Source organism: Sus scrofa, chromosome 3 (genome assembly GCF_000003025.6).
Source record: "Sus scrofa isolate TJ Tabasco breed Duroc chromosome 3, Sscrofa11.1, whole genome shotgun sequence".
Taxonomy (NCBI): domain Eukaryota; kingdom Metazoa; phylum Chordata; class Mammalia; order Artiodactyla; family Suidae; genus Sus; species Sus scrofa.
In genome coordinates this window covers 105,962,219-106,085,001 of record NC_010445.4, presented here as the reverse complement: position 1 = coordinate 106,085,001, position 122,783 = coordinate 105,962,219, and the positions used below count along the sequence as shown (strand labels likewise).

The window sequence follows — 122,783 nt, the reverse complement described above, 5'->3', positions numbered from 1 at the left end:
TGATTTGATAAAACTGGTTCCAACTATCTTATTTAAAGCATAAAGACCCCCTGAATCTGAAGTCATTTTATCCATGATAGACTGTTTTTTAGTAAAATAATCAAGTTGTGTATTTTAAAAAATCCATATCATTAACCAATACTCTTTTGGTTGCTCTGACCTCAAAGTGTCCCTAGATGGGTGATTTGACCTTTAACAGAGATAAGTAAGAAGGGACTTAAAGGACTAGAATGATTTGAATCATGTTAAAGGAGGCCTCGTTGACCCAGTATATTCAATCATGTCTGTGTTTGGTATCTAGAGGCTTGTACACTCTGGGGTAATTCATAAGAGAAAGATGTAGGATACGTATTTGGGGATTTTTTTTTTTTTTTTAACTTTTGCAAAGTGGGAAAACTTATTTTTTCAGCTAGTTTTGGGAAAGAATACTTGCGAAAGATGAAGATCAAAAATTTATCCCTGCGGATTCACTAGTGAAGCATATCCTTTGCAATGGCTGTGTATTCTTATTTCATTTTGGAAAAACATTATGCTGAACTACAGATGTCATCCTACCTTCTTATCTTAGCTTGATTTTGATGAAAGAAGAAGAAAAAAGGCTCATCTAGAGGGAACATTCCAAAGAGATATAAAAAGAATTCTGTAACATGAGTGGATGAGTTGAAGATCTCCTAATCTTCAACTCACTCCCTTGATTGTCCTTGATGCTGCTGCTCTGATTTACACACACTAAATACATTATAAAGATTTTCAAGTTAGACCACAAAAAAAAAAAAAGAAAGAAAAAAAGAAAAAGCAGAAGAATGCATAGCAGACTGTCTGTCATGTGCTGGCAATTGGGATATTTTTGGCTGTTCCAAAGTTGTAGAAAAAGAACTGAATGCCATGCACGTCTTTCTAACATTTGTTCCAAACTTGCGCCAGGAAGGGAAAATATTCTCCGTCAGGTTCTGTTTAAGATGTTCCTGAGTAGTAACTACCTCGGTATTGATAATAACTAAACTTTGAGTGTATATTATGTCCCATACACTGTGGGAGGCACTTTATACAGATTATCACTCTTAATCCACACAGCTTTTCAAAGCAAGTGGGAATTGCTATCCAGATCTTTCCAAACTGGAAGATTATGGTTTGGCTAGGTTAAATAACTTTCTCAAGGTCACAGAACTAGTGCACCAGAGTTCTGAATGCAGATCTCCTACCTCCAGGTGCTCTAAATAAATCTAAATAAATCGTTAGGTAAATATTTTTTGCAACAACTCATTGCTTTTGAATTTTAATACAGGTATACATTTCATTGCCCAAGTTTGTCAAAGAGCAAGTGCCTCTAAGGGAGACTTTCCATCACTTTTCTTCTTCTAGCAAGCACTTTAATAACCAGGTAAGAGGTTAATTGATAGCAGCCCTACAAGATTTTAAACTGTTACAAGTCATCGTCATTATAAATAAGATTACAAAATAGCCCTTGTTTATCCCTTTAGGGTAGGGTTTACTTTCTGCTTATTTCATTCAATTTTTTTTTCATTAATTTCTGAAAATTGGGGATTAGTTAGAATTAGTTTTTCTGCGTTTCACATTAGCGTAGTTGACTTGTGAATGGTCTTCCATACCACATAACTGGTCTCTGTTGAGAGAAAGGACTCTGAAGCACGTACTTCTTAGGAGACATTACAGAAGGTTTTAAGGCCTTGGTAAGTTCTGGAAGTTATGTATAAATAGGGGTTAACCTATCTGCTCTAAGGATTTATACCTTTCTAAAAGAAAACTGGATAAATCTTGTTAAACGCCTCATAAAAAATACCATTAAGACACAGTGAAGGTTTACTTTCAATTCCTAAAGAATTTTGTAGTTGACACTTTTGAGTTTCCAAAGATATTCAGTTCTTGAAAACTTCCTTTGCCTTTTGTAACCTTTCAAAATACATTTCACCCCACTAGGTTTTTATAGTATTTTACTCTGTCCTTCCCTTCTCAGTGAAGCTTCCAGAACTAGTCTAAAGTTAGTTTTGCCTCTCATTCTTCCTTCAAACTCTAGGAAACTGGCTTCAGTATTTATTCTAAAGTGCCCTTGAAAAGCTAAGATGTAATGGATATTTTTAAGCCTTGGCTCTGTAGCAGATGGAATCGTTGGTTACAGGGCTCTCCAGCAAGACTGCCTGGGTTTCATTCCAGCTCCCCTGCTTACCAGCTACATGGATATGGGCCAACTACTCATCCACCCTGGGCTTCACTCTCCTTATGTGGGAAACATGGGTATCAGTAGTTACCACATTGCTCTTGATGAAGAGGATGCCAACTGCTCCGGTTTCCTTTTACTTCTGTGACCTTGTTCCATCACCTCTTAAATGATTATTACCCAGGATGCCTTCCTTGGTCCAATGTTTTTCCCCCCTCTTTGGGTGATCTAATACAGAATCATTCGATTGAATGGTCCAATTCAAAAATCACTGGATGCTGATCTTTCTCAAATCTCTACCTCTAGGCATTTTCTTGAGTTTCAGATTGAAATCACTCCCACCTCCCCCTCCCCACCCCCCGCATATACCTTTACTCCTTCTTATATTCTGATTAGAATTAGTGGTATTGTCCTCTGGTCACAGACACACACACACACTTATTCTTACTCTAACCAATAATTCCTATAATTTAACCTCCTAAATACTTCCTGAATTTGTCCTTTCTCTATCCCTGTTATACTACGTGAGTTTAAGTTCTAAGCTTTTGATTCCAATCTTTGCCCCCTCCTTAAATCTATTCTCTACTTTTTAGCCAGTGATTCATACAGAATCCAAAGCTGACCATGCTACAAGCCTTAGCATACTAAAAAATATAAATTAGTTCCAAGTTACTTAGGAAAGTATGTGGAGCCCTCTATTACCTGGCTCCTGCAATCTTTCCAACATCCCCTGCCAATTTCTACCTCATGTGAGCAATGCTGAAGACCGTGCTAGGCTGGTAACCCTGTTATAGTGTTCAGTTTTTATTATCCTATTGCTACAATGATCTGTTTCTGGCTCTGCCACTGATCATTTTCCAAGGCAGGGACTTTCTAACCTATCTCTGTACTTCAAATGCTCAACATAGTGCCTGGCATAGAGTAGACACTCAGGTGTTTACTGAACTGCAGGCTTCTCTTCTTGAGGAAAGTATAACATAATTTAATAAATACAGGTCATCCTCATAGACTATTCCCCAAGGTTTTCCCTCACATTCCTAGGGGACATGTTAAATTTTATTTTTCTATTTCCACCCCAGGCTTTTTTCATTTATACTTAGCAGGAACTGAATGTTTTACAATGGAAGTTCTCATGTCAACAGTTATGTTTATGCGAACATCTTTACCAACATCATTTTGCAGGTGACTAAAGGCACTCAGGTGAATGAGTGAGTTTAAATACTAACATGTATACCTGCTTTAATCAGTGATCGGAACCCTAAGAATACACTAACATACAAACATGGAAATGCAGCACTGAACAATACACAGCATTTCTAGTGACTAGAATCATGTTAGTGAGGGAAAAAGTTTTGTGTAACATTAGATACCCTGTGAGGAATGTATTTTTAATGTTAGGTCAACCTAAATCGGTCCTAGAACCAACCCTCCATGGATACCAAGAGACAACGGCATTGAGGGTCAGCAACCCTAACCCGCACACTGTTCAAGGGTCAAGTCTATATAGAAATTATTTCAGATGCTCTTCCTCAGCACAAATTTAACTACATTCCAGCTGGATGTGCTGAAGAGAGAGAAATTTCTACCTCAACCCCTCTTGAATTCTTGTGGCTGGACTAATAATAAAACTGACATGAGACAGATTAACTGGAGAAAAATAAATTTTAATTTGTGCACACTTAAGTCTCACAGAAATGAAACCTAGCCAAAGCAGGCAGCTTTTATATTTTTTAGACAAAAGGAAAAAAAAATTTGTGAGGAAGAGGACAAAGTTTTGGCTTTGGGCACTTTATTTGCAAAATATCTATATCAGAGTTTGGGTTTGAGATAGTTGATCATTGTACAACTATAAATGTAATAAAATTCATTGAGTGATAATAATAATAAAAAAAAGTAACAAAGTTTGTTTATACCAGCTTCTCGACCCAAATTCCCTACCTCTGGCAGTAAGGGTGTATGTTCTTCTGTCTCCAGATGCCAGGAGTGCATCTTTCACATGAGACTTAATTCTTGCTTTCAGTGAGACAGGAAGGAGGGCCAGTGTCCCTCTAGCATTGGCTATGTCTTAAGTAACTTTAATTCAAGATAATCAATATGCCATTGTGACATATGTTTGTGTGGCCCACCTTGAGTCCCAACAGATACTAGCTCAGTTTAAATCTAGATAGAGAGCAAGAAATGAAAATGATAGTGGCAAGCATACCTTTGATAATTTTCATAGAGAATGTTGACATCCTGTTCTAGTTCTGACAGAGGAAGAAACAAAGCACTAACAAAAGGTGCTGTCTGAGTATCCTTTTAAGAGACAATATTTTGATTTCATGTTAAACATTCCCTAAAATTTTTATTTTTCCAAGAAATTCCCACATTCCCTACTCCAGTAAGTCATCTTTTCTACAAATAAAGATTAAGAATGTATACAGATTCAACACTCTATACAACGTACCTTTATTTTAAAATAACAAAACTAACTGGTGGTTTGCAATATCCTCTTTCTGGAAAACTTAATAAATGTCAAAGAACAGAAACTAAAAGACAATTCTCTTATGGGTTTATAATGTGAAAAAAATTTTTAGTTTGAAGCAGGAAAAAACATGTAAATTTTAGAGCCACGGTGGAGAGATGTTTCATGTTTTCTTATATGCTCATATACGAAAATTAACCTATTACCCACAAAAATAAGTCAAAATTGTTTGTCAAAAGAAAAACATATTAAGTATATTGTAGAGTCTGAGGCTAGAAAACAGATTAAAGCAAATACTAAGGTATGTGTTAATACATTCTAAGATATCATTTTTAGATAGGAATCCTTAACAATTTTACTTCTAATATGAAACTTATACATAGTAATAAGCAAAAAAAAAGAGAACACAAAACTTTCAAGGCAGAACTTAAAATCTTTCATAAAAAATAAAAGTATATTATCTTTTAAGTTTGAACATTTTAGGATGGTAAATGCTAGTTGAAAAATCTAATGAACAGCTAAAAATAACAAAATGATTGAGGCTTTTAAAAACGATTTCAACTATCAAAAGAATGTGCTTATCTCAACAGCAAATGGAGTATTTTTTTTAACGTAATGATTTTTATTTTTTTCCATTATAGCTGGTTTAGCAAATGGAATATTTTTAACGATAAGTCATAAGTTGATTCCTTACTCTAAAAAGCCCAATTCAGCAGGAAAAGGAAGTACGATTTTTTGCAAACATATATATTTTGTTGTGGTCGTCGTTGTTGATCTTTTTAGGGCTGCACCTGCAGCATATGGAGGTTCCCAGGCTAGGGGCCAAATTGGAACTGTAGCTGCTGGCCTATGCCACAGCAACATGGGATCCGAGTCACGTCTGCACTTACACCATAGCTCATGGCAACACTGGATCCTTAACCTACTGAGCAAATCCAGAGATTGAACCTGCGTCCTCATGGATGCTAGTCAGATTCACTTCACTGAGCCACGACAGGAACTCCACAAACAATATTTGTATTTTCAATGAACTTCCTTTAAAAAAAAAATGTCTCTCACTCTTAAGAGAAACAAACAAAAACACCTAAAAGTTCAGGCCTATTAATGGATCTTTGCCTAACACACTGTGTAGCAACAGCTACACCTAGTGGCCAGAGACGAGTTCCGAAATTGTCCAGCTATAACACTGTAGTAAAAAAGGTAAATCCAGATAAAGCTATTTTTCAATTTACTTAAGGTTTTAGGGTAAGGATTCTCACTCATCAAAAATTATGTTTCAAGGCAACACTTCAGAATCTTTGGGATACAAAGGCCTTAGTTCATAAGCTTGAAATAAGCATTCAGAATAATTCAGTTTAAAAAAGTGGCTAAAATAAAACTCCAACCAAAGAGAGAACATACACTTTTATTGCTCACCTTTCACACAAAGCACACCTCCAGCCATTTTCTTTCACAGCTTGACAATATTTACGTGTACAAAAACCCAGCAACAAGTGTCATGTAGATTTCAGTAAAGAAGAGTGTCAAACATCAACTCAGCCAGGCTTTTGTTCTGCAGCAATAATAAAGGGCCTCCTGCTCTAAGCAAAATCTGTCCTCTTAACTTGGTAGTGCATTTCTTCCATTACAAAAAGTCTCCTGCCCAAAGCAAATTAACTTGTATTTGCTGAGCCAGTGGTATTAACTCGTGCATAAAACAAATTTCGGATTGCTGTTTCTTCTAGCAGATTTCAAGTAAAAATAAGGTGAAGGAGGAACTTGTTTTGAATGGATGCAGGTCAGTTTGAATTGCTCTACTTAAACTAAATGCCTACATGTACTATAGGTTCACAACTTAGTTTGCTCTTATAATCTTGACGGATTTTAGCCGTGTTCAAGGTTTTCAGAGTTGAGCATATGGTACAGTATTCCACTGAAAGGATAAGGCTACTGACTGTGCTGTCTGCAGAAGAGCTCATTTAATAGGAACTGATCTAAAAGTTCTATTATGAAGCAAATGTTGCATAACCTCTTTGAATAAAAAGCCAATCAGGGCAGAACTGTGCTTGGAAAATAGGCATTAGAATACTTTAAGGAAAACACATATAAATGGATTGTTAATAATGAGGACGGTTTCCTAGTTGTTAATCTAAAAAAATCTAGGAGAATCCTCATTTTTTAAAATCGCATATTGAAAACCATGAAAACTACTTATTCAAGTAATTGCTTCACAAAAGTATGCATGTTCTGGCTGTGGAATTAGTCTACTGGTCAATTAAAGGCAATTATAATTACCTGTTAAGAAATTCTTCATACAAAGGAGAGTACTGTATGTATTTCTCAAATAAACAAGCATTATGTAAGTCCATTAAGGGGAAAAAAAAAAAAAAAAAAAAGAACAGTATTGAATGAAGACCTACAAATGCTTATGCCAAGCAGGAATCTGCCTGCCACCTCTGGTGTCACATTAATTCAAAATCCATGCTGGATTCAGGATTCTGAAACTAAGTTTCTATTACTTGAGCTCTAGCAAAATGTAAGGTGTGTAGCCTCAACTAGTATAATGTCTTCCCTGTCCAAATCCAGAATGATTATACTGGTAACCTCCATGCTGGAAGTGCTGTTCAAACTGTCCCCCTTGGTGATAATTCTGGCTCCCTCTTCCTCCCCAACCTCCTCCCTGGCCTGCACCACGTCCACCTCGGCCTCCACGACCACCTCTCCCTCCTCGACCACTGCCTCGATCACCACCATGGTGCCCACTGTCCTGGTATCTATTGTCCTGCTGATATCCACCACCCTGGTATCCACTTCCCGTATATGTCGATGTTTGGAAGCCACCATAACCACCGCCTTGATAGCCACCACTGTGGCCACCATGATAGCCACCTGGCTGGAAACCCGAATCTCGGTAACCACCATCTTGGTAGCCACCTCCTCCTCCACTCCCTCCATCTGTCCAGCCTCCTTGATGCTTATTTCCTCTTCCTCCCCCTCGGCCACCATGGTCGTAGCCACCGCCACCACGTCCACCTCTCCCTCCTCCTTGTTCATGACCTCCTCGTCCTCCATACGAGGAATGTTCGTAACCACCTCTCCCTCCTCCTCGGCCTCCTGCTTGCTGCTGGGGGCCATCTTGCCTTTTCTGCCATGGTGGCATCTCTGGGGGTGGAGGTTCAATTTCGTTGGGTCTACCTCCTCTGTCAGGAACCCTGCCCATCAATACCTATGGGACAAGAAAAGGTATGTTAAATTATTTTATAAACAGAAATAAATGTGTATGAAAGAAAATAAAAGGTATTCTCATCACCTTGTTGATGGCACAGGCAGTCTTTTCTCTTATAGAGCCACTGCTTGTCCTTAAAATCTTTGACAAGTCTTGTCTTGCGGCCAAAAGATGGGCAACAGCAATAGTACTTTTAGGAGATAAGACTGAGCGTTTTGGCTGGTAAACCTTTGCTAATTTTTCAGTCTGACTCTGTTGAAAGGAAGTGTTCAAAGACAAATGTCAATTTTCAAGATGAAACAGAAACATTGATATTAAATGAGTTAAAGATTTCCAAAATATCTAATAATATTTACTAGACTCCAGATAAGAGAGAAAGTTTACATACTCACCATTGCTCCTATCTAGTGAAGAACAATCTTAAGAGTACGGCTGTCAGACTTGCAGATACAGCAAGGAATGACGGGGCAGGGAGGGGGAATACAGGGATAGAGGGGTTTCCCTTTAAGGACTGTGGGGCTAAAAAGGTTCCCCTTGCCATGTGGTCTCAGAACAAACATCTTAATTTTATCTATTTATATGAATGGAAACCCATTTCAACAATTCTGCTTTTTAAAATTTTCCCATCTGCTTACTATGATTTAAAAATGTTACCTGTGACTAATATGAACTAATTATGGATACACATTTCTTGTAGAAGTGATCCCCCATATAATACTTTCCTTTATTATAAATAAAATATACAGAAAAGTCTAATTAAACATTTAGTAGAAGTACATTTAATGCACTTGTAACCTAAGACCACAAAAGATTAATGAACAAAGGATTTAAAGAGGAAGTTCACACAAGAGAAAATAAAGTTCTAACAAATACAAAACATGTTCTCCAGACAAGGATAAATAAAATGTAAATCAAAGTAACCTAAATTTGGGGAAGCAACAATAATTTCTTTTTAAATTCTGGAAGAAACAGCTACAACTAAGTACACAGGAAAATAGCACAAGGACAAAAAAAGTTGCTTAGTCTGTCAGTTATAGGCAGGTACTCAAATATTGATGGTAAATGTTTATATTACGTGAAAAGAGATGTAAAAAGGTATGTTTACTATAATTATACATGTGGACAAAGTATGGAACATAATACTAAAAAAGAAAATAGCCATTGTGGTTAAGACAATGAGATGGCCATTAACTTTTTTTTTTTTTTTTTGCCACACCTGTGGCATGCAGAAGTTCCTGGGCCAGCAATTAAACCCACGCTGTAGCAGTGACAACGCTAGACCCTTAACTGCTGGGTCACTAGAGAACCCCAGTGACATTTTTTTCTTTTTTTGGCCACAGCATGTGGAAGTTCCCCTGGCCAGAGACTGAACCCACACTGTAGTGACAATGCTGATACTTAACATTTTGCACAAGAGAACTGCAACTTTTTATTTTTAAAATTTTTCTTTAGTAATTAAAAGACTAAAGAGACTGATATTCCATAGCTTATCTAGGGAATATTTCTTCAAAGTCTTATATTTCTTTTTCTTGTAGTCACTACTGTACCTATAGTAAGTTTCAATCAATGTTTGGTGAATAGAAACAAACTCATTTGAGAAAATAGTTTTATATATGTTTCAAATAAAACTGATTTAAAATGCAACTTAAAAGTGTTATAAATACATAAATTTAATTACATGAAACAAAAGTTCACGTTGTACATATCAAAAAAATTTATAGGGTGTTCCTGTTGTGGCTCAGTGGTAATGAACCCAACTAGTACCTATGAGGATGTAGATTTAATCCCTGGCCTCGCTCAGTGGGTTAGGGATCCGGTGTTGCCATGAGCTCTGGTGTATATAGGTCACAGACGTGGCTCGGATCCCGAGTTGCTGTGGCTGTGGTGTAGGCCAGTACCTGCAGCTCTGATTCAACCCCTATTCTGGGAACTTCCTTATGTCCCAGGTAGGGCCCTAAAAAAAGTGATTTGAAACAAAGTTTTAAAGTAACATATCACTACATAAATTTCACTAAATGAAACAAAAAAATACATTTGTACAAGTTAACTTTTATAGCCCTTCCTTCTCATCTCTAATATATTTATGTATTTTGTAGATTCATTGTTTATTATAGTTCCAAAGGAACTTAAAAATTACCTAGATGAACATGGCAATTTTGAAGATGTCAAAAATGAGGAGAGTAAACCTAAGCTCAGACACAGTGCATTAGGACCCTAGAAGTAAAGTCCATTAACTGCAGTGTCAAAACCAGAACCACAGTGTTAATGTCTGGAGTCACTGCACATCCATCAATCACTACATGCTCTTCTAGCTGAGAGCTGCAGGTTTTTGTTTTGAAGTATATGTACTATATAAGAGTGAAATGATCGTTTTTATCAAAGATAATTTAAGAAAGGACTGGTATTTCCTCAACAGTAGTCCCAAAGGAGAACAATTTATTTCCTGTGTGACTATTGACTCACTGTGAGATCTTAGTCAAAACCTTCCATTTACTTAGGTCTCCATTTTTTCAGCTGCAAAATGAAGCAAGTTAAGATGATCTCTCAGACTTCTTTCAACACTAAAATAGTGTAACACAATAAATACCTACCCCATCAATTTAGCAGCTAAATAGGACTGTGCCATGGTTTAAAGATTTTACGTGAAACTAACATACCACGAAGATAATTGGAGAACTAAATAAAAACAGTTTCTCAACTCAGAGAAATCTACTTTCAAAAATGAATGCACTGGAGTTCCCTTCATGGCTCAGTGGTTAACGAACCCAACTAGGATCCATGAGGATGCCATTTAGATCCCTGGCCTGGCACTGCTGTGAGCTATGGTGTAGGCTGCAGACTCGGCTTGGATTTGCATTGCTGTGGCTGTGGTATAGGTTGGAAGCTGTAGCAACGATGATTCGACCCCTAGCCTGGGAACCTCCACATGCAACCCTAAAAAGCAAAAAAAACCCCAAACCAAAACAAAACAAAAAAAACACTAGTAAGGGAACATCCAATAATACTAACATATTTGGACCAATCTCCACAAAATTCAAGAATGGGTTCAATTTCAGGAATATAAGGTCAAATTAATCAACTGTGCCAATTAATTACCACCTACTGATAATATAGTAGATATTTAACAAGTATCTGTTGAATGACCAAGATCTTTACTTGGATTAGCTCGTGTAAGTTGAAATAAAGTTTTACCAGATTCTCCAATTCTCTATAAAAGGATCACAATGTCCGGTCCTCCTAAATCCAGTTTTCCTTATATTTAGTTAACGTATTTTATTAGCAAATTATATTGTTAGCTTAAAGTATAGTAAACAAATGGTTTCAAAATAATTTTTAGTAATTTTCATATACTATTTCCTTTTCTCTCACAAATGCGTACTGCCAGTAGGGTTTACAACATATAGATTTGTTGAAAAACATTAAGAAATTGAAAAATAAATGCTTTCATTTTTGCTGAATGGCTGAAGTAACTGCTACTCAGTAACTCACTAAAGAAAAATTAATTTGTGTATCTCCTATGTATTTCTCTTAGAGTCTCCAGTGTACCTAAACTGTGCTAGGAAAGTTTAAGGGTCATGTCTATAAACACTTCACTCTTTTAAATGATTTAATGTGTACCTTAGCTCTGTCAGACCAGCCAAAAGACTGGACAGTGACATCCAAACGTTTTATTAGCAGCTTTCTCCGAACTTCATATTCATTGGCTATGGCTTGGTTAATTGCTTCTATCTTTTCCTGAAACAAAATTAAAAAGACCAGTTACACTTTAAATCTGCTTGACCCTCTATTGCAAAAGGGCAGAAACAGAATGGTATCTGTTTCATTCATAAGTGAATCCCCAGCACTCAGCACAAAATCAATCAGGTTATTTAATAAACAGGGTAATAAAAGTTATAAATTAATGAAATGATAGGCATAATAATGTCATCTCAAAATATAATAAAGCAGAGAGTTCCCATTGTGGCTCAGTGGAAACAAACCTGACTAGTATCCATGAGGATGCAGATTTGATCCCTGGCCTTGCTCAGTGGGTTAAGGATCTGGCATTGCCATGAGCTGTGGGATAGGTCACAGATGAGGCTCAGATCTGGCATTATGTGGCTGTGGTGTAGGCCAGCAGCTGCAGCTCTGATTCGACTTCTAGCCTGGGAACTTCCATATGCCACAGGTGTGACCCTAAAAAAACCCCTGTAATAAAGCATATGTAAAATATGAAATTCTCATTTAGCTTTCCCAGAGTTCACTGTGTGACGCTCAGCCCAGTGAAATTTTTGGCTTGAAGGCAACCCATTTGGCAATTAGAAACATGCATCATACTGAACTTTAATCTATTTTAATCAGCTGTGTGAAATATTTACAATTCATGAAATAAGTGCTTCTAATCTTACAGAATAAAATTATGTTGGATAAGTCTTAAGATTCACAACAATGATTATAAGGATGTCCACCTAGGAAACCACATATTAGAAAACGTAACTTCAAAAGCACAAACATAAATATCCTGAGACAGGAAGGTGGTTCCTTACAAAGTTTACTCAGGATGATTACTACTCACCCAGTGGGCCGGTCCCATTGGCTTCTTCAATAAAGGCTTTCCCACATGATTAGGTGGAACTTTTGCTAATGTTTCCTTTAACTGACACAAAAACATAAATGAATGAATAAACAAATCTAAAAACACATCCTCCTCATCTTCCCAATTCCCATCATATCCTGCCATCAAAAGAAGATTCCTGACAAAGGCAAAGGTGGAGGATGTTTGAAATGTACAAGACCCACACGATAAAGACACTCACTTGACCCACTCCTCACGTGCCTATGGAAGCATGAGTCCTTCACTGCACCTAGAATAGTGCCTGACAACAGAGGGCACTCAATGCGTATTTGCTGAATGAATGAATGAACACACAGAAAAATATGGACTGTGGATACACTGCTGCTCCCCTGTAGAGTTCAGCCAAATTTGTGCACCATGGCGTCCATCCACCCCACAATGCAAATGTACCAATTCTTAAGAGTCCAGCAGATATGCATGTAGAGGATAACTTTGCTATAACAAATTTCATTCTCTCCTGTTCATTAATTTTTTATTAACATTTCTTTCCTAATCAACTATGTAAAAAATCTTTTAACTGTTGATTAACGTGGTATAAAAGTAATTCTGACTTATTTTCACATCATAGATAACATTAGCAGTCAACATATCTAGTTTGCCAACTGAAACATATAAGACTTGAAGTGACTGGATTAAAATCCCAAACATTAATATCCTTTTATGTCCAGTCAATGGGGAGAATAGAATGTTGGTAACATTTAATGATAAAGACCTTAAATTTAATTGCATCAAAGTAAGTTTTAATAGGACTTAAGTCCTAATTCTTTTTACATTATATCTAGTTTATTTCAGTTTATAAATCAAACTGTAAAGTCTCCTTTTTTGGAAAAGAAACATGCTAACATGCTAAAAAAAAAAAAAAAAAAAAAAAAAAAAAGGAAAATACCAATTTCTTTTGAAGGTATCTAGGATTTAAAACCCAAAACTCATTAGTAACAATCACTTAATAATATGCACATTAGGTTCCCATTAAGAGAAATTAACTTGCTTCATTTCAAACAACTGTAGGACTATGCCTTTAATACACTACAATCTGGTACTAAAGGTCTTACTTTTTTTTCAATCCCGCTGAAGAATTGGAACATAGTTATATTGGCTGGAGGTTTGGACATTCCTAGAGCAATACATATGCCTTTCAACTCTTGAAAGACCTCACTACCGCCTCCTTCTTGAGCTTTTTTTGGAGGAGTATTCACACAGAGCATTCTGGCAGCTTCTAGTTCTGAGATGAGGTATGCTGAAGTAAACAAAATAAGATTTCAAAATGAGATACAGCTATAATTAATAGTCATAAGTCTGGAGTCACAACTCTATAGACCTAATGATATGTAACTTTTAAAGCTGCAAGAATGGATTAGAAACAAGAAAGGAATACCATTTTTATCTGCAAATGACATAACATATAAACTGATTCTGTAATTCAGTATTTCACCAATATATGTTTAAAGCTTGATTTAAAAGCAAGCAATTCTTCTTTGAAACCAAAGGATCAAGGTAGATTACATCTAAAAATCTGGATTCTTGTATTTCACTATTAAGGAGCTTCCAGAACAGGGGTTGGCATCTGTTAATGAATTTACAAAAGGTGGCAGGTGGCTAATTTTTAGCAACAGTTAAAAAGGTTGTCATTTTTCTTTTTTTACGTCTCACAACTGATATGCACCAGTGATATAACTATCCTGCCTCTTACCTTCCAATACTGAGGTTATCTGTTTAAGATTGGAGTGAAATAACAACATTTTTAAGTAGTCAAAGCTTCAGGTACAAGAGAAGATGGAAGACACTAAATTCATATTCCTTTTTAATGGTATCCAGTAGCCTAAGGTCACCCTCTGCCTGTTCATGAAAACCCTCTTCCACCTATATTCTTTTCAGTATTCCCCTTTCTCCTACTTTCCTCATTCTCACACCCTCCCCCTTCCCTGGAAAAATTAAAAACCGCCAAACTTTGTAATCATTTCTTGGCAGAGTCCTTTGGTATCAATATCATTCCCTTGTGTGCTGATTTCAGCCAGGTATGATGAGGGCTGAAATCTGTTTCAGGTAATTCAGTTGAAGGTATAAACATTAAATCTTATTCGCTTGACCTTCCCAAGGACATTTAAATTTTTATAAAAGATGTTTAATAATCATTTGGATCTCAGGATTTCAGGGTATGTGACAAAGTGAGAACTTTCTGACAATATTAGGAAGATAGTTTTGGAAAAAGACATTTTCTGGGCTCTTAAGTCCTATTATAAGTATAAAAGAATAATCAGCTTGAATATCTCATTTCCTACACCCAAGGTGTAATGTGAGAAGTACAGGGGTCATAATTCTGGCAGATCATTTCTGAAAAGCTGCCAACTCCTGTTCTAGAATAAACACAGCTAAGTTTCTGGAAAGGTCATTCTAAATGGATTTGATAAAATCTTAATGTGTTCCATATTGCAAACCATATGAGTTAAAAGATCAAAAGAGCAAAACCCCACTGTCATGAAAATAATCAACTGTTTTTGCAAATATGGTTTTATTGGAACACTGCTACAGTCAGATTCATTTACATATGATGTAAATGGCTGTTTACATGCTACAGCAGCAGAGTTAAGTCAATATGACAAAGGCCTTATGGCCCACAAAGCTGAAAATATGTACTATCTGGCCCTTTAAGAAAAAGTTTGCCAACCCTTGTTCTAGAAAATCATATATGATTTAATAAATCAGTCTCTAAATTTGGGACAACATAGCTCAGGCATTCACAAAATTAGTTCACCAACACGATTACCATCAAAAAACATTCACTGTAGCTGATGTGTTCAAAGTACCAGCAAAGGCACTGGAGATATAATACACAACAAACAAAAACGATTATCTCTACTGACAATCTAGTTAGGAATAAAGAATACATGTATAAAACAATAACCGACTTCTTATACCTAAGGGAAATAACCTGACAACCAGAAAGGCCAATGCACAGCCAAAACAGTTCTTAACCTGACACTTAAAAGAGTTTTTCAGCCACTACAGACTATTAGAGAAGAGACTATTCTGTTTTATTAACAACTCTAAAGAGCTTGGTTTATTTCTTCCCACCTCAAGAACATCATGTTTTAAAAGATTCAAATCAGTAAGGTAAGGGTGCTGGAAGAAGTTAAGTAAAATTACAGCATCAAGATGTGACAACTAATACTTGGATAGATGAGAAATACTTATACAGAGTGAATAGAGAATGAGTACATGTACATAAATGGATACTAGCATGAGAGAGGATACAAACTGAGGGGAATATTTTAGAACGGGGAAACAGCAGAGCAAAGATAAAGAGGAGGAAGGGAGCAGTGGGTATGTATGCATGAAGAATTTCAAGAGCAGAGTAACCTTTAGTTCATTTAGTCATTTAGTTGAGAAGCAAATAGTTGTATATTCCTGAAGTGCTTAAAAATACAGTCTCTAATAACGACCCTGAAGCCAAAATAACAATATTCAGAGCAATCTGCTTAAGAAATATGAAAGAGGCAAAGGCATTTTATGAAAATGTAAATATATATATCCCAAGTGGTTTTTATGAGTATCAGCACTAAAAAGACCAAACTCTGAGCTCTTTGGAAGAATTTTCTATTCAGGGTCATTACTAAGCTTTCCACACAGCTTTTGTCTTCCTATGTAAGATAACATATTCTAAGTGCCAAATATCAGGTATTGGTAAGGATAAGCAGTGCTACAAAGAAAGATTCAGTGATAATACCATGGCTGAGCCAGTTACTAAAATTATACAATTTGAAGAATAATGAACACATGCGTAAGAACTGTAATGCAACAATATTAGCATCTAAAGCAATACCTAACATTGTGTACCTATCCCCTGCCCCTACACCCATCCAGTAACAATCATTTGACAAATGGGAAGTTAAGACGGTGATTTTGGAATACCTTAGTTCCCAAGTATAATGGCTGTGAACAAGATTTTTTTTTTTTTAACTGAACCTTCAAAATTGGAGTTGCATCATTTTTCAAAAGCCATAGTTCAATTGCAAAAAAGCAAACATTTAAAATATCCTCTGAACTGTGTTTGTCATAATAAGAAGTATAATATTCAACTACCCAAAGCTTAATCTAAATGTGTCTCAGAATGCTACAAAAATTCAGAGTTTAAGACTATTGGTCGTATTTATTGGAGAGTTTATATAAAGCAATTAAATCTGAGTCTACTTACTGTTTTTCAGGGTGAAGAGAGAAATATTTGTTAGTGTATTAAGAAGGAAAGAACTTCTCATAAAAATTTATTTCCTGGAATGATCACTAAGTATAGGAACAATCCAAATAATATTCCAGAAATGTCTACAATGTAATTTGACATATTTGCAAACAAAACCAAAATCCCCAATTACCTGGCCACAAAGCAATATCTCTAAGACAAAATAAATAATTACACGTACCATTTATTGCGCCTAATGAATGATTATTGTCCTCAAAGAAATTACTTAAAAAAAGAATCTTCATTGTTCCCCTGTATCTTCCCAGTTATTTTTAAAATGTGCTTCTAGTTTAGAACACTAAGGTGTGATAATCACACATTTGGACAACGCTCCAGTGCTACTGCTAGTCACCTTTGGTGAAGCACAGCAGGCTGAGCACCACACCCAATTTAAACAATAAAAGAGTAGCAATTAAAAAACAACACTGCTACCAGTGCACCAACCCATCATTAGCTTCTAAGTTAGGAATTTAACAGTTTTCTTTTAACCTGTTTATTAATCATGGAAAACATAAATAGAAAATAAGAGCTACATTCTAGTAGCCATGAACTTACTGAGCAAAAGGAGGCAGTTCTTCTGAACGAGAAGGCGCTTGGTCACATCCCCAGATGTCAGTGAAAGATATGGACAGTTCATCTCCCCTAGTAGGCCACTCACCTCAAGTTGGAATTCTTCAGCTTCACTTGGGCCTTTTAAGAATTAGAATAATCTTACTTAATAAAAATTACTGTTTTTTCCATTAGCATAATATTTATGCATAAATTGAAATTTTTAATAGGATTTTCCTAACACAAGTTCCTTTCTCTTCTAATTCACCCTTTCTCACACTACTGCCAATTTGCTTTCTTAAACAGTTTTCATTAAGTTATTGTCTTATTTGAAGATCTTTAATGGGTTCCTAATTTCTACCTCATCCAATCTAATTTGCTCTGGTTGGCTTTAAAGATTCTTCATTGGCTCTCTGCTTTGTCTTAGTATATTGTTAGGTAGTAGTTCCTACTACATGTATGCAGTAGTTACCTTCAACCTCCACAAACATTCCCTCTATTTGTGCAGGCTGGTCTCACTGTCCCAAGAACGGCCAGTCTTATTTCTATTTTTGTGCCTTCACTTCAGTTACTCCCTGTGATTGATAGGCCCTCTACTCTCTCCTCCTTTATCAAACACCACCTATCCATCAAAGCCAGTGGTCTTGCTCCTTGATGAAACCTTCCCTAAGGCCTGATTTTCTTTGTGAACCATAAAGTGAAGTATTTAAGTACTGTACTAATCTCCAGTTGCTACAGTTGTGCCTAAAATTCCCAGTTAGAGTACATGTAAAGATGGTGAACTGATCTGTATTTCTGTATTCCCAGAACATGTCAACGATAGCGTTCACGGAGTGAACCAAGGACGAGCAATGCCCTTTCTTCCTTCCTATTGGTGCTCTATCCAATATCACAGAGCTATAATACTTTACTAACAAACTTTCAGACAGTCACTTGATTTAAGTACATTTTCTCATCTGTAAAATGAGAATACATTATCAATGTTTTGCAAGCTGTGTTCTCTGAACTCCAGTTATGTTAGAGGCAGCTGGGGAGGAGAGAGTTGGGCTCAAAGTACTCCCTCTCAACTTTATCTAAAAAGCCACACTTTTACCTGTTTTATATTGACTCCTATAAGATAATTTTCACTTGAAAAAAGGGGATTCAAGTTATAAATAATTACCATCTACTACAGGTGGTGTTTTCAAATGCATCTACGATCTTAGAAATATTAGGTCAAGAGGTGGTGTTAAGAGCACTGGCTCCCAAACTTGACTGCTGGGCATTGAAGCCTGGCTGCATCACTTACTGGTTCTGTGACCTCAGGCAATGTACTCTGTGCTTCCTTGCTTAATGTATAAAAGAGTAATAAAAGCTGTCTGGTAGGGCTGCTCAGAGGTTTAAATGCGATAACACTTGTAAAGTACTTAGAACATGGTTAGTGCTCAATGTAAGTATAAGCTGCTGTTATTACTGTTACCTTATACTCTCCTTAACAATTAGATTATGGATGCAACTATGTATACACATTAAATATACCAAACATGCAAGAGTTAGCTTTTCTTTTTTAAATTAAAAAAAAGAAAAAAAGGAAAAAAAAAGGAGTTGCTGTCATGGCTCAGTAGTTAATAAATCCGACTAGGAACCATGAGGTTGCAGGTTTGATCCCTGGCCTCACTCAGTGGGTTAAGGATCCGTTGCTGCTGTGACCTGTGGTGTACGTTGCAGACATGGCTCAGATCCCTCGTTGCTGTGGCTCTGGTGTAGGCCGGTGGCTACAGCTCCAATTAGACCCCTAGCCTGGGAACCTCCATATGCCGTGGGTATGGCCCTAGAAAAGACAAAAAAAAAAAAAAAATGTTTTTAGGGCCACACATTTGGCATAATGAAGTTCCTGGGCTAGGGGTCAAACTGAAGCTGCAGCTGCCAGCCTACATCACAGTCACAGCAACACCAGATGAGCTGCATCTGTGACCTACCACAGCTCACAGCAATGACAGATCCTTAACCTACTGAGCAGGGCCAGGACACTAGCTGGGTTCATTATCGCTGAGCCACAACAGGAACTCTGAGTTAGCTTTTCAAAATGGGATTCTGTGGGGGGTAAAAAAAAAAAAATGGGACTATGTGTATAGTTCTCCATAAAGGGAGGTTAGCAGATGGGCATTTTTCGCTATTATGGGTTTACCTATGATAGGAGGGAACCAGGTGGTGGAGTATCAGGTTCCACGCTTTTGTCTCTTTCGTCGCATCAAAACTAGTGCTAAAGCAGTAACAAAATTGGCAAATATAAAACAGCTTTCAACAGCATAAACCTGACTGGATCTGGTTTGGTGCTGGATCTGGTTGTGGTGCATTTAGTGATACATTCCTAATGATACAGAAAGCTTCTTAATAAAGCATCCTTTCTTCCCATATATAACAGAATTATAAAGCATTTACTTTACATGCTATGTGTATTTCTGGGATTTGGTAGTCCTAAGAGAAAAATATCCCAATTTCTAGTTCTAGCCATCAATTTAAGATTTCACAAATTTCCAAGAATGTAAAGTTCATATATACTTATCTCTACTTTTTTATATCCCAGTAATAGGGTTTTTCCAACTTGCACAAATTTTTTTTTTTTTGGTCTTTTTTTGCCATTTCTTGGGCCGCTTCCACGGCATATGGAAGTTCCCAGGCTAGGGGTCTAATCAGAGCTGTAGCTGCCAGCCTACGCCAGAGCCACAGCAACGCAGGATCTGAGCCGAGTCTGCAACCTACACCACAGCTCACGGCAACATCGGATCGTTAACCCACTGAGCAAGGGCAGGGATCGAACCCGCAACCTCATGGTTCCTAGTCGGATTTGTTAACCACTGCCCCATGACGGGAACTCCTTGCACAAATTTTTAATAGCTGTATAACTACATTCTGATTTTTCAACTTTAGAATCGCCTTATCGCTAAAAACAATGGAGGAAAAAAACGAGTTGGTTTCTTTACATTTTTTTTTACATTTACAAAGAACTCGAAATTTCAGCTGCAGTACTGATAATGTTCACCTGACAGTACAAATTTTATTTTTATATTTAGCACCTAAAACTGAATGTTTACTTACTGTTGGTTGCTTGAACATTTTCCTCTAGTTTACAGAGCACTCTTAATTCAGACACCAACCAAGCACAGAGTTTGGTAAACTCAGGGGAACTGGCTCCAGCAGAGACTGCTTGAGACAGAGCGCCATCTTCTAACAATGGACCCTTGTAACTGGTGAGTAAGAAATTACACTTCAGAAGAATATAAAATCATATCTAATATATTACAGATACAATATGTTTACATTTTATTTTTATAATTAAGCAATGATTTAACACAGATAAGTTACAATGACCAATCTCTAAACTTGCAAATGTAAACTATTAGAAAAACAAGCTAATTCCTTCAAAATATGGGACTATTGAATAGAATCATATGTACTACTAAATTACGTCAACCTCTGTACATTTACTGAGAGCCCTTATTGTACAAAGGTTTACTTTCTTACTTTAACTGAATTAGCACTAAAATTAGATTTCTAAGTGATAACAAATTATACTATAGTTTACTATCTCAGAAATAAAACTTGGGTTATCTTTTCTAGAGGTTTTACCAGAAATTAATTTGATTAGGTTTTTAATGACTGTCTTTAAAAGCAAAAACTTCCCAATTATTCATTTGTTTTCCTTTTTCTATATTTAATGACATTAAGATGAGTAAGATATACTAGTAAATTAATATCAAGATTAATTTACTAACTGCTGGTGAGCTGATGTTTAGGTGAACTGGTGCAAATGAATCCTAATTCTTTGCAAGTGAATCAAAGGTCATTTTAAAAAATTATTAAACATTCAAACACTCAAAAGACAATAGTAACAATGAACCCCAATCTAGAATATGGCTAGAATTAAAGATTCTGCCATTCTCAAAGTAATTTTAAAACACATATTCATCTTTTATGAATGAAATCTTGATAAAAACGCTAATCATGATACATTCAATATACTTAAGATAACTTGATATTTAGAGGTATAGAGATGTTAGAGAAATGTAACATTCAACCCTCTTAAAATATAATTATATGTTTATATTTTTAATGGGACAGAAGAAATCTTACGCAAAAAGTGAGATTCTATATAGTCTGGCATCTAGATTCAAAACCACATATTGCTAGAAACTGGAATAAACAAACTAGGCCTACAAATGTCTCACTGTGTTACATACTTAAATTTTATTGATTTATCCCACAAGTAATTACTGAATTCTTACTGTGTACCAGGTGAGAAATAAATGGTCATTTATTTCTAATATTTCCCAGTAAATCCTTGAAAAGCACACATCAATCAATTAAGACTAATTTTTGATGGCTGAATGCCACCAAACTAACACGTTACGGGTTAAAATTTATAGTCAAGTTTTCAGAAAATCCCACGGTTTATCTTACAACCCATCCCAATTATTTATTTAATTAGTGTTATTACAGTTACAATGACTGTTCCAGTACCCAAGAGAAGAAAAACACAATTAACAAAGGGTAAGAGAACAATCATAGGAAGAAGTGGCATCCATCATCAGTTGTTGCAGATGGACTTCATTTAAGTAGGGTTTACCTTCATCCTCTCATGCTACTTCTCCTTCAACACTAAGTGTCACTTCTAGGAAGCTTAGGACTTGTTTCCTTTCCCAGTTTTCTTTCTTCCTGGCTCTCCTCAGTTCTCAAGGCATATTCTCACAGTGTGAACTTTTCTTCCACCTCACTTTGTACCCTTAAGTGTTCAGACCAACATTGCCAACAGACCCAAAGTGTTTACTGAATACTTCATGTGTGAAATTTAACAATTTAGTCTAAGAGGTTCACCAAAAAGACACCACTTTGCTGATTGTGACTTTTACTTAGGTTCTCATCAAAGAAATAAGCTGCCTAAAGTCTGACTTTATTCATGAAAATTCAGAGCAAGCTCCAAAGAAAAGAGCAATGGTAATTCATATTGACAGAAAAAGATAAGCACAACCACTGCCTTTCCTAAAAATGGGCAGACTTTGGGAACCCTTGTTCTTTTAATACTAAAGTAAGCTTTCCCCCAAAGGCTTCCATGGCATGGAAAAACCTAGAGGAAGGTTTTGATAAGAGACTTGTTACTTTTATAGTTTTCTAAATCCGTATTTTTTTTTTTTAAGCTGTACTGTGGGCAAATATTTAATTATACAATTTGTTTCTGGACAGCATTTAGCCCAAGAAATTCTAAGTTCTCAAGTTTTAAGAGAGTACACTGATCTGGGTGACCCAGTGAGATAAGCAGCCTTATTTCCAGCTTCCAGATACTGATGAATTATGGCTGGGTTAACTGTCAGGGGGAGACAAAAATGCACAACAAATACGCTGGGACTTGGTGGGTGAGGATGCCCCTAAGACTAAGAGCTAATGGCGGCTCAGTGAAGGTGTGTCAGAGTCAAGGGAAACAGCGAGTGGTTCCCATGAAGGTGGTGACAGGTTAGGTGTATAAGTGAGCTGGCTGGCAGAACGGATGCAGCGCAGACATGTGCCTTAGGGAAGCCTGGGTGCATGCAGACATGACTGGGCAAAGGAGATTTTCTGAGCGAAGTGGGGTGGGGTAGGAGCAGGGGCTCAAGACAGAAGCAGGAAGTTTGGAGGACAAGTAGGAAAACAGAGAATCAACTTTGGCAACCTCCAGAGTGAGGGGGTAGGGCAGAAGGATGGGGAGCACGGAGAGAAGCTGGGGAGGGGGGTGGCGTGAACCAGAGCCCAGACAATGACACGCATGACTGACAAACGCTGCGGGAAACTTGGCTGCACCGAGCACAGGGCAGGCCTAGGGGCGTCGCAGCCGGAGGGCCCCGACCCAGCAGAGCAGGCAGTGGACGTGGCATTGGGGTCCTGGAGGTATAGGGAGGCGACAGCCAGGAGCCACGGGGTGAGGCGTGGAGAGGCAGGTGTCGCTGACTGAGGTGGAGAAGGAGTTTTCGGGCCGGTGGGCGACAGTGTGGGGTTTGGGAGACCCGTGCCCTGGCAGTCTTACCCTAGATCTTCCAACGACTCCAAGATGTCAGACTCCAAGAGGTCACACTCCATGCTACTGTGGTATTCAAATTTCCGAGTCGTCAGGCTCCCCTCTTCGCCGGCAACGCGTACACTCGCGCATGCGCTGCTTCCCCGGAACTTCCAAATCGACAGCTGGCGCCTCAGTCCATGCACTGCGCATGTCCGGAGCGTGCGTAAGAAACTTGGTCCCGCCTGCCGGCCCGCCCCGGCCGCCTGAAAGATGGTCAGGCGACACTACACGCACATGCGTATTACTGAATAGTGAAGCCGACGGCCCCAAGAAGGGCAGGAGGACTGGCTGCGTGGCAGCTGGGCGTGGGGACCTGGCGAGGGCCGGGGGCGCTCTAATTTTTCCTAATTGGGTGTGCGCATGTGCGAAGCTTGGGGCGAGGCGGGCGGGGAAGGATCCTCGGGCGGGGGAGGGTGGGGGTCCATAGAGTTGGGTGGGCGTTTGCTGTGAAACTGACTGTCTGGATCCCAGTCGCCTGAGTGGGTGACCAGCCTTACCTGTGGGCCGTAGAGAGGGAGAAGTTCGTTCGCTCTAATTCCTTAGAACAGGGCTAGAGACGGGACAAGTGCCGAGAATGGCAGATAACATGCCGTCGGAGTTCCTGGTGGCTGCAGTAGCTGTATTTCGGAGTTAAGGAGTAAACTTTCCCTTGACACGGATGTATTCAGAAAGTTGATTCATTCCGTTCCTTTGCCGTTCTCTACCAGACTTCTTAAGCCCTTCCCAGACACTAAGAATCTTTATTTTAAAGGGGTGGGGGAGGGAGGTAAGAGGGGGGCCTTCGCTGTGTGTCAATATCAAATAGGATGGAATATATTTAAACCCACGCAGTTTAAAGGGTAAATAAACTTTTTGTTGTACCGTTATCGATTTGGCATTTTTTGGCATGGTGTGACACTCGCATCACGATGGGCTGTGGTTTCTTGGCAGTTACTGGTTGGGTATGTACTTAGAATTTATTGAAAAAAATGAGAAAAATTGTTTTCGAAGTGATGGCATATTTAGAAAATTACATTTAACTATAAATGGGCATAATTGTGCACTGTGTAGGCATTAAAGAGTTTTCACACTGCTATCAGTAAATTTTATTTTGTAGTTCTCAAATATTTTGGTATCTAATGGATAAATGCTCCTTATTCTTCATAGTACCTTTAAAATTCCTTATTTTGCACCATCTGGAATGAGGGAAGGAATTAACATTTATTATGTATCTACTGTGTGTTTGAATTGTATTATTTCCTTGATCGGTGTTATTTTATGCAATCATCATAAGGCTGTGTAAGTATTACTCCCATTTTGCAGGTGAGGACACTAAGGCTTAGTTGGCTTGTCTATCAAAAATGGTAAGACCTGGCTTTTGAAACTGAGATATCTCTAAATTCATATTTATTCTTATTTGACTAGTCAAATAAGGATTTATAAGCAGGATGTGAAAAAATAGGAAGATGTAGCTAGTTGGATAAACAAATCATGTATGCTTGTATATCCTGTATATAAATACCTTAAAATAAAAACAATAGTTATTCTTATAGGGTTATTGAAGGTGCTAAACAAAAAGTAATTGTGCAAAATCAAGTTGGGAAAAAAGTTTTCATTCTTGACTCACTTTTCAAGGTAAGTTCTAACACATACTATTAGTGAGTGAACAAGTAAAAACTCCCCTAAATTTATTATTATTCTCTATCTAATGCAAATAGTTACATTAAATGGAGGGCAGCCAATGCAAAGTATTTAAAAAAATATTTAAAATAATTCTATAATGGATTTTACTGAAATAAAAACAATGATTTTAAAAGTAATATTGTCATCATTTCTAAGGATTTACTAGAAATCTCTTGCATTTTTATTTTCAAATTATTTGTTTGTGAATATCTGAAGACCTCATTCAAACAATTACATGAAAATAACTCTAATCTGGGAGCCCTGGTTTTTGCCTCGGTACAATATAAGAAAGAATTTTCTAACACTTAGAGTTGTCTAATATCCATCAGGTATCTTTAATAGATGAGTTTTCTGTGTAGAAGGTATTCAACTAGCAATAATGAATAATCAAGACTTAGTCCAGCCTTTCCAAATATTCTTGTAAAGAGTAAAAACATATTTTATAGTTGTGAAAAAAATGAAAAGGTGAAAACTGAAATGGAAAAATTGATTTTTGTTTTAAGAGGAGCATCTTTTATGTCATAACCTTAAAGATTATCAGGTGAAGTTTTTAATTATATAGTAGTTAAAATGTCTTGCATTCGTGAGTCTTAGGAATGTTACTTCTAAAATTCATAAAGTGTAACTTTTATAATGGCAAATAAGTAGGTAAAACTTGAATGTGAGATTTGTCATTTGTCATAGAATATTTTCTAAAAGTTTTGATTAAATAGGCACCTAAAATAATTTTTCCTTAATTGAAAGATTCTGAAAAAAAAAATAGCACTTTCCAGTGTTAATGAATTTGCCTTTTAAAGACTCACTCCAACAAAGAGAAAATAAGAAAGACCAAAGATTTGCTCATGTTGGTCATGAAATTAAGTTTGTATATGATACTAAATAAAGTCCTTTTCATTTTGCATTGTGAAAACAGTACTTTCCCCCGTTAAATATTATCATGTAGAATTAATCTTATAGGTTCTCAAATACTCTTATGGGCATGCCTTAGAGAGGTTGCAAGTTTGGTTCCAGACCATGGCAATAAAGTGGATATTCCAATAAAGAGAGTCATATGAATTTTATGGTTTCCCAGTACATATAAAAGTTATACTTACGTTATACTGTAGTCTGTTAAGCGTGCAATAGCATTATGTCTAAAAAAAAAGTACATACCTTAACTTCAAAATACTTTATTGCTAAAAAATGCTAACCATCATCTCAGCATTCAGAGAGTCATAGTTTTCTTGCTGGTGGAGTGTCCTGCCTTGATGTTCATGGTTGCTAACTGATCAGTGGTGGTTGCTGAAAGATGGGGTGCCAGTGGCAATTTCTTGAAAGCTGACAACAACAAAGTTTGCCACATCAATTGAATCTTCCTTTCACAAATGATTTCTCTGTAGCATGCAATGCTGTTTAATAGCACCTTACAACTTCTTTTAAAACTAGAGTCAATCCTTTCAAACCCTGTTCTATCAACTAAGTTTATGTAATATTCTGAATCCTCTGATGTCACTTTAACAGTCTTCATAGCGTCTTTACCAGGAGTAGATTCCATCTCAAGAAAACATTGCTTATCCATAAGAAGCAATTCCTCACCTGCTAAAGTTTTATCTTGAAATTGTAGCAATTCAGCATCTTTGAGCTTCACTTGTTATTAACTTATATTCTAGTTCTCTTACTATTTCTACCACATCCGCAATCTGAAGTCTTGAACCACTTGAAGTCATCCATGAGGGTTGTAATCAATTTTTTTCCTAACTCCTATTCATGTTGATATTTTGACCTCTTACCATGAATTCCAAATGTTCTTCATTGCATCTACAAGGGTGAGTTCTTTCCAGAAGGTTTTCACTGTTTAACCAAGGTCCATCAGACGAATCACTAGCTAAAGTAGCTAAAGCTTTATTAAATATATTTCTTCATTAACAAAACTTGAAAGTTGAAATTACTTCTTGATCTATGGGCTGCAGAATGAATGTTGTGTTTGCAAGCATGAAAACAAAACAACATTCATCTCATTGTACATCTCCATCAGAGCTCTCGGGTTACCAGGTTCATTGATGATCTTCAGTAATGTTTTGAAAGAAGAAATTTTTTTTTCTTTTTTTTTGTCTTTTTTGTCTTTTTTGCTAATTCTTGGGCCGCTCTCGCAGCATATGGAGGTTCCCAGGCTAGGGGTCGAATCGGAGCCGTAGCCGCCAGCCTACGCCAGAGCCACAGCAACGTGGGATCCGAGCCGCGTCTGCAGACTACACCACAGCTCATGGCAACACCTGATCGTTAACCCACTGAGCAAGGGCAGGGACCGAACCCGCAACCTCATGGTTCCTAGTCGGATTCGTTAACCACTGCGCCACGATGGGAACTCCTTTTTTTTTCTGAGTAGTAGGTCTCAACAGTGGGCTTAAAATATTCAGTAAACCACTTTGTAAACAAATGTATTTTGTAGTGTGGGCTTTGTGGTTCCATTGACAGAACACAGAGATTTAGCAAAATATTTAAGGGCCCTAGGATTTTTATAATGGTAAATAAGCTTGGCTTCATCTTGAAATAACCAGCTATCTTTGCCACCAAACAAGAGAGTCAGCCTGTGCTTTGAAGTTTTAAAGACAAGCGTTGACTTCTCTTTAGCTATAAAAGTTCTAGATGGCATCTTCTTCCAAAAGAAGTTTGTTTCCTCTCTATAGAAGAAGAGTTGTTTATGGCAGCGACCTTCATGTATTATCTTACATAGATCTTCTAGATAACTTGCTGCAGCTTTTACATCAGCATTTGCTGCCTGCTTCACCTTGCACTTTAAAGTTGTAGAGATGGCTTTTTTTCCTTAAACCTCTTTAAACAACCTGTGCTAGCTTCAAAATTTTCTTTGGTACCTTCTTCATAGAATTAAAGAGAGGTAGAGCCTTGCTTTGGATTAGGCTTTGGTTTAAGGAAATGTGCAGCTGGTCTGATCTACCCAGATCACTAAAACTTTCTCCAAATCAGAAATAAGTCTATCTTACTTTCTTATCATCCAGGTGTTCATTGGAGTAGCACTTTTAATTTCCTTCAAGAACTTTTCCTCTGCATTTACAACTTGGCTGTTTGACACAAGAAGCCTAAACTTCGGCCTTTCTCAGCTTTGCACATGCTTTCCCTGCTGAGTTTAATCAATTCTAGCTTCTGATTTAAAGTGAGAGATGTGTGACACTTCCTTTCACTTGGACACTTAAAGGCCATTGTAGGATTATTAACTAGCCTAATTTAAATACCGTTGTGTCTCAGGGAACAGGGAGGCCTGAGGAGGGAGAGAGAGACAGGGAACAACTGGTCAGTGGGGGCAGTTGGAACATACACATTTATCTGTTAAATTTGTTGTCTTATATGAGTGCAGCTTATTGTGCCCCACAGCAATTATAATGGTAATATCAAAGATATATATATCACAGTTCACCTTAACAAATATAATAATAACGGGGAGTTCCCATTGTGGCTCAGCGGGTTACAAACCCAACTAGTATCCATGAGGATATGGGTTTGATCCCTGGCCTTGCTATATGGATTAAGGATTCTGCATTGCTGTGAGCTGTGGTGGTGTAGGTCACAGATATGGCTCGGATCCTACGTTGCTATGGCTCTGGCTGTGGTGTAGGCTGGCTCTGATTCGATCTCTAGCCTGGGAAGTTCCTTATGCTACAGGTGTGGCCCTAAAAAAACAAAACAAAACAACCCAACCCCCCCACTATATATATAATAACAAAAAAGTTTGAAATATTGCAAGAATTACGAAAATGTGACACAGAGACACAAAGGGAGCAAATGCTGTTGGAAAAAATGGTGCCAACAGCACCAAAAATGGTGATAGACTTGCTTGAGGCAGGGTTGCCACAAACCTTCACTTTGTAAAAACAGGAAGTGCAATAAAGTGAAGCATAATAGAAAAAGGTATGCCTATTCATTAATAAAGAATCCTTTTTTTCGAATCATGTTTCTGGCTATGTTAGTATATTTTCTGAGCCCTGGCAATTTTTGAAGAATATTACAAGGTTTGAGAGTAATATCTTGTCTATGTTTAAATTGAGGAGTATATATATATATATCATATAGATATATACAGACATGAACAGGTCTTTCCAGAATAAAAGCTCCAAACTTGATTTTTTTTTTTTTTTTTTTTTTTTTTGTCTTTTTGCTATTTCTTGGGCTGTTCCTGCAGCATATGGAGGTTCCCAGGCTAGGGGTCGAATCGGAGCTGTAGCTGCCGGCCTACGCCAGAGCCACAGCAACATGAGATCTGAGCTGCCTCTGCAACCTTCACCACAGCTCACGGCAACGCCGGATCCTTAACCCACTGAGCAAGGGCAGGGACAGAACCCGCAACCTCATAGTTCCTAGTTGGATTCGTTAACCATTGCGCCACCACGGGAACTCTTTGATTTCCATTCTTTCCCAAATCTTCAGCCTAGCAGCCATGTTCTGCCAACCCACGACTTTGGCACATAACGAATAAGATAGACACTGGTCTAATTTGGATGCAGTAAGAGCTTGTTAGACTCTAGCCCAGATGTGACAAACTAGCATTCATATCAGGCCAAAAGTTGCATGGTTTTATTTGGCCTAAGTAATAGTATGAAGAATTTTGAATCATTACTTAAAAGTTTGGATACATTGTCTAAAAATCTGGACTTCTGGTTTTTCTGGAAAACATAAATCAGATGACTTGGCAGTACAAGGCCTTTCAGGCCCAACAAGGCAGAAATTGGTTTGGCTTGAGATGGCTGCCTCCTCTAGACCGGACATGAATCTATTAGTTCTTTGTGCTTTCTGTATCCCATCGTTCACACAATATTTCATATGCATGTACAACCAGAGATTTACTTTCCTTGAGGGCTTGAGAATTTCAATTTTATTCTTCTTAATCATGTTGACCGCTTCTTCTACTCTACCTTTCATAGGCCCTTGCTTTTTCCTCCTCTGCCCATTCTACTATGGAGGAAGAAAATTTTTTCTTCTATCCTTTTAGGTTTATGAATGGGGTCTGCAAATTAAACTGACAAAGGCAGTTTCACAGGAGAAAAGGCATATACATTTTTATTGATGTTGTTGCTATTATTAATTTTCATGGTGTTTCACAGAAATAAAGTGAAAACCCCAAAGAGAAGGCTGGACTTCAGAGTTTACATTGCCACTTTAATAAAGAGTGATACATTGTAAAGTGACTCAACAAAGGGAAGGGAGGTTGAGTTTCCAGGGCTGGTAAATTGTGGGAAGGTAAATATGTGGGGAAACTAATGGAAGATCAGGGTTATTTTAGTAAGGTTTGTTTGTGCAGACATTTCAGTGCCAACTTTCTTTCTTCTTCATGGCCATAAAACTCCCCCATAGTGGAGATTTATGACACTCCTAGCTTCTTAGAAGTTTCTGCTCTTAGTCATTTAATGGAAGCTCTGAGAAGACTTCTTTCTGCATCTGTTGATTTTTTTTTTTTTTTGTCTTTTTGCCTTTTCTTGGGCTGCTCCCGTGGCATATGGAGTTTCCCAGGCTAGGGGTCTAATTGGAGCTGTAGCTGCCAGCCTATGCCAGGGCCACAGCAACTTGGGATCCGAGCTGAGTCTGCAACCTACACCACAGCTCACGGCAACGCCGGATCGTTAACCCACTGAGCAAGGGCAGGGATCAAACCCGCAACCTCATGGTTCCTAGTCGGATTTGTTAACCACTGCGCCATGACGGGAACTCCTGCATCTGTTGATTCTTGATTGCCTTTATCTCAAAATAATCTATGCCTGTAGCCTGAAAAAAAATTTCACAGCCTAAAATTTGAGAGTTTTTTTTTTGTTTTTTTTTTTTTTAGTAGACTTGCTGAGGACTTAAGCCTGGGAGATATCCTCTCAAAAGCTCTGAGGGACTGCTGCTCGCAGCTCTAAGAGGTCAGGGAAGAGGCAGAATATGTAGGAGTTTTGGTAAAAAAAATCAAATGATTTCTATTAATTAAAGGTAACACAAACACCTCAAGTTAATGAAATTAGTGCTTTTCTATGTATGGAAGATTCGAGTCTGGGCTTAATGAAATTATTCCTTTGAAATGCAGGTAAACTATCTAGGACCAGAATCCTGTTCTTTTCCATCCTGAATTCCCTCAGGGTACACTGTTGTTAGTGGTGGTGGGGCCACTGCAGTGGCTGACATCCTTTGTTTGCTGATATGACAGGTGGCATTCTTTGTGCAAATGCCAAAGTAGCATCTTTTTTGGCCATGCCCATGTCATGTGGAAGTTCCTGGGCCAGAGATTGAACCTGCACCACAGCAGAGATCTGAGCCACTGCAGTGCCAGTGCTGGCTCCTTGACCCATGGGCACAAGAAGACTCCCAAAGTAGCATTTTTGGAGTGGCACAGTCTGACCCCCTTCACTAGTCACATGGAACTTTTGCTATTCACTTAACACATCTTGCCCTCAACATCTCTATACTTTGTATAAGTTGCTCTTCTGCTTGAAATCCTCTTTCTCTTATCCTCCCTTTAGACAGATTCCTCTGGCCCAATCTTTTAAGACTCAGGGTGGGGGAAGCCTTCTCTGACTGCCTAAGGCACTCATTCTATACCTCCCAAAGCTTCCTTCTTAGCATCTTGTCCCAGACAGCATTCCTGCTTTAGGCAAGTGCACAGATGTCCTCTGGTTTCTCTGTTGCTTTGTTTAATTCTGCCCTGTGCTCAAGGCTGTGTTCAGCTTTACTGTGCCACAGAGGTATCCCATGACTGCACTGATTAAAATTAATTTTCCTCTTCTGGATTTCTAATGTGTCAAGCCTGACGATCATAACCATCTGGAAAACTTATATGGGCCCCGGACCTCATCCCAGATCCTGCCTCTGATACTCTTGGATCAAAATTTCTGAGGTTGGGTTTAGGAATTAATTTTTCTTAAGACCACCTCAGGTGGTTTTATAATTAGTCCTTCATGATTTAAAATTTATTAATGTTATAGTTTATGTTGCTTATTTAATATGTTCTGATCTTATCCATCCAGTTGCCATCCATGTCCTACATATTTCTTAGTACATTGATGCATACATAATAGGCATAAAACTGTTGATTACTTTATTGACAGGAAATTTTCCTTTCTCATGACCAGATTTTGCTTTCTTCTAAAAGAATAAAGCTATTCTTTGCAGGGACTAAATAAGTATACAACAATGAATTACACTCTGAGCTCTTGGATCATCCTGGAACTCAGTCAATGGCTATTTAAAACTAGTCTATTCTTGTAGGATGATATGTTCTCCACTGACTTAGATTGTTATTAGCAACTTTGTCTTTTATCCTAGAGGAGTGAAACATTTTGGTGTAGGGGGTTAGAATCCTCAAGGAGACTTTTCAAGCTCTCCCTGTCTCTCCCTGAGAAAAGTCCCCATGAGAATAATAGCTTTTTTATTTTTTTTTATTTTTAGGGCTGCACCTGCAGCATATTGAGGTTCCCAGCCTAGGGGTCGAACTGGAGCTGCAGCTGCCGCCCTACACCACAGCCACAGCAATGCCGGATCCTTAACCCACTGAGAGAGGCCAGGGATTGAACCTACATCCTCATGGATACTAGTTGGGTTTGTTACTGCTGAGCCACAAGGGGAACTCCCTGGGAATCATAGCATTTTAATGAGAAATGCTACTGACTGGGAGTGTGTTGTGAAAAAAACAGGGCTAATGCAGGATAAAGGCTCTAAATTACTCTGCTAGGGAGAGCCTGTCAACATGACATTATGATTAGATAAGTGAACTTGAGGCTGATTTAGGATGTCCTCAGCAAATCTTAGTTTCTAGTTCTTGATAACAGTTATATACTTAATTTCTTTATTATCACAATAGGATCATTGTTTTTTAAACACAATAAGAAGATACTATATTTATGTTAATTTTATTATTTTATATACTTATGTTTGAGCTGAAACAGTCATATTCAAATCTTTGTGTTAGATTACTTCCTGTTTTGGAGAATTTAGGTAGACACATAAATTTGACTCTGAAGAGAAACTTGGGACATCATTCTGGACCAGCCATTCTCAAATGCTTCCAAGACAGAATTAAGTGCTAATGGCTTAAAGCATCCACTGTGTGTGATAATTAGCTTCTCTCTTATGTGCCTAGAATGCCAGCTATCTATGTAATCTTATACTAGGAGAAAAGAGTCACATTTTCTCTAGACCCCAGATCTCTCCTCTGCTTGATAAAGGCTAAATTATTTAGATTACAGTGGTTTTCAAGTGTGTGTGTGTATCAAAACTCTCTGGAGGTTTGGTTTTTTGTTTGTTTGTTTTTTCCTTTTTAGGGCTGCACCAGAGGCATATGGAAGTTCCCAGGCTAGGGGTTGAATCTGAGCTACAGCTGCTGGCTTACACCACAGCCACAACAATGCCAGATCTCAGCCGTGTCTGCGACCTACACCACAGCTCATGGCAACCCGGATCCTTAACCCACTTAGTGAGGCCAGGACTTGAATCCGCATCCTCATGGATCCTAGCTGGGTTCGTTAACCGCTGAGCCTCGAAGGGAACTCCCTTAGAGGCTTTTTAAAACACTGAATGTCAGGCCCCACCCCTAAAGGTTCTGATTCTGCAGGTCTGACGTGAGGCCCAAGAATCTGCATTTCTAATGAATTCCCAGATAACAGCTGACACCCATGGTGTAGAGACCATAATTTGAGACCCATAGATCTTACATTGTTTAAAAAGACCATGTCAGTCAGTTAGTAAGAAACTCACAGCTGAAACAGTTTCATGAAAAAAGTCATACACTTTGCTAGCACAGTTCCACCCCCGCACCCCCATTCCATTTATTAAAAAATGCTGGTTGGAAGCCACTAATTTGATCTTTCAGGTCACCAATAGGTTGTGGGCAGCATTCTGAAAAACAGTGGATGAGGAAGTCTGTGTTTTCCACCTTTTGGATTTCATTCTATGGCTTAACCATCTTCATTTTATAGCTATGTACAACATGCTCAAAAGCATGAAAGCCTAAGAGGTGGCTACTCAGTAAGGATTCAAACACATCTGGTAAGCCTCATGGGAAGAGTTTGGGACTCGATGAGGAAATATCTGAAGTCTTGCCTTCAGCATCCTTTAGCAGTGAAAAACCAACATTCAGGCATTAAGCCAGATTGGATAAAGAACTCATGCTAAGCAGAGGCCATGTCTCTGTACAAACTTAATTATAGACACTGAGGAGGGCTTGCCACACACACACTCACACACACACACACATATTTTTAATGGCCGCACCCATGGCATATGGAGGTTCCCAGGCTAGGGGTCTAATCAGAGCTACAGATGCCAGCCTATGCCACAACAACTCGAGATCCGAGGCTGTCTGCAGCCTACACTACAACTCACAGCAACGCCAGATGCTCAACCCATTGAGCAAGGCCAGGGATGGAACCTGCAACCTCATGGTTCCTAGTCAGATTCGTTTCTGCTGTGCCACGACAAGAACTTCTGTTCTGAGCATATTATAGGACAATAACACTTAAGTGGACTTTTGACCTGGCTCAAGGGAAAATTGGGCCTAATTCCTAGAGTAGGAAAAGAGAGATAAAGGAGAGCTGTAAGGATTTTTTTTAAACCATTTTGGGGTATGATCTATCACTTGGGTTACAAGGAAGCTTTGTTAAATGACCAAAAGATGGCATTCCTGTTGTGGTGCAGCAGAAACAAATCTGACTAGGAAGCATGATGTTGTGGGCTCAATCCCTGGCATCGCTCAGTGGGTTTAGGATCCCGTGTTGCAGTGATCTGTGGTGTAGGTCGCAGATGCAGTCTGATCTGGCATTGCTGTGGCTGTGGTGTAGGCCAGCAGCTACAGCTCCAATTAGACCCCTAGCCTGGGAACCTCCATATACCGCTGGTGCTGCCCTAAAAAGACAAAAGACAAAAAACAAAACAAAACAAAACAAAACAAACCCGAAAGACATGATGGGGTTGGGGAGGAAGGAAGGTATTTGCTTTTTTCTTTGTTCACTTTATTATTGTGAACTTGGATTTAGGGAAACTGTGGATGACACTGTCAATAATATGGGAACACTACCACCAGAAGTGATGTTAAGAGTAATGCTAAGAGATAGGACCAGATTGCTACCTGAATTTCAGTAATGAGGACTATCTTTGAGGATTTTTTAGAAGGGAGATTCACAATCTGTGATTGTTTCCTAGGTTAAGATGCCCTGGGAAGTATATTTATTTAGAAAAGAGAGTTTCTAGGTTGTGTGAACTACCCTGCTCTCCCCCTTGAGTAATGAGGATACCTGAACCCATATCCTCTGATTTCTTAACTCAGTGCATATACATTTTTGTTATTGTTATTCGTTTGTTTGCTTACTTTTTGAGCAGGATGGACCCTAGCAGCACACTGTGTCCTCTAGAAGTCCCCTTCTGTCACCGCGACTATTCCTCCAGGCCTTGGAACCCAGACCAACCCCAGGGAGCCGGGATACCTTGTGAGAGCAGCACGCGCCTGCGCAGCGCTTCTGCGCGCAGGTGCCCTGGGGCGTTTGGGGCGTCTGGGGCCTCTGGGACGGGGAGAAGGAAGGCTGGAAGGCTGCCTCAGCCTAGCAGGCGGTCTTTTTGGAGTTGCCGGGTTACCCGCGCTGAGCTCCTGTTGCAGAGACGTGAAGGCCCTGACCCCTTGTATCTTTGTGCAGGGAAGACAGACCTAACGGGCCTCACAGGGCTCTGTGGGAGTCAGGTTCCCGCGTGTCTCTCCTCAGCGGACTTACAGGCCCCACCAGGATGGCAAAGACGAAGAGTTCCCGAGAGGTGCGGCCTCAGGGAAATAGGTAACTCGGTTTTGGAGCGGGGTGGCTGGGGGTGGCTCTGCGTGTCGTTTCGCACGACGTCTCTGCTCCGAGCGCAGTCTGTTCCTACATGTCCTGCATCTGCATGGTGAGTCTCACAACCCCTAAAGCTCACTGCTCACTTCGCGTTGGAGCAGCAGCCCTTGGGCACCGGGCCCTCCTGGCCTGCTGGGCAGGGCTACCCTCCCCACCCTGACCGGCCTCCTGGGCCTACAGGCCCCCTCTGTAAGCACCGTAGATGAGTTTGAAGGAGGGTTACCATATGGGCCTGCTGTTGGTGTGGGACGAAAGACCTGTGGGACAGTCCTTTTGTTTTTAAGCCAGGGTGTTTTTCATAGGTAAAAAATAGTTTGTGAGGTAGAATTTATTGTAAGACCCTCTGTTAATATAATAGATTTTTGGGAAAGCAGCACATGACAGAATGCAGGTATCTCTGGTGATGGTACTATTCCAGGAACAGGCCCTCTAAATTCTTTTAGGCAGAGGGGAGGTCAGAGTTTGTTCCTGAGCCTTTTGGGCCTTAATTGTTTTCAGCTGGAAATAATCTGCATGCCAAGGAGACATTTTGAGGGTCCCGGCAAATTTTGTTCGCCTACAACTCTATTGTAGTAGATCCCCTGAATAAGGTCCATCTTACCATCACGACAAGTATTGTGAATAATTTTTCTTTAACAGTTCCTAGGGTGTGGATGAGCTTTGGAGGCTGGTCATCCATATTATGCTGTGGTGAACCAGCTGATAAAACTATCCCCTGTGATAACTTTGCAGACATGTGTCTAATAAAGTTTAGCTCTAGGGAGTGAGATTGGAAAACAATGTTAGAAGCTTATGTAGGTTTCTGTTGGCTGCATTTGCAAAGTATTATTCAAAAAAAGATGAAAGTAAAGAATTGTTAAATTTACAATCAAGAATGAAAAGGAGCAGAGAAAGTCTTCAAATTCAGAGACTTACTCTTGAAAGAGACAATTGCTTCTCAATCTCAACTAGAAAAGGCCAATACTAAAAAGGCTTCTGAGCATTCAAAGCTGATTAAAATTCAGTCTTGTGTCAAGGGATAAATTCTCCACGTTAAAACAGTGGAGTGAAGTAAGATGTTTTAGAGCAAGCATCTACCTACATTGTCTTGACCAGTAAATCCCTCTGTTGATTTAAGGAAAACAGACTAAACGTCAGGTGCTCCCTCTGAAGACTTATTAACAATGCACATGCAATTAATTTACATGAGAGAGTCTTGAGGGCAAGAAAGCAAAGGAATGTAGTGGTTCTGAGAACTCTTCCTGAAAAAGAAAAATAAAACGAGGGATATAGAACAGGAATCAGAAGATGGGAGACCCTAATAAAAGAAGTTAATTGAGCAAAGGAGCCACACACCTGATCAAAAAAGCTGTGACTGACTTAAGCTTAACTGCGATCCTGAGTCCTGAACGTTCCATGGGCAGGAAGCAACCTGAGAAACCTGCTCAGTACTGGGGTTTGACCCAGTCCTCCTTCAGGTGTGGCTAAGAATGATGACTAGGAGGAACCTCCCAGAGGGTGGAACGAAACACAGAGGCAGTTTTAGGAGCTTCTGCTGGACCTTTCCCACCATGGTGACTCTTACTCTGCAGGTCAGAGAGCCATGTAATTTTCAGCTGCTGAATATATCTATCACTTTTCTACACTCAGAGGCCAGCAAAATGAGTAGAGTGTGGGCCTCTTTGGCAAATTGGAGGTAGTTTAGAGCTATGCTTCTGTATTCGTCAACCCTAAAGAGCAGTGCACATGACAGCATTTTGGTTTTCTTCATACTGGTGTCAGTTGGGACTCTGTATCTTACAGAACTGGATATTCCTTTTACTCTGTAGTTTTTCTGGAAAGTGACCAAATGTGTAACTATATATTGGAATACTGTACAGAAGCAAAAATGTGCAAACCATAATATTGTGAGTCTCAAACACTAAATTGAGTAACAGAAGCAAGACACAGAAAGGGTACATAGTGAGTCTATTCATAGAAAAATCAAAAACAGGTAAAACTAATCTATCACCTTTGATGTCAGGATAGTAATAACTTTTGGGAGGTTAATGATTGAGAAGAAAAAAACATGGGTTTCTCAGATGTTTGTAAAGATTTATCAATCTGTACATCATGACTTAAGTAGCTTATATTTGCTATGCTATAAATATTATATAAGTCTTTGTGGGTGGATCTATAGCTATATATTAATGTCTTTAGGATATATATACTTAGGAGTAATATTACAGAGTCATAGAATAGTTGTTTGTAATTTTTTAACCTTTTTTTTTTTTTAGTTAGAGGCACACTCATGGCATATGGAAGTTCCCAGTCTAGGGGTCAAATTGGAGCTGCAGCTGCTGGCCTACACTACAGCCACAGCAACACCAGATCCAAGCCGTGTCTGTCACCCACACTGCAGCTCACAGCAACATCAGATCCTTAACCCACTGAGCGAAACCAGGGTTTGAACCCATGTCCTCATGGATACTAGTTGGGTTCGTTACCGCTGAGCTACAACGGGAACTTCAATAGTTTGTTATTAACTACCAAGTTTTCCAGAGAGGTTGTAGCATTTTACATTCATACCAGGAATAAGTTAGAATTCCAGTTGCTCCACATCCTTGTTATTGTCAACCTTTAAATTTCCCTTTTGGCGAATGGTATCGAGCACTTGGCTGTCACTGTGGATACTTAAAATAAGGTATAGCACAATGTAAGCATTAAATAAGTATTTGTTAAATGAATGAAGGAATTATATATCAGGAGGTTCAACATTATGCTTTTATTAAATGTTTCTATATCTAAGCCAAAATTAATAGCACAATGCAACATATGGCTTTTCTTAATTCTTATATGTGAAGTTCCTGAAAGCAGAGTAGTCTTAACTGTTCTCTTTGTATACATGTTAGAGTAGTTAACAGACTCCCTAGCCCTATCACTGATTACCTGTATGATTTTAGGAAAGTTACATGACTGTTTCCAGCCTCAGCCTCCTCATCTGTACGATAGGTATTATAATAGTATCTAACTCATGGTGCTGTTTTGAGGCTTAGATGACACATCTATGTCATGAGTTTAGAACAGTGCCTGACATATAGTAAGCTATCAGTAAATATTACTGTTTTTTAAAATTTTGCAGAAATGTAAAACAAAGCTTATAGGCTCTTTTTTATTACATGTGCTTATTTTATTTTATTATTATAAAGTATAGTTGATTTACAATGTTTGGGTAAGTTCTGTTGTACAACAAAGAGACTCAGTCACACACATTGCCCTGTGTTGTACAGTAGGACCCCATTGCCCATCCATTCCAAATATAAGTTTGCATCCCCCAAAACTCCAAATGCCCATCCATCCCACTCCCACCCCTTCCCCCCTGCCTGGAACCCCAAGTCTGCTCTTCTTGGCCACGATCTGTTTCTATTTTTTGTTTGCTTGTCTTTTTGTTATTTTTTGATAGGACCATCTGTTCCATATTTTAGATTCCATAAATAAGTGTTATCATATGGTATTTGTCTTTTTCTTTCTGGTTTACTTCTCTTAGTATGAGAGTCTCTAGTTCCATCCATGAGTCTGCAAATAGCATTAGTTTTTTTATGGATGAGTAATATTCCATTGTATATATGTACGTTTTCTTAATTCATTCATTTTTCTATGGACTTTTAGGTTGTTTCCATGTCTGGCTGTTGTGAATAGTGCTGCTATGAACATAGGGGTGCAAGTATCTTTTTCACTGAAAGCTTTGTCTGGATATATGCCCAGCAGAGGAATTGCTGGATCATATGATAGTTGTATATGTAGTTTTCTGAAGTACCTCCATACTGTTTTCCATAGTGGTTGTACCAATTTATATGCCCACCGAAAGTAGAGGAGAGCAGCTTTTTCTCCACACCCTCTCCAGCATTTGTTATTTTCTTGACTTGCTAATGATGGTCATTCTGACTGGTGTGAGGTGGAATCTCATAGTAGTTTTGATTTGTGTTTCTGTAATAATTAGTGATATTAAGCATTTTTTCACATGCCTGCTGGCCATCCATATGTCTTCTTTGGAGAAATATCTGTTTAGGTCTTCTGCCCATTTTTGTTTGTTTTTTTACTGTTGAGTTGCATGAGTTATTTATATATTTTGGAGATTAGACCGTTGTTGCAACATTGGCAAAGATTATCTCCGATTCTGTGGGTTGCTTTTTCATTTTTTTGATGGTTGCCTTTGTTGTGCAAAAAGAAACTTATAGAGTTTTTTTAGTTTTGAAAAGTGGTGAAGAAATCTGAGAAACATACATTCTTTTTTTTTTTTGTCTTTTTTTGTTGTTGTTGTTGTTGTTGTTGCTATTTCTTGGGCCGCTCCCGCGGCATATGGAGGTTCCCAGGCTAGGGGTCCAATCGGAGCTGTAGCCACTGGCCTACGCCAGAGCCACAGCAACGTGGGATTCAAGCCGCGTCTGCAACCTACACCACAGCTCACGGCAACGCCGGATCGTTAACCCACTGAGCAAGGGCAGGGACCGAACCCGCAACCTCATGGTTCCTAGTCGGATTCGTTAACCACTGCGCCACGACGGGAACTCCCAAGAAACATACATTCTAAATACAGTTCTAAGATATTTTAATCACAGCTTTAAAATATTTTGTTGTTATCCCAGAGGTATTAATTGTTGCTTGCTCTCCCCCTTTTCCCCTTCTGTTGAAATTTTCTCTGCTATTGTTCAACCAACAACAGGACCTTGTGTCCTTCCACATCAGGTGTGTGACTGGAATACATGACTTAATGCTCCCAAGATCTATAGCCTCACATGAAAAGATGAGCTGGGTCAAGAATTTTTCTCCTTTGTGAATTTGGAGAAGTAAGACTGAGCCATTTGGTCATAGGGACAGTGGTGAAAAGGATGTGTGGAGAGCTCCTGAGGTGTAGCTGCAGGATGCCTAAGGTTAGGAGAGAGAAATGAGGAAACCATCCATTCAGAAGACATAAAGACAATAGCTTTTTTTCCCCCATCTTTATCCATGAAGCTGCACCTCTGGAGCTTGAATTAAGTTATCCATACAGGCAGAGCTAATAAAGGTAAATTGTACTCACAACTTTCTCTTCTTATCCTCTTTTCTGAAAGTAAAACAAAACAAACAACCTCTCCCAGCAATCATGGATAGTAGCGATGAATTAAAATTCTAGGAGAGGAATCTCCATCTTTTCCTATGATCTCTCTCTGTCTCTCAGAATGCTTAGAGGCCATGAACACATGTTTTTCTGGGTTATCTAATTTGTATATCGTCCAAAGAAATCTTAAAATTCCCACCCTAGTAAAATGAAAGATGAATGTTTTTTTCCTCTTATTTCACATACTCTATTTTTATCTGTATCTAAGATTCTATTCATTTCTCACCCCATATCTACTGGTAAAATTAATATCTACAGTCTGCCTTTTGCTTACAAACCTATGAGTGCAAGGCTTTCTGTTTAATGAAGGAGGCTCAAAAAGAGGATAACGAGAGGTTCTTTCGACCCTGCAGCTTCTGGGGGAGACAGAGCTTGCTGTGACATTGAAAGTGGTCAAATAATCTAATTTGATAAAGCACTAGAAACATTCGTTGGACCCACAGTCTTGTTTTTCTGTACAGTCAAGAGATTTCTGTGAATATTCATAATAGTTGCTAACTTGTTTCCTGCTAATATAAATCTGCTTTTGGAAGCAAAATTGAAACACAGGGAGTTTGTGATTCCTAAGACCTTAGGAACCAAGGCCATGTCCTGTGAAAATAACCTTCAAAGAGAAACATGTAATTAAGATAGTTTTCTTACTCATGGTGTTTAATTTTTTTGCCCTGGTTATAATGTTGAAATTGACATCTCTGTATTTCCAAAAGGGAAAAATAATTAGAAATTCTCAAATTGGTGGCTTTTTTTCCTCCCTCATGTGGATGGGGGTTGGGTGGGTTTGACTACGAGTTTCTGTCGTTTAAAAGTGATAAGCAGTTTTATTTAAATTAGCAGTTACTAGATATTCATAGTTTCTTTTTTATTTATTTATTTATTTATTTATTTATTTTATTTTCCCACTGTACAGCAAAGGGATCAAGTTATCCTTACATGTATACATTACAATTACATTTTTTTCCCCACCCTTTGTTCTGTTGCAACATGAGTATCTAGACAAAGTTCTCAATGCTATTCAGCAGGATCTCCTTGTAATTCTATTCTAAGTTGTGTCTGATAAGCCCAAGCTCCCGATCCCTCCCACTCCCTCCCCCTCCCATCAGGCAGCCACAAGTCTCTTCTCCAAGTCCATGATTTTCTTTTCTGAGGAGATGTTCATTTGTGCTGGATATTAGATTCCAGTTATAAGTGATATCACATGGTATTTGTCTTTGTCTTTCTGGCTCATTTCACTCAGTATGAGATTCTCTAGTTCCATCCATGTTGCTGCAAATGGCATTATGTCATTCTTTTTTATGGCTGAGTAGTATTCCATTGTGTATATATACCCCATCTTCCGAATCCAGTCATCTGTCGATGGACATTTGGGTTGTTTCCATGTCCATTGTGAATAGTGCTGCAATGAACATGCGGGTGCATGTGTCTCTTTTAAGTAGAGTTTTGTCCGGATAGATGCCCAAGAGTGGGATTGCAGGGTCATATGGAAGTTCTATGTATAGATTTCTAAGGTATCTCCAAACTGTTCTCCATAGTGGCTGTACCAGTTTACATTCCCACCAACAGTGTAGGAGGGTTCCCTTTTCTCCCCAGCCCCTCCAGCACTTGTTATTTGTGGACTTATTAATGATGGCCATTCTGACTGGTGTGAGGTGGTATCTCATGGTAGTTTTGATTTTCATTTCTCTTATAATCAGCGATGTTGAGCATTTTTTCATGTGTTTGCTGGCCATCTGTAAGATATTCATAGTTTCTTAATTCAAATGATCTTTCTGAAATGAATCTGACCTGTTTCACCAACTTCAGGAAAAATATCACTTCATACTCTTTATCCTTGCATGCCTTACTTGTCAGGTAATAAGATTTCTCCCCCTGTGGTTTTTTCTGCTCTTACCAATTGTTCAAGAACGCTTGGACCAAAGCTTCAGTCTTGTCTTAACACCTGGAAGAGAGCAAGGTGGGAAGTCCAGTCAGCCTGTTAGATGCTTGTTTAGGTGCTGTCACTGAGTACTGTTGCTGAGTATCTTGGAAAGCCTGATAGACTCTTGTCTGTTGCTTCAGTGATGCCTTTTTTTTTTTTTCGCCATAGATCTTTGCAAAGGATGAAGTAGTGCCCTGGCTCTGCCTCCGAGCTTGTGTTGACATGCTGTTTTCTCCACAGCCTAACACTGTGCCTCAGTGGATCCAGAAGGGCTCCATATTGAGCCCTGCTCTGTGCTAGAGTCAGTTCCCACTGTTGGTTGAAAAACAACAATGTCAAAACCACACAGCCTAAACGTTGAGAGTCCTTTCTGAAAACGACAACCAGGGCTACAGCCTCTCAGACAGCTCTAAGGAGCTATTCCAAAGTGGTAAGGGAGGAACCAGGATGTATAGGAGTTTTTGCAACAAAAACAAGGTAGAACATCATAAGAGCAAACATCTTGAGTTAAAGAATTTAGTGCTTTCTAAAAGAACTAAAATTAGTATGGGAAGAGGCAAGAGCCTGGGCTCATTGAAGTCATTCCTTTGGTGTGCTCCTTAACTGTATAGGGCCAGTGTTTCTTCATCCTGAATCCCTTCAGGTTGCATCACTGGGAGTGACTGCTGCGGCTGATGGCCTCTTGGCCACAACATCTTTTGTTTACTGAATGACAGGCAGCATTGTTCGTCCACAATCACAATGGATCTTGGACAAAGGAGCTTGTGATCTTGGAATTCCCTGTACTGTGAAACCTTAACCAGTAATAGGAATAAATTCTTATGTCAGTAGACTTTGACTGGTATCTCTCACTGGTCAATTCCATGGTACCTCGTAGTATAGAAGAGGTGGCTGGTGGTCCATGTGGCACATTAGAAGTGAAAACGCAACTGCCTCATGTGGTAAAAGCTTGGTATCTTGCTTTTAATTTTTCTATTTTTTGGTTTCTATTTTGTAGTCATTAACCTGGAACAATATTCTTTCCTGCTTGACAATTTTTATCAACTTGGTAAAAGGGATCCTTTTTCTTGTCTTCCTTGGCTATGGTGATGATTTGGGGAAGATAGATTTTTCATGTAATCCTAATTGGAAGAGTCAGGAGTAATGACTGTAAGTTGACCAATAAATACTTCACACAGGGGAAAGATCTACACAGAGTTGTTGCTAATGATGTCAAGGCAGAGGCTGGGGCGATGATGGCCCTACCCCATCTGCCAGCCCCAAGGCAGAGCTCTACCATGGTCGTAGCTCTATGCAAACGACCCGGGTTCTAGGAATCTAGTAACTTTTCAGCTTGATAAGCTTGAAACCATCTTATCAAGCTGGTTTATTCTAGTCTCTATTGAGAACTGAATGTGTAATTTTTTTTTTTTTACCCTGAAAGTTAAAATTTAGAGCAAGTGTCATTTTCAAATTAATTGTATGTCTGTAGATCTGAAGAGGACAAAAGATCATTGACTAACCCTAATGAAGTGGAAAATATTTTATTTTGTTTTAATAACTTTGAGCCCCAGAGCCTGAACCGATGCTTGGTTTTTATTCTTTGCTGCAGCAGGTACTCAGCTTTAGAATAGTCTCTTTGTTCAAAGACCAAGGAAGTTCCCTTGCCAGTGGCAGATGGCTATTTATTTTTAAATTGACCTGGATAGGGATCCTTTTTCTTTTCTTCCTTGGCTATGGTGATGATTTTGGGAAGATAGACCTCAATGGAATGTTAATTCTGGCAGGTTAGATTTTTCATGTAATCCTAATTGGAAGAGTCTGGAGTAATGACTATAAGTTGACCAATAAATATTTCACACAGGGGAAAGGTCTACGCAGAGTTGTTGCTAATGATGTCAAGGTCTCCAGCATCTTCTGTAGCTGATGACTGTTATAAATTCAGACTTCTCTCTTGTGTATTATCCTCATAGATATGCTTTGAAGCCCCTTCTCCCTTTGCTTCCACATGGCCCCTAAACATTCTTGCATAACTGCTATTTCATATTTATGTTTTCTTGATGACTCTCCTGAGCCAATAACAGCATCTGCTTCCACAGTTTGCAGGGCATTAAAGCAAGAGCTCCTCTCAGCACTCTATGATCTATGACGGACACTTCCTATCGACTGCATTTTAATCAGGTTCTCTCTTTCTGCGTTTAAGTAGCAATGTTTTCTGCATTGTGGCATTGACATATAGGGGCGCGCCTCAGCTCTGTTCATAAATTCGTAAGACAATTAGTTTATAGCTATGAAGTCATATGTTACATTTTCCTTACTCAGAGTTGTTTTTATCAAGAGAGAAAGATTTGCTGTATGCCTAAGAAGGACTGAATTGGTTCTATTCTTTGTTAGAATGCTGAATGACACTTTGGCAGTGCCTTGTGTGTGTGTTCTATTCATTTTCAGATAAGAAGACATTTATCTGTTATGTAACTTATGCTACATAAAAAGTTTTATATGAAACAATTCTATAGATTCAAGCTGTGTGATCATTCATTTTATGGGAATTTTATTTCTGAAATGACATTCATAACCTCATATTAAATGACTTCTTCTAAAGCTATTTCACAGCACTGAAGGAAGAAATCAGAGAAAGAAATGTTTTAAGTTGTACATTTTCCCAAATCTATCCAAGAGCTATTGTGTGGGTATTGCCATGGAATCATATAATGAAAGAATCTTAGAGTGTTTATCTTAGAAATTGTCCTAGGGTAGTGTTATAGACTGTGTCCCCCTCAAATTCATATGTTGGAATCCCAGCCCCCAATATGATGGTATTATTAGTTGGAGCCTTTGGAATACAATTTCCTTTTTTTCTTCCATCTGAGGATTCAATAAAGGGATAAGCAGTTTGTGACCTGGAAGAGGGATCTCACCAGAACCTGGCCAAGCTGGCATCCAAGTCGCAGACTTAGAGACTCCAGACTGTGAGAAATAAATTTCTATTATCTGTAAGCCACCCAGTTTATGGTGTTTTTCCATAGTAACCTGAATTGACTAGGAGAGGTGATATATCCCTATATTTTTCACAAAACAAAAGTTTAGAGACCTGTAAATAGGTTCAAAGGAAGAATATGGTAAGGGAAACACATGGTCCAAGAGATTTATGAAGTGGGTTAAAAAAAACAAGGTTTTCTTTACGATTTCACACCCCCTTTAAAATGTTAATGTGGATTGGAGTCTTCAAGAGACTGTTCAGTTATATTGTGCTTCCCAAGGTTATTTGACCACCAATTATTTTTTTCCAACATGTCCTGTTGTGGGACTCATGATTAATCAAACGCACATGAGCCTAGTGTGACTCCTTAGAGCCTCAGTGAAAGCAAATGGACCCAAAAGAGGGAATTAATCTACCCATGATACACCCAGATGGTGAAGTGGCAGCTCAAGGCTGGATCCAAGCTCCCAATGTTTCTGTTCTTTTTGGGTTTTTTTTGTTTGTTCATTTTTGTTTTTTGCTTTTTAGGGCCGCACCCACAGCATATGGACATTCCCAGGCTAGGGGTCAAATTGGAGCTACAGCTGCAGGCCTACACCATAGCTCACAACAACACCGGATCCTTAACCCACTGAGCAAGGTCCAGGATCGAACCCGAAATCTCATGGTTACTAGTCGGATTTGTTTCCACTGCACCACAATGGGACCTCCCCCATGTCTCTGTTCTTGGCACGATTCTCCACTGGCTTCTCCTGGTTATGTTCTCCTATGTAAAGACCACAAATAGAGTACTTCCATGTAATTTTTTTTTCATGATGTACCTTTTGCAGCATATGTAAAAAACACTTTATTTTTAGAGCAGTTTTAAGTTTACAGCAAAATTGAACAGAAGGTACAGAGATTTCCTATACGCCACCTGCCCCTACACATGCATAACCTTCATTATCAACATACCCCACCACAGTGGTACATTTGTTACAGTAGATGAACCTACTTTAACATCATTATCACCCAAAGTCCGTTATTTACATTAGGGTTCATTCTTAGTGTTGTACATTCTGTGGGTTTGGACAAATGTATAGTGAGTGCTACGTATCTGCCGTTATAGTATCATACAGAGAAGTTTCAGTGTCCTAAAAGCCCCTCCCATTTATCCTTTTCTCTCCACTAACCCTTGGCAACCACTGATCTTTTTACTGTCTCCATAGTCTTGTCATTTCTAGAATGTCATTTGGTTCAATCATACAATATGTAACTGTGGGAGAGGAAAAAAAACTTTTTTCTTTCTGCCCATCTAGGTCCTCCATAGGCTCCATCTGGGGCCTATAAATTATACTGACAAAAGATAAATTAGGAAGAAAAAAATAAGTTTATTAACATATGCACTGTGTATATACATGGGAATCCTCAGAGATGAGAAACTCTAAGGGGTGCTAGAACTTGAGCTTATACAGCATCTTAACGAAAGAACAGTGAATTTTTAGAGATGTGACAAGACTAAGGAAAAGAGCTTTGTGCTTCTAAGGTGGCAAATTTTGGGAAGACAAATATATAGAGAGATTAATGGAAAATAAAGGTCAGTTTCAGCAAGGTTTGTTATGTAAATTCAACTGTGCCCCTACAGTTGTCTCTGGTGATTAACTTCTTGTGGTCTGTGCGTGGGGGTGGGGGGGTCAAGAATTATTTCTGGACTTGTATTTGGGGTGAAAAGAAGAGTTTATTGAGCATGGGGAGGTGGACAGGAAGAGTTTATTGACAATAAGAGACGGATATTGCAAGCACAGTGGGATGACTTCCTAATAGTCAGAGAGAGCCAACAACAAGCATGTGGTCATGTCTGTTTTAATAACCCAGGGAGAAGAGATGCACCTGCTGACCCACTGATTGGTTGGGGAAAGAGGGTTTTAAGATACACTTGTGGTTGGTTTGGGGCTTATAAGGCCCCTGTAGAGGTGGGGTGAGAAGTGGGCCACAATATCTTTCCTAGTAGGGGCAGGAAGGAGTAGGCCAGGTTGCTCAAGGTGAGGGAAGGAGTTTTACAATGAGACCCATGGGGCGATGATAGGGGTCTGGTAAATCATAATTCTTGTCTTGGCCAGAGGCTTCAAACGCATGTCCTCATGGATGCTAGTTGGGTTCTTTACCGCTGGGCCACGACAGGAACTCCAAGCCCAACACTTGTGTTGTTCCTGATAGAGAAAGAAGGAAATTTTGAATTTTGGCTCTTTTAATAGGTGTATGGTCCTCATATGATTTTAAAATTTTAATTTTTCTAATTTGGGTTTAACATTTAAACAAAACTAAAAGCCTTTTAAGATAAAAAAAAAAAAAATCAACCTATGGATTCACCACTTCCTAATCCCCAGTTCAATTTTCCTGAGGCAAACACTTTTTTTCCTTCAGCCCCACTGGCAGCACGTGGAAGTTCCCTGGGCCAGGGATCAAATCTAAGCTATAGCTGTGACCTAAGCTGAAGCTTGTGGCAAGGCCAGATCCTTAAGCCACTGAGCCGCAGTGGAAACTCCTGCAATGTCATAATATATTAATTCTACACATTATGTATTCATTTCCTATTAGGAGAAATGAGGATTTAACACTGAAGCAATGTTTTTCCCTCAGCCTAATTTCATTGCTCACTTTCTCTATTTGTGTTTATTTTCTGTATGGTTTTTTGTTTATCCCGAAGTTGATAATTGTGTTGCTTTTTCTTTCTTTCTTTTTTTTTTTTTTTTTTTTTTTTGTCTTTTTGCCTTTTCTAGGTCCGTTCCTGCTGCATATGGAGGTTCCCAGGCTAGGGGTCTAATCAGAGCTGTAGCCACCGGCCTACGCCAGAGCCACAGCAATGTAGTGTCTGCAACCTACACCACAGCTCACAGCAATGCCGGATCGTTAACCCACTGAGCAAGGCCAGGGATCGAACCCACAACCTCATGGTTCCTAGTTGGATTCATTAACCACTGCGCCATGACGGGAACTCTCATTTGTTTTGTTTTTATGTACGTGCAAATATAGAAAAATGTTTACAGTTGTATTTATTTATATACAAATACAAGATATATATACAAGCATACATAGGAAAAAGCAGAGAGCGAGGAAGAGAGAGTGAGAAAGGGAGGGAAGGGTTACCAAACTGAACTTGCCTGCTATGCAGCAGAGCCAATTTACTGACACCAAGTTGTACAGTGTTTTTTGCAGGCCCATCAAAGAGAACAGGCTGCTCATGTTAAAAAGATGCAAACTCCCCAGTGGCTTTCAGTGAAGGGTCTTTAAAAGCAACATTTGGGGTGAGGGCTGCAGGGTGCATGACTTTCTTCTGAATGGTTGGTGGTGAGGTTAATGGGGTAGTGTTTTAGGAATTTTAATCAGCAGGCTTCAACCAGTTCCAAACAACCTGGATTCTTTGTGCTTATGCTCATCATAGAGTCAACATCTTCCACCTGGGTGTGATGGGGGAAGGGGGCTGGGGGGGGGCCTTTGTTCCTGAAGAACAGCTCAAAGATATGTATCATATTGTTATATATATCCCTTGAAGAGGGATTAGGACTCTGAACTTTTTCTTTTTTTTTTTTTTTTGTCTTTTTAGGGCCACACCCATGGCATATAGAGGTTCCTAGGCTGGGGGTCGAATTGGAGCTACAGCTGCTGGCCTACATCACAGCTCACGGCAACACCAGGGATCAAACCCGCAATCTCATGGTTCCTAGTTGGATTCCTTTCCACTGCGCTACGACGGGAACTTGGAACTATGGTGTCTTGACTGCATTCTCTGACTTCACTAATTAGTCACTACTTGAGTCTGCTCTTTGGAACTCAGGGAAGGCCTAGGATATTAAAGCCTTTTTCTACAAATAAGAAATGAGGAGCACAGAGAAGCTTTTGTACCCCATGGGCTTTGCAAGGTTCCTACTTTGTTTCAGAGGGAGGAGTAAGAGAGATAATTTCAACCATTCAGGCAGATATATGTAACTTCTCTTAATACAATTTTGCATGTGGACAAATTCATCAGATAATTCTCTAGGTTCTCTTTGTCTCTGGAGACCTTCCATAAACCCACACATTTCCTGTCCTTATCTCTAGGCCTGTTGCACAGATATCCTCTGAGAATATTTTCTGTCACTCTCTTTTGTATCCTTGTTTCATGGATACTAAGTCTGTTTCCTGTTTTACTCATTTTGGCAAAGAACATAATTCAGCCTAAAAATAATCTTAAATTTACTCTCATACTTGACTAATACTTTGGCTAAGTATAAAAATCTAGGTTGAAGAGTTTTAAAAACGTTGCTTCCAGATTCCATCATTGTTTTTGAAAAGTCTAATTTAGTCATTCTAATTTCCAAACATTTATAAATGACTATATATATATATGTATATTATTTTTTTCCTGAAAGCTTTTTATAATTTTTAATCTTGATGTTCTGGAATTTCACAATGGCATACCTTGAATATGGCTCTTTGCTCATTCCCTACTCTGGCTCTTGGTATTTTCTTCCAGTCTCTGGATTGATGTTCTTTATGAGTGAGTGTCCTTTCATCTGTTTTTTTTTTTTTTTCTTTTTATATTGTGGCAAAATACACATAACATAAAATTTACCTTCTTAAACATTTTTGACTGTAGTGTTCAGTATCATTAGGTAAATTCACACTGTTGTACAATCATCACCACCTTCTATCCACAGAAGTCTTTTTCATCTTTTTTTTAATGGCCACCTGTGGCATATGGACCTTCCTGGGCTAGGGGTTGCATCAGAGCTGCAGCTGCAATCCTATACCACAGCCAGAGCAATGCCAGATCTGAGCCGCATCTGCAACCTATGCTATAGCTTGTGGCAATGCTGGATGCTTAACCCACTGAGCCAGGCCAGGGATTGAATCTGCATTCTCATGAAGACTATGTTGGGTCCTCAACCTGCTGAGCCACAGTGGGGACTCCTAAGAAGTCTTTTTTCCTTGCAAACTGGAAGTGTATGCCCATTAAGCAGTACTTCACCATTCCCCACTCCCCTAAGCTCCTGGCCACTGTCATTCTATTTTCTTTCTCCATGAATTTGACTATTCTAGGCACCTCATTATATTATTCAGGATTCTCTAGAGAAACAGAACCAGTAGAGTGTGTGTGTGTGTTGAAAGAATGAGATTGAGAGAGATTATTTTAAGGAATTGGCTCACATGGTTGTGGGGGCTGTTATGGCCAGCTGGTGGGAGGTGGCAAGGAAGAATTGATGTTCCAGTTTGAATCTGAAGACAATCTGGAGGCAGAATTCCTTCCTCAGAGGAAGTCAGTCCTTGTTCTCTTAAGTCCTTCCCCTGATTGGATGAGGCCCACTCACATGATGGTGGGTTTAATCTCATTTAAAAAATACTTTCCAGGTGTTCTGTCATGGCACGGTGGTTAAGGAATCCAACTAGGAACTATGAGGTTGCGGATTCGGTCCCTGGCCTTGCTCAGTGGATTAAGGATCTGGTGTTGTCATGAGCTGTGGTGTAGGTTGCAGATGCGGCTCGGATCCCAAGTTGCTGTGGCTCTGGTGTAGGCTGGCAGCTATAGCTCTGATTTGACCCCTAGCCCAGGAACCTCCATATGCCACAGGATCCGCCCTAGAAAAGACAAAAAGACAAAGGAAAAAAAAAAAAATTCCAGCAGAATCCAGGCCATTTGATGAAATATCTGGCTACTATGGCCTAGCCAAATTGACATATAAAATTAGCCATTAATATATAAGTAGAATCGTACAATTTTTATGTCTTTGTGTTTGGCTTATTTTACTTAGCATAGTATCATCAGGGTTCTTCTATGTTGTGCCTGTGTTGGAATTCCCTTCCTGTTTAAGGCTTAGTAATATTCCTTTGTATGTGTGTTACACATTTTGTTTATCCATTCTCCTGTTGATGGACTCTTGTGTTGCTTCTACCTTTTTGGCTGTTGTGAACAATGCTGCTATGAACCTGGACATGTTAATATCTCTTCAAGCCCCTGCTTTTAATTCCTTTGAGGTGTATACTCAGGAGTGGAATTGCTGAGTCATATGACTATCACTTGTTTGTAATTTTTTAACTCGTTTTTTCCTTATCCTCTGTCATTCTAATCACATTTTCTGATCTCCTTCCTCTCCAGGATAGAAATCCTATGAAGGGAGAGGAGAAGGAATTAGAGACCTATTAATGATGACAGTAGGGTCAAGTTGTGTGGTTTCTTGTAGGTAATACTTTCCTATATGGTTTTATGAGAAAACATAATAATTATTCATTATTTTTAAAATTGAGTAGTTTATATTTTCACAACTTTGTTAACAGATATAAAGTATTCGTATTTAATACAACGTAATACGTCATTTCAGTGATGTTGAAGCATCTTTTGAGACCCCTTCCACAGAATTGTCACAATTCCATTTGTCTCCTAACAGGATTGACCTTGCCGCATCCTTTACCACAGCTTGTGCCCTCTTCTTTGTCACTCATAGCAGACTGTATTGGGATCATCTGTTTACTTGTCTCTTTCCCTCCTAGATAATTAGCAACTTGAGAGGCCTTGTTATCTCTCCAGTGCCTGGATGATAGTGTTATTGAGGGAATTTCCATCAAATAGAAAGAATTCAGAGAGTCAAAGATTCAGCAAAAGAATTCCCCGAAGTGAGTGCCAATTCCAGGAGAGAGGCTGTTTGTCTTTTTGGGAAGCAACATCTCCTACCCTAGATTATGACCTCAAGTCCCCTCCTTTTCTCCTGCTTCAGTAGGGAAGGGGGCTGATGATTTTTTTCTACTGTAAGCTCAGGGATGCCTCTACTCAACAGCTATTAGACAATAGTGCCAAGAATATTTTCATCTTAATAAGGAAGCTCTGATTATAATCATACTCGAGTGCCTAAAGCATTGCTGGACTCTGACCTCCAGATACCCAGGGAATTACCATATTGTGAAAAAGATCAGTCTCAAAAGATGAGATAGGTTTGTTTGTAAATATTTGGTTCACCTTTCTGAGAGACAAATCTTTAAACTATAAAAATGTACAGTATGTTTTATGGGTTTTATCTTCCTTCATAGCTCTATAAAATCAGAGCTCTATTGGTGTGAGCCCTCTGTGTGAAATAAATGATAGATAAGCAGATGATCATTTTATTTCATGGTTGAGACAAGATGTGCTGGGCTTTATTGCACCTAATTCCCCACTGAAAGGAGAGTTTTAAAGTGCATAGTAGTTAATTCTCTTTGGCAGATATGAGCTATAAACCTGTTTTCATCTGCTTTCTTTCCTTATTAAATTAGAAATTTTCAGTGATTATAGGTTTTTATTTCTCTTGTGGGAAACTTGCGAAAGATTTTTATATCTTTCTTTCCTTATTTTTCCTATGCAGTGGCAGTGTTACCTGGAGTGACCTGAGATACAGTATTAATTATGCTCAGCCTATCACTACTTTTGGTATAAATGGCTTTTTTGGCTTGAATACAAAGATTAGACATTCTCACTATTGTCAAAACAGTGATTCCTGATCATTCAAACCAGAAAAGAGCTTTTCCACGTTGGTCCTATTCTCCTTGACTTTTTATCTGCACTTAGTAAATGAAGCTCCTTTACTTGGGCGTTCTATATAATGACAGCTGATTCCCACCCTCTTTGTCTCTTCTATCCCTGCAGATGGGGCTGCCTAACTGTGACGAGTACAGGACAGAAAATTGATCTTAGTTTTCATACCAAGTCTGACAAATAGTTTTTGGCTTTGTGGAACATTGAGCCTAGAGATGATGAGGCCACACCTAGACTGAGTATGAAACAGTGCTACAATTGGTTGGAGATGCCTTTTCAGATTCAGGAGTGAGATCCCAGTCACAGTCCACATTATTAAATTACAAAAGTATGGGGGGAGGGGAAAGGGAGTTGGAGACCACCTCTAAATTCATGAATTTTCAGACAGGTAACATTTCCTAAGAGCACCATGAGGCCAAGGGGGTACCCATTAAGAATGGGCTTCAGTTTTACTGACAGGTAGCCTCATTTCTCCCTTGTGAATTCCTCTAAACCATCTCCACTTTCCCAGTCAAAAGCACTCAGTCAAAGTAGAACATATTGCCATGCTAGCAAACCTTCCATCAGAAATGCTTTAGAGGAAAAGAGGCCCACACTCAATGGGACATCTGTTGACAAGAGCCTCTACTTCATCTCAAACTACACCACGAAGTGGGCAGTCCAGTGAACACAGGCACCAAAAGGTCTGACCCTGGCTTGAAGACCTTTGCTTCCTAAAAGAAAGAGGGGGGTGGTTGGTGTGGAGGGTAGAGAGAGGGAATGAGGGCGGTAAGGAGGGTGGGAGATATGCTTTGGAAAATAGGAGGTTTGTTTAAAGCCACTCTCTACATTTGTGAGTTTTTTCTTTTTTCATTTTTTAAATTTTGATTTCTTAGGGAAGCTTTGGTCATTTACTGCACAGACCTGCTTCTTCTAATTTCATAAACTTTTGCTCATAGACAGACAGGCATAGTTTGTTTGCCAGCTGGTGATCCCAACTTTCATTATTGTATTGTATTGTTTTTGTTTTTTTCTTTTTATGGCCGCAGCCGTGTTACTTCCTGGGCTAGGTGTTGAATCAGAGCTGCAGCTGCTGGCCTACGCCACAGCAACACCAGATCCAAGCCCTATTTGCAACCTACGCCATAGCTTGCAGCAACACCCGATTCTTAACCCACTGAGTGAGGCCAGGGATCCAACCTGCATCCTCACAGACAACATCAGGTTCTTAACCCACTGAGCCACAACAGGAACTCCTTATTTTGTTTTACTTAAAATTTTTTTATTAGAGTATAGTAGTTGATTTATGATGTGACAATTTCTGCTGTAAGGTGACCCTTTCATACACATCCCTTTCTTATATTTTCCTTCATCATGGTCTATCCCAAGAGACTGGATATGGTTATACAGTAGGACCTCATTACTTATCCATTCTAAATGTAATAGTTTGCATCTACTAATCCCAAACTCCCTGTTCATCCACTCCCTCCCCCTCAGCAATGGTAAGTCTGTTCTTCATGTATTTGAGTCTGTTTCTGTTCTGTGGATAGGTTCATCTGTGCCATATTTTAGATTCCAGATATAAGTGATATTATATGATATTTGTCTTTCTCTTTCTGACTTCACTTGGTATGAGAATCTCTAGTTGCAATTATGTTCTGCAAATGGCATTATTTTTGTTCTTTTTTATGGCTTAGTATTCTATTGTGTATGTGTGCCACATCTTAATCCATTCATCTGCTGATGAGCATTTAAGTTGTTTCCATGTCTTGGCTATTGTGAATAGGGCTGCAGTGATCATGAGAGTGCATGTATCTTTTTTAATTGTAGTTTTGCCTGGGTATATGCCCAGGAGTGGGATTGCTAGATCATATGGAGATTCTATATTTAGTTTTTATATTTAGAACCTGCATACTGTTTTCCATAGTGGTTGTTTGAATTTATATTCCTACCAACAGTGTAGGAGGGTTCACTTTCCTCCACATCTTCTCTAGCATTTGTTATTTGTAGACTTATTAATGAGGCAGCTCTTCCTTAATAAATAGATGTCAGTTCCTTTAGTAGGCTGGACCCTCTTTACCCAGCCCACCCATTGCCATGCTCTGTCAAATCTGGCTGCATAGAACTCACTACTGCCCCCTTTCTCCAGAACATTGCCTTGGCAGAGTATCACGCAGGGACTTAGCTCTACGTAGAACACTCACCCCTAAAAGCGTATAGCCAATTGACTCATTTCTCACACAAAAGTTCTTCGGTGTGATTTCTGTACCAGAGCTCTCTCCCCATGGATCAAGCCGAAGTGTCAGTCTTTGCCTGAGAACATATCCTTGCTTGCTCTTGTTTTCCAGCTTTACTTCCAGCCCTGTGTGCTTTGTCTGAGGGTGTTCTTTTGACAGATCACATGCACCCAAAACCCAGTTTCGGACCCTGCCCCTTGGAGCCTGCCCAAGATAGTGCCCTTGCCCATCATCCTAGTGCACTTCCTCTAGCACCCCTCCCTTCACCATCACCCCCCTTTCCCTTTCCAGCACCCCCATCATGCCCTCACCCACCTTCCACTGCCAAGAGAAGATGAGAAGCAAGTTATGAATGTGTGAAATCAGTTAGAAATAATAAAAGAAAAGAAAGCAGGAACAGTAGGAAAGAAAACAGGATTTGAAGAGTTGAGGATGTGCAATGTAGGAGAAATGTAGCCATACACAGAGGGAGGATGAATAAAATAAATTCAAGAATAATGACAAAATCTATGACCCAGGTATGACAGGAGAAAATTCTTATTTATTGCCCTCTGACAAACTTGTTTCTAAGAAAGATGTATCCTAAAAAATGGATTTTTGTTTTAAGAGGTTAGCTTATGCATGTGAAGATGAGAAACAGATAGGAAATAAATTACTCTGCATAAAATAGGAAGCCTGGGCTGGCTGGGAGGCTGGAGGGTGGTGGGGGGAGGGCTGAAGAGGAAAAATGTGGTTGGTGATCGATGGGATTAAGACAGATCATTAACGGTGATTTTTTAATTTTTTTTGATAAACCATAGGCGTTCACTGTAAAATAATCTTCTAGCCTTCTCCAAGAGAAACCAATAAACATCCATTTCTCAAAGTGCTGGGGTGTGGGGGGGTGGAAGTTGATCTATTTTTGGAACAGTGAATCCTGATGCAGAAGCAGATTTAGGAGCAGGAAGAGGGACCACCCCCAGGGGGCCAGTCTTGGGGGTCACAGTGGTATACTTTTCCTACTTATAAAGGAAAATTCTGAGAAAAAAGACAAACTGGGAGCTTGTGCATATGTATTACTTTATTTAACAGAAATTACTTACTGAAATAGAGCCAGGTGAGAGGAGGATGAAGACAGAGAGGCAAGGGGCAGTGCAGTGAAATCCCCCAAGCAAATGTTTGCATGTTTTATTGAGTTGCTCTGTGAAGCCTGAACATTTTCAAGTATTAAGATTCTGGTGTTGTTCTGTGACTTGCGTCTATTTCTAGAAACTTTACTGATTTCAGTGGCTTCTATATAATTTTTTATATTCAGCCTGATTTCTTAAGTTCTGTTGTACAGCAGCATGATGCATCTGCCGTCAGGGTTCTTTATGAGCTCTGCAGCTCCAGGAAGAAAGGAGGAGAGTGGCATGAGGATTAAGTCTGACTCTCTTAGAAAGCTCCCCTGAAGCCCCATTTAGTGTCTTTTGCTTCTGTCTTATAGATGAGAACACAGTCTCCTTAGCCAGCCCTAGCTTCAAGGGGGTATGAGTAAGTAAGTATTTTAGCTGTCCAGCCTCTTTGGTAGAAGATACAGTAAAAAAGCAAGATGTAAATGGCCTTTGGGTAGCCAGCCAGTGTATTCCATCTGCCTGAAGATGCTATGGAAAATCATCAGGAAAGTGAATAAATGGACTATGACTTAACCTAGTAAAGAACCAGCAGCCCAGGGCCCTCAAGGAGAATTACCCCTGTCAAGAATATGGAGAATTCCCACATACAGAAGGTTGAAGTCTCAGAATTTAGAAGAATTTAGGCACTATTAAGGTGGAGACATGGCGAAAAGTTGAAGAAGGGAGGCATTGTTAGAAATATACATAGTGAGCAAACTGCCAAGGTTCCTCTCGATACCCCCTACACATAGGAATGGTTTAGTCACTGATGACACTGTGTGAACCAGCATGGAGACCCTATGAATCCTATATTCTGAAACACGGGACCCTCATCTCCCTCCTCCCTCCTTGACCCCCCGATACCAGAACCAGGGGGCTATATCCCAGAAAAGAAATGGAAGGATTCTTCTCTGAGGAAATTAAGAGCCCTGGGGGAAAGACTTATAAATACTGACATTTGGCTTTTAACCTTTCCGTGGTCACTACCTATGGGCAACATCTCTGAGTCACTTCTCCAAAGCTAGGAGTAAGAGTAGCTGTTGGCTTCTGTCGGAGTTAAGCCCCCAGTTTATGAGCGGTGCATTGGGTGAGTCACTAGCCTGGTCTTTATGGTTTGCTTCTCCTGACATGGAACTGCAGCTCTATGAGTGGCTGAGGGCTGCTGGAACCTCAGGATTCCTGGCCTGCTGTGCTTGGGGTGGGCCTTTCACCCTGTTAGAGGCGGGGCGCCCTCAGTTCTCAGGTGCACTCACCTAGAATTGATTTTCTGCAATAGGGAGCAGGTAGTGCTGGCAGCATTCCCCTCCTGCAGAGATACCATGGCCTCTGACTAGGAACTGGGGCACAGGGATCCCTATGTGCCTGGCCACACTTACCCAGAGTGGAATTTTCCTCATGCTATTTAGAGATAAAGGAGGGAGCAGGTCATGGCTCAAGTGCCACAGAGTCTCACTGTTCTTACCAAGATTTATTTCTTACCAAGATTTTTGAATCAATGTTTCTTCATTTGCCGTATGTCCTTAGGGCAATTTCAAGAGATTTTAAATGGTTGTATTTTTATATTTTCACCAGTTAGATTTGTTTTGCTGCAGAGTAGGCATACCAAGCTCCTCATGTCCCCATTCTGGAAATTGTCCCCCATCTTGGAGGTTAGTGGAAATGTTGGAGGGACTTCCTTAGAGCATCCATAGTTCTACACAAGTGGAAGAGATAGGAGAGAGGAGGTTTATTTTTATGTAGGAGACGTAAAACTCTGAACCTGAGTTCCTTTGCCTCTCTCCAGATGATATAGATGTTGCAATAAATGAATGTGTGGGAATAAGATTTATTAATAAAGAATGAGTGTTCTCAGTGTTTGCCCACTCTTTTACTAGCTGAAGGTAATTTTGTCTTTGCTCACACAGATGCTCCCCTCCTGTTAGTCTTTAAGATTTCTGTCTTTGTTAGCCTGATTCTAGGCTTTTAGAATTATCTAGAATTGGGAAAACTGGTAAAGAAGGAAAATACCAGAAAGATTAGAGGAAGAAGAAACAGGAAGAGCTGGATAAGAATAGGAGAATGAAGGTATACGGGTGGGGGTGCATACTCAGCTAGCTGGGTGGAGAGAAAGTTTGTTGTGGTGGGAGGATGAAAGAATTGCAAGAAGAACAAAAGAAAGGGGATTGACAGAGTTTTGCTTTGAATTATAGATGGTTTTCCTATCATGGTCCTTGAGAGATGCAAGGAAGATTGGTGGTACAGTTCTGTTTGTTTGGATAGTGGTCAGCTGTCCTCTATATGTGGACAGTGGTCTATGTATATAGCCTTATTTTTATTATATTTTATTTATGTATTTATTTATTTATTTATTTATTTATTGTCTTTTTGCTATTTCTTGGGCTGCTCCCGTGGCATATGGAGGTTCCCAGGCTAGGGGTCGAATCGGAGCTATAGCCACCGGCCTACGCCAGAGCCACAGCAACGCGGGATCCGAGCCGCGTCTGCAACCTACACCACAGCTCACGGCAACGCTGGATCCTTAACCCACTGAGCGAGGCCAGGGATCGAACCCGCAACCTCATGGTTCCTAGTCGGATTCGTTAACCACTGCTCCACAACGGGAACTCCTATTATATTTTAATAAATACTCTATTTATTAAAATATAGTGGTACTGCTTCTTTATTAGATTTTGCCGGTGGTACTCATTACAAAGAATGCTGGTCTTTATATCAACCTCAGGAGAAATGGAGAGAATCATGTCCTATCTTAAGAAAAGCATCTGGGTACTCCCTGGTGGTATAGCAGATTAAGGATCCATCATTGCCACTGCTGTGGCTGGGGTTGCAGCTATGGTACAGGTTTGATCCCTGGCCTAGGAACTTCCACATGTCATGGGTGTGGCTGGAAAAACACGCAAAAAAACAAAACAAAACAAAACAAGAAAAGCATCTCATTGATCTGTGATTCTAAAAAAGAGTTATAAAACATGTGTTTTTATTTGATTAACATATTTCCATTATTATATAATGCATGTTTCCTTAATAGCTCTTAAAACAGAGATTCTAAAATGCCATTTTGGCTAACAGAATTTCAGCCAAAAGGGTATGAAATGAAATTCTGCCTCTGTTGCTCAAAAGAATAAATGTCACTTAAGGAGTAAATCTGGAGCTTTTCCTGGATTATTTCACTGGCTGATATGGAGTTGGTGGGGAAGGGGTAATAGGCACCATGGACTCCTCCCATTTTATAGCTTAGGTAACTGAGGACGGTGCTGTTTTAATGAGTTATGAATGTGGAAGAAGAGCAGTTAGGGAGGTAGGAGAGATATCTGTAGCTATTGGGCTTCTCATGCTTGTGGGACATCGAGGTGGACATTTAGTAGCAGATAAGTCTGTAGACTTGGGCTTTGGGGATGCTTGAATGGAGGATATTGATTAAAAGTCAGTAACACAATGACAGTGGTAAAATACGAGGGAGTAAATATGAGGCTCGAGGGTGGAAGTGAATTTGTGAAAGAGCAGTCATCTGGGCAGAAGACAGAAGGGGTAAAATGCTAGAATGTGGAGAGAAGAAGAGGATCAAGCAACAAGGACTGAAAAGCATTAAACAGAGCAAAGTATTTCAGGAACTCTGGGAGGCCAGAGAAAATGGGCGGTAGTGTCTTAACTCCAAATCAGGGTTAAACAAATGGCACTGAAACAAAAGTAATGTGGCTAGTCAAACCTTTATTGAGTGTTAAATGAGCAGATTTGGTGGCCAGGAGATTATTATCTGTCTTTCTGACTTACTAGGCAGTAGAGGGATGGAAAGTTGTGGTAGGCTGAGGAGTGAATTGGAGGCGAGGAAGCCAGCAGTTGTAATCTACTGCTTCAAAAACTTGAAGGAAGGATAGAAAAAAACTAGACCATCCACTCATTATTGGAATGCTAGCTCCAAAGAAACAGGGCTAATGTCCTCCCATCTTTTAATGAAAAATGATTTTCCTCAACTCAGTGTATCTGGCCTGGTTAGGAAAGACTCAGCAAATACTGTTAATGGAAAGAAAAGACAAGATGAGGAGTCAGGGAGATGAGGGTGCAAGCAAGAGAGTTGTTTGAATGATCTAGTCTGTTCTGCTCCCTCTTTTTTCATTTCTCTGGACTCAAATGCTTGATTAATTATACTACATGTTAACTAGACACCAACGGGTTGGCCGCATTTCTGATTGTGCCCAGCCTGTTGTCTTGCTCTCAAGTGATGGTTTAGAGATCTTGCCAAGGTGTATGTTCAGAGTACCATGAGTTTACTCTCCCAATAAGTAAAATGGGTCATTCTAAAGCCTGAGAGAAATGGTCAGTGAAATGCTTACTTTATGATAACTTCCACCTTTTTCTGATCCTCACCTCCAAATAATCTCTCTGTAGTTCCATTAAATCCCCCAGTCACTTCAACCATTCGTTCCACTGATTGTCTACACTTACAGTTTTCTCTTTATGTTCAGTTTTTCTTGAGTGAGAATTTCTCAACTCTGAATGCACCTGCGGAGATTTTAAAATATTGATAGTCAGGAATTCCAGCTGTGGCACATTGGGTTAAGAATCTGACTGTAGTGGCTCTGGTCATTGGGAGGTGTGGGTTTGATTCCTGGCTCAGTGGGTTAAAGGATTCAGCATTGCTGCAGCTGCGGTATAGGTCACAGCTCTGGGTTGGATTCAATCCTTGACCTTGGAACGTCCATATTCCATACCTGTGGCCATAAATATAAATAAAATACTGATATCTAAGATCAGTTTAGTTAGAATCTCTCAGAGTAGTACCTGGATAGAAGCATTATTTAAAGGCCTCTCAGAGATTCTGTGGTATATTTAAGACTGAGAACCAATTTCTTAAGCATTTGCGTGGACATAGTTCTAAGTTATATGTTGAAATAATGACCCTATCCTTGACCAGATAAAACTGGCTGTTGATCTCCACCTTGAACTTTAGAGATGAAAATGTAGCATCACATATTCTGAATTAGAAGAAGTACCCTTTCAGATACCCATAAAACTGGGAGGGGAGGAGAACAGAGAAAACACCTTCTGAATGCAATTGTTATGTTGATCTCAAGTTGATGCACTGCTTAGAAGAAGCTGAGACAAAGTCCTGAAACAAAACGTTCTTGCCTGTATTGATCTTTGGCCCCCTGAATTCCTGATATTGTGGACATCCTTATACTCTTCCACCTTTGCTTTAGGGTGAAGCTATTCAAACTTTAAAATCACCCCCCAACAATCTTTTCAAATGAAATCTTTTTCTTTTTTCCATTTCTTGGGCTCTCTCGTGGCATATGGAAGTTCCCAGGTTAGGGGTCTAATTGGAGCTGTAGCCGCCAGCCTAGGCCAGAGCCACAGCAACGCGGGATCCGAGCTGCATCTGTGACCTACACCACAGCTCACGGCAATGCCAGATCATTAACCCACTGAGCAAGGGCAGGGACTAAACCCGCAACTTCATGTTTCCTAGTCAGATTCGTTAACCACTGAGCCACGACGGGAACTCCCTCAAATGAAATTTGATGCAGAATCTGAATAAAGAGTTGGATAAAAGTGTAATTGCTTTAGTTGTGGCGGGAATGTGGGACGTTTTCCTCTTGGCTATTGGCTCCTCCTGAAGTGTCCTGAGGCACTTGTGCTACCCCTAGGGTTTCTAGGAACAGACTGAAAATCACTACTTTGGAGTGATGGCTGCAATATCAAGGGCCAAAGATAACATTAGACAGAGTAACACAACTTGTTTGGCCTTTAGCAAAATAAGGCCACTTTCATTGAGCAGTTCTGAAAGGATCCCAGTCTAAATCTGAGGATGTCAAATAGATGGTGTGATGAATACATCCTTAGCAGAACAGAATTTAGGACCTGAGAGATTAATTTCCCATAAATATCCTATTTCCAAAAGATATGAGACATCTCCTGACCAGTCACCATCTGCTAAGTATCTCTTCTCATCTGCAAACTAATGAACTTACTGCTTGGACTCTAGACTTTCCCCCTCTTTGTGCTCCTTGCCCCTAAATACTGCCCACCCCAAACCCTCAATGGACTTGCCTCTAGCTTGCTACAGCATGCATTTCCCAAACTGCATTTCCTCTGCTATTCCTGAATAAACTCATTATCTGGTCATTAGACTTTGCCTCAGTTTGTCTCTTTATTTCGGTTGACATAGTCAAGGCTGTAGAGCCCAACAGGCTCAGTGAGAATGCTAGGTGTAGGGGAGACACCAAAGAAAGGAAACAAAAGCAAGAAAAATAGAGGAGAATAGCCAAGATAGTGTGAATATGGAAGATTACATTGTGGGAGTTATAGTTGAAAGAACTGGCAGTGTTTAGTTTGAGGAGAAAAAAATGTGGTAACTAGATATTTTTAGGACTGTCCCATATAAGCAGGAGTGAAGCAGTTCTGTGTGGCTGCAGAAAGTAGAACATACACCATCGGGTGGGAAGAAGCTTCGAGGAAAAAGCTTGTGGTTCAGTTTTAAGAAGTAAGTTTCTCAGAAGCAGACTCACAGCCATAGAAAACAAATTTATGGTTACCAAAAAGGAGAGAGAAGGGGAGAGAGGGATAAATTAGGAGTATGGAAATAACAGATAGAAACTGCTATACATAAAATAGATAAAGCAAGAAGGATTTACAGTACATAACACAAGGAATTATTGTCAATATCTTATAATAACCTATAAAGGAATATAATCTTAAAAAAAACTGAATCATTTTATTGTATACCTGACACTAACAATATTGTAAATAAACACAATAACAAAAATAAGTTTCTAATATTACAATAGGCGTTGCCTCAGGAGTTAGCAAGTTCCCAGTCCCTGGAGATATTGAGCCATTGACTAGATGACGGAATCATATATTTACTCCTTCCATCCTTCTTTTCCTTCTCTCACACGCATGAAGATTCATGTTACATAAAACTATATCTTTCATCAAATAAAAATAAAGTTTGAGTATCTACTGTATGCCACACGAATGGGTCCTGCTGTTGTGTGAACAGAGAGAAGATGTATCACAATTGTGATGTGTCTCACAAGAAATTAGTTTCTATTAATAAATTACTAGGAGTTCTGCTGTGGTGTACCAGGATCAGCAGCGTCTTTGCAATGCCAGGACACAGGTTCAGTCCCCAGCCCTGCACATTGGGTTAAAGGACCCAGTGTTGCCACAGCTGCAGTGTAGGTCATAGGTGTGGCTGGGATCTTATCTCTGGCCTGGGAATTCCATATACCAGGCGGTGGCCAAAAAAATAAAAAAAATAAAACTCACAACTGATTTGCTTTAAAGTGAATGAAAAATTAGATAGGTTCAGTGAAGTACCTATATCATGTTTTTTAAATGTTTTGGCCATTTCCACGACACGTAGAAGTTCCTGGGCCAGGGATGGAACTCAAACCTCTGCAGTGACAACTTCTGAATCTGTAACTTGTTGTGCCACAGCCAGAACTCCTCCATGGCCATTTTTATCCTGCATTCTGTGGTGAGTATTCGAGTGGAAAAAAGAGATATGGGTTATTTGCTAAAGTATCTAAAATTAATTAAAGCCTGAGTCATATCATATAATTATAACCAGAGTAAGTGACCAATACTGACTAGCTATCCCAGGTCTAATAAAATAGAAATTTTATTAGAGATACCTGCTCAGATTCTTTTGTTGAGGATGTAAGACGTCTACTAAACTATACATGCAACAATACCTTTAAAAAAAAAGAAACTTAAGCTTTCCCTGAATCAGAGCTTGTAATTTGTTAGTTTCCTGTGTTATGGATGAGAATCCACTAGATGGTACTATTACCTAAGTGATCATACTTGAAACAATACACTTGAAATTTTCTTCTTCTTTAAACAATTGCTCAGTAAAATATTTTGCTTTTCAACTCCAATTATGACAACTTGATTAATAGTACCTTGGTCTAGAATGAGGAAGTAAATTGTCACTCTTCTGATTTATGGTAAGTTCCTTGAAAAATAAATAAGGCGGTCAATTGCTGGTTTTTTAGAAGTTTGTGTGTATGAAATTATGAACTACAGCATGCTATATTTTGTATTTGAAACTGAACTCCTTCCAAAAAACATTTTGATGCTTATGAGAAGGGAATTGCATTTGGTATGCATTTAAAATTTCCTGTTTTATAGATGGCAATTTATTGACTGTTTGGTGTTTACAGAGTTTTGCCAGGAAATCAACTGCTAATCTGGGGAAGTTTAAACATTGCACACTATATGCAATTAGAAGCAGATTTGATTTAGTGGAGCTGCTACACGGAAGCCTCTTTGTAATATTTCTTTGAAGTTCATGCTCTGGAATCTTCCTTGGAGTTGGGCTATTTGAAAGTAAGCCGTTTTGATATTTGAGTGTCCTTGGAAGTAATCCAAGATGAACCTGCTTCAAATAGTTCATTCTGTAGTATCGTTATAACAGAGTAAATCTCCAGATCACCAAAGTATGAATTACATATGGAGAATTCAGTGGTTTGAATGGAAAAGATAATTCTGGGAGTTCCCATTGTGGCTCAGTGGTAACAAACCTGACTAGTATCCATGAGGACGTGGGTTTGATCCCTGGCCTCGCTCAGTGGGTTCAGGATCTGGTGCTGCTGTGAGCTGAGGAGTAGGTAGTGGATGAGGCTTGGAGCTGCAGCTGTGGCTCCAATTTGATCCCTAGCCTTGCAACTTCCATATGCAGTGGGAGCGGCCCTAAAAAGAAAAAAAAAAAAAAAAAATTAAAAAGCGAAAAAAAGGTATTTGTATTAGAAGCAACAATTAAATATATCAGCAGTGAAGTCACTACAATCATTTAAATACTTGGAAATGTATTTTTAGTGACTTAGAGTTAGCTGTTATTACTACATTTTTTTCTTTAAGCTCTTAAGTCCTTCTAATTCGAAGTTCTTGGTCCATGGACCCCTTTGAGTATTCATAGATAGAAAATAGGGGTCTAGGAACTTAAAGTGGAAAAATTGTAGCTAACTGAAATTCATCGTTTCCTTTCATTACAAATGTAGAAACATAATGGAAATATTATCAGAATCTGCTTTTGACAACAACAGAAATCACAGTTATCTTCATTATCACGTTGCAGTATCTTGAAATATCTTCGTTTATCACTGTTTTGAAGTTAAAGTGGTTAATTAGACTATTGGATCTTAAGATGTTAAATAAATGAGTTGCTCTATAATAGTTTATAAATGTTTTTATTACCATATTTTAGTATGATTGTTTTCCTTTATAATCCTATAAATTTTACATTATGCATATAGAAATACTGTTCAGACAAGAGATTCATAAGTTTCACACCAGACCATCAAAGGGGTCTGTAATACAAAAATGTTTAGAAACCCTGTTATAAATTGTGCTTTGAGGTAGGACATTTTGGAAGAGCTGCACATTATTTCTCTTCCTTAAAAAGAAAACAAAACCAAACCAGCATCCTTTGGACTGTGCCATTTAAGGGTACTGAACAACCTAGAGGGTGGATGACTTTAAATGGAATCAGAATCAATGATTACTTTCCACTTAGCTATAGGAATTTAGAAGATGGTTATTCAAGTAAGAGAATACTCAGAATTTCAAAATTTATCAATAAATAAAACTTTTAAAATGCAGAGCAGTAAATTCTCAACTTTCTGTGGCAAATGGATTTGAGAATTGAACTAAATAGGCAGGAACCTGGTTTCTTAGTATTTTCCTCCCCTGAAGCACTTCAGAGGTTGAGGAACTAGAATCACTATTAACTTCTCCTCAGACAGGTACTAGTAACCTCAATAAATTAAGAAACATTTAAGAAACAGGTAGAAAATTTTTACCAAGCATAGAATTAGAAGTTTTTGTGGTAAAATATAATATCGTAAAAATATAAAAGGAAACAGAAGAAAATCAGGCTATAATCAGTGACAGTAGTACTTTCAAATTATTTGAATTTGGTAGACTCATCAGTAAATATTATATCTGTAGATGCAATTCTTACAGATATAGTAACTACCAGCTGTGACTAACACCTTCGATGTATGTTTTCTCACAAATTGCCCACATTTCATTTAGCTATGAACCTTGGCAAAGGTTTATGTGACTAAAATGTCCAGTACATTCTGATTCTCCACATTTCTTGCTAAAAACATCAGTTTAAGCGTTCCATTGTAGCACAGTGGGTTAAGGATATGGCATTGTCACTGCAGTGGGTCAGGTTGCTACTGTGCGGCAGGTTTGATCCCAGGCCTGGGAACTTGTACATTCTGAAGGCAGGGCCAAAAAAAAAAAAAAAAAAAATCAGTTTAGATTAAACAATACATTTAAAGAGAATTTTAAGAACTCAGAGGAATTGAGGGACGAAGTGAGAGGTTTATTATTTGCCTACTTGATAGAAGACACTACTGCACTTTTTTCAATCTTAAAAAGGCTTTTACATTTTATTTATTTTTTAGATGTGAGTGATGGTCTCTGTGTTTAAAGAACTAAGTGCTCCTCATTCTGCACAGTTCGACAGTGGGAAAGTTATAGCTTCTGGGTATGGGGTCAGTGTCCTTCATCTGGAAGGAGTTGCTGCTGAAAGAATCCAGGCATGAATGCGTGAGTACATGAATGTAAGCTCACGGTCTGTTGTTTTAATGTAGGGGCCTGCCATGAGCCGTGGTTCAGCTGCATGTGGAAAATCACCAGGTCTGCTGGTAGGGTCCTGAACTCTCTCCTGCTCAGCGAGTGGCTTACTCACTAACTCACTGGGAAGAACTATTTCTGTTCCCTCAAACTTTTCCTTCCTCTCTCTTATAAGCTTATCTCCTCAGTGCCTCAGTGGTGCCACTATTTCTTTGACAATGCTCCTCAGAGTCAGTGTTAACTTTTTATTTATGCTACTCTGTGCACTCAATCCTTATATCTTGATCAGCTAGGAGTTTTCCACCTCTTAATCTATATTGCCCTGTAAATTCTCCAGTCCCTGGTCATTTCTGACCTCACATGACATAAAATATACCTATAGACCAACGAAACTGATTTTCTTTTGTGGCTTCCTTGAAAAATTGTTTTAATGCATTAGCTTAGAGTCATGCTGTGCATGATTTTTACTTCATTAATATCTTTTCCCTTCATTCAGTACTAAATGCAATGCCAGCCATCCTGATTGTCCCTGAGATTTTCATTTTAATCCTTTAAATCTTTCAATGGTTCCCTATGTTCCTCTTCCTTATCAGTGCACTAGTTACAGTAAGCATTTTGTCAATATTACTTTTTTCACATCCCAAGATACACTTTCCTGTTCTTTCTGTACCCCTCAGAAGTCTTTCTTCCAAAAACCGTCATTCAAGCTTTTTCCAGTATTTACCTTCCATAATACTCTAGATATGTCCTCATATTCCAGACTTCAATCCATACCTTTTATAAAATATTTCTAAATTATTTGGAAGAAAATGCAGGCTAATAAGCCTCAACCAGTTAGGGTATCTCTTATAAGTCCTAATACTTCTGTTACATACAAATGAGGATTCATAACTGCAAACATTTCAAGAAAGGATTTTTTTTTTTTTGGTTGCCCCTTGGCATGTGGAGTTCCCAGGCCAGGGATCAGATCCAAGCTGTAGTTGTGACCTAAGCCACAGCAGTGGAAATGCTGGATCTTTAACCCACTGTGTCTGGTTGGGGATCAAACCTATGCCCCAGTGCTCCCTAGACGCTGCTGATCCCATTGTGCCACAGTGGGAAGTAACAATGCATTCACTATTTTAATCAAAAACTACACAGGTGGTTTCTAAAGCTGAAGTTTTATCTTGTGGAGTTGGGTTGCAGAACACATCCATTGGGTTGGCTAATAATGAATCATTCTTTTCACATGCTCTTAATCTTCAATAGTTTCTACACATTCAGTTAGACAAGTAATTCAACAAGAAAAAGCTATAGAATTTTGGGAAGATTTTGAAAACATTTCAGTCAAGGCATATTTTCAGGGCTAGTGTCTTAGCTGAGATTGCTCTAACCTAGATTATAGACTAGGTGTCTTAAACAAAAGACATTTATTTTTCACAGTCTTCGAAGTTGGGAAGTCCAAGATCAAGGTGCCAGCAACTTTGGTTCGTGGTGGGAGTCTTCTTGGCTTATACAAAATTTCTGCCTTGTAGGAATACATGGTCCTTCTTTCAGTCTTCATCTTCTTATGAGGACATTTATCTCATCATGGGGTGGGGAGGATACCTAATTTAAACCTAATAACCCCAAAGGCATTACTTCCAAATACCATCACAGTGGCGGTTAGGCCTTCAACATATGAATTTTGCATAGACATAGGCAGAATGAGTACATAATCTGCAAGACCCAGTGCAAGATGAAAATGTGAAGTCCTTGTTTAAAAGCAAGGAAAAAGTGCCATTGAAGGTACTAAAGTTTATTAAAACCTTACCTTTCTTCTACAGTCTTTTTTTTTTCATTAAAAAAATTTTATTGAAGCATAGTTGGTTTTGATTTCTACTGAACAACAAAGTGATTCGGTTATGCATATGCACATATGCATTATTTTTCAGATTGTTTCCCTTGTAGGTTATCATGGAATATTGAGTAGAGTTCCCTGTGCCATACAGCAGGTCCCCTTTGACTCTCCGTTCCATTTACTATAGTGTGCATATGCCAACTCCAAGCCCCTAGTCAGTCCATCCTTTCTTTCCACCTTTCCTCTTTGGTCCATAAGTTTTTTTTTTTTTTTTTTTTTGTCTTTTTGCCATTCCTTGGGCCACTCCTGTGGCATATGGAGGTTCCCAGGCTAGGGGTCCAATTGGAGCTGTAGCCGCCAGCCTACGCCAGAGCCACAGCAACGCGGGATCCGAGCTGCGTCTGCGACCTATACCACAGCTCACAGCAACGCCAGATCCCCAACCCACTGAGCAAGGCCAGGGATCGAACCCGCAACCTCACGGTTCCTAGTAAGATTCATTAACCACTGAGCCACGATGGGAACTCCCCATAAGTTTGTTTTTTAAGTCTGTGAGTCTGTTCCTGTTTTGTAAATAAGTTTATAAGTTTATTTGTATCTTTTTTTTTTAATTTTAGATTCCACATACAAGTGATATCATGGTGTTTGTCTGACTTACTTTATTTAGTATGATAATATTTAGGGTCATCCATGTTGCTGCAGATGGCATTATTTCCTTCTTTTTTATGGCTAATATTCCACTGTATGTTTGTACCACATCTTTATCCATCTCTCTGTTGATGGACATTTAAGTTTTTTGTATGCCTTAACTACTGTAAATAGTGCTGCAGTGAATATTGGAGTGTGTGTACCTTTTGGAATTATGGTTTTCTCTGGATGTATGCCTAGGAGTGGGATTGCAGGATCATATGGTAGCTCTACTTTTAGTTTTTTGAGAAACTTCCACACTGGTTTTCATAGTGGTTGTACCAGTTTACATTCCTACCAACAGTGTAGGAGCATTCCCTTTTCTCCACTTTCTTTCCAGCATTTATTTCTTTGTAGACTTGGTGATGATGGCCATTCTTACTGTTGTGAGGTGCTGATGCTTCATTGTAGTTTTGATTTTCATTTCTCTACTGTTTTGTGATATTGAGCATCTTTTCATGTGCTTTTTGGCCATCTGTATGTCTTCTTTGGATAAATGTCTATTTCAGTCTTCTCTTTGTAGTCTCTCTTGAAAAGACACTTGTCATAGTGTCTTTTCCTTGCTACTTAATGTCACACTCCCTCGAGCATGGGGATACTTGTTGAATGTGTGTAGATCCTCACAGATGCCTGCAACGCTATTACTGGCTGCCAGGCTCCCCTTTTTGTCAGCACTACATGTCCATGGGAAATCAGTCTCCTTTTCCAATAGCATTGCTACCTTAACCAACAGTGAACAGGTGATCCTCAAGTGATTAAAGATGCCACACTGGGCTGTGCTTAGGTACCTGGCTAAGGAGAAGCTTGCCTCCTTGTTTCCTGCTAGGTCGGCTGTGGTGCTGTCAGCCTAGAAAGTGTATGGCCACCGCCATGCCCCTCTCTGAGACGGGTGTGTCTGCTCTTGTATGTATCACCCTGAAACTCCCATACCCACATCCAGGCCCACTGGGAAGTTAAGTGGGCCCGAAACACCATAGAGTTAGGTAGCTTGGCAAGTAAATACCCATCTGAGGAAGGCAGTGGGAAGTACAACTGCAATTGAGCCAGGGCTCCAGCCCCTGGCACATGCTGCATTGTCCTACTGAATTTCATTTACAAAATACAAATTCAAAAATAAGATCACTAAGAATTTTCAGACAAGTAATGCAGTACCTTAAACACCAACTAAGGGCCCTTTAAGTGTTAGTTTCCATGTGGCTAACTGGTCACAAGCCCGTAGAGATAGCCTTTCCTGCAATCCCTGAGACTTACCTGTTATGTAGTATAGCATTTAAGATCAAGCTAATAAATCATTTAAAAATCTGAAGGATAGCATAACATTATATTACTCACTCCTCATGAAGGACTATGCTGCATATTCATTGTCTGTGAGCCCCACAGTATCCCTTATAGTAGTTTATGTGAAAAGGTTATTCCTTGAACATTACATCAAGACAGTGAAACAAAAACAGGATATAATCCAAAATTAAGTACAATATCAAGGAACATTCATTCATCAATATAATTTATACCTAAAACAGACCTTTCAATTTTACACACATGTGTTCCCATATCAGAGGCTCTTTACAAGATACCACTTTGATTGTTTTTCCTCTGCTAAACTGATCAATATTTAGGAAGGAGGCGCATTCACAGATAGAATCCACAAGGAGGAGCTCTGAACTCATTTAAGCATCAGCATTTAGTTTGTATCTCAGGGTGTATCCATGGAGAGTAGGATGGTCTTGAAGTATAATTAGTTCTAAGGCAGAATTTTATCAGCTGAGTCTTTGGGGAATGGTAATGTGTAAACACTTATTAAAATGTTGTAGTAGGAGGGGCACAATTCTGCATAAGTCAATTTAGGCAGATGCAAATAAAACCAAAGGCTTCCTGCCCTTGGGATTATTTGTTCTTTGGTTGAAGATATCACATGGTGAATTCTCATTCATGTTAAGAGCTAGCAAGGAAAGAGTATGGACATTTTTGTAGTTTACAGTTAGCGCTGACAAAATAGAAATATAAACACTGCGGCTCTCAGAATCTTGTATTTTTCCTAAGGGCATCTTAGCAGGGGGAGGGGCATCGGGAAGTCTCTTGAATTGTTTTCATATATTGAGTTCTCATATCAGGAGAGCATGAATTAAAGTGTATTGTGGGATGTCTTGTACAAATATGAAGAAATAGAAAATAGTATATTGTAAACAGATGAGACAAAGCAATAGAAATGAAGGCTTACAGTGTATTGAATTGTAGAGTTTGTTTTCCTGCCTCTATTTTCAGTCTAAATAAAGCCACTTAGTCTCTTGAGCCAGCTGGAGTATTTGAGTGAGTGTCATATCCCAACCCAAAGCTACTGAATCAGAATCTGCATTTTCACAAAATGCCCAGGTTGGTTGTATGTATATTAAAATTTGAATGGGTGACTCCAGAGAATTGGGACTTTTTAACCAAGCATCAGGAGCAGGTTGGGACAATGGTGAAACCTGAAGGTTGGAATCATTCCTTTAATCTTTCTTCTTGTTTCCCCAGCTTGACTTTAGGATAAGGGATGCAAACTTTGTAAAAATTGGCAAATTCCACCTGATGTGATTAAATACTCATGACTTGGTTGTTTCTACACAGCTGGAGAATTGGGGTGATTTTTCTACTCTCATTGTAAAGTTAGTAGAAGTGAATTGGAAAGGAATGGTTGGATTTGACTGGTACTTCCAAAAGGAAAGTTGGGTTAGACTCAGGGTGAAAAACCAGAGAGGTCTTTCTTGGCAAAATAAAACCACCTACCCTTCTTTTATCATTCCTTTGCCTTACTTTTATTTTTCACTCCAAAGTATTCTGACTTTAAACAAGCACGTGATCCCATCAGAAGGTCTGGCTTCTATTTCCTTCTTCTGAGCAAAGCAAAAGAAAAAAGAAAGCAGGAGTTCCCGTCGTGGCTCAGCAGTTAGCGAACCCGACAAGCATCCATGAGGACGGGGTTCAATCCCTGGCCTTTCTCAGTGGGTTAAGGATCCGGCGTTGCCGTGAGCTGTGGTGTAGGTCGCAGATGCGGTTCGGATGCCGCGTTGCTGTAGCTGTGGCATATGCTGGCGGCTACAGTTCCAGTCAGACCCCTAGCCTGGGAACCTCCGTATGCCACAGTGGGGCCCTAAAAGACAAAAAAAGAAAAAAAAAAAAAAAAAAAAAGGCTGCAAATGGGTTGAGATGGAATGTTTTGTGTTGTCCTTTATATCCTCCTAAATACCTCTTTATAAAGTCCTTTCAACTGTAAATCTTCATTAGTACTTTTCATTTCTTTTCCATCCTAATTTTTGTATAACTCAATTATGTTATTATAGTTTAGCCTCATATGTCAATAAGCAAATGGAGTGCTTGTATTTCACACGTGAATGTACCTTTTTAAATAATGGCCTGTCCTAAAGATCGTACCTCTTTGTGTATACATATTTCCTTCCTTCCTCAGCTTTCTTAGATGTTAAGAAAAAAAAGTCCATGTTTTAAGTGAGATTCTGTCCTCCAAGCAACATTTTACAAAGGATCCTTTTTCATCTTTGGATCATTGCTTATAGCAATGTTCTCCTTGGGCCTGGGATCTCTTCTTTAGTGGCTTTTCAAGTATTAACTGAGAGTCCTTGAGTGATAGTTACATTCAGAAACTAGGCACTCTGTATTTTAATAAAGATTACCTTAACTATAGCCTCAGGAATGGTTAACTTCTAATGAATATAATTGAGAGTCCAATAGAAGGTCACTCTTAGAGACTGGGGACAGGAAAAATGCTCAGAGTGGTTTGATTGTTTTTTGTTTTTGTTACAAATGTCCTGGATCAACATCCCAAGATTTTTGTGTGTTGTGTTAATACATAGAATAAATAACCTTTCTTCTCCCATTGCTACCATTTTATTTCTACATTGAAATTTAGTTTCCTTATGAAAATCTATCTTATATTTTCTTCTATGTAATATATAGCACAGTGTTGTACACTTCATAGTTATAATATAAATTCAGGATTTGAAATTTTTAAAAAAGTATCAGCTGCAAATAGAAAGAATTGTAAGCAAAAGACCTAATAAGACAAATAAGCCATGCATTTAATAGATGGAAGCACAAATTGAAAGGGTGGTTTATGATGTTTTCTATGGATATTTTAAAGCTGTATGAATCATTATAATAAGCAGTCATTAGAAATGTCTTACATTGTTTGGCCAAAATATCTTTATATTTAATATGTATTTAGATTTAACCATAAGACTGGCCTTCCCCCCCATCCCCGGAAGCTATATTCATGCATTCATCTAGGTAAAAATTCCTAACGCCATGATAGCATCATTTTACTTCATTCATATTCCCTAGTGATGATCATGCTGTCTTTCCTCAGCTGAATAACAAAAACCCAGTTTCTTTGTTCTGTCTTGAAAGGTGATATGAAATGAATTCAACTAGCCTTTGTTTGTCTATATCCTATGCTGAATTAGTCTTAGTGAATAATCTAAAGTTAGGACAGGCTCTCTTTTCTAGCTCTTGGTGGTGCAGAAACACACACAGAAACACAGTGTTTTACACTTTACAAGTTTACGAGAATATACTATGTAGAATATAGCCTCACAAAAATAAGGTACGCAGTAAATTAAATAATGTGATAAAATTAATAGATAACATCAACCTGTTAAGCTTACTACCATGTTTTGTTTTTGAACTGGTGCAAAATATAAAGTACCTAATTTTCATGTCATTGGAATTTCCCCCCTCAGTTTCATCGGGTCCTTAGGTATGTTCCAGTTTAACCTTGCATGTGCTTACTATTTATGTTATGTATGATATGTATAATTATAGATACAAAGTTTGACCCAATTATACCTTTGGGCTGATGAGAGAAAATCAGTGATGGAAATGAAACTGTCTTTTGGGCAAGTTTTCATAAAAAGCAAGTTCCATAGTTGTAGCAGAGGAAAGGCCATTTGAATTTAGCATTTCCTTCTCCTCTTCCTCTCTTTACTTTTCATTGCTGAGAAATAAGAAAGATCAAAAACAAGTGTGTTTGAATTTTTTTTCTCTGTCTACTGAAGTAAAATCAAAAAACCAAAATATCAAAGGGATGAAAGAGCTTGATACCTCCTAAACCAAAGAGAATAGGAGAGGGCTTGGGTGATGTAACTGAAGGTCAGGAAGGAGACGATGATCTTGTAATACAATTTGGTCTAGGATTAGTGGAGTAAGAACCCTTGAAAATCCACTCCTCTTTAAAAAGAATGAGAGCATTGACACGAATGATCAAAATCAACATTTCCAGAAGTCTGGAAATTAATCAAAGGCTTACCATAATTTTAGGACCATTTAATCAAGAAAATGTTTAAATCTTTGTAAGAACATTGAGTTTTGTGGTTTTTGATTTGCCTTATCCCATCCGCCTCTCATCAGACTTGATTGAAATCATGGTGGCCAAGAATACCAGCATTCTACTATCTACTGAGCCGGACAAAACAGGTATAAAGAATCTTAAAAAGCCCCATTCCCAGATAATTGTCATCATTTGGCCTGTGCCTCAGTTTCCTGGAAACCTCCTTGGCAGGGCTTGTCTTCTTTATTTGACCTGACTGGCTCAATGCTAACAGCCTTTTTTACCTGAAGCATTTGTTGAAAATAATTAATGGCAGTTATTTAGAATTGCAGCTGCCTGATGTGGTGGTAATATTTGAGCCACATAGGAAGCTAGCCAAGAACTTTAAGGGAAAGCTGAGTAATGAGATGTTCATGGGGTTTTTTTGAAAAGCTCTGACATATTCATGGGAATCTAGAAGGCCACACACATGCAGAGCTTTGTGCATGTCTAAAAATAGCCCGAGAAAAGTCTTCTCTCTCACTTCTGGCTCACCTGAAGTTTTGCTCAAGCAGGAAGTGAAACTGAGATATATAGTATGCTACTTGCTCTGCACTGAAGACATAACCCACACAGAGTCCCTTAGCAAATGCTAGGAGACTTATTGGATCTAGACATTTAAGAAAATATTCAATTATTAGCTAATCCAAAGCTAAATGAGAAGAGACATCAGTGTCCACACATGACACAGAATACAGATTTTATAAAATTAGTCCAGGAAACCTATTAAACAAATAGCAATAAAAAAAAAAAACCCTGGAGAAAATATCTGATTTTCAGAGTTGCCATATTATTTAAAATACTTAGGTTTTACCATAATAATTTCAAGGCATGCAAAGAAAAGTATAGCCCATACACAGGGAGAAGGCAATGGAGTCAATAATAACTGACCCTGAGGAACCCTGGGTATTGCTAGAACACTATAAATTACTAAACAGACTTAATTAGTTGTTATATGTGTGTTCAAAGCACTAAGGGAAATTGTGTCTACAGCATTAAAAGTATGGGAGTACTGTCTCATCAAATGGAGAATATCAATAAAGAGATAGAAATTACAAAAATGAAGAGAATATTTGGAGTTGAACAGTATAATAATTGAAAAATTCACTTGGGAAGGTCAGTAGCAGTGTGAACTGGCATTAGAAAGAATCAGAAAATTTGGAAAGAGGTCAACTGAGATTTTATAGTCTGACAAATAGAAAAAAAAAGAATAAGAAAAAATAAGAATAAGGGGGAAAAAAGCCTCAGAGATATGGGGAGACCATGAAGTATATCTACAAATATATAATGAGAGTACTAGAAGGAGAGGAGAAAGGAAAGGGGACTGAAGGAATGTTTGAGGAAATAATGTTCAAAATCTTCCCACATTGGATGAAAAATCATTTAAAGTCTTCACATCCAAGAAGTTCAACAAGGTTCAAGTGGAATAAATTCAAAGAGATCCACATAGAGGTACATCCTAATCAAACTGTTAAAAGCCGAACACAAAGAGGGACTACTGAAGTTCCCTTCGTGGCCCAGTGGTTAACGAATCTGGCTAGGAACCATGAGGTTGCGGGTTCGATCCCTGCCTTTGCTCAGTGGGTTAATGATCCGGCGTTGCCGTGAGCTGTGGTGTGTGTGGGTCGCAGGTCTCAGATCCCGCGTTGTTGTGGCTCTGGCGTAGGCTGGCAGCTACAACTCCGATTAGACCCCTAGCCTGGGAACCTCTATATGCTGTGGGAGCGGCCCAAGAAATGGCAAAAAGACAAAAAAAAAAAAAAAAAAAAAAAGAGGGATTACTGAAGGCAGTGAGAGAAGCAACTCTTCACATACAAGGATGTTCAATATGAATACCAGCTTATTTCTTAGAAGAAACCAGGGAGGCCAGGAGGTAGTGGTATGGCATATTCAAAATGGTGAAATAAACAGTGAGAGGATTTGTTGTTAGCAGGCCTATTGTACCAAAAAAAACTAAAAGGAATCCTGTAGGTGAAATGAAAGAACCTGGAAAGTAATTTGAATCTACCTGATGAAATAAAGAGCGATGGTAAGAGAAATAGTAAAGATGAGAGTAGAAATAAATGAGGTAGAGAATAGAAAAATAATAGAGAAAATAAGTCAAGCTGAAGTTTTCTCTTTTTAATAAGATCAAGAAAATTGACAACCTTTAGCTAGATTGACCAAGGAAAAAAAAAATCAGACTCAAATTACTAAAACCAGAAATGAAAGAGAAGTCACTACTGACCTTAAAGAAATTAAAGGATTGTAGAGGAATATATAAATTACTTTATCCAAGCACATTAGATAACTTAGATGAAATGGAAAAATTCCTAAAAAGACACACATTACTGGACTGACTCAAGAAATAGAAAGTTGGAAAGGACCGGTAACAAGTAAAGAGACTGATATTTAATTTTAAACTTTCTGCAGAAAAGAATTCAGGCCCACATGGCTTTACTGGAGAATTCTACCAAATGTTTAAAAAGAATGAATACCACTCGTAGGTGCTTCCAAAATGTAGAAGAAGAAGGAATACTTTTCTGTGGCAGGCTAAAAAAACCAATTTGACAGAATCCAGTACTCTATAACCATGAAAACACTCAGAAAAATAAGATTAAAGGAGAACTTCCTCTACCAGGTAAAGGGTAACATGAAGAACACACAGCTAACATCATATTTAATGATAAAATGCGAACACTTTCCCCTTAACATAAGCAAGACAAGAATGTCTACTCTTGCCACTTCAATTTGACAGTGGACAGGAAGTTTTGGACAGGGTAATTAGGCAAGAAAAAGAAGAGACATTCAGCCTTTTGGCCAGAACCACCATCTTCCAGTAATTTGCCAAAATGAGTTAACACAGAGGGAAGGAAGAGAGGCACCTGTTATACATTCTTTAGGTCTTTAAGAAAACATAGAGTTGTTCCTTTGGCCATATATGTGTGAATCTAAGATAAAGGTGATATTGTAAACATCAAGAAATGAGCACTGTTTAAAAAGGAGTGCCCCACAAATACTATCATGGTAAAACTGGAAGCATCTACAACATACCCAGCATGCTATTGGCATTATTGTGAACAAGGGCAAGATTCTTGCCAAGGGCATTTAATGTACATATTAAACACTCTAAGAGCCAAGGCAACTTCCTGAAACACATGAAGGGAATATGATCAGAAGAAGAAAGAAGCCAAAGATAAAGTTACTTGGGTTCAACTGAACACCAGCCTGTTCTACTCAGAGAGGCACACTTTGTGAGAATCAGTGGCAAGGAGCTTGAGTTGTTGAAACCTATTCCTTACAAATTCATGGCATGATAGGTCCAAAAAAAAAAAAAAAAAAAAAGACATCTGGACATAAAAATGTTTCTCTTGAAATTTCCACTGTGGCAAAATAGGATCAGTGGCGTCATGGGAGCTCTGGGACACAGGTTCGGTTCCCCATCCTGCACAGTGGGTTAAGGATCCCTACCCTGCTGTGGCTTAGGTCAGAACTGTGGCTTGGATCTGATCTCTGGCCTGAGAGCTCCGTATGCCACAGGGCAGTCAAAAAGAAAGAAATTTCTGTTAAATGAGTAGAGGTGTGGTGTCCCCTCCCCCAAAGAAATATTTAAAGCACACTTTGTATCCTAAGAATGAATGAATAAATAAATGAATAAATGATATCCAGATTGGAAAGGAAGAAAACCATTTCTATTTGCAGGCTATATGATTTATATATAGAAAATCCTACAGATTCTACCAAAAAACTGTGAGAGGTAGTAAATGTTGCAAGATAACAGTATTAATATACAAAAATCAATTGTATTTCTATATTTTAGCAATAAGTAATATCAAGTTGGAATTAAGGGAGTTCCTGCTGTGGTGCAGTGGGTTAAGGATCCAACTGCAGCAGCTTGGGTTGCTGCGGAGGTACAGGTTCTATCCTTGGCCCAGTGCATTGGGTTAAAGGATCTGTTGTTGCTGCAGCTTGGATTCAGTCCCTGGCCCTGGAAATTCCATATGCCATGGGTGCAACTATTAAAAGAAATGGAGGGGTTCCCATCATGGCACAGCAGAACCAAATCTGACTAGGAACCATGAGGTTGCGGGTTCCATCCCTGGTGGCCTCACTCGGTGGGTTAGGGATCTGGCGTTGCCGTGAGCTATGGTGTAGGTCGCAGACACGGCTTGGATCTGTTGTTGCTGGGGCTGTGGCATAGGCTGGCAGCTATAGCTCCTATTGGACCCCTAGCCTGGGAACCTCCATATGCTGTGAGAGTGCTCCCCACCCCCCCCAAAAAAAAGGAATTAAGGAAACAGTGGCATTTACAACATCAAAAAAAAAATACCTAGGAACAAATTTAACAAAGAAGTGTAAGACACTGAAAACTACAAAAAGATTGTTGAAAGAATTTAAGACCTAAATATTGGAAAGACATCTCATATCCACATATTGGAAGGCTTGATATTGTTAGCATGGCAGTACTTCCTAAACTGATCTACAGTGTAGTGCTTTCTCGAACAAAATACTGTGTGACTTTTTTATAGGGCTTGACAAGCTGATCCTAAAATTTATATGGAAATATGAGGGACCCTGAATAAAAAAAAAACAGCCTTGAAAAATAATGAAGTTGGATGATTCACATTTCTTGATTTCAAAACTTAAGGCCATTGCAATAGATTTGAGAATCTGAAAATAAACTCTTTTATGGTCAATCCATGTTTGACAAGAGCACCAATGCAAGTCAGTGGGAGAAAGGATATTCTTCAGCAAATAGTACTGGGACAACTGGATGTCCGTATGCAAAAGAATGATATTGGACTCCTAATCTACACTACTAACTAAATTTAACTCCAAATGCATCAAAGGCAAAACTATAAGAGCTAAAACTATAAAATCCTTAGAATAAATCATATGAGTAAATCTTTGTGTCCTTGGATTTAGTAATGGTTTCTTAAGTGCGACACCAAAATCACAAGTGACAAAAGAAAAAACAGACAAGTTGACTTCAACATTAAAAGCTTTTGTGCTTCAGAGGACACCATCAAGAAATTAAGAAAATAACCCACAACATGGGGGAAAATATTTGCAAATCCTATATTCAATACAGGGACTAGTATCCAGAATATAAAATTACCTCCTAGAACTTGAAATGACAGATGACCCAAATAAAAAATTAGTAAAGGGGAGTTCCCATTGTGGCGCAGTGGTTAATGAATCCGACTAGGAACCATGAGGTTGCGGGTTCGGTCCCTGCCCTTGCTCAGTGGGTTAATGATCTGGTGTTGCCATGAGCTGTGGTGAAGGTTGCAGAAGCGGCTTGGATCCCGCTTTGCTGTGGCTCTGGCATAGACTGGTGGCTGCGGCTCTGATTAGACCCCTAGCCTGGGAATCTCCATATGCCACGGAAGCGGCCCAAGAAATAGCAAAAAAAAAAAAAAATAGTAAAGGATTTGAATAGATATTTTCCCACAGAATATCTACAGATATCCAATAAAAACATCATTAATCATTAGGGAAATGCAAATAAAGCAATAATGAGATACAACTTCTCACTAGAATACCTATAATAACAATTTAAAAAGGAAAATAATAAATGTCAACAAAGATGAGAATTGAAACATCATATATTATTAGTGGGATTAACAGCTGTTTTGGAAAACAGTTTGCCAATTCCTCAAAATGTTAAATTTGTAGTTAACATATGATACAGCAGTCTACTCCTAGGTATGTACCTAAGAGAACTGAAAAATATTCTCCATAAAAACCTGTACACTGATGTTCATAGCAGCATTATTCATAATAGAAAATTGGAAAGAACTTAAATAGCCATAAATTAATGAGTGGGCTAAAAAAATGTAACATATCTGTATAATCAGATATTATTTGGAAATTATAAAGAATGAAGCATTGGTACGTGTACATCATGGATGAACCTTGAAAACATTAAGCTAAGTGAAAGAAGCCAATCACAAAAAGGTACATAGTGTATGATTCCATTTATGTGAATAGGCAAATCCGTTGAGACCAAGTTAGGTAGTAGTTGGCAGGACTGGGATAGGGTGGTATGGGGAGAGACTGCTAACTGGTACAAAGTTATTTTTATGGTGGTTAAAATGTTCTGAAATTATGTAGTAGTGATAGTTGCACAACTCTGTGAATGTACTACCACTTCTGAATTATGTACTTTAAAAGGATGAGTTTTATGTTATGTGAATTATGTTTCAATAAAGCTATTAGAAATATATGTGGAGTTCCTGCTGTGGTGCAGTGGGTTAAGAATTTGGTGTTGTCTCTGTGGTGGCTTGGGTTGCTGCTGAGACACATTTGATCCCAGGCCTGGTGCAGTGGGTTAAGGATCAAGTGTTGCTGCAGCTGCGGCGTAGGTCAGGCTTAGATTCAGTCCCTGGCCTGGGAAATTCCATATGCCACAGGTGCAGCCAAAAAAAAAAAAAAAAAAAAAAGAAGAAGAAATGCAGTGTGATCTAAATGTTATATCAGAAGAATGATTAACTTTTATATAGACTAGTGAGGGATATGGGTAAGAGATTAATTCTTACAGTATTAGATAGCTTTGAAACAAACTATCGAAAACCCCCCAAAATTCAGAAGCGATCAAAAAATACTAAAGAGGTGAAAAAAAGCAAGATGCCATTTCAAGGTTTCTTGTTCCCTCCCCCATTGCCAGGGCTCAGCTTTCCCTTCTACCCTGTAGCACAAACTTGTGCAAATGGACCTGTGTAACGTAATATTTATTAAGTGAATATTCAACCTGTTGCTACTCGTATACTCTAATCCTATATTTTCCATATTATTCTTTGCTGTTCTTTACAGATAGTCCACCTCAAGATTCATGAAAGAAAAATATCTCTCTTTTCATTCTAAATTATTGTGCATTAGCAAATATTTGGGGAGTTTAAACAATATATCATCTTGTTTTATAGGTATTTTAATTGAGAAACATAAGTAGATTTTAAAAAACAGGACAGTTTTCTCTTCTAAACTCTCATTTATATCAATCAGGATTCGGTGAGAAAAACAGTAATTATCCTGCACGTCTCCAGGATTTTCAAGGAGAAAATTATTTTTTTTCCAGGGAATTAGATGCTTACAAAATTGTAGGAAAAACCAGAAGAGAAAGAGGAAATGAGAGTCTTCCCAGGAATCCGAAAATTGTAGGCAGCTTCTGCCTATATTCCATCTGAAGCCTGAGAGTAGACAGCCCAAGAAGCAAGCTGTTGCTGATGCCATTGCTGAAAAAGTCTGAATTGCTGTGCGAGGAAGAGTAGATTCTGCCTCCTTCCTGCCTTTCAGATCACATGCAGGTGCTTCTTTTTGATGGAATCTCAGAATCCTACTGGCAAGAGATTCTGGGAAATGTAGTTCCCAAGCTTCTAGCCCCTGTGGTACCAAGAGAATATGTTTAGAAGATTGCTGGGAAGTTACTGAGCAATAGCCAGTTAAAACATGCCTGTAGAAATCAGAGCACTGGTCAAAATGAACTTTGGGAGAATGATGCTTTAGGTTTAAAATTGACCTTTGTTCTTTACTAGAGAATTAACTATTGCATTTTTGCCTGTTTTTTATATTTTACCTTTCTTATGTCTCTGGCTGCCTAACATTAACATTAAATCCAGAAAGTATTTGTCTTGGTGCCTCCTTTCTGCTATAAGAAATTGCCTCAAACCTAGTGGCTTCAAACAACACAGTTTTGTTCGCTTACCATTCTGAAGGCATAAAGTCTGAGATTAGTCAATCGTCAAAGTGTCCACAGGGCTGATTTCTTCAGAAGGCTGTGGGGGAATGTGTTTCCTTCTGGAGGTTATGTGCATTCTTTTACTTGACCCCTTCCTAGTCTAGTGTCTTGTTTCCATCATCACATCTCCTCTTCTGTTGTCAAATCTCTCTCTCTCTCTCTCCCCTTCTCTGGCACCTTCCTTTAAGGACTCTTGTGGTTATGTTTAGGGCCCACCTAGAAAATTCAGGATAATATCTTCAGCACAAGAATCTTGATTACATCTGTGAAGTTTTTTATGTCATAGGAGGAAACATTCACAGGTTCCAGAGATTAGGACCTGGATATCTTTGGGGGCCATTGTTCAACCTACTAAAACATTCAAAAAACATATATTCTTTTCTTTTTATAGACACTTAGCTTTGTTCCTATTTTGTGCCAATACTTTCCTGTCCAAAATATAAGCCATTAGGCTTATCCAATCACTATAACTTTGGATCTGAAATTTTACAGAAAGGGTACTCTCGCATATATTGCTCTTTCTTTGATGATCTTTATTTATATGGTGTTAAATAATTTTTCAGGCACAGAAGGTTCTAGGGAAGTAGATGAATTAAAAATAACATTTAATTCTTTCAAATGTCGTATCCTAATTTTTCTCCAAAAGAAGTGTTATTTCTTTTCTGCTAAACGTTTTGCTTGTTCTGCTTCTGGTTGATTCTTGGCTCACCAATCCCAGTTAGTAGTGTCATGATTTTTGTTTGCTCAAGCATGGTCTACAGCTGTACTATAGCTGGAGCCTAGTAAAAGGACTGGAACCAGTGCTGGGCTCTTTGTTCCTCAGGGCCTGAAATGTATAACAAGTGACCCTTCGTTACACATTCTTGGTTCTTGGTAAAGCAGTTTTCCCAAGGGAGGATTCCAAATGCATTTCCTCTCCTGCCAGGTCTAGTTCTCTTGGTTCTTCTACCAGGCATGAGGGTTCCTTTCTGAGTCCTCAGTCATAAATAGGAGAGTAGGTGGATCTCCATGAACCTATCAACTGACCATTGATTTTACTCAGATTACATTAGAGGCCTCTTTATTACAGCAGTTTTGGGGAACTATATTTTCCATTTCATTTGAATGTAGAATAGATGTTAGAGAAATCAAAATAAATTATGCAAATATAGTCTATATATAGATAAAAAAAAGACTCTGAAAAACAACCCAGAATTAATAACGTTCCCTGCATGTAATTTTTGTTTTCTTACTATGTTACTGTTCAAAATGGACCAATGTAACCTACTCATCTTAGGTAGAATTGCTGATTTTCTAGGATAGTGAAGTAATTGGATAGTTGTTTTTATCAAAGGTTTTATTTTTGCTCCTATCTAGAATAAGCAAAGATCTAATTTATGTCAACAAAACACTTTAAGAAGCTGAGTAAATGACAATGTCAATAAACACTTGAAAGGAAGATTTGCTTCCAATTCATTGTGAATAATTGAAGTGACAAAAATCTCATATCAACAATTCCTTCCTGAACCAGGGCTTTGGATTAAGTAAATTGTACTAGTACACTATCTTCTTGCATCCCAATTTCTTACCAGTATTTTCCTGTAGTAGCAAAGTGACATTCAGGCAACACAAAGATTGGCAGCAGTTGGAAAAGGACAGGCCTCCAGTGTTTGGTTATGCGGTCAGGTACTCACCAGCATCTAACATTATACTGCTTTTTACAAAAGCACCAATCTATCAGGCAAGTTATCTGAAGCGGGGTGGGGGTGGGGGGGTCACTTAGATGTGAGTCTTCCTTGTTAAAGCAGTTTTTTAAAGGCCAAGAAGGAAAGGCTTCAGTATGGAATCATACAAAGGATTTCCTTTGTTCTGTGAAATAGTCAGATGTGCAGGAGTGATCCTTTATTTACACAGGAAATTTCTAACAATAGATTCTGATTTTGCTATTAGGGCTTCTGTTTCTCATTTATTCTAAAATAATTTGAAATTAAAAGAGAACTATGAAAAAGCAGAATGTCTTGAATATGCTACTGATGTAAAGATTAGGCACTAGAACAGGTTATCTGCTATGGCATGGCTCTACGCAGAAAGTCTGTTTATAAAAGAAGGCATTAATCAAGACGTATGAATCCATTTATAATGTCTTTGCACAGTTGCTAACTCCAGAGTGAGCCGGTGAGTGAGACGGCTAAAGCCTGACAGCCAATTTAAACCCAAGGTCTTCACTGTCCAGAGATTTATCAGAGAGTCAAGCAGCCAGTATCTTTTATGACTTGCACCTTCTCCTTTTTCAATGGTAGTAAATGAAAAAGACTGAAAAAGGAGGTGCCATCTATTGCAGCTGTGTAAAATCACATAAACACTGTGCCCTGGGCTTTCATGAGAACACCTCTTTCTTAGCTAATTACTGTCAGCATTAAATTACAGAGTCAGGAGGCCCCACTCAATACCAATTCATTCATTTCAGGTCACAGTTTGGCAGAAAACCTGTAGTGAAAGGCCAAACCTTTATCCACTAAGCCTTTTATTTGTGACTAAACAAAAGTCTTGACAAGTAGTATAATTTGCATCAAGCAGAGCTATACCAAGGGCTGATTAATAGTTGTTTTTTTTTTTTTTTTAATAAAAATTTGCTCTAGCCTCAAGTCTACTGGACAGGATTCGTCATTTTGCATATCAAAAGACACAAAAGGTGGTCCGTTATTTTTTTCCCAGTTCAAGCATTGTATCTTTTAGTATTCCCAACCTTTCAACCAATGAGTAGCATGATTTTTTAAAAATAAGTGGAACATTTTACACCCATCAGATCTAAGTTGTTGTCTTTTAATACTGTTAAAGGTAAGATTTTTGGTAGCATAGGTGTTTATAATATGTTGATTGGAGAGATTTACTATCCTAACCCTTTTAAATTCCATTATTGTACAATTCAGCATGCAGGTGGTCAGATCAAAATGTGTTTTTAAGAAATGCAGAAAGGTTTTAATCTGCTTAGGTGTTTTCTGGGATATAAAAGTCTGTAAAGTTACTAACCTTCCGGGGGTTTGATTTGCTTTTTCACTATCTAGCTGTCATTCTTCAAACAGCTTATTTAGGAAAAGGAAATCAAATGTAATCAAATGTGCTAAAGCCTAGCACATTTGACAGTTGGATATAGTCACGTAAATAAACTGACTTTCTGATCATATAGAAGTAAGATTGAAATGAGAAATTAAAACACAGCCTATCTTAAATTCATGTTAAGGTAGAGTGATGTTGTTTATCCATAAGAATCAGTTTCTTTTGATTTGCTGTGCTTGGGTTTTAGGACACAAGGGGAATGATTTTGGTGAAAACATTGTTGCACTGAATGAAGTTCTTGCCTTAATGATGCCAGAGCCTGAACTAGGCACTTTCTCACTTATGTCCCATTTATTTAATCCTCACAAGGATAATGTGGACTAAGGGGTAATCTCCATTTTATAGATGAGAAAAGTCAAGCTACAAGAAATTAAATATCTTGCCCAAGATCATATGCTGTTAAAAGGCAGGGCTGGGATTCAAGCACAAGTGTCCTGTCTTGACGATCTCTGATGTTTCTGCCTCTTCTGTGCATTAGAACTGTCAGCAGGGGAAGATTATATTATTGTCAGGGGCATCATTACCCTTATCAATGGTCAATGTTTCAATGCAGTGCCCTCCAGCAAATTTTCTGGAAAAATAGCCACCTTTTTGTCAGTTGCTAAACCAAGAAAACTCTAGTTTTTCTTCAGTTCGTGGACCATTTTGGCAGTGTTTACACTTGTGAACATACAAAACAGAGAAGCACTTGGGGAAAGTGTAACTGAAGTGAGTGGATACGGAAATGTCATGATCTGTGAGGTCCTTAAGATTTAAGATGCCTGAGGAGTTCCTGTCATGGCTCAGTGGTTAACAAATCTGACTAGGAACCATGAGGTTGTGGGTTTGATCCCTGGCCTTGTTCAGTGGGTTAAGGATCCGGCGTTGCCGTGAGCTGTGGTGTAGGTCACAGATGCAGCTAGGATTCTGTGTTGCTGTAGCTGTGGTGTAGGCCAGCGGCTACAGCTCTGATTAGACCCCTAGCCTGGGAACCTCCATATGCCGCGGGTGTGGCCCTAGAAAAGAAAAGGGAAAAAAAAAAAAAAGTTTTGGATGCCTGAGACTTGGTGGGGATTGGGGCCTGGCAGTTATATTTGTAGTACAAACAGCATCATACATAAATTTCTGCAGCTCTATTCCTGCTCCTTCTGTTTCAGGACTCAGTTAAAGGTAGCCTTTCAACTAAGATGGATACTATTACTGAAAAATGGTTGCTAACAAGGCATCTCTCTATGTTACAGATTATCTTTTATGACTATGCCTTTGTTCTAAACTAAATTAGAAAGAGATAGCCTTTGTGTATATATATATACACACACACACACACACACACACACACACACATATATATATTTGTCTTTTTAGGGCTGTGCCATATATATATGTAGTCTCTGGAGCATATATATATACATATATATATGTATGTATATATATCTATATATGTATATATATATATTTGTTTTTTTAGAGCTGCACCTGTGGCATATGGAAGTTCCCAGGCTAGGGACTGAATCAGAGTTGTAGCTGCCATCTTGTACCACAGCCACAGCAATGAGGGATCCAAGCCCTATCTTCGACCTACACTACAGCTCACTGGGCAACGCAAGATCCTTAACCCATTGAACAAAGCTAGGGATCAAACCCGAATCTTCATGGATACCGGTCGGGTTTGTTATCAGTAAGCCACGATGGGAACTCCTGGATATATTTCTATAGGAAGTGGTAGTACAGTTGGACAGCAAAAATAGGCAGATGTTATAATGATAGGATGCAACAATAAAAAAATACATAATATATTGGAGTTCCCATCGTGGCTCAGCAGTAATGAACCCGACTAGTATCCATGAGGACATGGGTTTGATCCCTGGCTTCACTCAGTGGGTTAAGGATCTGGTGTTGCTCTGAGCTGTGGTGTAGGTTGCATGCATGGCTTGTATCCCGAGTTGCTGTGGCTCTTGCATAGGCCAGGGGCTTCAGCTCTGATTCAACCCCTAGCCTGGGAACCTCCATATGCCGAGGGTGTGGCCCTAAGAAGACAAAAGACAAAAAAAAAAAAAAAAAAAAAAAAAAGTAAGGGAGATAGATATTTATACTTCTGTGGCCAGTCATTGGATATAGACTTTCCCCAGGGGCTGGGGATACTCTTGTGCTGTGGGCAGTTTCTGGAGTGGGACTCAGCTAAAAGCCATCACTTGCAGCAGTCAGGCAGCTGGGGGAATGACTGCCTCAATCTTTGAGCACTTGACTGATTGCTCAGATGAAGCAAGTTATCCATTCTTACTAAAGATGTTAAAATTCTCCTGAGAACTTTTCTTGTAGAGTAATCATGCTCACAGAACAGCTCTCTTAGGCCTTTGTATTTGTTCTTTCCTCTACCTGCAATGTTCTTTTCCTAGCCCTTTTGTGTGGCTAGATTTTCTTGTTACCTGGTTTTTATTTCTTTTTGTTTGTACTTTTTAGGAATGTACCTGCAGCATATGGAAGTTCCCAGGCTAGGGGTCAAATTGGAGCTATAGCTGCTGGCCCACACCACAGCTACAGCAATGTGGGATCTGAGCTGCATCTGTAACCTACATCACAGCTCACAGCAATGCCGAATCCTTAACTCACTGAGCAAGGCCAGGGATCGAACCTGCATCCTCATGGATGCTAGTCAGATATGTTTCCTCTGAGACACAATGGGAACTCCTTGTTTTTTCTTCCTAATATCGCCACCAACAAGGCTCTTCTGATCACCTGTAATCTACTCCAAGCCCCAACAATCACTGTCTAGCCTATTACCCTGTTTTCTTTTTCTTTATAGCAGGACAAGATAAATGCAGATCTCATTGTCTGTCTCCCCACCCCTAGAATGTGAACTCCAGGAATCTTTCCTGGGTGCTTCACTGTCATCCCCTGCACCAGAACAGTGCTGGTCACACAGTGGATGCTCAGTCTTTGCCAAATGAGTAAATAAAAATTAAATTTAAGAGAATCAATGTCAGGGTAGATGGAATTTTCAAAAATGAGGGATCCTGAGGAATTCTTATCTTTTGCTTTTGACACTGGAAGAACACAAGTCCAGGATAACGGTTTGTGTCTCATCACTCCTCTACAGTTTTCAGTAACCCACAGAGAACTATTGGAGTATATCTCTTGATCATGTAAAATGGATGGATAGACCTCTGGCAAGAGCTTAGCTCTTAGATCTCCTGTTGGGTTTTTTTTTTTTTTTTTTTTTTTGGCCTCTGGGAAGTTTGAGGGCTTTTATTATTCTAAAATGAAACTATCTCGGAGAAACATAAATTATCTATTAAAGAGACTTTTGGAATTTTAGCATAAAAATCACGTGTGGAATTTGTGCGGAACTGACAAGCTACTCCTCTATAATCACCTAAACCATTTTCTTTTTAATAGAAACAAACTGAAAAATGTAGTAATTTTCAAGTATAGAGGCAAAAAGGCACTTAGCACAGCTTGAAGGTTCAAATTATTCAGGAAACAACACTGCTGTACTTGGCTTTAATTTGAACTTCAGCTCTTAGAAACAGATTTAGTGTCTAGCCTCATGACAACTGCTGACTTCAAAAGGGCCTGTGGAGGGCAAGGCACAGAGGGAAGAATCTACTTTTCACTTTCTTTTGACTTCTGCCTGCCTCAACCCAGTCACTGTACCTTATATGGTGATCCTGTCCAGGAAGCACTTACTGTGTTTGTTTGAGAAGAATGGAAGGAATCTTTGGAAGTCACTTATTCAAGTCCTTGTCACTAGCCTGAAATAAATGGACATCAATAATATAAATTCACTCTTAGTTGTATTCAAATATTTAGATTCTTTACTAAAATGTTTGGTCCTCTGGTTCAATTAAGAGTCCAGAGAAGAGACAGCAAAGCATTTGGGGAGTTATCAAAGGCACTGAGAATACGTAGGGCAAATCTGCAGTATCTTCAAGCAACAGAAAAGAGAGTAAAGAACCACAGGGTAGAACTGGGGCCAATGTGTATGCAGATTTGACTTTATTAAAGGGATTCCCAGTCAATGATTAGAGAAGCTGAAGGTAGAAATGGAATTAATGTCGAGGAGACAGCAGCTAGCAGCACCTTGAAGTGAGATCGCTGACCAGGGATCAAACCCTGGCCATGGCCAGTAAGAATGCCAGATCCTAACCACTATTTTACAAGAGCCAGTGGCTAGAGTCTGGGCCCCAGTTACTGCCCACTTTGGAAAAAATCTGACAAAGATACAGAAGAGAGAGAGGAAATAAGGTGTTTATTAGAAAAGTAGAATACATGCACACACGTGCTCAGGTGAGCTCAGAGTCATGCCTTTGTGAAGTTTAAATCATTTATAAGGGGCTTGTCTTTCAGGTCTTTGTTTTCCTCTGGTCAGTCCTTCTGCTTTGACCCTATACCTGATTTGTCTCAGAACCTTCCCCTCTGTGTGTGTGCATTCTTTAGCAAAGATCGATTCAAGTGAGAGGGACTTTGGAAGTTAGTAAGACTGACTATGGCCTGGCGTCCCCTCCCTTTTAGGCCCCTGAGGACCCCTTTTGCACACGTGCAATTGAGGTCTCCCTGATCTCAAGAATGAGAAATATGTGACCTCTTGATCTCTTACTCAGGCACAGCTTAGTCTCTGTCTGCCCATGCCTTTACCATTATTTAAAAATGTCCATAGGGGACAAAGTCCAGCTATTTACCCTGTTCCTGTTGTTATTTCTACCTCAAAGTTTAAACAGGAGGTTAGCTGTAAATATCTAGCCTCGAGCCCATCTGTCTCCTGCCTCAGAATGCTTCAGGATATGGTGACTGCTTAGTCATCTAGGTGTTCAAAGAAAGCTTGGATAGCTTTTGAAAAAGAGATTCCTCAAGGAATTCAAGAAGCAGAAGCAAGATGATCTTTTAAGGGTACTTGCAGCCTTAAAGTTCTATAAGCACAAAGAGAGTGGCTTTCTATGATTTTGTGTCACTAGATAGTTTGTTGTCAGGAATGCTGTATGCTTTTTATTATTATTATTATAATTGCTGTTGTGTTTGAATCCAAGCTTTCCTTCCAACTTCTATACATTCTTAGTCACTTAAACCTGAAAATCTGAGTCTAAATAAATACAGATCAGTCTCTCTCTCTTTCTCATATACATACCTCCCTCATCCTCAGCCTGTTGGTTTTTTAAGTTAAAATAGTCTTTTATTCAACCTTTACTTTTGTTAAAGCTATACATACATATATAACAGTAAAACCATCCCCAAATGATACCTACCCTGTTTCTAACAAGGTACTGAGTTGCTTTTAAAAGACACTAGAACAAAACTGCAAGTCATGGAGCTGAAACATGTGCAGAGGAGAAAATTTGGACTTCATACATCACCTGGAACCAAAATTTCTTCCTCCACGAGGAACCAAAGGACTGAGATATGAACCTGACACCTAAACCCATTCACCAGTTCCTCTGGTATTCAGGGAAAATCCAGTGCTGAAACCCCCTTTATCATATCTTACCTTAAGTGGGCAAGTTCCAAAGCCTTCCTATAGAAATCTGTCCCTGTAGCACTTCCATATACCAGTCCTCCTCCCCTAACTCATAACTTTTTTTTATATGATGATTTTTATTTTTTTCCGTTATAGCTGGTTTACATTGTTCTGTCAATTTTCTACTGTACAGCATGGTGACCCAGTTACACATACATGTACACATTCTATTTTCACACATTATCATGCTCCATCATAAGTGGCTATACATAGTTCCCAGTGCTACACAGCAGAATCTCATTGCTAATCCATTCCAAAGGCAATAGTCTGCATCTATTAATCCCAAACTCCCAATCCATCCCACTCCCTTCCCCTTCCCCTTGGCAACCACAAGTCTACTTTCCAAGTCCATGATTTTCTTTTCTGTGGAAAGGTTCATTTGTGCCATATATTAGATTTCATTCATTTTTATGGCTGAGGAGTATTCCATTGCGTGTATAGACCACATCTTCCTAATCCAATCATCTGTTGATGGACATTTTGGTTGTTTCCATGTCTTGGCTGTTGTGAATAGAGCTGCAATAAACATGCGGGTGCATGTGTCTTTTGCAAGGAAAGTTTTGTCCAGTTATCTGCTCAAGAGTGGGATTGCTGGGTCATATGGTAATTCTATGTATAGTTTTCTAAGGTACCTCCATACTGTTCTCCATAGTGGTTGTACCAGCTTACATTCCCACCAACAATGCAGGAGGGGTTCCTTTTCTCTACAGCCCCTCCAGCACTTGTTATTTGTGTTAATGATGGCCATTCTGACTAGTGTGAGGTGGTATCTCGTGGTAGTTTTGATTTTCATTTCTCTGATAATCAAGGATGTTGAGCATTTTTTCATATGCTTGTTGGCCATCTGTACATCTTCCTTGGGAAAATGTCTGTTCATATCTTTTGCCCATTTTTCCATTGGGTTGTTGGCTTTTTTTTTTTTTTGAGTTGTATAAGTTGCTTGTATATTCCAGATATTAAGCCCTTGTCTGTTGCATCACTTGAAACTCTTGTCTCCCATTCTGTAAGTTGTCTTTTTGTTTTTTTGTTTTTTGTTTTATGGTTTCCTTTGCTGTGCAAAAGCTTATCAGTTTGATTAGGTCCCATTGGTTTATTTTTGCACTTATTTCTGTTGCTTTGGGAGACTAACCTGAGAAAATATTCATGAGGTTGATGTCAGAGAATGTTTTGCCTATGTTCTCTTCCAGGAATTTGATGGTGTCTTGTGTGATATTTAAGTCTTTAAGCCATTTCAAGTTTATTTTCATGCATGGTGTGAAGTTGTGTTCTGGTTTAACTGATTTGCATGCAGCTGTCCAGGTTTCCCAGCAATACTTCCTGAAAAGACTCTCTTTTTCCTGTTTTATGTTCTTGTCGACTTTCTCAAATGTTAATTGACCATAGATATCTGGCTTTATTTCTGGGTTTTCTATTCTGTTCCATTGGTCTGTTTGTCTGTTTTGGTACCAGTACCACACTGTCTTGATGACTGTGGCTTTGTAATATTGTCTTTGTCTGGGAGAGAGATGCTTCCTGCTTGGTTTTTGTGCCTCAGAATTGCTTTGGCACTTCTGGGTGTTTTGTGGTTCCATATAAATTTTTGGATTGTTTGTTCTAGTTCTGTGAAAAATGTCATGGGTAATCTGATAGGGATTGCATTGAATCTGTAGATTGCTTTGAGTAGTATGGCCATTTTTACAATATTGATTTTCCCAATCTAGGAACATGAAATATCTTTCCATTTCTTTGCATCTTCTTTAATTTCCTTGATTAATGTTTTATAGTTCTCAGCATATAAGTCCTTTATTTCCTTGGTCAAGTGTATTCCCACATATTTGATTTTTTGGGGTGCAATTTTAAAAGGTATTTTATTTTTGTATTCCTTTTCTAATATTTCATTGTTAGTATACAGAAATGTGACTGATTTCTGAGTGTTAATCTTATATCCTGCTACTTTGCTGAATTCATTGATCAGTTGAAGTAGTTTTTGGGTTGAGTCCTTAGGATTTTCTATATATGGTGTTATGTCATCTTCATACAGTGACAGTTTTACCTCTTCTCTTCATACTTGGATGCCTTTTATTTCTTTTGTTTGTCTGATTGCTGTGGCTAGGACTTCCAACACTATGTTGAATAAGAGTGCTGAGAATAGGCATCCTTGTCTTGTTCCAGATTTTAGTGGGAAGACTTTCAGCTTTTCTCCATTGAGTACTATGTTTGCTGTGGGTTTGTTATGTTAAGGTATGTTCCCTCTATACCCACTTTGGTAAGAGTTTTGATCATGAATGGATGTTGGACTTCGTTAAATGCTTTCTCTGCATCTATTGAGATAATCATGTGGTTTTTGACTTTTCTTTTGTTAATGTTGTGTATGACGTTGATTGATTTGTGTATGTTGAACCATCCTTGTGCATCTGGGATGAATCTCACCTGGTCGTGGTGTATGATCTTTTTGATATGTTGTTGGATTCGGTTGGCTAAAGTTTTTGTTGAGAATTTTTGCATCTATATTCCTCAAAGATACTGGCTGATAGTTTTCTTTTTTGGTGGTATCTTTGTCTGATTTTGGAATTAGGGTGATGGTGGCATCATAGGGTGATGGTGGCATCATAGAATGTCTTTGGGAGTGTTCCTTTTTCTTCCACCTTTTGAAAAAGTTTAAGGAGGATGGGTATAAGTTCTTCTTTGTATGTTTGGTGGAATTCACCTGTGAAGCCATCTGATGCTGGAGTTTTATTTGTAGGGAGTGTTTTATGACATATTCAATTTCATTTCTAGTGATTGGTCTGTTCAGTTGATCTATTTTGTCTTGATTCAGTTTGGGCAGGCTGTATGTCTCTAGAAAGTGGTCCATTTTTTCTAGGTTCTCAAATTTGTTAACACGCAATTGTTTATAGTATTCTCTCATGGTTTTTTGTATTTTTGTAGTATCTGTTGTGACTTCTCCTTTTTCATTTATTATTTTATTTGGGTTTTTTCTCTCCCTTTCTTGGTGAGTCTAGCCAGAGGTTCATGATTTTGTTTACCTTTTCAAAGAACCAGCTCTTGGTTTTATTGATTTTTCTTCTATTGTTTTTTTAATCTCTGTTTTATTGGTTTCCTCTCTGATCTTGATGATTTCCTTCCTTCTGCTGACTTTAGGTTTTGTTTGTTCTTTTTCTAATTCATTAAGTTGGTGGGTTAAGTTATCAATTTGAGATTTTTCTCTTTTTTGAGGAAAGCCTGGATTGCTATGAATTTCCCTCTGAGCACTGCTTTTGCAGCATCCCATAAATTTTGAGTGGTTGTGTCTTCATTATCATTTGTCTTGAGGTATTTTTTAATTTCCTTCTTGATTTCTTCATTGACCCATGGGTTTTTTAGTAGCCTGTTGTTTCTACTTCTCCATGTAGTCAGTTTTTTTTTTTTTCATTTCTTTTCCTGTGGTTGATTTCTAGTTTCATGCCATTTGGTCAGAGAAGATACTTGAAATAATTTTTATACTCTTAAATTTGTTGAGGTTAGCTTTGTACCCCAGGATGTGATCACTTCTTGAGAATGCTCCATGTGCATTTGAGAAGAATGTATATTCTGATTTTTGTTTGATGTAATGTCCTGAAAATGTCAATTAAGTCTAACTTTTCTACTGTGTCCTTTAGGATCTCTGTTGCCTTATTGATTTTCTATCTAGAAGATCTGTCCATTGATGTGAGTGGGGTGTTAAAATCTCCTACTATGATTGTATTCCCATCAGTTTCTCCTTTTATGTCTGTTAGTATTTGTTGGAGGTATCTGGGTTCCCCTATACTAGGGGCATATATATCGACAATTGTAATATCCTCTTTTTGAATGGATCCTTTTACCATTAAATTGTGTTCTTCTTTGTCTTTTTTTATGGCCTTCATTTTAAAGTCTATTTTATCTGATGTGAGTATTGCAACTCCTTCTTTCCTGTTTTTTCCATTGGCATGAAATATTTTTTCCCATCCCCTCACTTTCAATCTGTACATGTCCTTTGCCCTCATGTGAGGTGAGTTTCTTGTAGGCAGCAGATTGAAGGTTTTTGCTTTTTTATCCAATTTGCCACTCTGTGTCTTTTGATTGGAGCATTCAATCCATTGACATTTAAGGTGATTATGGATAGATATGTATTTATTGCCATTTTAAACCTTGTTTTCCAGGTGATTCTAAGTTTCTGTTTTCTTCTTTTCTTTTTTTTGGTTGAATGGTTTCCATTTATTTTATGCTTGAGTACTTTTTGGTTTTTGTGAATGGAATGTTCGGTTTTGATTTGTGGTTACCCTGTTTTTTTTAAGTATGTTAACTCCTTTCTATATCTGCGTGCTTTAGGCTGATAGTCATATAGGCTCAAACACATCATTAAAAAAAGAATCTGTATTTTCTTACTTTCCTTCCCTACATTGTATGATTTTGATGTTTTTCTTTTTTTTAGCATCTTCATGTTTAGATCTGTATACTGGCTTATTAAGTGATTGCTCTCCAATTGTGGTTTCCTCCATCCTAATTCTTCTTACTTTTTTTTTTTTAATTTAGAGAAGCCCTTTCAGTATTCTTTTAGAATGGGTTTAGTTATTGCTGTACTCTTTTAACTTTTGTTTGTTGGGGAAATTCTTTTTTTTTTTTTTTTTTTGGTCTTTTTGTCTTTTGTTGTTGTTGTTGCTATTTCTTGGGCCACTCCCGCGGCATATGGAGGTTCCCAGGCTAGGGGTCGAATCGGAGCTGTAGCCACCAGCCTATGCCAGAGCCACAGCAACTCGGGATCCGAGCCACGTCTGCAACCTACACAACAGCTCACGGCAACGCTGGATCGTTAACCCACTGAGCAAGGGCAGGGACCGAACCCGCAACCTCATGGTTCCTAGTCAGATTCGTTAACCACTGCGCCACGACGGGAACTCCTGGGGAAATTTTTTATTTCCCCTTCTATTTTAAATGATATTCTTGCTGGATAGAGTATTCTAAGTTGCAAATTTTTTCCTTGTAGAACTTTGAATATATCATGCCACACCCTTCTGGCCTGTAGTGTTTCTGTAGAGAAATCAGCTGATAGACTTATGGGGGTTCCCTTATAATTAACGCTTTGCTTTTCTCTTGCTGCCTTTAGAATCTTCTCTTTCTCTTTAACTTTTGCCACTTTTATTATAATATGTCTTGGTTTGGGCCTGTTTGGGTTCAACTTGTTTGGGACCCTCTGTGCTCTCTGTATCTTGATATCATTATCTTTTAGATTTGGGAAGTTTTCAGCCATGATTTCTTCAAATATATTTTCAATCCCCTTTTCTTTTTCTTCTCCTTTTGTAATTCCTATTATGCATAGATTGGCCCACTTTATATTCTCCCATAGGTCTCCTATATTGCTTTCATGTTTTTTCATTTGGTTTTCTATCTGCTGTTCTGACTGGGTGATTTCCATTATTCTATCTTCCCCATCACTAATTTGTTCCCCTGCATTATTCATTCTGCTCTTTATTGCCTTTAGCTCAGTTTGCATCTCTGCAATTGAATTTTATAGTTTTTCTTGGCTCCTCCTTATATTTTCTCGTTCTTTTCTAAAGGAATCTGCATTACTGTTCATATCCTCTCTTAATCTCTTGATATTCAGCTTTAATTCCTTCAGTATTTTCACTGTCTCCCATTTGAACTCAATGTCTGTCAGACTGCAAAGGTCTGTTTTACTGTTGACCGTTTTAGGTGAATTCTCCTGTTGGTTTAACTGTGGTGGTTTTCCCCTGCCATCTATAGACTGTGCATGAAGCAACCCATCTCACTTAGTCACATAGCAGGTGCTGCACAGGCTGTTCCTAGTTGCAGGATCCTGGGAAGTGACAGATATCAGACGTGTGGGCACTGCCCAGAGCGTCTGGCAGTGGCAACAGTAGGGCGGGTGTGCTCCCAGGGGAGCAGGAGCATCAACAGGTGGTGTTCTGTTGCAGTGTTCTTCTCTGTGGTGCCCTCGGTGCAAGTGATTTTTGTTCAGGAATCCCCAGTGGCAGTGGGCCACGCCCACCTCTGTAACTGCAGCGGTTTGCCCCTACTGCTTGTAGACCACACAAGAAACACTCTGTCCCATTTAGCCCACACAGAAGGTGCTGCACTAGCTGCTTCTAGTTGTAGGGTCTTGGGAAGGGACAGCAACTAAGTGTCTGGGCACTGCCCAGACCATTTGGCAGTGGCAGCTGCAGGATGGGTGTGTTCCCAGTGGAGTGAGAGCAGCAGTGTATGTGCTTGGTTGCAATGCCCTCTTTTTTTCTTTTTTGCCAGCCCCTGAGGTGACAGGGGTCACAGGTGGAGCCCACTCACAGGCCCCCAGTGGTGGCAAGCCCCGCTTCCCTCTGGCCTCTCAGATGACTGCCATGGTCTGTACCTGCTGTCTGTTAGCTATGCAAGAGGCACCATGTTGCATTTATCCCTCTGATGCTCTTAGCCCACACAAGAGGTGCTTGGCCACTGGTAACCTGCACAAGAAGTGCCCAGTCTCCCCTAAATGAGCAAGAGGCTTCTCACCGCCCACAGCCTGTGCCAGAGCCACCCTGTCCTCTGAGAGCCCACTGGGATGTGCACACTCTGCTGCAGGGAGTTTCCTATGGCAATCCATCCCTCCTCTTCTTGCCCTCCCCAACAGTGGCTCCTTGCTTCTCCTACAGGCCTGGACCTTCTCCCGGGTTCCATCTGCTGTGGTGTTCCACTCCCCAGCCCATAGCGTACCACTCCCCTGCCCATGCTGCACTTCTCCTTAGCCCCTTCTGCGGTCTCCACACTGCCAACCCCAGGACTGACCTCTGGAGCCTACGTCTCAGCGCCGTGCCCCCGCCTGAATGTCTCAGGCTGTGTCCAGGCCAGTCAGATGATCTGTGTGGCTCTCACTCTGCTTTGTTGTTCTCAGTCCAGCTGCTACACTTTTCTCGGTGATTTTGAGGTCCCTTCAACTCGGCTGATCTTTCCGTCAGTTAGGTGGCTTCCCAGGATGTGGATTCCTTTTCTCTTTCACAGCTCCCTCTCAGGAATGCTAGTCTAGTCCTGATTCCTTTTCTTTCTCTCCCTTTTTTTCTTTTGTTCTCCCCAGTTATGTCAAGAGTTTCTTGCCCTTTTTGGAGGTTTAAGTTCTTCTTCCAGGGTTCAGTTGATGTTCTGTGTGAGTCATTTTACATGTTGATGTGTTTTATCGATGTGTTTGTGGGAGAAGGTGAGTGTGACCTCTTATTTCTCCACCATCTTGCTCTGCCTCTCTCAAATTTTGAGGGAACTTATATGATTGAGGGGACATATTAGAGCCCTATCTCCCTTCTCTTTGCCTGTCTATCTTGCAATAAAGATTTTTCTTTTCTCAAAAGCTGTTGCCATAGTACTGGCTTCTATGACTATTGAGCAGTAACACACAATTCGGGAGTCAAATGATTTGAGTTGTAAAAATAGCAAGAATGCCCACTCTTCATTTCCTCTTGTCTATAGACAACCACTTTAAGCTCTTTTGGCTGTTTTGTTTGGTATATATATCACCGTATTTCTACATAGCAGGTCATATTTCTGGTTCTTAAGTTTTCAGATTTAGGAGTGATATATTGACTTCCCACTAGAAAGACAAGAATTTGGTTTTCTCTACTTTCCCCATTTCCTCTCTCATCTGTTCCCTTGTTATATTAAAACTTAGGTTAAAAGCCTTATTCAGCCTTACATTATTATGACTATTTGAATTGAAGCATACAGTATGCACTTTCCTTCCTGATTTTTTATTTTCCTGCAGTTAATAATTACGCTTTTTGTTTGTATGTTTTATTTTTCTATATACATACTCATGATTAATTCAACCAAAAACTCATTTCTATATTTTTCTAAGTCTCTTCTTAATTCTTTATTTAGACATGTCAGATTATTTTAATCAGTTTTATTATCTTGAAGAAATGTCCTCCTAGAATCTTTTATTTTGTTTTGAACTGGTGCGTTCTGGACTGGTTGCCTTTATAGCTTGTGCTCAGATAACAATTTGATATTTCCTTTCCCCTGTTAACCTTATGCTGCCTGGAAAGAGCCCCCCTTTTTCTGTATCCCATGTCTTCCTCTGGTTGACTCCTTATTTTGATGAAGTCATTGTCTTTTAGAAAAAGGGTGCCTGGGTGTGAAGTTTTTTGAGGCTTATCTTAAGACTCAGAGAAGAAATTTTTTTTTTCTTTTTTTGGTCTTTTGTCGTTTTAGGCCCGTACCCATGGCATATGGAGATTCCCAGGCTAGGGGTCTAATGGAAGCTGTTGCTGCCTGCCTATGCCAGAGCAACAGCAACGCCGGATCCAAGCCACATCTGCAACCCACACCACAGCTTATGGCAGTGCTGGATCTTTAACCCACTGAGCAAGGCCAGGGATCAAACCTGCAACCTCTTGGTTCCTAGCCAGATTCGTTAACCACTGAGCCACGATGGGAACTCCAAGAAAATGTTCTTATTCTACTCTGAGACTTGATTGATGATTTTTGGCTGAGGGTAGAATTTAAGGCAATTCCCCCCCCCCCAAGAATGTTTAATCCTTTATTTTCTGGTTTTCAAGGGTAATGTTAAGAAAGTAAAAGCCAGCTGATTCCTATGACTTTGTATGTGCACTGTGTTTTTCTCCCTCCCCTTCCTTGGAAGCTTGGAAGATGTCCCTTTTTTCTCTCAATGTTCTAAAATTTCACAATAATATCTACATTTGTTTTGCTGGCCACTTGAATTGTACTTTTAAAATCTAGAAATTCATGACTTTTAGTCTTGGGCTTTTTTTCTTGAATTATTTCTTTAACAGTTTCCTCCCCTCCATTTTCTGTTTTTTTCTTGCTGTTTTTTTTTTTTTCTGTTATTTTCTTGCTGTTATTTCTATTTGATTGTTGGATCTCCTGCGCTGGCTCGATAATGTTCCCATCTTTCCACTCATGTTTCTCATCCACTTATTGTTTTGCTCCCCTCTCTAGGAGGTTTTTTCCCTTTTTAATTTTACATACTTGTCTACTGAGTTTTTCATCTCTACTCTTAGATTTTTCATGAGTTTTACCTTCGCTCTCCTTTTCTTTTAATTTAATTTTATTAATATTCTATTTTTAGTTCATGGATGTATCTCCTTTTATTTCTCTAGGTTTATGAACATTAATTTTCTTCCCCTTGCTCTTTGAAGAATTCATTTCCTCGGGTTGCTTTTTTTTTTTTTTTTTTTTTTTTTTTTGTCTTTTTGCTATTTCTTGGGCCACTCCCACGGCATATGGAGGTTCCCAGGCTAGGGGTCCAATCGGAGCTGTAGCCACCGGCCTATGCCAGAACCACAGCAACACAGGATCCGAGCCGCGTCTGCAGCCTACACCACAGCTCACAGCAATGCCGGATCGTTAACCCACTGAGCAAGGCCAGGGATCGAACTCACAACCTCATGGTTCCTAGTCGGATTCGTTAACCACTGCGCCACAATGGCAACTCCTCAGGTCGCTTTTCTTAATTAGCCAACTAATTATTATTATTATTTTTAACCATTCACAGTGGTTACTTTTCTTATATATCTAATGATCCTCATATGTAAGAATAGGAAGGTAGGAGTTTCTGTTGTAGCTCAATGGTAACAAACCCAGCTAGGATCCATGAGGATGTGCCTCAATCCCTGGCCTCCATCAGTGGGTTAAGGATCTGCCTTTGCCCTGAGCTGTGGTATAGGTTGCAGACACGGCTCGAAGCTGGCATTGCTGTGGCTGTGGCATAGGCTGGCAGCTGCAGCTCTGATTTGACCCCTAGCCTAGGAATCATATGCTGTGGGCATGACCCTAAAAAAAAAAGAATAGAGAATTAGATCTGAGTAGATGGTTGGTGATTGTCATCTCTGGGATGCACCATAGGATGTTCTTGCTGGACCTTTTCATTGAAGAACTTCTCATGTCAGTATCTCTAGGTCCATTTGGGATGCTCGGATTCACCAGGAAATAATCTTTTCAGCTCCTATCTGGAGGGTATATGTTTGTTGTTAATAATTCTGGAAGCAAACCGGAAAGAAAGTTTGGTATCTTAGTACTGGATATGTAAACATTAACGTCACACCCCCATTTTACACATCCTACTCACATTCTTATTTGTGTCAGAGGTCCCCCAGTGTGAACATCCCCTCTTTTACCCCTTTCAGAGAATAAACCTCCTTTTGAAGGGAAGAAGGGGTTTTAGTGACCTGTTTCTCAAACAGACCTCCAACCAGTCCTTTTATTTTCAAATCCACTTGTAGAAGTACCTGGCTGCCAATTCCTGAGCCTTTGGGGGATTTTGTGTGGTAAATAAGCTTGCTTCAGTACATCATTTTACCCAGAAATCTCATATCTATTATTACTACTTCAGAAATCTCTCTTTTATCTATATTTAAGGTTAAGCCATCATCTTTATTATTTTTAAATATATGATAGCAATAGGTTTTAAAAATAATTTTGTTTTCTTGGTAATATTAACATAGGCTTTTTACTGTCTTAGCCTTGTAATCAGTGAGCATGGTATACTGCCTCAATTTTACTTTTGTCAGCTCCTGCTTTTAGAATGGGAAAATCTCACTATGTAATTCAGCAGTGATTTTTATCCTACATTCTAGGCTTTCTGTGACAGAACTACATCTTTCTGGGCTAATATTCCATTACACCCTACACTTAAGTCTGTAAGACTGGATTCCTTATGGTCCTTTTCTTCCTCCTTTATGTCTTTCTAACTTGGTGCCTTTGCTTCTTAGTTCTTAGAATGTGGAAATCCTTCCCTACCCTTTACCGATGATCATAGTCTTACTTTTCCCTCAAGTCTTGTTTCTGATGTTACCTCATTCATGTAACATCAGAAACAAGGGTTTGACTTAGTATTTATTACTAAGAAATACTTAGTAAGAGTATTAGTATTTAAGTTAGTATTTCGTAGTATTTCTTTATTTAGTATTTCTAAATACTTAGTATTTCTTTATTTAGATGTATAAATAAACACACAGTAAATATATAGTTATAAATTGCAATGGGTGTTATGAAATAAGAGTGTGAAGTCTTATGAGAGGAACTGATTCTTGAGAAGTCAATGGGGGTTTCCATGACTAAATGATCATTGCACTGTGAATATAGGGTGAGACAGAGGCAGGGCATTGTTGATAAAGGGAAGAACAAGTGGAAATGCCAGGACATGTGAAGACTAAGAAATATTCAGGGAGTTGAAGGAAGGCCAAAGTAGCAGAGAGCAGAGAGAGTGGGACAGTGGTAGATGGTGGGTCTAGAGATTTAGGAAGGGGCTAATAGCAAACAAGACCTGTAGTCTGAGGGCTGTATCATGTAAGACCTTGCAGTTCAAGGTGAGGAATTTGGGCTTTACCATAAGGGTAATGAAAAGTTTCTGGAGGGGTTTGAGTTGGAGAACTTCTGATTAAATTTGTGTCTATGAGGTCACTCCAGTTGCAGCATGCAGAATACATTAGGTAGGTCCAGAATGGAAGCAAGGAACCTATTCAGGAGGCAATTATAATTCATACTAATGGGACATGAAGGTGGTTTGAACTCAGGTGATGCCAGTAGTGATGGAAAGAAATTCAAAGAAATATTTAGGAGGTAACATTGGCAGGACTTGTTAATAGACCTTTGTCAAAGGTGGCTGAGAAGGGAAGGGGAAGAATCAGGGAAGATTTTTGAGTGTCCTGGCTTGTCTGATTGGGGAAATCTTGGTACTTTTCACTGAGGTGGGAGTACTTTTGTCTTCTTTTAGAACAGTGAGGAATATGTAAGGCAGAGTATTCTATTTTGCATGTGTTTTATCTGACTACACTAAAATATGGGCTTTGTGAGGGAGGTGATATATGTTAATTATCTCTGATTTTGCCGCCACTTCCCTTTTGTCCCCCAGATATTCAGCCCAGTGTTTATACCTATGGAAGAGAGAAATATGCTTGAACCTTCTTTGGGGAACTGGAATGTGACTGAGAGTTTGGACTATTTCCTCATCAGGTTTAGAAAAGATTTTTACTTCCATGTTTACTTCTTTTTTTTTCCAACTTGTATTAAGACCAAATGAGATAGCCAATGTAAAATACTTGAGAGAATGATAAACACAAGGAACAGCAGAAGGATAGATAGGAAGATGTAAAAAAGGGCATCAAAATAATAAAATGTTGGGGAGAATAAGAAAATCTAGATTTTTTTTTAAGTATGTTTGAGTCTGTATGACTATCAGGTTAAATCACACAGATATAGGAAGAGGTTAAGATCATGAATAAAGAAGTTCCTGTTGTGGTTGATTGATAACGAATCCAACTAGAATCCATGAGCATGTCGGTGTGACCACTGGCTTCACTCAGTGGGTTAAGGATCTGGAGTTGCTGTGAGCTGTAGTGCAGGTTGCAAACTCGGCTCAGTCCTGCATTGCTGAGGCTGTGGTGTAGTCCGGCAGCTGTAGCTCCAATTAGACCCCTAGCCTGGGAACCTCTGTATGCCATGCATGAGGCCCTAAAAAGCAAAAAGCAAAAGATATTTTATGCAGATGGAAATGATAGAAAAGCAGGAGTCAATGGAGTTCCCATTGTGGCTCAGTGGTTAACGAATCCGACTAGGAACCATGAGGTTGTGGGTTCAATCCCTGGCCTTGCTCAGTGGGTTAAGGATCCGGCATTGCTGTGAGCTGTGGTGTAGGTCGCAGACGTGGCTTGGATCCTGCATTGCTGTGGCTCTGGCGTAGGCTGGCAGCTACAGCTCTGATTAGACCCCTAGCCTGGGAACCTCCGTATGCCGTGGGAGCGGCCCAAGAAATAGCAAAAAGACAAAAAAAAAAAAAAAAAAGAGCAGGAGTCAGAATGCTCATATCAGACAAAATAGACTTTAAAACAAAGGCTGTAAAGAAAGATAAAGAAGGATACTATTTAATGATAAAAGGATCAGTTCAAGAAGAAAATATTATACTTGTCAATATATATGCCCTATTAGAGGAATATCCAAATACATACAACAAATACTAACAGACATAAAAGGAGAAATTGATGGGAATACAGTAATAGAAGATTTTAACATTCCCCTCCCCTCAATGGAAAGATCCTCTAGATGGAAAATCAACACGGCAACGGAGATCCTAAATGACACAGTAGAATAGCTAGACTTAATTGATATTTTCAGAACATTACATTAAAAAAATACAATATACATTCATGTGCACATGGAACATTTCTCTAGGATTGACCACATGATGGGGCACAAAACTAACCAATAAATTTAAGAGTATAGGAATTATTTCAAGCAACTCTGACTACAATGGCATGAAACTAGAAATCCATTACAGGGAAAAAAATCTGACAAAAACTGACTACATGGAGACTAAATATGCTATCAAATGGGTCAACAAGTAAATCAAAAAGAAAATTAAAAAATACCTTGAGACAAATGAGAATGAAAGGACCATTCAAAATCTATGGGATGCTGCAAAAGCAGTTCTGAGAGGGAAGTTTATAGCAATACAGGTCTTGCTCAAAAAAGAAGAAAAATCTCAAATCAACAACCTAACCTACCATCTGAAAGAATTATAAAAAGAAGAACAAACAAAACCTAAAGTCAGCAGAAGGAAGGAAGTCATAAAAATTAGGAAATCAATAAAATAGAAATTTAAAAAAACAGTGGAAAAAATAAATCAAACCAAGAGCAGATTCTTTGACAGACAGCATAAACAAAATTTAAAAAGCTCTGGTCAGACTCACCAGGAAAAGAGACAGAGAGAACCCAAGTGAAGAAAATACGAAATGAGGGAGGAGAATTTTCAATGGATACAGAAATACAAAAAACTAAAAGAGAATACTATAAACAATTATATGTCAGCAAATTTAACAACCTAGAAGAAATGGCCAACTTTCTAGAGACATACAGCCCACTAAAACTGAATCAAGAAGAAATAGATAATTTGAACAGCCTGATAATTAGAAATGAAATTAAATGTGTAATAAAAATACTCCTTACAAACAAAGGTCCCAGACCAGATGGCTTCACAAGTGAATTCTGATAAACATAAAAAGAAGAACTTATGCCTATCCTTAAACTTTTCCAAAAGACTGAAGAAGGACCACAGCCAAAGACATTCTATGAAGTCACCGTCACCCCAATACCAAAACCAGACAAAGATACTGCCAAAAAAGAAAATTAAAGGCCAATATCTTTGATGAATATGGACATGAAAGTCTCAACAAAATTTTAGCCTACTGAATCCAACACATAAAAAAGATAATATACCACACCAAGTGGGATCCATCCCAAGTTCATAAGAATGGTTCAACATATGTAAATCAATCAACATAATATACCACATTAACAAAAGTAAAGTCCAAAACTACATTATCAATAGATGCAGAAAAAACATTTGATAAAATCCAATATCCATTCATGATAAAAACTCTTACCAAAGTGGGTATGGAGGGAACATACCTTAACATAATCAAAGCTATTTGTGACAAACCCACAGCCAACATAATACTCAATGGAGAAAAGCTGAAAGCCTTCCTGTTAAATTCTGGAATAAGACAAGGATACCCTCTCTCACATTTATTCAACATGGTATTGGAAGTCCTCGCCACAGAAATCAGACAAACAAAAGAAAGAAAACGTATCCTGGAGTTCCTGTTGTGGTACGGTGGAAACAAATCTGACTAGGAATCATGAGGTTCTGGTTTCAATCCCTGGCCTCGCTCAGTGGGGATCTGGCATTGCCATGAGCTGTGGTGTAGGTTGCAGATAGAACTCGGATCCTGCATTGCTGTGGTTGTGGCATAGGCTGGCAGCTGTAGTTCCGATTTGACCCCTAGCCTGAGAACCTCCATATGCTGCAGGTGCAGCCCTAAATAACAAAATAAATAAATAAATAATAAAATTAAAAATCATTGCAGTTCTCACTTAAAAAATAAAAGAAATGAGAAAATGTAGATATAAAAGCAAAAAAGTACAAACACTTCCCATAAGTGGTTCCTATCCAAAAGAGGCCAAGACCTCAACCCTAATGACTAAAATGAGCAGGAAACAGACCCGAGGAGACATTTTAAAAAACTAAACAAGAAACGTACCTATTAAAATTGCACCAAGGAGTTTCCATTGTGGCTCAGTGGGTTAAGAACTGACTAGTATCCATGAGAATGTGGGTTCAGTCCCTGGCCTTGCTCATTGGGTTAAGCATCCAGCATTGCCACAAGCTGCAGTGTAGATCTCAGATGCAGTTCAGATCTGGCATTGCTGTGGCTGTGGCATAGGCTGGTGGCAAATTTGACCCCTAGCCTGGGAATTTCCATATGCTGCAGGTATAGCTCTAACAAAAACAATAAATAAATAATGTAAAATTACACCAAAAAAAAAAATACCTAGGAAAAACCCGATGAAGGAGATGGAAGACTTATACACTGAAGACTATAAAATGTTAATCAAGGAAATTAAAGAGGATTCAAAGAAGTGGAACAATATCACATGCTCCTGGATTGGAAAAATTAATATTGTTAAAATGGCCATACTACGCAAAGCAATCTACAGATTTAATGTGATCCCTATCAAATAACCCATGACATTTTTCAGAGAACTATAACAAATAATCCAAAATTTTATTTGGAACCATAGAAAACCCAGAATTGCCAAAGCAATCCTGAGGGGGAAAAAAAAAAAAAAAAAAAAGAAAAACAAGCAGGAGGCATAACTCTCCAGACTTCAGACAATATTTCAAAGCTATAATAATCAAGACAGTGTGGTACTGGTACCACAGCAGGTATACAAATCAATGGAACAGAATGGAGACTCCAGAAATAAAAACAGAAACCTATAGTCAGTTTTGACAAATGGGAAAATTAATAATTCCAGAAAAAGTCTTTTTAGCAAGTGATGTTGGGAAAACTAGACAGCTGCATATAAATCAGTGAAACTAGAATACACCCTCACACTGTGTACAAAAATAAACTCAAAATGACTTAAAGATTTAAATATAAGACAAGACAGTGTAAAACTTCTAGAAGAGAATGTAGGCAAAACATTCTCTGACATCAACTGTATAAATGTTTTCTTAGGTTAGTCTCCCAAGAGAAAATAAGTACAAACAAAAATGAACCAATGGGACCTAAATCAAACTTAAAAAGCTTTTTGCACAGCAAAGGAAACCGTTAAAAAAAAAAAAAAAAGGAAAGACAACCTATGAGTTCCTGTCGTGACGCAGCGGAAAGGAATCTAACTAGAAACCATGAGGTTGCGGGTTCAATCCCTTGCCTTGCTCAGTGGATCCAGTGTTGCTGTGAACTGTGGTGTAGGTTGCAGATGAGGCTCGGATCCTGAGTTGCTGTGGCTCTGGTGTAGGCTGGCAGCTGTAGCCCCAATTAGACCCCTAACCTGGAAATCTCCATATGCTGCTGGTGTGGCCCTAAATAGACAAAAGCAAAAAAAAAAAAAAAAAAAAAAGACAACCTATAGAACGGGAGAAAATAGTTGGAAAGGATGCTTCCAACACGGGCTTAATCTCCAAAGTAAACAAACAACTAATACAAAAAGACACACAACTCAAATGAAAAATGGGCAAAAGTCCTAAATAGGTATTTCTCCAAAGAAGACATATGGATGACCAGCAGGCACATGAAAAAAGGAGAACTAAATAAGATATATTAGCTAATGATCCAATCAGTGCCAGATATAATGAGATGGATTCGTTTTTGCCACACACATCACTCCATGAATTGCATGCTGGACTGCTTCCAGGTATCCCACATGTGGTCATGAAAATCGTTCCTATTTATTTATTTACTTAGTGTTTGTCCTCATTGAACCTTAGTCGTTAAGTTTAAGAAATTAATAAAGTCAAGGTTTATAAATTCTTGAAAGAATACATGATTCATTAAAAAATTCTCCATAAAATGCATTAAAACAAATAATATAGGGTGTTTTAGAAGGTAAGCAAAAATATTCCTAGTTCATAGATTCTAAATACTCTTAAGAGTTCAAAACAGTGAAATCTATCACCTTGCCAATGTGGAGGATTCTGAAATACTTACAAGTGCTTTCCTAGATGATTAAAAAGGGATTTTTATTTATTTTTTTTGGAGTAAAGTAACTATTTAGAAAATATCAGTAATGAGGGACAGAATTCCCATGTTGATCTTTTTATTTCTTAATGTTACAACTCTACCACTGAGTAAAAAATCCAAATCCATTTGTGATATACTACCCCTGACATTCAGTTTCACCTGAGAAGTGAATATAAATTGTAACTAATGAAACTCTAGGAACAGTTGTACACAGTGAAAAGGCCAAATGATTTGGAATCAAATTTGTTAAGTAACATTTTACAAAAATGATACATTTTCTTTTTTCATTCTTCATCATACTCATAATTCAAAACTCAGCCCAAATGTCACATTCCTCTTCTCTCCTCTGCATGGCAGAATTAGGCTTTCATCTGTTGACTCAATTAGCCCCTTCCCCTTTCCTCCAAAACAGAATTTACAGGAGTTCCCAGTGTGGCACAGTGAAAATGAATCCAACTAGTAATCACGAGGTCGTGGGTTCAATCCCTAGAACTCACTTAGTGGGTTAAGGATCTGGTGGTGTTGTGAGCCATGCTGTAGGTCACAGACACGGCTTGGATCCTTTTTGGCTATGACTGGTGTAGGCTGGCAGCTATAGCTCTGATTAGATCCCTAGCCTGGGAACTTTCATGTGCTGTGAATGTGGCCCTAAAAAGCAAAAAGATAAAAATAAAAAAATAAAAAAACAGAACTTACAACATTATGTTGTAAATTTTTGGTTTCTTGGAAGGAAATTATTTTCTATTGCTCATTTTTGAATTGCCTATGCTCACCAGAGTTTCCGGCCTACAGTGAGAGCTCAGCATATTTGTTGAATGAGTAAAACAAATTTCTCTAAAGGCTATGAATTTATTTCATGCTGCACAATTTCATGTTCAAATGTTTACTAGCTTGTTTCTGTAACAAATTTCAAAATTTCAGTAGCTTATCCAAATAGAAGTTTATTTTTTTTTTTATTCATATAATAACAGTGTGGTCAGTGGCTTTCAAGGACTTGCTCTGCTTTTCTCTAGGACCTCAGAGTGCTAAATTTGTGTTCGTCTACATCTTTGTGAGAAAAATGCCTTACATCCTCTTATGTAATGTAATGTGTGCAAGCCACTTGTCTCTCACTTATCCAACTAATGTTTATTTGAGAATCTACTTATATGCAAGACAGTGTTATAGGCACCTATAATGGAAGAGTGAAGATGACAAAGATTCCTGCATTTGTACAACTTTATTTTATTACAGATAGACAAAAAACAGTAAGTTAAATAAATGAAGGACTGTAGTATGTGAAAAGGTGGTGAGTGCAATGGTAAAAGTAGAGCAAGGAAGAGGAGATTAGGAGTATGTGGGGGCCTTAATGTAAGCTTACCTTACTAGAATTTGAAAGAGGGCTCTTTTGAAGTCAGATGAGATGGAGTAGTGTGAAATTTTTTCCGATCCATAGCCAGCATCCAGATGTGCTTACCATGCACACTCCAGTTGCTCATGTCTAATCTTCATCACTAGTCCTTTCCTAGCTTCCTGTTCATTAGACACAGTGATGGACGCGCCAGGCCTCGTAGCTGTCTTCCTTTCTAATTATTATTTCCAGCACTCTACTACCTAGTTCCCCTTGCTTAAGACATGGAAACAATTTTTAATTCTCTGCTTGACTTTCAGTAATTTAGTTATTATTGACTTTCAGTTATTTAGTTTCTGCTGTGAGTTTAGGATTTGGATTACCTCATCCAGACAGACCCTGTGTCATGCCAGCAGAGCCACTCTTTGGACTGCCACTTTCTACTCGTAGGCAGCTACTCCTCCCCTTGCGGGACCTCTCCGCCTCGTGCTCATCTTCTTGGAAACACTTTGAGATGCCATCATGTTTCTTTCAACCTTCACCTTTCTCTTTCTTTTTCCTAATAGGGCCTGACTGCTCCAGGAGAACCTGATGGCCTACCTCCTCCTAGCCTGTTGTCCTCTAGGATAGTGTTCACTATTCTAGTGGCCTCTCTGAACCTATAACCTGATCGTTATTTCCCAGGAATTAAAGAATACTTATCCCATTCCTTTCACTGGAAATGCCTCACCTCACCCTATTCTTTTTTATTTTTATTTTTTTCTTTCCAAGCTTGGTTCAAAAGCTCCTTATTTTGAGATTCTGCGACCAACTCCATCCTATCCCTATTACTCTATCATTTGTCTCTCTAGTCCTCTATGTAGAGTTATATTACCTTACCTATGCTTATATGCATATGCTTATGTGTTGCTTTCTAGCTGTTGTCGCTACTACTCTAATCTACCTTTAAGCACCACTTTAATTATGATTATCTCCTCCCTTTTTCCTACTGCCTCAGGCTGAAAACACACTGTTTCCTTGGAGACCCACCACTTCTGTCCTCCAGGCAGCTCTCCTGGACTCACAGTGATTCTAAATTCTATCACCCTGGTGTACTTTACTCACCTGAACCTGTAGGTTCAGCCCATCCCCTAAGGCCTGCTGATGTCTCATTCATCCCACCTAGATGCCTTCTCTGATTTATAATCTTGTGATTTGAACTCAGGAGCCAAAAGGCTCTTTTGTTCTCCCTTCCTGACTGATCTTTTCTGTGAACGCCTGCTCAGACAAAAAAAATTTAAAAAGAACTTAATTATACACTGCTATATATTGTTTACTAGTGTTTCAACTATTGTTGTGTTTACTTCTCAATTAATTTGTTAGCTTTTTAAAAATTATAGCACTTCTACATTCTCTGAAAAAGCCACCACTTCCCTAACTTATCCCGAGTCTGTACCCCTACTTGTATACGAGGGACAATATTGCAGTGATTCCGGGAAGTAATTTATGTTGTAATATTAAGATCTGCTGTCTTCCTCTTTGGTTGTGGGCATTAGAGTGGATCCTAGAAATATCAGCTGAAATATCAGTCAGACTTAGTTCATTTATTCATTCAACAATTATGTATGGAAGAGCAGGCCTTTAGGTCCTTGTGATAAAGTGATGAATGAGATAGTCCTTGACTTCAAGAAGCTGTCATTCAAGTACTAGAGTAGATAGACAACAAACACATAAATACAAAATTAAACAATTTATGGGACTGGCTATCAAAATAGCACTGACTGTGCTATCAAGAAGCTATGATAGGATTATGAGCTAGAGAGTGACTTCTTTAGCTGGGTTGGAGAAGATGCTTCTAGGGAAATGACGTTTGAATTGAGGTATTTAAGAAAGATAAGGGAGCCATGTTAAGATTGGGAAGAGTGTTGTGAGAAGCAGAAGTAAAAAATTCCTGAGCTCCAGAATAAGCTTGGTGAGTTTGAGGTAGAGAAAAAAAGAACTGAGCCTGAGCATGAAATTTGAGAGTCATCAGTGTGTGGATGATATATGCAACCATAAAAATGTGTGAGATCTCTTAGGGAGGAAGGTTAGATTGAGAGGAGAGTCCTGAGGATTGTGCCCTAAGAATAGGGCAATATTCATCAATTTTGTATAGGAGGCAGGGCCAATGCACGTCTGACAAGGAGTGTCTGATATTGCAGAGGGAAAATCAGAGGAAGTTAAGAGTATTAGAGAGTGTGAACAATCATACCAAATGACGCTGAGATGAAAATAACATAAAGACTGAGAATTGTCAGTAGGCTTTGGAAAAAAGGTAACTTGCTGGATTGGTAAGATCATTTTCGTGGAGTGGTGGGGAGGAAAGCCTGGTTAAAATGGGGGGAGAAGGGATGGGGAGTGAGGAATGGGGATGGTAAGTATACAGCACTTTTCCAGAGAATTTTGTTGTGAAAGGCAGAAAAGTAGGATGGAATCTGATTTTGCGTATATGGACAAGGGAGATGGTTTTCTCTCATCTCTCGTTATTGCTGAAAACCCAGCCTCTGTGTGCCAATGCCTAATTGAATCTCGGAGACAGAGTTTTGGGTGAAGGAGAAAAGAATAGCATTATTGGTTTGCCAGGCTGAGGGGGACACAGAGGGCTAATGATTTCAAAAACTGCTTTTCCGACCTGGGAGGATTTGGTGAGGAGTTTTAGAGCAATGGTTCAAGGGCGAGATTGCTGATAAGGATCAGGGTATGTACAGAACCTGTATTCCTTTAATCTGGCTTCAGGGGTCTCCTGATGAGCTTCTGTGGTTCCTTTAATCTGGCTTCAGGGGGTCTCCTGATAAGCTTCTGTGGTTTTCAAGGTTATCAAACTCTGACCTTCTCTCTGGAATGAAGAATACTTCTGCAGAAGAGCTCAAAGATAGTTATGTTGTATCTTTGTTCAGGAGCCCCACAGGGTCCTGCTTGGTTTTACTCTTTTCCCCTCCCCTCTTTCCCCCCTCTTTTCCCTCCCCTCCCTCACCCCCCATTTCCCTTTCCCTCTACTTCCCTCCCTTCTCCTCCCCTCCCCTCGCGCAATGCCTTCTTTCTTTTCAGTTTCTCTAATACAGAAAAGGCACCTCCTGTCCCTTCTTTTAACAGTGTAAGAGGGAAGAACAAATCTGATTCCATATTAGATATGTTCCTTTTACTTTAACCTTTGTGCTCTGTTGCCTGTGCTTAGTCATGTTGGCTCTTCACCTTTTGTAAAAGAAAGACTCCTATAGCTTGAAATATTTACAGGATAGCCTGACTGTGACCTGACCTGAACACAGAATAACATTGGTCTTGTTGGAGGTTTACAGGAACATTACAACTGACTGTGACCTGACCCAGGCGGACAGCTATAAGACCAAAGGATTTGACATCAAGAAGGTTGCAGCAACTACCTGCACCCGTCTCTCGCTTTGCCTTTAAAAGGGCTTTGCTGAAAGCCTTCAAGGAGTTTGGGCTTTTTCAAGGCATGAGCCACCAGTCTCCTTGCAGGGCCTTGCAGTAAACCTTTCTCTGCTCCGAATGCTGATGTATCAGCACTGTTTGGCCTCCCTGTGTGTTGGGTCATAACAACAATAGGGCCTGAGGAAGCAAGAGATGGCCCAGAGTGGCAGGCCTCAGACACACCAAAAATGAACCTTGTCTTCCTTTCCTGAGAGTGAGAAGCACTTGACTTGAAGAATGCAGATGCTTGATTCCTTCTGTAATAGGAATGGGGCAAATGTGCAGCCATTAGCGTGCTTGGTGTTAGTGTGCTGCTCTTAGCTTGAGACCATTAGTGCGTGCAGCCATTAGGGCAGAACAATTAGAGGGGCCCGCTCGGCCTACAGCAAGGCTCCCAGTGGTCCTCATGGCAGAGTGTGGTGAGAAGTGGATCAAGGCCTTCTCCCTGGGCCTTCCAGCCACTGGCTGGTGGGTGAGCTGGGTGGGAAGCCCCTGGGAACAGGTTGAGGGCTATGAGCCTTTGCTTTGGCCACCCACTGGCCAGGCCCAGGCAGTGGGCAACAGAACAGAGAACAACATTTGTTTTGAAAGAGGCTTATAGGAACATTGTGACCTGGCCATGACCTCACCTATGTAGAAAGCTGTAAGAACAGAGGATCTGACACTTAAGAAGTTTGTAACAACTAGCCACTGCCCTCCCTTACCTCTCCTATATAAGGGCCTTGTGATAGCCTTTGAAGAGTTCGGGTTTTTAAGGCATGAGCCCTCTATCTCCTTGCCTGGTGGTACAGTAAACCTTTCCTTGATCCAAACTCTGACATTTTGATAGTGTTTGACCTTGTGTACTTGGCACGTGGACTTGCATTCAGGGACACCTCCTTTTAGATGAGTCTACAGCAACAGGAAACAAAGCACAAATTAATTTCCCAGCTGGTCACCCTGCTATATCATGTTCTCACTAAATCACATAGTAAACAATACAATCCATGTTTGTGAGAATGTATTGGGTTCTAAAATTATGCAAGACATGAAATAAAATGTATAGATAATATTAAAATATATAGATACCTGTTTTAATGAGCACTTAGCATAAATGGTTGAGCACACAAGCTTAAAAATTTGTGTCCCTGAAAGTAAAATTACACATTAACTCTTCTGTCTTCGGCATTTTTGATTTGTTTGAAATATCATTTCCATAAAACTGACCTGTTCCTAAATGTCTGACCAAAGATACTAAGCTAGTGTAGGCTCCAGCTATTGAAATTTTTAACTTATTTACCTTGTGGGTTGAAGCAGTTTATTTTAGTAGCTTGAAACATACACTTACGGTCTCAGATTTTGGGGTTATAAACATTGCGTATGCAGGCAAAGAATGATTAAGTTCTTTTATTTCTCTTTGTTCCTCCCTGGCATTTATAGGAAATGCTTCTCTGGTCATAGTATTATCTGGTTGGTTTGGCCTCCTTGGCAGTCTCTTATTTTCCTTGATTTCTGGGATTAGAACAATTGTCCAGAAACACATTCTGTCTCCTAGGATAAAAGCTCATTGTGGTTGGGAAATGAGCACAATTAGGATTAGCTCATTAGCTGAATGGTTTTTAGTGCATCATATAGAGCATGTATCCCTACATGGCCAAAGATATTGCCTGTTAGCCTGCATCTGGGTGATCACATTTTCTTTTGCTTTCTTTGAAAAATTTCACACTCTGTCTTGGAAGCAAGGAAAATAGAAAACCTTTAATGATCACTTGCAATTAACTGACTTAGGGGTGTGTTTGAAAGATAATTATTGTGCTACAGTGTATTAACTATTGGTGTATATATTTACAATCATGTTTGATTTTTTTGTTTGTTTTTGTGGCATATGGAGGTTTCCAGGCTAGGGGTCAAATCAGACCTATAGATGTCAGCTATACCACAGCCACAGCAAGGTGGGATCTGAGCTGCATCTGCGACCTACACCACAGCTCATGGCAATGCCAGATCCTTAACCCACTGAGTGAGGCCAGGGATCAAACCTGCGTCCTCATGGATACTAGTCAGATTAGTTTCCACTGAGCCACAATGGGAACTTCTGATTTTTTTTTTTTTTTTTTTTTTTTTTTAGGTCTTAAACTAGCACTTTTTCTAAGAGAATTTCTTGAGTATTTTTAAAAAGAAGTCATAGTTCTTGCTCAGTGCAGATTCAAGGGAGACTTAAGTGATGTTTCATGGCCATGACTGGCTTAAATGGCCACAAGCAAGCCATTTTACAGGCAGTGAGGGGCTGGGTTAAATCCACATTTCTTCATCATGGCTAACGAATCCTCTTGGGAGCTTTTAAAAAATAATGGTTTCTAGGCACTGTCACAGATCAATTAAATCAGACATTGTGGGGTGGGATCTACCATTTCTAATTATTAACCTTATTTAAAACTTCTCCAGGAGATTTGACTGTGCATCCAGAATTGAGAAGCACTGGACTGGATGACCTATAAGTGTTTCCCCCAGCTTTCACAGTCTGTGAATTCGTTTTTGTTTTCTTTCCCTTGGAGGGAACTTTCTATTATACTAGAGTCTTTTTATTCAAAACATTAATGACAAAACCACCAAAAAACTTTGAACAGCCAGTGAAATCTTAAGAAAGAACAAAGTGGGAGGCATTATGCACCCTGATTTCAAACTATATTACAAAGCTATAGTAATTAAAACAGTATGGTATTGAGAGAAAAAAGAGACATATAACTCAGTGGAAGAGACTAGACAGCCCAGAAATAAACCCATGCATATATGGCCAATTAATTTATGACAAAGGAGTCACAATTATACAATGGGAAGAGGACAATATCTTAAATAAATGGAGGTGGGAAAACTGGGCCATCATATGCAAAAGAGTGAAACTTCACCACTGTCTTACACCTATATATGAATATTAACTCAAAATGGGTTAAGGAATTGAATGTAAAACCTGAAACCACAATACTTCTAGAAGAGAACTTAGATATTCAGCTCCTTGACTTAGGTCTTGGTGAAGATGTTTTAAATCTGACACCAAATGCAAAAGCAGCAAAAGCAAAAATAAATAAGTGGGACTACATTATACTAAAAAGCTGCAGAGGAAAGGAAACCATTAACAAAATATAAAGGCAATTTACTGAATGGGAGAAAACATTTGTAAATCATATATCTGTTAAAGGGCTAATATCCAAAATATATATAGAACTCATATAACTCTATGGCAGAAATCCAAAAAATCTGATTAAAAAATGGGCAAAAGATCTTAATAGACATTTTTCCAGGAAGACATGCAGATGGCCAATAAGTACATGAAAGGATGCTGAACATCATTAATCATCAGGCGAATGCAAATGAAAACCACAGTGAAATATTACCACACACCTGTTATAATGTCTATTATCAAAAAGATGAGAATAACAACTGTTGGCATGAATGTGGAGAAAAGGGAACCCTCATGCACTGTTGGTGGGAATGTAAATTGGTATAACCACTGTGGAAAACAGTGTGGAGTTTTCTCAAAAAATTGAAAATGGAACTACCATATGATCCAGCATTTTCACTTCTGGATATTTATCCAAAGAAAATGAAAACACTAACTTGAAAAGATATATGCACCCCTCCCCATTTCATTGCAGCATTGTTTGTAGTAGCCAAGATATGGAAGCAATCTAAGTGTGGAAAAACAGGTAAAGAGACTGTGGTCTATACATATGATGGAATATTACTTAACCATAAAAAAGAATGAAATCTTATCATTATGGCAACCTGGTTGGACCTCAAGGACATTAAGCCAAGTGAAATAAATTAGACAGAGAAAGAAAAATACCCTATAATCTCTCTTATATGCAGAATCTAAAAAAAGAAAAATAAAAACAAAACACAAGCCCCCCCCCCCAAAGAAAATGTTAATGATGCTTCCCTTGTCCAATTTGTCATTAATATATTAGGTAATCAGAAGAAATAAACATCACAATTTGCTATTTTGAGATCTCTTAACTATATAACTAGAGAGTAGGCACTTTTGGTATTAGCTGGACTACCAGTTGATATGCAAATTAGGGGCAGTCCCACACATCTGTCAGCTAGTAAACCAATATGTGTGTGTACTCCAGGGTCTGGCTAACACTTTAAGGGGTATTCCTACTTTAGGATGACCCAGTCATTTGAAAACAGTTGAAGAGAGTCCTTGACACATAGCAAACCATTGGTAAATATCCAAATATGAAGGCTATTCCATGGTGATAAAGTGCAGCTGGGCTGGAAAACATTGATCTAATCCAAGTCCTTATAAAATGTAAAATTCTATTTAAACACTCTATAATTAGTTATCATATGTATAGCATAGGATTAGCCAAGGGTCTTTGGGGTAGTTAATTATCACCTCTAAGCCAAAGTTCTGGTCAATAACATGGAGCTAATACTAGTACCTTTTAATTTGATTATAGTGACATTTAGTTGAGATAATTCATACAAATAGGTTACCTCAGTGCCTGGTACATGGCAATGATTTTAAAATGTTACCCATTATTACTATTACTACTGCTGCTTTGTTGTTATTGATCTGTGGCCAAGGGTGGCTCCATTAAAGTTCCCAGTCATAAACTTATCCTCTAGCTTGTCATTCCTTGGGTTCCACATTTGCCAGTCTGCTTTCTAGAAGTTGTGGGGTAGTTGATGGGGAGCATGGTCATGAACCAACCTTCAACCTTTCTTTGCATCGACTTCGTGTATCCTTTGTTTTTTTCAGGCTACTGCCTCTTTGTGGAATCACAGGTGTCCTAACTCTCTTGAAGACCCCATTCTCAAAGTTCTTTATACATTAATTAATTAATTTGTCCATAAATTCATTTGTTTATTCCTTCATTCAAATACTTAGAAATTAAATATTTTGTAACTTTTTTCCCTTAAGGCAGAAATTATTTGCATTCAACCTGTAAACGCAGCTGCTTCATTCTTTGCAGCATTGATAATGAGACCATGGTTTTAAAAGAAGTAGGAAAAGACCTCAGAGAGAACTGCATGTTGCTTCTGAGGCCCTGAAAGCCATTCCTCTACCCCCCACAAAACCCCGCATGTGGGAGAAATTATCTTCCTTGGGTTCTCGTGGGGGCTATCATGGTGTAGACTCCAGACCCCAGCCTTCTGCCTAGCACATGGTAGACACGTGGTAATGATACTTCCCTCCACCTTATTTTGAATTCAGCTACCAGCTGCATCTGTCACATTGGTGGGCAAGTAGTACATGTGCAGTACTGTTGATTCATTTGTTTGAAGGTATTGCCAGAGGTTTAAAATCCTGAGTAAAAAATATTGTTTCCACAGAAGGGAAAGTATGAAGAAAGTTTGTAAACTGTTTATTGCCTTTGTATTACTGAGGCCTTTGCTCATTATGGTCCATGAATCCAGATCAGACTTTCATTGTATTCTTTCATGTATTGAGTGCTACAGGAAATGACTAGATGCTGGTTGTGTTACCCACATGATGCAAAGTCTTGAAATGAATCTTCATGCCTTTTGACGTGCAGTCCAGTGACAAGAACACTGATTTTAAGAACTGAGTCCATATATGTTGTCTTAATTAATTTGGTAGTTGTGTTTCTATAGCGCTCTGAGGCATATCCTCTGTTTATGCATTTACTCTCCATGCAACTTTCCAGTATATCATAGAACAGTGTTAATTATAGTCATCTGTCATTACATTTTTGGAAAGAATTATTTTTAGTGATGCGTAGTAGTCTGTTCTTTGGATAGACAGTTTACTTATCTATTCCCTTTTGATGGGAATCCTGATTTTTCACAATTGCCAATAATGGTATGAAAATATGTGCAGTTGTGATTTACAAGTGAAAATATTACCAAATATTACCAAATATTATTTCTAAACTGGATCAGGGCCAAGTCTGCTAGTTAGGACCAAGTCTGATAGTTGTGTTAGTAGGAGGTTGGAAGTTTATGCCTTGCTGTTAACTTTTATCAGATGGTAAACTTGTAGCTTGGTTTGGAGCTTGTTTCTAAGCTTTTTCAATGAATATTTTAATTTTTTTTTAAATTTAAAATTTTTATTTATTTATTTTTTGCTTTTTTGTCTCATACCTGCAGCACATGGGCATATGGAGGTTCCCAGGCTAGGGGTCTAATTGGAGCTACAGCTGCCGGCCTACGCCACAGCCACAGCCATGCCAAATCTGAGCTGCATCTGCAACCTATATCATAGCTCATGGCAATGCCAGATCCTTAACCCACTGAATGAGGCCAGGAATCGAATCCACAACCTCATGGTTCCTAGTTGGCATCATGTCTTCTGCGCTATGATGGGAACTCCTGAATATATAGTTCTGTTCTTAATTCAGTATTCTCTTTCCTTGTCAAGAGACAAATGGGGCCTGATAATACTACAAAAAACAGTGCAGACTGTCATGTGGAATCTGAAAAAAGGACAGATTGAACTTCTTTGCAGAACAGATGCTGACTCACAGACATTGAAAAACTTACGGTCTCCGGAGGAGACAGTTTGGGGGGTGGGGGGATGTGCTTGGGTTATGGGATGGAAATCCTGTCAAATTGGATTGTTATGATCATTATACAACTACAGAGGTGATAAATTCATTTGAGTAATAAAAAAAAATGCAGAATCCTTTCCTCAATTCTCCTACATTCGTGCTTACTTTCTGGGATAAATGCTGAGAATTATCCACTTCATTCCACAAAGTAGTTCTTGTGTTTTAAAAGCATCATAGAATTAAAGATATATTAAAGATATTTGAAAAACATATATTGGTATAAAATATATATGAAAGTGGGGTCTTGAAAAATGAATCCTAAGATGAAGGCTCAAATCTAAGGGGAAGTTTTAGAACACAGAAATATGGCCCAGAGGTCCCCACCAGTTTCTAGCATTGAGTTTGAATTAGGTCCTTAGTTGCCAAATCACATAGTTCACAACTATGTCAAACTGAAAACATACCATGCATTAGAGGGTGAAGCACTTTGTGGAGCACAGAAATAATTTTACCTTATGCAGTCTACTTTGTTAATTCTATTCATGATTGTTTTTAAGAAGTATCTTTTCATGGAGGAATACTGCATAAAAAGGAGAAAAGTAAAACACCCCAGTGATGGCTCTTAGGTACATTCAAATTACATGTACCTTCTTTAGCTGGGTTCGATGTGGGACACCAAACCTCTCTTTAAGTTTATTCATTTTGACTACATAATACACTCATATCACATAGTTTAAAATATACGAAGTGCAAAAGGACAGTCTTTTTTTAGGGTTCTGAGGGGTGGGTGAAATCATCAAATGAGAGTAAGAAAAAAAATTTATCAGATGATTTCAAATACTGGACTTGGAGAAAGAGGAATGCCAGAAAGTGTATTCTCAAAATTTTGACTCACTTTGGCTTCTGTGTTATCTGTGGCTGGGGCTGACTTCATGGGCATGCAACTTGTAAGGTATCAGAGAGTTCCCTGCACTTGGTTAAATGCTCTGCTCTCACTGTCTTGAAATTGTTAATGATTTTTGAACAAAGGGCCATGCATCTTCATTTTGCACTGGGCCCTGCAAATTATATAGACAGTTCTGTCAGTGATATTTTCTGGAATAATTTATGATTTGAATTGTCCATGAGTGACATGGGACAGTTTCATTTACACTGAATAAAATTCATATTCTTAGTCTCTCTGAGGTCTACCGTGTGGAAACATTTGCTAAAAGTTTGAGAAATCTTCTGGTAGAGTAAAATTTCTAAAAGAATGGGAAAATACCAAACTGAGTAGTAATGAGCTGCTTTTAAATGCTAAATTCCAGATAGATTCATTGTATTTATAAGATTATATGTTTAACATTTACCTTATTCTTAAAGACCTAAAGGTTTGTTTTTTGGCAGTTGATGTTTTAACTGTATCTAGTGATTGAAGTTATATTTGACAATGGCCACTTGATGTGTATTTTTGCACTCATACATTTGCATGTGTTTGTGTTTTTTTGTATAAACCCCAGATATTGGGTATTGCGTTCACCCCACTTGTTGCCTACTTTGGGGCAAGATAAGCACGGGATTCTCAGATGAGGATGCAGATTGAATCAGAACTAGTTTCTTAGCTACACTGTTTTGGGTCAATCAACTGATCATTGTGGGGAAACTATGGAGGTTAGATGAGAACCCACTGCATATTTCTTATATAGTTCCTTGTATTTTAACGATGAATGGTAGGTGAATCAAGTTCTCCTCAATAATTAACATTAATTTAGCACTTACAGTGGTGCTGGTCACTGTGTTAATGTGTGTTACTTACACTGTTTTATTTGTAACACCAATCCTATGAGAGACAAACTATTATTAATCTGCTTGAACAAATGAGAAACGGAAGGTTCCCCCTACAAATTGCAGTATACTTCACACTCCATAAAATTTGCCCTTTTAAAGTATATAATTCAGTGATTTTTGGTATATTCACAAGGCTCTGCAGCCATCACTACAGTCTAATTTCAAAACATTCTCATTACTCCAAAAGCAGTCTTTCTCATTTCTCCCACTTCCTGGGAATCATGAATCTACTTTCTATCTCTGTGGATTACTTATTATGGACGTATATATAAATGGAAGTGACTGCCTTCTTTCACTTAGCAGAATATTGTCAAGGCTCATCCAGTTTGTAGCATCTATCAACAATGCTCCATAAATGAATAAATAATATTCCATTGTTTGGAGACAGCACATCTTGCTTATCCATTTATCATTTGATGAACACTTTTTGGCTGTTGTGAATAATGCTTCTATGAAGATAGATCAAACTTTGATAGGGTAAGTGATTTGCTCCCTGTCATGCAATTAAGAGATGAAATATCTAAGATGTAAAGGTTTAAGATGATTCAGAGCCTGAATTTTCTTTCTTATTCATTGTTTACTTCTTTTTTGCCTCCAGTTACCCCCTTCTATGGGAGCTCCAACAGGGCAGGGGCCTCTTCCATGCTCACCACTTTATACCCAAGGCTGCAACAGTCTCTGGGAATAGTAGCACTTATAGATATTGTCTGACTGGCTGAATGAATGAGTTGGATGTGAGCCATCTAGTCAAGAATGTAAAAATAGGGAGTTCCCGTCGTGGCTCAGTGGTTAACAAATCCACTAGGAACGCTGAGGTAGCTGGTTCGATCCCTGGCCTTGCTCAGTGGGTTAAGGATCCGGCGTTGCCGTGAGCTGTGGTGTAGGTTGCACACGCAGCTCGGATCCCGCGTTGCTGTGGCTGTGGTGTAGGCTGGCGGCTACAGTTCCGATTTGACCCCTAGCCTGGGAACCCCCATATACCGCGGGAACGGGCCCAAGAAATAGCAAAAAGAGAGAAAAAAAAAAAAAAAGAATGTAAAAATAATATTCAATGTCCTGTGATAAATCATAATGGAAAAGAATTTGAAAAAGAATGTATATATGGCACTGGAACTTATAACAACTATTTCATGTTACTTTTTATCATTCTCACAAATCTGGCCTTCATGAAGTATCATATTTTATGCAAGTTCTTGGGTCAAGATTAACTTGTTGGGCTCTTACTGATGAGACTCAGAGTGGGTGGAACCAGATAAATGGCTCTCTC

The 122,783-nt window shown here is 38.9% G+C and overlaps 1 protein-coding gene and 1 pseudogene across 1 annotated transcript; one reads left to right on the top strand and one right to left on the bottom strand.

The window, feature by feature from the left end:
• On the bottom strand, positions 3,825–23,435 carry FAM98A (family with sequence similarity 98 member A). Its single transcript, XM_003125249.5, has 8 exons — positions 23,278–23,435; positions 20,322–20,470; positions 17,250–17,384; positions 13,513–13,697; positions 12,401–12,481; positions 11,464–11,580; positions 7,930–8,097; positions 3,825–7,845 (listed from the first exon to the last, which is right to left on the bottom strand). The coding sequence occupies exons 1-8, from the start codon at positions 23,328–23,330 to the stop codon at positions 7,171–7,173; spliced, it is 1,563 nt and encodes a 520-aa protein (XP_003125297.1). The 5' UTR covers positions 23,331–23,435; the 3' UTR covers positions 3,825–7,170.
• LOC100511926 lies at positions 35,306–78,410 on the top strand (annotated as a pseudogene).

Bases quoted from the DNA above. Each gene is read 5' to 3' on its own strand.
- FAM98A (XM_003125249.5), bottom strand. From the start codon at position 23,330: ATGGAGTGTGACCTCTTGGAGTCTGACATCTTGGAGTCGTTGGAAGAT. The intron at 17,385-20,321 runs GTAAGTAAACAT...AATTCTTAAAAG, and splicing joins AAATGTTCAAGCAACCAACA to GCCCAAGTGAAGCTGAAGAA. The intron at 12,482-13,512 runs GTAAGACCTTTA...TTTTTGTGTCAG, and splicing joins TCAGCGGGATTGAAAAAAAA to TTAAAGGAAACATTAGCAAA.